This window comes from Hyla sarda, chromosome 1, assembly GCF_029499605.1.
Source record: "Hyla sarda isolate aHylSar1 chromosome 1, aHylSar1.hap1, whole genome shotgun sequence".
NCBI classification, from domain to species: domain Eukaryota; kingdom Metazoa; phylum Chordata; class Amphibia; order Anura; family Hylidae; genus Hyla; species Hyla sarda.
This window is the reverse complement of record NC_079189.1, coordinates 139,705,150-139,832,953: the sequence shown is the minus strand read 5'-3', so window position 1 is coordinate 139,832,953 and position 127,804 is coordinate 139,705,150. Positions and strand designations below refer to the sequence as shown.

The 127,804-nt window shown below is 43.3% G+C and overlaps 1 protein-coding gene across 2 annotated transcripts; it reads right to left on the bottom strand.

Moving 5' to 3' along the window:
- Positions 1-20,088: 20,088 nt before the first annotated feature.
- LOC130358657 (lecithin retinol acyltransferase-like) lies at positions 20,089-86,335 on the bottom strand. 2 transcript variants are annotated; one of them, XM_056562212.1, is made up of 2 exons: positions 85,761-86,335; positions 20,089-23,853 (listed from the first exon to the last, which is right to left on the bottom strand). In XM_056562212.1, the coding sequence occupies exons 1-2, from the start codon at positions 86,283-86,285 to the stop codon at positions 23,701-23,703; spliced, it is 678 nt and encodes a 225-aa protein (XP_056418187.1). In that variant the 5' UTR covers positions 86,286-86,335; the 3' UTR covers positions 20,089-23,700. The 2 variants fall into 2 exon arrangements, with proteins under 2 accessions (XP_056418187.1, XP_056418181.1); XM_056562206.1 differs by lacking the exon at positions 85,761-86,335 and adding an exon at positions 25,206-25,739.
- Between the last annotated feature and the right edge of the window lie 41,469 nt (positions 86,336-127,804).

The following is a 127,804-nucleotide window of genomic DNA, read 5'->3' as shown; positions in this document are numbered from 1 at the left end:
ATGTGGATCCGCCATCTTAGGTCTCCAATAGCCTGGAACGCTGTAAAATGGAGTTTAGGGAGGGGTTTGCGCGATAGAATTGCGGCGATATTCGTATTCGTTGCAAATCTAATTTTTCCTGAAATTTGTAACGAATTCGCATTCGCCAACTTCGATTTGCTCATCTCTAGTAGGTATGCCACTGACTGTGTGTCCTGTTTTCTGACTTATACCACAAATGTACTGCCAACATGGGTGTGAATGATCCCTTTCCCTTAGGATTTTTTTCTATGTACTTTTATACAATGATGCTAAAGGCTATATGCAACTTAATAAAACAAAACAGCATCCCATTCATTTCATTTGCCATGTCTGGCGTTAACCACGTTCTGTCCTATGCTGTAATAGTTAATTGTGGTTATGGAGCTGAAGTACTATTATGGTACTCATTTACTAGTAAGTGCAAGCTTTGTTATAGAACCATACTGGGCAGAAATCTGTAATGGGCAGAATCAGAATTTTTTTTTTTTGCCAGCTGAACCTCTTAAATGCCATATTCAATAGAAACTATGACATCTACGACCTTTGACAGAGTAAGGGCATTCCCTCTGTCTACCCATCACTTTTCTCCTGCATTGTTATTAGGGGGTCTAGGGAGCATTCTTACAGTGCTTTTCTTTTCTTTTAAATTTTTTTTTTTGCTAAAACAGCAACAACACTGAGGATATGCTAAGACCCGGCAGCTCCTGCAGCTACCCATAAATCACATATTCAGAAAGAGAGGAAGCAGGAAACTTTTTGGTTCCTGCAGAGCTGTGCACTCATTGAGTTGTGCACCCATGTAAACAGCACACTTTCCTCTGCACTTTGTCATAGCACAGAGAGGAGTAGGTACTGTCCTGTAATTAGTCAAAGAAGTAAGAAAAAGGAAGCCTAGGTGTAAATAGCTTTGGACCCTTTTTTTTTAAAGTAGAGATTGAGAAACAGTTGCGCACCATGAAGAGGACTTTTAGGGCTTCAATAACAGAAGTGAGAGAATTAAATTTACCTTGTCACAACTCTAAAGGGTTAATAGTTGTAGTGATAAACATATAACATCTTGAGTATTACATCGAAAACAGCAGGATGTTGTCAAAGCCGAATTTTATGCAACTAATAGGGAGAATAAAAAAAGTCTATTTCACAAAACCATTTTTCACCCTAATTTTTGGCAAAAAAAGGTCGAACAAGATAAAATATAAGTATACCATATTGTACAATTTTTTCATCATTAAGATTTTCCCCACAGGATAGGGAATAAGTGTTTGATTGCGGGGGTCCGACCGCTGGGACCCCCTGTGATCTCCCTAATGGGGCGCCGCCATTAGCGCTCATGGTGAGCGCAAAGGCGCGTAGCGTCGACCTAGAGGTCGACGGTGACGCCCCGTCTCCTCCCCGTCCCCATACAGTTCTATGGGGGAGACGGGGAGGCACGAACGCTGCCTCTCCGCCTCTCCCATAGAGATGTATGGAGGAGGCGTGCCAGCTGCAACGTCATGCTGAGGCCGGCACGCCCCCTGCACGGGACAGCCGCGGCCCCATACAGGAGATCACAGGGGGTCCCAGCGGTCGGACCCCCCGCGATTAAACACTCATCCCCTATCCTGTGGATAGGGGATAAGTGTTAATAACGCTGCAGATGTCCTTTAATATTAACACTTCAAAAAATGTAATCATTAAAGGGGTACTCCGCCCCTAGACATCTTATCCCCTATCCAAAGGATAGGGGATAAGATGTCAGATCGCCGGGGTCCCGCTGCTGGGACCCCAGGGATCGCTGCTGCAGCACCCCGCTATCATTACTGTGCAGAGCGAGATCCCTCTGCACGTAATGACGAGCAATACAGGGGCAGGAGCATCGTTACGTCACGGCTCCGCCCCTCGTGACGTCACGGCCCACCCCCGTCAATACAAGTCTATGGGAGGGGGCGTGGTGATCATCACGCCCCTTGCCATAGACTTGCATTAAGGGGATGGAGGGGCGGAGCCATGATGTTACGCTGCTCGGGCCCCTGTATCGCCCGTCATTACGCACAGAGCGAACTCGCTCTGTGCAGTAATGATGGCTGGGTGCCGCAGCGGCGATCACCGGGGTCCCCAGCAGCGGGACTGCAGCAATCTAACATCTTATCCCTTATCCTTTGGATAGGGGATAAGATGCCAGGGGCGGAGTACCCCTTTAATATTTTGTATATTCCTCTCTTATGGGAATTGCAAGATAGAAGCAAAGCAACATTTGTTAATGATTCTACCTCACAATTTATGTTTGGACAGAAAAATACTGTAAACACCCTGGTCCAAATTATTATGAAAATAATATTTAAGTGTCACAAAGATTAAATATTTAGTTTTTTAGTTTAACTCATGGATGACATTGTGTCTCAGGGCTCTTTTGATCACTGAAAACAATCTCGGACACCTGTCACAATTAGATTGCCAGGTGAGCCCAATTTAAGGAAAAACTACTAAAGGTGGGTGTTCCACATTATTAAGCATAGCACTATTTTCAAGCAATATGGGGAAGAAAAAGGATCTCTCTGCTGCCAAAAAGAGTGAAATAGTTCAATGCCTTGGACGAGGTTTAAAAACATTAGATATTTCACGAAAACCTGGTGGCAGAAAGTTAAACATATTTGTAAATTACTTCTATTAAAAAATCTTAATCCTTCCTGTACTTATTAGCTGCTGAATACTACAGAGGAAATTATTTTCTTTTTGGAATGCTCTCTGATGACATCACGAGCACAGTTATCTCTGCTGACGTTAATATAATTATAACACTTTATTTATTAATGTTCTTAGTGGGATTTGAACCCAAGAACCCAGCACTGTAAGGCAGTAGTGCTAACCACTGAGCCACCATGCTTCCTTTAGCATACATCTGCTATGCATGGTTGCTAAAATGGACAGAGATGTCAGCAGAGAGCACTGTGCTCATGATGTCATCAGTGTTCCAAAAAGAAAGGAATTTCCTCTGTAGCATTCAGCAGCTAATAAGTACTGGAAGGATTAAGATTTTTTAATAGAAGAAATTTACAAATATGTTTAACTTTCTGTCACCAGTTGATTTAAAAGAAAAAAGGTTTTCACCGGAGTACCCCTTTAAGTGTGATCTTTGCACTATTAAGAGATTTGTGGCTGATTCAGAGCAAAGATGGGTTTGTGCAGATAAAGGCACATTGAGGAAGATTTTGCCAGATCTGAGCATTGGATCAAGAGAGCAGCTGCTAAAATACCATTACATAGCAATAAACAGATATTTGAAGCTGCTGGTGCCTCTGGAGTCCCACAGACATCAAGGTGTAGAGTCCTCCAGAGTCTTGTAACTGTGCATAAATCTTCTATTCAGCCATTACTAACCAATGCTCACAAGCAGAAAAAAGCATTGGGCAGAAAAATACATGAAGACTAATTTTCAAACAGTGCTGTTCACTGATGAGTGCTGTGCAACCCTGGATGGTCCAGATGGATGGAGTAGTGGATGGTTGGTGGATGACCACCTTGTTCCAACAAAGCTGCAACGTCAGCAAGGCGGTGGTGGAGTCATGTTTTGGGCCGGAATCATGGGAAGAGCTGGTCTGCCCCTTTAGGGTCCCCGAATGTGTGAAGATGACCTCTGCAAAGAATTTGGAGTTTCTGACTGACCACTTTCTTTCTTGATACAGAAGGAAGAACTATGATTTCCATAATAAAATCATCTTCATGCATAACAATGCACCATCTCATTCTGTAAAGAATACCTCTGCATCAGTGGCTGCTATGGGGTTAAAAGGAGAGAAAGTCATGGTGTGGCCTCGATCCTCCCCTGACCTCAAGCCTATTGAGAACCTTTGGAGCATCCTCAAGCAAAAGATCTATGAGGGTGAGAAGCAGTTTACATCCAAACAGCAGCTCTGGGAAGCTATTCTGACAACTTGCAAACAAATTCAAGCAGAAACTGTCCAAAAACTCACAAGTTCAATGTATGCAAGACTTGTGAAGCTGCTATCAAATAAGGGGTCCTATGTTAAAATGTAACGTGACCTGTTAAAATATTTAAAAAGTTAACATTTTGGTAAAAGTTTGATTGAAATAGCTTTTGATTTCAGTAAATATGCTGCAGACACAACAAATGACAATTTTCAGTTCTTATATAGAAGTAAAAGTGTGTAGCTCAACTTAGACCAGAAATATGTACCCAAGGTTACTGGTGATGCCTTCACCCAGAAAAGGCCAGGATTATATGATAAATGGATATATAATTAATTTTGCAATTAAATTTTATAAACCAGTCCTCAAAGGTACATATGGAATAAATAGAAGATGGATCCAGTTATAAGATACGTAACAATTTATTATGGTAAAAATTGATATATCTAGGCCTCCTGTCGCCCTAGCAGGGCCCTTGCATCAGGCGGAGGGGCTCAATAAATGTCAATAGATGTCAAGAAATACATAAATAAAAAATGCTAAATATAATGTAATATAAATAACAATAAAAATGCAATAAAAAAGTAATAAAACGTTCAGGCGTGCATACCAACTAAAATCATGTAGTAGCAGCTGGGTTAATTTGCGGTTATATAATGCGCTATTTCATAGATGAGTTCATTGGTAGTGCAGTGCAAAGTTCGGCTATATAATAATATATGCAAGTTCCGTTAATGCTATATAATCGTTGGTGATACAATGGCACTTGAATGACACAGGATTGGTGCACGGCACCACTCACCGACCGTACGGATTATGAAGAGGTATGCAGTCCGGGCTGGCACGGTGGCGTTCGGCACTGGGGGTTGTGCCCGTCTGTGCGAGGAAGTCTCCAGATGGTTCAGCAGTCTGCAGCTGGCACGGAATTGCATCCGGCCTGATGGAGAGATAAATGCCGTGGCTGGCAATGTGGAGACAGCGGTAAGTCCTGTGCTGGTACGGGAGTGGAAGCCAGCGTCCGCGTGTCAGTGATGCGCTGCAGAGAGAGGGGCATCCAGCTGTTGCAAATGTTAAGTCCAAACTTATGGTTGGTATACAGGCTGAAGAGTTACCATAACTATACACTCTCATACGCGTGCCTGGAACGCATCACTGACATGCGTACACTGGCTTCCACTCCCGTACCAGCCACGGCATTTATCTCTCCATCAGGCCGGATGCATTTCCGTGCCAGCTGCAGACTGCTGAACCATCTGGAGACTTCATCGCACAGACAAGCACAACCCCCACTGCCGAACGCCACCGTGCCAGCCCAGACTGCATACCTCTGCATAATCTGTACGGTCGGTGAGTTGTGCCGTGCACCAATCCTGTGTCATTCAAGTGCCATTATATCACCAACGATTATATAGCATTAACGGAACTTGCATATATTATTATATTGCCGAACTTTGCACTGCACTACCAATGAACTAATCTATGAAATAACCCAGCTGCTACTACATGATTTTAGTTGGTATACATGCCTGAACTTTTTATTATTTTTTATTACATTTTTATTGTCATTTATATTACATAATATTTTGCATTTTTTATATTTTTTATTTATGTACTTCTTGACATCTATTGACATTTATGGAGCCCCTCCGCCCAATGCAAGGACCCTGCTAGGGCGACAGGAGGCCTAGATATATCAATTTTTACCATAATAAAGTGTTTTGAAACTTACTTTGCGTAATAATTTGCAACAGTGCATTGTAAGTTTTTTATGTTTTAAAAATAATAGTGTTATCATAAGGAGGTTTGTTCAATAAAATTTGAATTGTAATCTTAATAGTTGATAACATGAGAATTATGCTGACTGTTATTTACATCAATTATGTAGGTAAATGAGAAAAATATAATTTCCATAATAATTTGGAACAGGGTGTAGATCACTGTGAGCCAGGAAGTCCTGTAGACTAACAACCACTGGAGGAAAGTGCAGCTCCTGTTTACACATACTATTTACTTTTAACTTTAGTTTTCTTTTACCATTAGGCTTGAAACCAATCTAAAGCAGGTCTAATCCACAGCTGTCAATGGAACGTGCCATGTAGACTGGATGTAGGCTTAATGGAAGGTTGTCATGACATAATCTGGAACAGAAAGTTGAGGCGCTCCATAGTGCAGGATTACTACAAAGTAAGGACAAGGGAGAAAGAGATAAGCGACTTACCGGAGCAGGTTGTGTACCCGCATACACAACAATGGTAAGCGCGTGGATGAAGATGAGTGTTCAGCTTGACTGCAGCCTTCAAATCAGCAGTGCTGTGCAGGACTTCAATCATGGGAGACACCGGGTAACGTGTCAAAACTTTACTTAAACCAAGCAATGCGCTTCACTGCGCATACGCAGCTTTTTCAGGCAGGAAGAAGATGCGCATACGCAGTGAAACGCGTTGCTTGGTTTTAATAAAGTTTTTACACATTACCTGATGTCTCCCGTGATTGTGCGTGGATGAAGATGAGTGTTCAGCTTGACTGCAGCCTTCAAATCAGCAGTGCTGTGCAGGACTTCAATCATGGGAGACACTAGGTAACATGTAAAAACTTTACTAAAACCAAGCAATGCGTTTCACTGCGCATACGCAGCTTTTTCAGGCAGGAAGAAGCTGCTCATACGCAGTGAAACGCGTTGCTTGGTTTTAATAAAGTTTTTACACATTACCTGATGTCTCCCGTGATTGAAGTCCCACCGCTGATTCCTGATCTATGCTGAAGTCGCTTGCTGTTCTATGACATAGTCTGGGAGACAGGAGAGATAATGACACACTGATGTCCTTTGTTTGGTGGAATTACCAGACAGTCACTTCTTTTTAACTCTTTCAACTAGATAGTTTGTTAGTGTTGCTTTTTTTGGTACCTTTGTGAACATGATGTTTCCCATGCTCTTGGCTTTAAAGGCGTACTCTGCTGATAAGTAAGGTACTGGAAGGTTTAAGATTTTTTAAAATAAGTAATTTACAAATCTGTTTAACTTTCTGGCACCAATTGATTTGGGCATTTTTTTTCCACCAGAGTACCTTTTTAAATATAAAATATTTTCATGTGTCAAATATTTTTTTCTATACAATGCTCAACCACCTAAAAAAATTCAGCTGGCAAACATTTATTTATTTTGAAATATATAACTAATACCAGAAAAATGTGGCTTACATACATTTTCAACGTTTGTTTTTCCCTCTGTTTGGGATTGCTTTAGATAGCTTAGGGTTGCAGTGTTTAACTAGAAGGTCAGAAACCTTTAAAAGTAATTTTATTTAGCATCACACAAAGCTAAAATACCATAAAGGACAGCAGAAAGATTAAATCATTTATACATTTGCTCTATATTGCATAAACAAACTGATAAGACAGTCCTTGTAACATTTTTTATACTTTTGTATTTGTAGCGCTGTTGTATTTATGGTAACTTAAGTTGAATCAATACAGATGTGTTGACATGTCTTTAATGGTGTCAGACCTGCTCATCCTGGCATGGTGTACATTTCAAAGATCTTGCTGTTCTTTAGGGAATTGATCAGCAGAAGTAGATGATGACAGCTTTCCTTCTAATTCTAGAAGTCAGCATTGATTAGGGTAAGACAGGGACCATCTGACCCCAGGGTTAACCACTCGCAAGAAGTAAGAAGCCTTCAAGGCATGTAGTTAAAGTCTTCACTGAAAAGGCAAGGAACAGATTAAACTAAAGGAAATGTTCAGCAGACATTGAGCATTGTAGGAATACAGATGGTTATATAGGATATTACTGTAACTCAATACTAATGGTGACAGGTAGCACAACGCTTATTGAGTTTGACATTATTATAGGGTTGAATGTTTATGGGTGGTCGTAGTGAACAGGGCATACTCACAAAAGTTGTCTAGAAAATGTATCCACTATCCATCTACTGAATCCATCCATCTATTTTGTCTGATCTTGTTACTGACAAATAATACCTTGTGTATGAACGTCATATTTACTCATCAGCTGGGTTAGACCAAGAGGTCAAAGACTATGTTGAGTAGTAAAGTCATGGTTTGTAGTATAAAGCCATTCAGGGACAGCAAATTTATAGAACAGTATTTCTGTAAATTCAGAGCAATATTCTCTCAGCAACTTACTGCTACATTTTACATTAACTACAATATATGTATACATATATATATATATATATATATATCTCAACTGGCTCCAGAAAGTTAAACAGATTTGTAAATTACTTCTATAAAAAAATCTAAATCCTTTCAGTACTTATGAGCTTCTGAAGTTAAGGTTGTTCTTTTTCTGTCTAAGTGCTCTCTGATGACACCTGTCTCGGGAAACGCCCAGTTTAGAAGCAAATCCCCATAGCAAACCTCTTTTAAACTGGGCATTTCCCAAGACAGGTGTCATCAAAGAGCACTTAGACAAAAAAGAACAACCTTAACTTCAGAAACTCATAAGTACTGAAAGAATTAAGATTTTTTAATAGAAGTAATTTACAAATCTTTTTTACTTTCTGGAGCCAGTTGATATATATAAAAACGTTTTTTCCTGGAATACCCCTTTAAGGGCCTGTCTATACTGCTGACTCTCCACCTGGAGATATTCCAAGTAGATATTCTGTCTGCAGTGCCCCCATGACCGAAATCATTGAGGTAGGACTATACAAATGTGCACTGCCTTCATAGATGGCAATGCAGTCTGGGGAAATTTTCATCAAAAGAATTAACATATTTATTATTTTGGCAGGTCCTGGATTTTCAATTTCTGTTGCAGAATTTTTTGCCAGTGAAATTATGTGGCAAAAAACTGAAACAACACTGAAACAGAATCCTATTTAATACAATGGACTTGCCGTAAGCAGAATTTCGCCGGCAGAAATTCAGCAGTGTGGACAGGGCCTAAGTGAATGGAATGTACAGTACCTACAACTGTCCACAAACAGCAGTGACAATTTTGCTTTATAAAAGCTGACTTTTTTCTCTAATTCTGGGTAAACCTTTAAATTTTTTTGGTGTCCCTGGTACCTGACAAAAAAAATGACTGACTATATTTTGTATATGGAGCACATGTAGTAATCTAGTTTGCCTATGAAGTATAAGTAGATGTTGTAAAACTGTCTTCCAAGCTGTAGTGTAGATCATTTCTTCTTGGCTTTAATGTTTGAGATGCATTTCATTCTAGCTTTCCGTAAAAGCAAATTAACCCCTTAAGGACGCAGCTCATTTTCACCTTAAGGCCGGAGCCATTTTTTTTTGCAATTCTGACCACTGTCACTTTAAGCATTAATAACTCTGAGATGCTTTTACCGAATATTCTGTTTCTGAGATAGTTTTTTCGTTACATATTCTCCTTCATTTTGGTGATAAATTTTCGTCGTTACTTGCATCCTTTCTTGGTGAAAAATCCCCAAATTTCACGAAAATTTTGAAAATTTTGCATTTTTCTAACTTTGAAGCTCTCTGCTTGTAAGGAAAATGGATCTTCCAAATAAATTTTATATTGATTCACAAATACAATATGTCTACTTTATGTTGGCATCATAAAATTGACATATTTTTACTTTTTGAAAACATTAGAGGGCTTCAAAGTATAGCAGCAATTTTCAACATTTTCATGAAAATTTCAAAATCTGAAGGGACAGATGTTACAGAACTACAACTCCCAGCATGCCTGGGCAGTCTAGGCATGCTGAGAGTTGTAGTTTAGCAACATCTGGAGGGCTCCCGTTTGGGCACCACTGTGACTGTCTGGGCATGCTGGGAGTTGCAGTTTGGCAACCACTAGGAAGGCAGCAGTAAAGATCGCTTTACTGCCACCTCCCTTGATGCTCCACGCTGTCGCCTCCCTACCTGCACCGCTGATCTCCGCTGATGCCACCGATGATTGCCGGTCCCCACTGCATCTTCTTCTTAGGTACCGGCCGCTATCTTCTCCCCCCGTTCTGCCCGACATCCAGCGGTGGGCAGAGTGGGGGGTTTCCATGGCAACCCCCGTCTTCAACTGCCATTGGTCAGCACTCATTGCTGACTAATGGCAGGGGATAGGAGGAGGTTGCAGTACTGCAACCTTGCTCCTATCCCTTAGGATGATCGGGGCTGTCACTGACAGCTCCGATCATCCCTATTTTCCGGGCGATCGGGTCACCAGAGACCCGATCAGCTCGGAATAGCAGAAAATCGCATGGCCGAATTGACATGCTCTTTTCTGCGATCACCGACATGGGGGGGGTCTCAGGACCCCCTTCGGCGATGTGCCAGGATGCCTGCTGAATGATTTCAGCAGGCATCCCGGTCTGGTCCCCAACCGGCTAGTGGCGGGGACCGGAATTCCCACGGGCGCATCCATACGCCCTATGTCCTTAGGGACTCAGGATGCATGGCGTATGCATACGCCCTGCGTCCTGAACAGGTTAAGCAGTCAGAGCATTCTAGTAAAGTGGAATGAAATTATATATTAAACAGTAGCAAAGAATCTAATATCTAACACCTAGGTGAGTGTTAGATATTACCTAGAAGTACCTAGTATGTTTATCTACTTTAAGAACACCAAAATGTCGAGATAACTATAGTTCCCTTATGCCCTAACCAGCAGCACAACAATGGGGGTAATTCTTCCCACGCAATAAAAGGTTGTCAAGGCCCCTCCCACTCTGCATTTTTTTCTGTCCTATGTGGACAGCTCACGCTGAATTTCCTAGATTCTTGGAGATGTACCAGACTGTAGTTAGCTTCCATGTCTGTGATGTCTGCTTTTATGTGCCCTAACTTGTTCTTCCTTCCTTTTTAGTTTTTTTCCTCCCCTCTAAGCAGTCCAGAGTAGAATCCTAGGGGACTTTTCACAGAGACATGCAGAAATGCGCTTCCTCTTAAAGGAAATATGCAGCAAACAAAACTTATCCCCATCCATAAGATAGGGGATAAGTGTCTGATCAGGGGGGAGTCTGACCACTGGGGCCCCCCACGATCTCCTGCATGGGGCTCTCAGTGAGGTCGACGCTATGCGCATTAGCTGGCGCACAGCACGGCAATGCAAGGGCCCCGTTCGGGAGATCGTGGGGGGTCCCAGCGGTCAGACCCCCCGCGATCAGAAACTTATCCCCTGTACTGTGGATACGGGATAAGTTTTGTTAGCTGCAGATCTCCTTACTGGTCTCGTACTGGTTTCACATGATGGTCACTCAATTTACACCAAGACTTTTTTCAAACCCATAGACAGCAACAGCTATCTCGATTTTGATAGTGGCCATTTCAAAAAATGGCTCACCAATGTACCCTATGGACAGTTTAAGAGGATTAGGAGGAACTGCACCAGGGACAGGGATTTTTATTTCTCAAAGTAACATCCTAAAGGCCCGGTTTAAGGAAAAGGGCTATCCCAGATCGCTGGTGCAGTCCTCCTACAATAGGGCTTTCTCCCACAGTCAGAACTCCTGCCTACTCCCTAAACCTGGACCAAGTAACAATACCACGGAACAGACTTCTAATTTCATCACCACATACAGTCAAGAATATAAGGATATCAGAAAAATTCTTACCAAACACTGGCCAGTCCTCCTACAAGATCCTTACCTCAAAAGTACTCTTCCATCCAAACCTCCACTTACCTTCCGTAGAGCCCGGACATTACGGAATATCATCGTTCCCAGCAAACTTAAATCCACATCACTACGCAATAACCCCTCCATATTTCCTACACTAACTGGCAGTTTTAGATGCGGTTTCTCACGCTATAAGTGCTGCTCACATATCACGCATAACTGTCAAGCATTCTCCTCCTCTGTTACCAACGAAAGTTCAGTATCAAATCATTCCTCAACTGTGGCTCTCATTACATTATTTACCTTCTGCAGTGTTCCTGTAAGCGGCAATACTTGGGTAGGACCATACAGCGTCTTGGGGAACGCCTGAATAAGCACCGTAGTAATACGACGTGTGGTTTCCTATTACACAGTGTTTCGCGTCATCTCATTGAGCATCACCAGGGGGATTTCAGCAACATTCGGGCTACCCATATAGAGCATATCAGCAAAGATGTCAAGCAGAGATACAGTACTCTCAGAAGACGCGAGAATTTTTGGATTCATACCCTCCGTACCATCACACCAGGGGGTCTTAATGAAATGATTGAATGCAATCTCTAACTTACTCATCCACGCACTCCACGGACCATCTAACTTTAATTCATCATCTAACTCTTCAGTAATTCCACTCAATTTCTAACTACCCTTGCATTTCATTCCCAGTTACATATTTATATGCATCCACCTGCTGATATATCCATTGTCCCATACACCCTCCGATGCATCCACCATTCCCATATACCTTCAATTAAGCACCTTACTGATATCCACCTTGGTAGGTTTATATGCACACTGATGTGCACCTTGGCATGGACATTTGTATATCTATAACCTGTATACATGCATACATCATTCTGAACGCATGAACATTTTTGCCCATATGTGCATATTTGTTTTCACCCCCATTTCCTACTAGACTTAACAATTCCCACCAACTCCTTATCCCCTCAGCCTCAACATTCCGTTCCTATTCTGTCCTAATACATCCATTTATTCTTCCCCAGTCAGCACTCCTGCTTCTGTGCCAGACACCTACTATGCCAGCTACCTTATTCCCCGCTGGACCTGCAGCACCCGGTCACGGTTACTAATACACTACCTAAGCATTTATCCTATCATCTCTCTCTCCTTGCATTCACACATTTTGCGTTATTTTATTCCCCTGCAGTCTCCGCTAGCCACCACGGAGCTGCACACAGACAGATACACTGCACGGAGCTGTCAGTTCACTACTGAGAGCTATCCGTGTTTTCTGTCTTCTGATTGGCCGCAGTAACCACATGATGCTCGCACCTTAGCAACGCATCCGTGGCAACTGTCTGCTGACATGCGCCCTCGCATTGCGCATCAGCCGGCCACTGCCAGAGTTGCGCTGGCTCACATCTGGACCCCGGATGTTTACATCTGTTGTCCGGATGTGCGGCCAGACACCACCAGGCACCGATCTATGATCTACTACTACACACGGCCCATACTGTTACCTGAATATGGTTTATATAATGTCATTATATCTTGTTTTTATGCTATTTCAATGTGTTTTACCTGATTGTAATTTTCATGACTCCTCCCCCTAATTTACCTGGCACCCTTTTTGCCCCTATTTATAGAATCACTGTCTGTACAGTCTGCACACTGATCTGAAGAAGGGGGTGGCTCCCCCGAAACACGTAATCCTGTCTTGTATCGCTTTTTATTGCTTTTATTGGTTTTATCCTTATGCAATAAAATCCACAAGTTCTTACCTCATCCCACTCTGGACTTGGTTTATTCCACCGTCCTACGGAACCAGAAGCGCCATTTGGAGGTTCTTTTGCTTTTCCATGATTATCTACTTCCTCCAGGAGATGGTTATACCTCACCTGCAACCTCAGGCTCAGCAGCGGTTCCGGCTATTTTGTAATCCCATATGTAGGTTGATATGCAAGTGTAATACTTGCTCCAAGGTGAGCACCTACTACCTAAGGGGCCTGCAAGCCCTGCACCTCTCTCCTTTTTCCCTTCCCTATACCACCCAAACGGTATCACACGAGGCACCCCTCTGGTCTCTTGTTTTTTTCCCCCATACAGGCTCTATTTCTGTAAAGGAAGTATAGAGATATTTTTTTTTTCAGTGGAAATAACACATATTGTTGAAGTCTATCTGTTCAAGGGACCATGATATTGACCAGACTAAGCTCTCATGTCCACCTCTGGTGGAAGTGATTAAATCTTTGAAAAGCTGTGATGGCTACAGAAAAAAGATGACAGGTCCATGGTCCAGTCTTGCTGGAACTAATTGACTTCCAGTCTTGCTGGAACTAATGTATCCATTGTTGGCAGAGAAGCCAATCTAGATTAGACTTCAGCACAGGCTACTCGGCTAGACAACCTTTAAATAGGTCATTTCTAATACTAATAACATTTTTTTTAAATTCTATTGTCCTAATACTAATACCACTTAAGGACCTAGGGTGTATGGATATGCCTTGACGTCCTGGTACTTAAGGACCCAGGACGTATCCATACGCCCGTGGGAATTTCAATCAGCAGGCACCCCGCGCAAATGCCCATGGGGGTCGGCGATCTGCGCAAATCGCAAGTGAATTCACACTTGCGATTTGCGCCGATTCCGGGTCATACGGGTCTATAGTGACCCGGTGACCCGGAAGATGAGGGGGATCGTGGGTGCCACCCCTCCTATCCCTGCTATTGGTCTGCTATCAATCGTCAGAGGCGACGACCAATAGCAGACCGGGGGCCGGGGGGGTTAACTTTAGTTTTCCCCGTCCTGCCAACCCACAATAGGCGGGGCATAGCGGGGAACCGAATGTGACCGGGCTCCAACGTCCACTTACCGATCCGGAGGCTGCGGCGACATGACGTGTGTCAGAAGAGGACGGCTCCCGGGATCCTACGGAAGCCGGTAAGTTGATCTGGAGGGCTACAGTCTGAGACTGTGGTCTCTAAACTGTAGCCCTCCAGATGTTGCAAAACTACAACTCACAGCATGCCCAGACAGCTGTTTGGGCATGCTGGAATATGTAGTTTTGCAACAGCTGGAGGGCTGCAGTTTGAGACCACTATACAGTGGTCTCTAAACTATATCCCTCCAGATCTTGCAAAACTACAACTCCTAGCATGCCCACATAGCTGTTTGTTGTCTAGGCATGCTGGGAGTTTTAGCTTTGCAACATCTGGAGGTCCACAGTTTGGAGATCACTGTGCACTGGTCTAAAAACTGTAGCTCTCCAGATGTTGCAAAACTGCAAATCCCAGCATGCCCAGAAAGCAAACAGCTGTCTCGGCATGCTGGGAGTTGTAGTTGGGTACCTCCAGCTGTTGCATAACTACATCTCCCAGCATGCCCTTCGGTGATTAGTACATGCTGGGAGTTGTAGTTTTGCAACAGCTGGAGGCACACTGGTTGGAAAATACTGAGTTAGGTAACAGAACCTAACTGAAGGTTTTCCAACCAGTGTGCCTCCAGCAGTTGCAAAAGTACAACTCCCAGCATGCACAGTCTGTCAGTACATGCTGGGAGTTGTAGTTTTGAAACAGCTGGAGGTTTGCCCCCCCCCCCATCCCCATGTGAATGTACAGGGTACATTGACAAGGACAGGTTTATAGTAAATTTCATGCTTCAAGTTTGGGCTGCGGCAAATTTTTCGCCGCAGCGCAAACTCCTAGCGGGAAATTCACCGTAACACGCCAGTGCGAATGTACCCTAAAAACACTACACTACATAATAAAGGGTAAAACACTACATATACACCCCTTACACTGTACCCCCAATATAAATTCAAAACGTCTTGTACGGCAGGGTTTCCAAAACGGAGCCTCCAGCTGTTGCGAAAAAACAACTCCTAGCATTTCTGGACAGCCACTGACTGTCCAGGCATGCTGGGAGTTTAGCAACAGCTGGAGGCACCCTGTTTGGGAATCACTGGTGTAGAATACCCCTATGTCCACCCCTATGCAATCCCTAATTTAGTCCTCAAATGCGCATGGCGTTCTCTCACTTCGGAGCCCTGTAGTATTTCAAGGAAACAGTTTAGGGCCACATATGGGGTATCGCCATACTCGGGAGAAATTGCACTACAAATATTGGGGGCTACATCAGCCTGTTAGTGTAAAAAAATAAAACATTTTACACTAACATGCTGGTGTTGCCCCATACTTTTTATTTCCACAAGCGGTAAAAGGAAAAAAAGACCCCCAAAATTTGTAACACAATTTCTCCTGAGTACGGAAATACCTCAGATGTGGGCGTAAAATGCTCTGCGGACGCACAACAAGGCTCAGGAATGAGAGCGCACCATGTACATTTGAGGCCTAAATTGGTGATTTGCACAGGGGTGGCTGATTTTACAGCGGTTCTGACAAACGCAAAATAAATAAATACCCACATGTGACCCCATTTAGGAAACTACACCCCTCACGGAACGTGACAGGGGATATAGTGAGCCTGAACACCCCACAGGTGTTTGACGAATTTTCATTAAAGTTGGATGGGAAAATGAAAAAAATTACATTTTTTTCTCTAAAATGCTGGTGTTACCCTAAATTTTTCATTTTTACAAGGGAAAATAGGAAAAAGCCCCCCCAAATTTGTAACCCCATCTCTTCTGAGTAAGAACATACCCCATATGTGAATTTAAAGTGCTCTGCGGGCGAACTACAATGCTCAGAAGACAAGGAGCGCCATTGGGATTTTGAAGAGAAAATTTGTCCGGAATTGAAGGCCACATGTGTTTACAAAGCCCCCATAGTGCCAGAACAATGGACCCCCGACACATGTGACCCCATTTTGGAAACTACACCCCTCATGTAATGTAATAAGGGGTACATTGAGAATTTACGCCCCACAGGTGTCTGACAGATTTTTGGAACAGTGGTCCGTAAAAATGAAAAATTAAATTTTTCATTTGCACAGCCCACTGTTCCAAAGATCTGTGGGGTGATAATACTCACTGCACCCCTTATTAAATTCTGTGAGGGGTGTAGTTTCCAAAATGGGGTCACATGTGGGGGGGGGGGTCCACTGTTCTGGCACCACGGGGGCTTTGTAAATGCACATGGCCCCTGACAACCATTCCAAACGAATTCTCTTTCCAAAAGCTCAATGGCGCTCCTCCTCTTCTGAGCATTGTAGCAGAGCATTTTACGTCCTAACATGGGGTATTTCCATACTCAGAAGAAATGGGGTTACAAATTTTGGGGGTCATTTTCTCCTATTACCCCTTGTAAAAATTAAAAATTTAGGGGAAAAACTGCATTTTAGTAAAAAAAAATTTTTTTCATTTACACATCCAACTTTAACGAAAAGTCATCAAACACCTGACGGGTGTTAAGGCTCAGCGGACCCCTTTTTAAGTTCCTTGAGGGGTGTAGTTTCCAAAATAGTATGCCATGTGGGTATTTTTTGCTGTTCTGGCACCACAGGGGCTTCCTAAATGCGACATGCCCCCAAAAAACCATTTCAGCAAAAGTTGCTTTCAAAAAGCCAAATGTGACTCCTTCTCTTCTGAGCATTGTAGTTCGCCCGCAAAGCATTTTACGTCCTAACATGGAGTATTTCCATACTCAGAAGAAATGGGGTTACAAATTTGGGGGGGCATTTTCTCCCATTACCCTTTGTAAAAATGGTATTTTTGGGGGGAAAACTGCACTTTAGTGTGAAATTTTTTTTTTCCATTTACACATCCGATTTTAACGAAAAGTTGTCAAACACCTGTGGGGTGTTAAGGCTAACTGGACCCCTTGTTACGTGCATTGAGGGGTGTAGTTTCCAAAATGGTATGCCATGTGGGGTTTTCTGCTGTTCTGGCACCATAGGGGCTTTCTAAATGTGACATGCCCCCCAAAAACCATTTCAGAAAAATTCACTCTCCAAAATCCCATTGTCGCTCATTCCCTTCTGTCTCCTCTACTGCGCCCGCCGAACACTTGACATACACATATGAGGTATTTCCTTACTCAAGAGAAATTGGGTTACAAATTTTGGGGGCTTTTTCTCCTATTACCACTTGTAAAAATTCAAAAACTGGGTCACTTTGCTGCTATTCCTGTGAAACACCTAAAGGGTTAACACACTTACTGAATGTCATTTTGAATACTTTTTAGGGTGCAGTTTTTATAATGGGGTAATTTGTGGGGTATTTCTAATATGAAGGCCCTTCAAATCCACTTCAAATCTGAACTGGTCCCTGAAAAATTCCGATTTTTTAAATTTTGTGAAAAATTTGAAAATTGCTGCTGAACTTTGAAGCCCTCTAATGTCTTCCAAAAGTAAAAACATGTAAACTTTATGATGCAAACATAAAGTAGACATATTGTATATGTGAATCAATGTATAATTTATTTGGAATATCCATTTTCCTTATAAGCAGAGAGCTTCAAATAAAAAAAAATGCTAAATTTTCTATTTTTTCATAACATTTTGGAATTTTTCACCAAGAAATGATGCAAGTATCGACAAAATTTTACCACTAACATAAAGTAGAATATGTCACGAAAAAACATTCTCGGAATCAGAATGAAAGGTAAAAGCATCCCAGAGTTATTAATGCTTGAAGTGACAGTGGTCAGATGTTAAAAAAATGGCCAGGTCCTTAAGGTATATTTGGGCTGGGTCCTTAAGGGGCTAAAGGGGCAGAATTATCCCATTATTGTTCTGCTGTTAGGACTAAGGGAAAACAGATTAACGTTAGAAATGAATGCTTACTTTTCCTCTAAACCTAAACATCGGACCCATAACAACCAATCACAGCTCAGCTTTTATATCTTGACACACTCTGGTTAAATGAAAGCTGAGCTGTGATTGGTTTCTATGGGGAAAACACGCCAGTTTTTGTGTTGGACAGCTTGATAAATCTGGGCCATTGGGTTTATTAAAGTCTTCACAATGTCTTATTTTTCTAAACTTCTAAAACCACCTGCCTGGGCATTCTAAAGGCTGCGAGCGTTTGTCAAATCCAAGAAGGGAAAACACAACACTTACATTTTTGTTTCTCTCATTTGACTTTGACAAATAGGAGGTGTCATATTCAGCTAAAATATAATCATTCAACACTGCATAGACATAAATGGCTGAGGTGAAACTTTAACCAGACCTATGCATAGAAGGTTTCTCTACTTTATGTTCTATAGCCTTTAGAGGAACAATGTGCATATATACGGGATAAAGTGACATATACAAAACAGATGTTTTTGTTTGAAATTCCAAGTTGAAAAAATAAGTGGGACCACCTAATATGTTAAGGATTACCATATTCTGTGCAGCTGACTGTGATCTCTCTTGTACTGAGTGTTGTGCTGTCCATCAGCTACTGACTACTGTTCTGTCTGAACAAAGGTCATGCCCCTGACACCAAGAAAAGAGCTGTCTCTGTTATATGCAGTGTAGAACATTTTTTTTTTTTTTTTTTTTTTTTACAGTTTTACTAATCTGGTATAAAATTTATCATATTCCTATTACTAATTACAAGTCACTGTACTAATATTAGCTTTTTACGTGTTAAATACATTTTATCGCTTGTGAGTTAGCGTAGAGTTAGCACTGCTGACTTGCACTATATGGATCCTGGAAGCAAATTAGGCTATGGGCTACATCCGAATAAAGTTTAGATATGCTCCCTGTACTTCCATTGTTTCCTATGGATACATAGGTTTATCCTATATTGTAACACAGACTAATAGGTTTGTTGTCTGTATATGAAAAATGTCCATAGTGTGTCTCAGATGATGGAATTACATTTATTTAAACCCCATAGGGGGCATAGAGTAAAGTAGAGCAGATTATAATTTGTGGGCATGGTTGTGCTATGTGTTGATCTCATATGTACAGTGAGAAATAACAGAAACAACATGATTTTCAGTTATAAGTCGGTATATATATATATATATATATATATATATATATATATATATATATATATATCGAACGAATAAGAATATGAAGGAGTGGCAACTCACCGGTTTTGCTGCGTAAAATCTTCAATGATTTATTTCTTTCCTGTTAAAATCAAAAACACGATAGCATGATGGGGAGAGGGAGGACGGGAGAGGACGGCTGTAGCTACTTCGCGCACACCTCAGGTGTGCGCGAAGTAGCTACAGCCGTCCTCTCCCGTCCTCCCTCTCCCCATCATGCTATCGTGTTTTTGATTTTAACATGAAGGAAATAAAGCATTGAAGATTTTATGCAGTGAAACCGGTGAGTTACCGCTCCTCCATATTCTTATTCGTTCGTTACATATTCAGGATTCCGAGATACTAATCAAGGACCCGAGGTCTATTTGCTAGAGCAGAGCACCCCCGGTCAGCAGTCTTTATCCAGCCTCTATAACTGCACCTTACCAACCGTTTCCACGCTTACAAGTAGTTGCCGACTCCACACTGTCTTATTGTTTGACTGATATAAATATATATATATATAAATATATATATATATATATATCATGAACACATGTACTTAGGACATCATTGTCAGGTAATCGTGAAACAAATCAACGGAATTGCTCATATCACAAATTGTTTTCAGTTACAAAGTAAATTTCATATACTACAACATATCACCACTGTTAGTCAAACATTGTGTTTTATTACACATTGCGGCAGATGGAATATCAGACAACATGTTGTTACAAAAGTAAAACAGATATTAACTATAGAAGACACGAGATACACAAATGTTACTCGTATTAAATCTGTCTGGGAAAAATAAGGGTTAGTCTATTCCTAGGCTATGTTCACACTAAGTTTTTTGAGACTATTCTTTTGAGACAAAAAAAAGTTGTTTTTCGTGTTTTATGTGGCAGAAAAATAGATTACCCTTCCAATTGAATGTTATTGACTTAAATGATAAAAAGTCTCTTTGTTAACATGCAGGCTAATTATATGTCCATAATTTAAAATGAAGTGTCAGGGACTTGTCTGTTTACATTCCAAAATATGTCTATTTTTGGCACATATCTCGGGACATATTTTTTTACATAAAGGGGGAGATTAATCAAAACCTGTGCAGAGGAAGAGTGGTGCAGTTGCCCATAGCAACCAATCAGATAGCTTCTTTCATTTTTGAAGAGACCTGTGAAAAATGAAAGAAGCAATCTGATTGGTTGCCATGCGCAACTGCACTGCTCTTCCTTTACACACGTTTTTATAAATCTCCCCCTAAAATCCTATAAAAAATGCCTCATATGCAAGAAATTATTTAGGGACTTAAAGGGGTAATCCGGTGAAAAACTTTTTTTTTCTTTATCAACTGGTGCCAGAAAGTTAAACAGATTTCTAAATTACCTCTATTAAAAAATCTTAATCCTTCCAGTACTTATTAGCTGCTGAATACTATAGAGGACATTATTTTCTTTTTGGAACACAGAGCTCTCTGCTGACATCATGACCACAGTGCTCTCTGCTAACACCTCTCTCCATTTTAAGAACTGTCCAGAGTAGAAGAAAATCCCCATAGAAAACATATGCTGCTCTGGACAGTTCCTAAAATGGACAGAGATGTCAGCAGAGAGCACTGTGGTCATGATGTCAGCAGACAGCTCTGTGTTCTAAAAAGAAAAGAATTTCCTCTGTAGTATTCAGCAGCTAATAAGTACTGGAAGGATTAAGATTACCCCTTTAAGCTTTTGTGAAAGCCCCAAAAATGAATGAAAATGTGTTCAAAAAGGCTTAAAAAATAGCTCAACTGAAAATTGAAGGCCAAAAAAAAGTTACAAAGTAAAGAAAAAAATTACTTTTTTGCCTGAAGAATTGATGCAAGATGCAAAAACATCTTTAAAATTGGGCCAAATAACTGTGAAAACATAGCCCTATCCAAATAAAAATGACTGTACAATGAAAAGTTCTGTAACTTTCTAACATTTTCAAGGCACTTTTTAACATCCTTCAATTTTTTTTCTTCAAACAAAAAAATTCTGGTGTCTTCCGTGATCTTCAATAAGCTGTTGTACATGAATAATCACCACAGCTATGCTTTTAGAGACTTTGTCAAGGTATTTGCACCAGTGAATTGCTTAAGGGGGTTATCTGGCATTTTGAAAAATAATAATGGGGAGATTTATCAAAATCTTGCTGGGGCCCAGAAAAAAAATTAAATAAATAAATAAAATTACCTACCTCTGGTCCACCACAACTCACATTTGTCTCTTTCAGGTCTCACAATCTTCTTCCTGCTGGCTCAGCCAAAGACTGGTCAAAAAAGGATACTGCTATGGCCAGTGATTGGCTGAGTTGGCAGGTCCTGCACAGAGTGCTTGTCTCAGAAACAGGAAGTAGATAGAAGATTGGGGGGACAAGACACAGCTAAACTATATATTTTTTCTTTTTATTCCTGACTCCTGCAGGATATATTTTTTGGAAAATGCTGATAACCCCTTTAAGCTGTTTCTGTGAGGACACAAATTCTATTTTAGAGTATTTATCCCAACAGGTCCACTACATGTTACAGGGAACCACAAGAACACATAAAAGAGCCCTAAAGAAGAGCCCTAGCTCCATCGGTTTAGCCTGTCAGATTTTAGGTGAAATTTAGAATTATGTTTTGGATTTACTTAAAGGGAACCTTTCATTACTTATATGCTGCCTGAACCAGGAATCATTGGCGTAGTCCCGGGTGTCCCCTGCCCCACCAGCCTTGATTGATAGAGATTTTTCTTACTCAAACAGGCAAAGAGCTATGAATCAAGGCTCCCTTTCAATGCATGCAATACAGCCTAAAACAGAGAGAAACACAACTATACAAGCACCTTTAAGGGTACGTTCACACATATGCAGATTTGATGCGCAGGATTTTCTGCTGCAGATTTTAATGTAAACTAAATGGCTGAGCACAGCTTCTAATCTGCAGTTACAAATCCTGCGCATCGAATCTGCGCAGGATCCTATACGTGTGAACGCACCCTAAAATCTGTTCCATTAAGCTGCATCTGCACAGTCCTGATATAGACAACACATGACTGCTTTGACAAGTGATCTGCCCCCACACTATTGCAATGTCTTTGCCAGGAAAAAGTACCACAGAACCACACAGTGACAATGGAAATTTTGTTTCTTAATGGTCTATTCACACGTACAGTATTCTGCGCTGATTTGATGCGCAGGATTTTCTGCTGCAGATTTCAATGAAAACAAAATGACTGAACACAGCTTCAAATCCTGCGCATCAAATCTGCACAGAATACTGTATGTGTGAATAGACCCTTAAAGGGCAAGTACTGTATGACTATGTTTATTATTTGACTCATTTAGTCAGCTTTACAGCCATCCTTGTAAGCCTGGAAAAACCTGTTAATATCTGTATACTACTACTAGAGATTATAAACATTTACCTACAGTCTATACACATTTGTTAGCAAAATGATTTTTAAAGTTCTTCCAGCAAAATTATCCAGCTTATCTACTTAAAACAGTGCAATTGATAAAAAAAAAGTGCTAGTAGTATGGCATGCAACGCAATTTACATATAGTGTATCCGTTGCAAAAAAATTTGGAGCAGGATATGTTTAGGTCCATGACAAATCTAGTTGGGATGTGATATGAAGGACATGAGCAGATTATACGACTAAACCTATTTGCATATTTCCGCTATGTGGCAATGTTGTGGATATACCTAAGACCCTACAAAAGGAATTTCATGTGGTTATCTTGTTAGTTACAATAAAATAAATACATTAAGTAAGTAGGAAGAAAATTGATAAAGGCAACAATTTCTCAGGAGACTTGATGAGATCACGTGACCTAGTCATGATATGACGTCTAAGGACTGTGATCTGCCCAGATTAGCTAACTGGGGAACTAGTTAAATAATTGCATTATCATCAACATCAAGGCAAAATAGCTAATATATAAGTCTGGTTAATACAGTATATACAACCCAGTTAACATATATTAATATCAAACATGATTTAGACCACATAGTACCAAAATATGAAAGGTAACATTATACTTTGTAGTAAAAGTTAACTCTCTGTTTTGAAGAAAAACAGCTATTGAGTTACAATTGAAAATATTGTAGTCTTCTCACAAATATGCTACACTACTAAGGTATCCAAGAGTTGGTGATCGCCAGTGTTCTCACTTGCAGGCTTGGCAGATACTTTCCACTTCTGTAAGTTGTCTGAAGTGCACGAAGCACATTTTGAAGGCACGTAGCAGATTTGGCTGTTCATTGTCTTGTCAAACTTGTCCCAGCTCAGCTAGCCATCCAGAGGGTGAAGGTAAAAAGAAAACTGGGAAGGGTGGTCAATGGGCCTACTCCCACACAAAGCGTCAATACTATTCCTACAGCAGCAGATATCAAAACACTCCTTTGGTCTCGAATGATCTTCTTCACTGTATCACAAAACTATAAGACAAAGAAAAGTAGAAAAAATGAATGGAGTATATAGAAATGTAAAACCAATGGCACGAAATATGTGTAAACCGCATTATAAGAAACATACTGAATGCATTATATCTGTGTACAATTATATACAGCACATTCATACAGTCACTCTATACATATAATGTAGTTCAAACTTACTCAAAGGAAATAAAATACAATCTATAGCAAATTTTCACACAAATGAAATGAACTGAAACAACACAGCATGGCTCATTATCTTTTTAAATACGAGTTTTTCCCCGGAAATTACAATTACAAATTACAATGTTATTAATTGTCTAAAAGCTACTGTATACTTTGCATGACAAAATATATATAAACAAGAAGTAGTTATTTGTATCAATATTTACTGGAATTTTCATAAATAAACATAATATATGTGGGATAAAAAGCTAAAAACGTTATAGGTCACAATTAAAAAATAATTCTATAACTTTATAAGAAGACAAGTACAAGGTCTGGCAGAAGATGTATAGAAAGAAAATAAATGAATGTGGATATCATGTTTATTCCACATAAGAAATGCCACTTTATATACTTAAACCTTGTATTATCTATTTATTCTATCACATAACACTGACATTTGTTTCACTTAATAAGATAATACTTCTACCTTGTACTACCTATTTCTTCTATTACCAAAGACTGGCATTTGTTCCACATAGTAAAACAAGGAAGAAAACCCCAGTAAGTCGTTTTATTGGACAATTATAGGGAAGTCACACCTTCACAGTCTCTTAGCAGATACCGTAAGGCCCAGACATAGTTTTATGTCTGCTGTTACTACAGGAACTATTTAACTATTAGAAAGGTTAAAGGTTATTAACAATTAAAGGGAATTGTTCCAGCCTCATCCACAATACCAGGTATACGTCACCCAGCAATAAAGGGGAATAAAATTCGGCTTTAATGGGAAAGGCAAAAAGTTACTGTGTACTTGATACTTCCACTCATTTTATGTGTAAATGAAATTGTGGCACTTAAGTACAGAGCTGTAAGTACAGAGTGAAATTTTAGTGACCAAATACAGATAGAAAACCACATAAAAAAAGCGACCATGAACAAACAAGTAGATGTGGTGCACATACAATTCTGTTATTTTGTTAGAGAATAATAATGTATTAAGATCTATTCTGTTATTGAATAGCAGAAAAAAAATGGCAAAAAAAAAACAATGTCCTATTTTCACGTTAACATTCCTAAATGAAATAATACCTCCAATTCCTTGCATTATAAACAGTGACACTTTTATAAAGTGCACAAAGAATTCTACAAGCAATACTTTGCATAAAAACTTATAAAGCTGAGTTTACCTTATCCGTCTGAAAGCTCACAGGGGACCCATATCTGCAATAAGTGACAAAGTGCTCGCAGTTATCCCACAGCAGGCTGTAAGATTTGGCCCCCACCAATTTCTCAGCCCTCTGAGCCACTTCTTCATTAGAAAGCGGTTTTGTCTTGAAACTTTTGTCCATGTGATTAACTATTATACTTCCACCATAGGCAAAGTCCTGCACAGTGTCCACTCTTATACTGGCCACCTTAGCCAGGACGCCAAGGATCAGCCTTTTGTTGGTGACAACTTTTCCAATCAGACACTTGTCGTCTGAAATAGCAGGGAGGATATCAGGCATCAGATGGGCTACCTTGTTATTTCCCAGATAGATCCCAAAGTGAATAAACAAAGTCCTGGGGACCTCTAACAAGTCTCCTCGCTTCAGTGTGCAAATTTCAATAGCACGTCTTGCTCCATCTTTCTTTTTTGCCAGGCTAAACTTCTTTAAGTTTGCAAAAATAAAGATTTTCTCAAAGATGCAGACCATCAGTCCTACCAGAAGGGATTTCATGATGCTCACCTTGAGCACTGCAAGGCTTGTATTAACTCCTGTGTTGTCTTTCATGCTAATCTGTGTTTTTTTGTTAGGCACATAGGGGGAATCTCTTGACATCACAGAGAAAAGGCTGAAAGCATTGGTCAAAAACTAATGTGGGAGTCACCCTTCAAGTCATTCTATTAAAAATGCTAACTACAGGGAAAAAAATGCTACAAAAAATAAATAAGCTTTTGCTATTATGGCTGTAGTTTTGCTTTTATTTTTTGCATTTTTGAAGTACAGTAATAAAAGTGTTCACCACCATATCTAGTAGTATTAAAAATAATAATAATAATAATTAAAATAATTAATATATAAAAAAAAATACAAAAATACCCATTGGGATCATAAAACTGTATAAGCATAGCTAATTTACACAAACATAAATTGTACAATATTTAGAGGTATTTTATAGAAGTGTACATATTCAATGTGTTTCTTCTAATTTTTACAATTTCCTATAATGTTTAAGTTTCCATAATGTTTTAAGAGCTATATAACATGAAGACCATTTCAAAACATAGTAATATTAGTGCAAAGTGCAAATATGGCAGTAGCATTTTAGTAGTTTACCATATTTACGTATAGATATTTAAAATCTCCTAGTCATTTATTTAATTGTATCCACCCTGCACTTAAATTATGTGTATATTTATTTCTTACTGTCCAAATATATCAGTTCAGCTGCTTACAGGCCTGAAATCTAAAAATGAGTTTTCTTTTTGAAAGATACAGGGCTACAGTTGTATGCCTGTACTATTGTTTCTATTAAAAGATAAATTCCATGAAGTAAAAGGGATGATCAGTGCATTGTATAGATGTGACTGGAATAAGATGGTAAGGTTTCAGCAGTAGCCACTTTGCAGGACTCCTTATAGGATTGTACAAATCTTAAACCTATCAAATTATATTAAATATTATCATTCATAATTGTGACAGTGTATGAAGCAGGCTTATTGTTAAGTTTGCATATATTTTCTAAGTGTTACATGTTACAAAAGTTTTAGTCGGACATGGGAAATGTTAGAACTTTAAAGCTGATAGTAATAATTAGATATGAAAACATGAAAAAAAAGATCCCTTATTCATGATCGAGGACAACACTAGTGTGAATGCTAAGTCGTATTTTTATGCTAAATATATTTTAGACTGAATTCTCCTTGGAATAAGTAATGTAGCCTTTTTTTTATTTTCAAGTAAACATGTAACTAAAGAAGTGTTCTCATTAAAAATGTCCATTATATTGCTAAAGTACATGTTGAGCTAGTGTTTGTCCGCAACTACAGTTGGGCAATATCCTTAAATCCATCAAAAAGAAAAGCAGGAAAAAATGGAGCAATCCGTCAAAGTGCATTTTGATACATGCTAATCCATTATGTAAATGAATAAACCCCAGGAACAAAGCTCACAAAAGGGCAGCTCTGTCTTGTCAACAAAGCTCCTTATTCGGTAGCTAATAACATCAGCAGCCAAGTAAATGCATTACGAACCCACAGGGCTTCAACTTCCCAGAGAGCCTGCAAGTAATGATAGATGGAAGACACATTCATCTTACCTGAAAAATGACTGAGCCATTGAGGCCTGGAGAAAAGAGAACTTGATCCTTTATCCAGTTGTATACAGACTGCTTTTCCCTCCGAGTCTGCCAGCACGCTGTCAACAGCTATTTGGTAGGCTTTTTTGTGCTATCTTAACATGGCATTACAAAAGATTACCTTATAACGCCTACTTGGTAAGAATTTATTCCTACTCCCAACATAAAATGAGGCAGAGAACATACACCTTTCACACTGCTCTGTGCTTTGTGAATTGACATGTTTATGGCCCAATTTCCTGACTTTCCTGGCTTCTTTTCGCTATAGTATATAATTGCTCTTACTCATCAAAGAGAAAAGATGTTTTACTGAATACTTCCTTCCCGTGTGTCTGGAACAGCAAGAAACAGGTTTGACTGGCAATGCAAGGGTTCCCAGCATAGCAAGAAGATACATGCAACAAGTTTAGTTGGCATGATGCCTCAAAAAGCACTAAAATAATAAAACATTAGGAATACAAAGCAAAGCATACACATAGAGGGAGATGTGCTTAGTGTCTGAGGTTTAGTTAGGTTTTGGGAATGTGGGGGGCCCAAGTGGTGTATGTACATACACCTTAATTACTTTAAGGCTTTGTAAGGGACTACTTGTGCCACTGTACAGGCTTCTCACTCCTACATAATGTCACAGCAACATGGATAAACATGTTTCAATGACTAAATAAAAATGTGCTGTGCATGGCCAACTAAGTTATACATGTGGCATTGATGCTAGCTCCATGTTCCATAAAATGATAACATTTTAGACAATCTGGCCGATTTAGCAAAACTGTCCAAACATAAAACTGTCTTTGTTGCCCTTAGCAACCAATCAGATCTGGGCATTAAAGGGAAACTACGGAGGAAAAAAAATGTTTTCAAATCAACTGGTGCCAGAAAGGTAAACAGATATCTAAATTACTTCTATTTAAAAATCTTAAACCTTCCAGCACTTATCAGCTGCTGTATACTACAGATATACTACAGAGAAATTTGTGAATTTCTTTTCAGTCGACAACAGTGCTTTCTGCTGTCTGTGTAAGGAACTGTCCAGAGCAGGAGAGATTTTCTATGGGGATATGCTTCTAATCTGGACAGTTCCTGACACAGACAGAGGTGTCAGCAGAGAGCACTGTTGTCAGACTGAAAAGAACTTCACAATTTTCTCTGTAATATAAAGCAGCTACTGGAAGGCTTTCTAATGTACTTTGTTTAAAAAAAAAAAGGTTTCTGTTTTCTTTGTGTTTAAAAAAGCTGCCACTAGGTGTCTCCCTACTTGTCCAGAGCACATTTCCCCCTTTCTTTTGCACAGACTTTGAACTCCTGCTGGCCTGGCAGAAGTCCAAAATCAGGAAATGCAATCTGGAGTGTTGAGGGGGGGGGGGGGGGGGGTGTACAGCCTTAGCCAATCAGAGCTCAACTCACACACTGAAACTCTTTTATTATAAAAATATAAAACTTTACAGAAATACAAACATTATTATAAACATAAATACAAACTTTCCGTTTCTAAAGCAAAAAAACAAATATAAGCATGAATAGCAATAACTATAACACAAAACCACCTCAGAACCAAAATCCTGCCTAACCGGCCAGCCCAGCTATAATAGCTCATGACACTACACACGGCACTACACACGCAACTTAAACTAGCTTTAATTCACACCAACACTCCTATTAGGCCAAAATTAAATTTTTTTTCTTTTTTTTTAATATTATAAATAACAGAAATATAGCTTACCTCGCTATAACAAAAAAATATTCAACTTGACAATTGTTATTTACAAAAAATGTATTATGTTACATTTTTAATTTTTTTTATTAATTTGTATTTTTATTATTATTATTATTTTTATTTTTTACATACATAAATATAAACCACCCTACCCATAAACACACCATAAACACACAAACAATGCACATATACTAAACTATACTACATTTTTTCCCCTAGCATAAATAACAGAAATAAAGCTTACTTCGCTATAACAGAAATAATTTTAATTTTTTTTTTTTTTTTTTTTTTTTTAATTTATTTTTTTATTATAAATATATATAAACCACACTACCCACAAACACATTACACACCAACACACATATACTAAACTATATTACAATTTTTTTTTATCCTTTCTCCTAGCATAAATAACAGAAATATAGCTTACTTCGCTATAACAGAAATAAATCTCGACTTGATGTTATTTACAATTTTTTCTTCCCATTCTCCATTTTCCCTTCTCTCCATAACAGCTTAAGCTGGTCCGACTGCCATAACTATACCCCCATTAAGATTATATATACAATATACACACAATATATACAACAAATACACACAATAAAATAATTAGTGACAATAACCTACTTCACTAAATTAATTCTAACTATACCCATTACCCACACCACCCCCACCTTGATGAGGGTCAGAGTCCGATATGGTTTTGAACAGCAAAGTCTTGTCTTACTGACCCACACCAGGCACCCAAAAACAACATGAAGTCCGAACATGAGTCCTTTCTTGCCCAACCCAAAGTCCCCCACCCAACCTAACTAAGACACGACCACCTACCTATACAGAACAACATAACAAAAACATAAAATACTACAAAACAATGCAAACCCTTTATAAAGCCCAAGTTCAGTGCCTGTAAGCCCTTTATAAACCTTCACGTTCTAAACAAAACAAAAAGCTATGGTGTCCATGCATTAGCCCACCACCAGGATTGGAGGATGGCAATCCTGATATGAATTTGAACTCTGTCCCTAACTCTACCCTATCTCTCACTCTATCGCTATCTCTTCATTAAACTAACCCTACACTTACCCTAACCCTGTCCCTATATCACTGCCCCTAATCAAAATAAAGGTACCTGGCCCAAAAGGCCTAATACCTAGGGCACATCAAAAGAAAACCCTCTCCATAGGAGAGAAGCCCTACTGGTACCAAGACTGCCATACTCCAAAGACCTGATCTTCCCGAGGTCACCGGTGATATTCCTACAGACCTCCACCTCGGAGTCGATTTTCTGTTGTGTCGACACTAAACACCGTGCGTTCCACGTCTAGTACCTAACCACTAAACTAACTAAGAATAAAGTGCCCCGGTCTCGGTCACCCAGAGTCCTGAATGCCCCATAAGCCCACTCTGGATAGGTAAGGCTGGCAAGTTGACTCCAGCCGATGGAAGCACCCACCCTGTTGTAAACCCCTATATTAAAGGGACAATGAAGCAGGAAGTGGTCCATGCTTTCCAGCGTGTCCCCGCACTCTTCTCGGGGACATCCCCGGTCATCAGAGTTCCTGTACTTCAGATTGTCCCTCACATATAGCTTCCCCTGAAAGCAGCGCCAGGCCAAGTCCCAAAACTTCTGGGGGATCCTTTTCATGTTCAAAAGATACAATCCCACCCTCAAATCCCGACCTGGGCAGTCCCTGAGCGCCAGAGGCTTCTGGAAGTGGGTCAACAGAACCTGTTTGTCAAGGAACTGCCTTGACTGGGTCCTGATCTCCCACACTCCCAGACCCCACCGACGTATCGCCTTCAGAGTCGGGGTAGCGTAAGCCGGAAGATATCCATGGGGCGTACGGAGGTCCTTCACTCGCCCTCCTCTCTCCCATTCCTGGAAGAAAGGCTGAAACCATTCCCTGCAGGAGATAACCCACGGAGGAGCCCTCTCTTTCCAGAGGTTTGCGATGTTAGCTTTCAAGAAGGTGTTCGTAAAGAACACCACAGGGTTTACCATAGATAAACCCCCTAGTCTCCTCGTGCGGTACGTAACCTCCCTCTTGACTTGGTTCATCCTGTTCCCCCATAACATCTGGAAAAACAGGCTGTAGATCCTAGTGTAGTAAGCCTCTGGTAAGATACATACACTGCCCAGATAGATAAACAAGGGGAGCAGGTATGATTTGATCAGGTGTACCCTTTCCCTGAGGGTCAAAGACCAACCCTTCCACTGGTTCACCCTCTGAGTGGCATCCTGGAACTTACCATCCCAGTTTTTGGTAATCATCCTGGCCAAATGTTATGCCTAAGACTTTTTCTGATTCTTGGGGCCCTGGAAGGGTGTCCGGGAGATCAAACGTGGGATCCCCCCCTCCCAGCCAGAGACTCTCACACTTATCCCGATTGATCTTGGACCCGGATGCCTCCGAGTAGCGGTCCACCTCCGACATCACCACATCGACCTCCTCCCTCGAGGAGACGAAAATAGTGACATCATCAGCATACGCCACCACTCTCTGGGTGACAGCCGGCTCCGCCAGACTCATCCCGACTCCCGACAATGGTCCGCGACTCAACCTCCTAAGGAAGGGATCGATCGCGAACACATATAAGAGCGGGCTCAAAGGACAACCCTGACGGACTCCGGACCCCACCTCAAAAGAGCGGCCAGACCAACCGTTCACCAGAGGGAAACTCTCTGCCCCTGCATACAAGATCTTAAGCCAATTAACAAAAGTACTTGGTAAACCACATCTCAGTAGGACGGACCAGAGGTACTCATGGTTCACCCGATCAAATGCTTTGGCCTGATCCAAGGACAGCAAGTACCCCTTCCAGAGACCTGCACTACTCCGCTCCACTGCCTCCCTGACACTAAGTACAGCACTTAAGGTGCTTGGGCCTGGAACAGTGCAGTGCTAAGCCTCCGAAAGGAGCCGGGGTCCTGGTGACTTCTTAGGGGCAAGCCCCTCGATCGCCAGTCTCACTTCCTCTTCCCTGATCTCTTCTGCCAAAACGCCAAGAGAGGGGTCTACCCCTGGCTCAGGAATGGCTTCAGCCAGGAAACCCAACATCACATCCCGATCCAGATCCTTCCTTCCTAAGAGGTGCAAGTAGAAGGATCTGACAACCTCCAAGATCCCTGATCTTGACCGATTCAGAGCTCCTGTACTATCAATCAGTCCTGAAATGACTTTACTACTCACTGACATCTTGCAGTTTCTGTAAGGGTCGGGCGAGCGGTACCTCCCATAATCCCTCTCAAAAACCAAAGATGCGTGCCTATCATACTGACACCTCATCAGCAAGGACTTCACTCTGGAGATATCCTCTTGGCTACCTCCAGTCGAGACGAGAAGCTCGAGTTTCCTCCTTAGACCCTGATACAGGCGGTACCTGTTCAGGGACCTGAGGCTCGAGAGCTGGCGGAAGAACCCCGCAATCCGCTTCTTGAATATCTCCCACCACTCCAGCTTATTACTACATAGATCCAGTAAAGGTACTTGACTCTGAAGAAAATTCTCAAAGGACTGTCTTCCCTCCGCTTCCTCCAGGAGGGACGATTTCAGCTTCCAATAACCTTTACCCATCCAGAGGGTCTCTGAAACATTCAAGGAAAACAAAATCATACAGTGATCAGAGAACTCCACCTCAACCACGGACACTGTGGAAGAGACTGCTTCCTCCTTCAAATAAAACCTGTCTAACCTAGACCTGCAGCTACCTCGATGAAAGGTTAAACCAGCGTGGCCTGAGGGGCTCCAGATGTGGGCATCCTCTAGGCAAGCTTCCCTAACTATATTATTGAGGGCCACACAGTCATAAGTCAGCGGATTATTGGAACCTCTCCTATCTTGGGACCTTGTGACATTATTGAAGTCCCCTCCAAAAAACCACTTGCCGACTCGTAAAAAGAAAGGGCTAAATCTTCATAAAGAGATCCTTACGGCCCCACCTGGTTTGTGGGGCATAGATGTTAATAAGCCGGAGCTCCTGTCCCTTCATGAAGACATCTAAGATCAGGCACCTCCCCATGTCTAACTCAATAACCCGTCTGCATTCAACCGGAGCAGTAAAAAGGACTGCCACCCCACTATACGGCTCAGCCGCAAGAGACCAGTGGGAGGGACCGCACCTCCACTCTCTTCTGGCTTTAACCAGAGAGGCTAGATCTGACAACCTGGTCTCTTGTAAAAGGAAAATGTCAGCTTCAACACGGCCGAGAAAATCAAAGGCTGCGAATCTAGCCATATCCGACTTAATACTGGCACAGTTAATAGATACCAGCGTCAATGGGGAGAGTGCCGCCATCCTGAGTGATTGAGTTAAATGGCCTACTATCCCTTACACCTTCTTCCTCTCCTTTCCCCCACCCCCATCTGAGTCAGAGGAAGACTCCTTGCTCCTTTTAAGGCTCTGGGATAAATCCATCCCAGGATCTTTACCTTTGGAATCCAGAGTTGACTTCCCCCCTGAGGAAACCACCTCAGGGGTAGAAGGCTCGGCGCCCCCTGGAGGCTGCACCACCTCCTGCCCCTCTTCCTCCCCCTCAAGAGGAGGAGGCGAGATAGTATTCCCGAGGGCCTCATACCGATTCGAGAGGACGATCAGAGGGTCGGAGACTGGGATGTTCCTTTTCAGGTCTGGGGCTGTAACAGAAGAGGAGGACAGAACCTCCTTACTTTTTCCCTTTTTCCTCCTTCTCTTCTTCTTTTTACGGTCACCGTTTAGTTTTTTACGGTCACCCTCCTCCTCCTCATCCACTGTTTCGTATTGGGAATAACTGGAGGAGAGGGCAATCTCACCCTCCTCTTTGCGAATTCTCCCAACCTCCTCATCCAACTCAGTCTCCCCCAAAACCTCAGATTGCTGACCAACCGAGCCCGGGCCCGGGACCCAGAGCTACCCCTGGCACCTGGGAATTCTCCTGAACCCTCTCCAACCTGCGCTTCTCCTCTCGCCTCAGCTGAGAGGGGGTCTTGTGCTTCTCCCTCACTGGTTTTGGTGCCCCTTCTCCATGGCTGGTCCCCCCCTCCACTGAGGCAACCGACAGGCTCTCCCCAGCAGGAGCGGTCGCAGCATAGGAAAAGGAGCGCGGACATTGGCTGAAAGGGTGACCTAAGTAACCACACAAGTTACACCTAATCTGCCCACAGGTGGCTGCCAGGTGACCCACCCCAAAGCAGAGGGCACATATCTGCTGAGTGCAGTTTGCACTGAAATGGTTTGGGTCACCACACCTGTGACACAGCTTCGGCTGCCCTTGGTAGAAGATCTGAATCCTGTCGCATCCAAGGAAGGTGGCTGAAGGGATGTGGGTGACTGTGTTCCCTGAACGCCTGAGACGGACAGAAAACGTCCAGGCCCCAGACCAGATCCTGTGTTCGTCAAAATTCTTTCGGGGGACGTCCGTCACCTCCCCATACCTGCCCAGCCAGGTCATGATATCGTAGCATGAAAGTGACTCATTACGGGTTAATATGGTCATCTTCTTCAGCATGCTTTGGCGGGATACTGCTTTTACAGCAAAATCCCGCCATCCGGGCTCTTTCTCCATCAGCTCATAATTAGACCAGAAAAGATCAAGTCCCTCTGGCCCAACAAAGCTGACGTCAAACTCAGAGGAGCCGAACAGGTGGATCAGGGCAAAGATGTCCCTAGCCCTGAAACCCATTTGGAGAAGAAGCTCCACCACCTTGCCCCTTGGGGGGCATGTATCTTTGCCAGTCCACACCAGATGGGCCACATTCCTGCGGCCTGCCTCCTGCCCAGGTGTATGGAGGGACCATACGATCTCCCCATCTATTTCTCGGAACGCTCCAAGACCATGTCTCTCCACCCAAAAAGACAGGTCCACCTCCTTTCCCTCTACCTGGAGCGTCCTCTCTCCTCTCCTAAGCGCCTCCAGGAGGCGCCGCTGCAAGTGACCATTTCCGGATTCCAAAGGTAAAGAACTCACTGAACTTCCCGAACCCCCAGCCGCCACACTTGCAAAACTCCTGGCGACTGGGGGGGCAGCCGGACCAGACCCCGACACACCAGAGCCACCAGCACTAACACCACAATTATTCCTCCCATCCATAACACTCCTCCTATTCATACCACTACCACTCCTCTCATCCACAGCACTTCCACTCCTCCCATCTGCACCACTATCACTCCTCCTATTCACAGCACTACCACTCCTCTCATCCACACCACTACCACTCCTCTCATCCACACCACTACCACTCCTCTCATCCACACCACTACCACTCCTCTCATCCACAGCCCTGACACTCCTTCCATTCACAGCACTACTACTCCTCCGATCCACAGCACTAGCACTCCTCTCATCAACAGCACTACCACTCCTCTCATCCACAGCACTACCACTCCCCCCATCTACAGCACTAGCACTCCTCCCATCAACAGCTCTACCACTCCTCTCATCCACAGCACTACCACTCCTCCCATTCACAGCACTAGCACTCCTCCCATTCACAGCACTACAGTCATTCACAGCACTACCACTCCTCCCATTCACTGTACTACCGCACCTCTCAACCACAGCATTACCACTCTCATCATTCACACAGGTATTACTAAACCCTTTTAGTGTAGTAGCTCTTTCACACTTACTTTTGACTGAGCTGGCCGGGATATATTGTAAGGTTGCTGGCTTGAGACAGACTGCTGGTGCCGATGTCACTAACTCTGCCTCTGACATCACATCTCTGCCAATTATGTCACCATCTCTGTTTTCCGACGTCACTTCCGTGAGCAGGGCCGCCCCTCCTCCTACACCATGTGACGTGCAGGAAATCCCCTTCCCCACAGGGGAAGTTTCCATTATGTCTGCACTTGCACTGAACGACCGCATGGACTGTCCAGCTGATGCCTGGACACTCCCCCCCCCCTCACAGCACCAGCAATGCCCAGGGGACCGCCCCCCACTTTAGACCTGTCCTACCCTTCCCTACTGACAGGACAGGAGGGCTTCTCAGCATCTCCCTCTGCCATCTTGGATTCCACATTGTACCCCCCCGTTCTGTGCCTTCTGGATGTTTTGATGCAAGATTCAAGGCTATATCAAAAATAAGATATAGCCTTGAATCTTGCATCAAAACATCCAGAAGGCACACAATGTTCGGATGCTGAAGTTCTTTGAGGAGGGATATTTCTCTGAACGCTGTACCTCAGAAGCGGGGTCTTGCAGAGTGGGGGGCCCAGCAGCCTGAACCGACTTCTCAGCTAGCCCAGACTGCTGGAAAGGACAAAAAACAAACTGGGTAACTTCTCCCATTTTCCTTTTTTTGCTCTTCTGCCCTTTCTTTCTCCCTCCTTCAGGGCCCAGATCCTCACCAAAGGAAAAGTTCTGGAAGTGAGTGGGGGATTCCTGCAGGATGATGGCCCGGAGCATCCCACCATCACTGTCCTCCTCGCTCTCATCGGATTTCACAGGTAAGGCCACCATTTGGGCAGCAGCAAGGTGGTCTTCACTGAGGGGGGGGTCAGGAGTGACACAGGCAGATGGGGTCCCACTTTCCAACACCATACTCTCCACCCTCACCTCAGCCTCTCTGACTACCTCCGACTGCTCCTCCACCTCCTCCTCACCGCCACTACTCTCCCCATCATCCACCACCTCCTTACCTGGGGATTTCATGGCAGTGAATCTGTCCCCATTTTGCAGTTTTTCTTTTAACAGTCCACTGCCTTCCAAAAGGACCTTCCTCCTCTCTTCCAATGCCTCAATCTCTGCTTTGCGGGCTTTTATTCTCACCCTCAGCTCGGGTCGTTTCTTCTTGGGACCCCTGTCAGCCAAGTTCTGGGCCAGGCGCAAAGCCTCCCTGGCAGCCCTTAGCTCTTTCCCACAGCGGTCATACTCTGTAAACCGAGCCATCATCCTGGAGCAGTAGATTTCCATAGACTCTTTCGGGCTCGGTTGCCCCACATCTCGACCGTCTGCAGGCTTTTCTTGGCCTTATTGCCTCTAGTGGCCTTTCCACTACTCGCCGTTGCCTGGGGAGCAGGGCCCACATTACTGCGATCCCTGCTAGATTTTCATCCACAGGCCGGAAGACTGGCTGTAGATGGCTTCTCTCCACTCCCCGCCAGCCTGGAACGGGAAGTAGAGGCTCGGGACTCCCGGGGCTCCATGCAGGAAGGCCCTCCCAGGAGCCTGCCACACTCCTGGGAAAGGCGGATGGAAAACGCTGCCTCTGTACTCTGGAAGTCCTGGAGAGCTCAAAAGGGACACACCTGACAGCTGCACACACTGAACTGCTCTGGGCTGTGTGTATCAATGTAAGGGAAGAAGTTCTCCCCTGTATGTCTTCAGATGATGGCATAGCCTGCTGGGTAACACCCATTCCCTGTCTGTGAATCTGTCTGAGCAGAAAATACAGAACAATATCAAGGTAGAAAATGAAAAAATAATAAAAATAAAGGCAGGGGGTGGTTTATCATGATGGGGGCAGTGAACTGGGTACTGAGAGGTACTCTCTCTTTAACAACAAGGCTCCAGATTTTGCTACCCATTGAGTAAAATTATCAGCTGCAGAATATGTCCAGCAAAATAAACGTGTGAACGCACCCTAAAGAGTCAGGTCAGAGAGATCTCTAAATTCTCAGATGCTACAGTCAATAGTGACCACAGTGGCATCTAGGTGATTGGACAGATTGAGTAAACTTCTTCTGTCACTCATCGACACCAATGTGATTGTGGATATTGATGGTTGCCATGGTAGCTGGTGTCCAGGCCTCCAGGCCTGCCATGCATGTCTGCCTTTTAGTCCATGTAGCTCACCAGAAACCATTTAGACCGGTGCCCCTCAGAGCGTTTTTACAAACATTGCAAAATTTAATGTAATGGATTGCTCAGAAAAACCCATTCGTGCACATTCCAGGGCCCTTGTGCCAGACACATTCAAGTATTGCAGCCTTTAGAGACCTTTCCTAGACTTTCAAGTAATTCTATAGATTCCTTGCCATGGAGCTCTCAGATATTCCTGTGGTACAAGCTTAAGGCTACCTCATAGTATTACCGTCCACAGCAAGACATACACATGGTCAACCACAGCACTGTGCAGTGTTACCATCTCTAGGAACCAATAAACAAGTCTGTTTGCAATTCAACTCATCAAAGCCTTATATGGAACCATGATATTTATCATATGTATCTCTTTTCATTTGTCCACATAGTTTGTCCACTAACTTTTAGGGTCATCCATTTGTTCCCTACCATCTCATGAATATCATTTTTTATTAGTGACATTTCCTGTAGGCACCTTCCCAATCTTGAAAGTACTGGATAAGCCTGCAAATCTATAAGTGATTACATATATAAAAATAAAAAAAGAACATGCATTTGAATATTTTATCATGCCTGATCATAAAACTTTATTATCTTAAAGCTGGCAATGCACAATAATTTCAGCTTTTTGTAATTCAAGGCATTAATAAAAAAAAAAAATTACTGCTTACCTAGGAAAAAACAGCACAAAAGCCTTGGCCACTAGGTGTCTCAGTTCTCTGAAATCTGCTGTCAGCTGCCTGTTTTCAGGGGAAATCTGTCTCTAGTAACAGCTAGATCAGGGGAAATTACAGGTAGTGGGGGCAGGGCTTAGGACGTACTGTGTGCAGGAGGGAGAGAAAACCTGAGAAAGCCTGGAATGTGTACCTACAAGCTGAGTCAGTCTGCATGCTGAAAGTGAGCTACACATTTTCCCAAAAAGAAAATTAAAGGGGTTATCCAGTGCCAGAATGTGATTTATTTATTATTTTTAATAATACAGTTTGTCATGCTTACTATGCCCTTTGTGGCCTTCTTATCCAGTCTGCCACTTGCAGGCGGTCCCTGGAGATCCTTATTGTGTTGCCTCCGATTAGCTTCTCTTCCGCATTCTGCTGTGCTCGCTTGGTGTTTTTACTACAATTCCCTCAAATACCCTGCGGTGATTCCCCTGCTATCTGGCTGATCCATTTCAGTTAGTTCATGCCCCCAGTAAACACACCTAATACAGCCTAGCCCCTAATCGTGGCAGAGAAGACTCATGTTAACAGAGTGTGGAAGAGGTGGGTAGTGCAGAGTCTGGGCCCGGGTTAGGCGTCATAGAAATATTGGTAAGCTGAAAAGAAGCTAAGTCGGGGCATGAGAGCTCCTCAGCACTGCCCAAGTGTGACATTTTGGGCCCAAAATGACTGTTGAAGCGGCAGATGGCAGGCCCAAACGTCATTAATTCTGAAAACTACTCAACTTCTGGGAGCAGAAAACACCCTGCAGCTTATGCATAGGCAGGTGTACACCCCTGAGGAAGTCACAACCAGTGACGGAACGCGTGGGGTTCTGAGGTGATGCTGGTTCAGCATATATTGACATTGTTTGGAATGTATTTAGTGCAACAGTAGTGGGCATATCTGCGTTATTTGTGTATATTTAGTACCACAGCTAGTGTGTCATATCCAGGGACGGGATATTGGTGAGAGGGGGTTCCAGGCCCCTCTCCCATGTTGGGTCATGCTCTGTTGAGCTTTTTAATTGATTTTAGCCCTTGTTTTGTGCTGTTTCATTAAATCGTGTTATCAATAAAGATATAAATTTGTATACTATATGAGTATTTTATTATTTTTGCGGTGTGCACTCTATACAGTATTCTTTTTCTTGGCTGTTGAAGGTATTTCTCTTACTGAGTAGTAGCAGCCGCTGTATTATGTAAATATATGGTGAGCCCCCCATTTTTTTACTACAGACTTTGCTTTGCTTTGTCATACAACTTTTACTTTGGAAGCTATTATTTATTTTTGTATTTATTATTGTTGTTTTTTTGTTGCATTGGATAATCCATTTAAGTCTTCCCTCTCATCTCTGATCACTCATATAGTTTAGGGCAGCTGTTCCTTGTGTAAATACCAGTGTACCTACTGCTGTACGTCCACAATGCTTGGAAGAAAAAAGGAGATGAACCAGCGAAGTAAATGAAATCAACTTTATTAAAAGGCACGAGTAAAACCGGTACAACAACCAAGGCAAATCAGACGCGTTTCAGGCGCATGCGCACCCTTCGTCAGTGATGTCATCCCCTTACACAAGTGTCCGTTAAGTAGTGCTCCCAATCATAGACGTGCGCAGCCTACTGCATTAGGGTGTGCACCCTAAAGCACAAACTCACTCCGCTCACGCGTGTGTTTATGTGTATATATATATATATATATATATATATATATATACATATACACACACACACTCTTGCTTGCATAGTGTAGGAGCATTGGATCCAGGGCCGGTTTTAGGCTTAGCATGGCCCTGGGCAAAATCAGAAGTGGGGTCCCAAAAGTTGTAATAGTGCACTAATCAGATTAGCACATTTTTGGTCACTTCAAATACCATAAAAAATATCTAAAAAGCAAAAAAAAAAAAAAAAAATGGTACCGATAAAAACTACAAATCACAGCGCTAAAAATGACCCTCATACATCCCCATATACAGAAAAATAAAAGTGCTATAGGGATCAGAATAGTACAATTTTATATTTTTGTATAGTTCCCCCACATTAGGTTGGCAGTATAAATCTCCCACATTAGGATGGAAATATATTTCCCCCACATTAGGTTGGCAGTATAGTTCCCCCACATTAGGTTAGTAGTACAGTTCCCCCACATTAGGTTGGCAGTATAGTTCCCCCACATTAGGTGGTAGTATAGTTCCCCCACATTAGGTTAGTAGCACAGTTCCTCCACATTAGGTGCAGCACAGTTCCCTCACATTAGGTGCAGTACAATTCCCCCACATTAGGTGCAATATAGTTCCCCCACATTAGGTGCAATATAGTTCCCCACATTAGGTGCAATACAGTTCCCCCACATTAGGTACAATATAGTTCCCCCACATTAGGTGCAGTACAGTTCCCCCACATTAGGTGCAATATAGTTCCCCCACAATGGGTTTAATGGGCGGAGCCAAAGGGTTGTCAAAATTAGGTTTTGACTAGAGTGTCAAAAATCCATGCACCAGCCCTGACTAGACCTCCCACTTGATTGTATGTTTGCTGGTGTTTATGGGGAGGCATTTGATGTGGATTTGAAAAAAAATTGTAAGTTGAATGGTAAAACTCCTGTTTTTCTTTACTTGGCAAACAGAAGAACGCTTTTACTATAGGATGGTGGCACAGAGGGGGGAATATTCCAAATTGAATTTTTTTTTGCACCAGATTGGTTGAAAAAGTGATGCGGCACCCAACAAGCTTGGAGCAGCAGGCACGTTGTAGTTTTGGGTCTGCAGCTGACCCAAAACTAGGACTCCCAGGATGTTGCACCATAATCTAAATTGTACTCCTATATAGTGCAAGATGTGTGGAGTTGTAGTTTTGGTCATCATAGATTGTATCAGGGCATGCTGGGAATTGTAGTTGGTAACTGCACCTCCCAGCATTGCATTCCTTCAAGGAATGCAATGCTGGGATTTTCAGTTACCAACTACAATTCCCAGCATGCCCTGATACAATATATGGTGACCAAAACTACAACTCCCATTATGTTGCACTGGGGGTGTTGTGTGTGTGTGTGTGAGGTGCTGTGTGTGAGTGTGTGTGTGTGGGGGGGGGGGGTGCTGTGTGTGTGTTTGAGGGGTGCTGTGTGTGTGTGTGTGAGTATGGGGGGGTGCTGTGTGTGTGTGTTTGAGGGGTGCTGTGTGTTTGAGGGGTGCTATGGGTGCTGTGTGGGGGATTGGGCACATAATACATACATAATATAAAATATATACATAATACATTAAAAAAATGTTATTTCAGCTGCCGGGTCGGTGCTGTAGTAGTTTTTAGTATATTTGCTGGTAGAAGAGCACGGACTGCACAGAGTGGGCCAGAAGTATAGTATATAGTATAGTAGAAGAGCACGGACTGCAGAGAGTGGGCCGTGTCCCTTGTATCAGAACAAAGGAAAAAAGAAAGTTGCCTCTTTCAAGGTGCCTGTAGTATTAAAACATCAAACCTTTAATCTGTATGCATTAAAAATAGAAAAAGGTGGACATCAATCATAAAAGAGAAGCGAAACTCCAACACGTTTTGAGCAAAATGTCGCTCTTAATCATGGCTATATGTAGCCCAAAACGCACTGGAGTTTCACTTTTCTTTTATGATATCACCTTTTTCTATTTATAATGTTTACAGATTAAAGGTTTGATGGTTTAATACTACAAGCACCGTTATCCTTGGAAGAGCTGGAGGAAACTTTCTTTTTTCTTTTGTTCTGATTCATAATACATATATACATACACACATCATACATGCATAACCTACACATATATATATATATATATATATATATATATATATGCACACATACATACATAATGCATAAATACATACTATATGCATACAAACATCATACATATATAATACATACACACATCATACATGCATAACCTACACACACATATATATATATATATATATATATACACACATACATACATAATGCATAAATACATACTATATGCATACAAACATCATACATATATAATACATACACACATCATACATGCATAACCTACACACACACACACACACACACATATATATATATATATATATATATATACACACACACATACATACATCATACATATATAATACATGCATGCATCATACATACATACATACGCAAACCATACATAATACATACACAAATCCATAATATATACATATACACATCATACATAAATATATCATACTGTATGTATGATGTGTGTATGTATGATGTATTTATGTATGATGTGTATGTGTGTATATATTATGGATTTGTGTATGTATTATGTATGGTGTGCATATGTATTATGTACCGTATGTATTATATATGTATGATGTGTGCATGTGTATATTATGTATGTATGTATTATATATGTATGATGTTTGTATTTATGCATTATGTGTGTATATATATATATATATATATTATACATACATAATGCATAAATACAAACATCATACATATATAATACATACATACATAATATACACATGCATATAATACATACATACATATAATACATACATAATACATACATAATACACACCATACATACATATTACACACATCATACATACATAATACACACAATACATACATATTACACACATCATACATACATAATACACACCATACATACATATTACACACATCATACATCCCACCCCCCTCCCGTCCTCGGTCTGTGCACTTTTCTTACCTGCCGCAGCCATGTTGGGGTCAGAGGCCGGGCACGTCCACTCCCATCTGCTGCACACTTTGCACCATCGCCCACTTCTTTCTCACGCCGAGGAATGGACACTCGGTGCCAGGGGTTGCGGCCAGGATCATCCCAGGAGGTGTAAGCAGACGTGCGCAGCTGCGGGGCAGCCCCTGCGTCTGCAGTTAGCGCAGCAGTGTGCGCGGCCGGGGAAGGGGAGGAGCGGCCTGGAGGAAGGGGAAAAGAGTGGCCCAGAGGAAGGGGGATAGAGCGGCCGGAGGACAGGGGATAGAGCGGCCCGGAGGACAGGGGATAGAGCGGCCCGGAGGACAGGGGATAGAGCGGCCAGAGGACAGGGGATAGAGCGGCCCGGAGGACAGGGGATAGAGCGGCCGGAGGACAGGGGATAGAGCGGCCAGATGGACAGGGGATAGAGCGGCCCGGAGGACAGGGGATAGAGCGGCCGGAGGACAGGGGATAGAGCGGCCCGAAGGACAGGGGATAGAGCGGCCGGAGGACAGGGGATAGAGCGGCCCGGAGGACAGGGGATAGAGCGGCCGGAGGACAGGGGATAGAGCGGCCAGGAGGACAGGGGATAGAGCGGCCCGGAGGACAGAGGATAGAGCGGCCCGGAGGACAGGGGATAGAGCGGCCGGAGGACAGGGGATAGAGCGGCCCGGAGGACAGGGGATAGAGCGGCCGGAGGACAGGGGATAGAGCGGCCAGGAGGACAGGGGATAGAGCGGCCCGGAGGACAGGGGATAGAGCGTCCCGGAGGACAGGGGATAGAGCCGCAAATTCCGCAAATTAAAAGAAAATGCATTTTTAAACATCCGGTGTGCCCTGAAAGTCTTTCAGGGCACACCGGATGTTTAAAATGCATTTTTTTTTTTATTTGCGGCTCTGGCCGCTCTATCCCTGCTGCCATACATGATGGGGATGTAGTCCTGAACTGTAAGCATACATTATGTAGGCTCACAGCTCAGGACTACATCCCCATCATGTATGATTGTGACTGTCGGGGATGTCCGGTGGGGCTGGGGTTTAGTAGGGAGAAAGAAAAAAAAAAGTCCTGCAGCAGCGGGCCACGGCTGCGGTGATTAGGGTGTGCCTGTGCACACCCAGCACACCCCTTGCGCACGCCTATGCTCCCAATGAAGAGGGAAATTACCCCTTCCTAGTATTTAGGAGAGCATTGAATTAACCGGACTTCTGGGAAGGGGAGAAACAACTAATACCATACACATTGTAAGTAAAAGTAAAAGCTAAAATAGTGATACACAAGCAGAATTGCAACACATGATTAAATAGATGCAAATATGAAAATTATATACGGAAGGAGAATTTACTAAAAAACCTGTAGTTGCTATTACATTTTCATCTCAATTCAATGCTATAAAAGAGATTATTCATAAACACCTTCATTTTCTACAACAAGATGAGATTATGGCCGGTATTCTTTCCAAAGGCTGCCATGTGGTGCCAAAAAGAGCAAATACACTAGGGGACTTATTGTCCCCTAGCTTGGTACTCTCTGACACAAAAACAGAGAGGGGCTGGCTTAGTCAAAAGGGCTTCTTTAACCCCTTAAGGACTCAGCCCATTTTGGCCTTAAGGACTCAGACAATTTAATTTTTACGTTTTCATTTTTTCCTCCTCGCCTTCTAAAAATTATAACTCTTTTATATTTTCATCCACAGACTAGTATGAGGGCTTGATTTTTGCACGACTAGTTGTCCTTTGTAATGACATAACTCATTATATCATAAAATGTATGGCGCAACCAAAAAACACTATTTTTGTGGGGAAATTAAAACGAATAATGCAATTTTGCTAATTTTGGAAGGTTTCGTTTTCACGCCGTACAATTTATGGTAAAAATTACGTGTGTTCTTTATTCTGAGGGTCAATACGATTAAAATGATACCCATTATTACATACTTTTATATTATTGTTGCGCTTAAAAAAAATCACAAACTTTTTAACCAAATTAGTACGTTTATAATCCCTTTATTTTGATGACCTCTAACTTTTTTATTTTTCCGTATAAGCGGCGGTATGGGGGCTCATTTTTTGTGCCATGATCTGTACTTTTTTTTGATACCACATTTGCATATAAAAAACTTTTAATACATTTTTTATAATTTTTTTAAATAAAATGTATTAAAAAAGTAGGAATTTTGGACTTTTTTTTTTTCCGTTCACGCCGTTCACCGTACGGGATCATTAACATTTTATTTTAATAGTTCGGACATTTACGCACGCGGCGATACCAAATATGTCTATAAAAAAAATTTTAACGCTTTTTGGGGGTAAAATAGGAAAAAACGGACGTTTTACTTTTTTATTGGGGGAGGGGATTTTTCACTTTTTTTTACTTTTACTTTGACATTTTTTTTTAATTTTTTTTACACTTGAATAGTCCCCATAGGGGACTATTCATAGCAATACCATGATTGCTAATACTGATCTGTTCTATGTATAGGACATAGAACAGATCAGTGTTTTCGGTGATCATCTGCTCTGGTCTGCTCGATCACAGAACAGAGCAGGAGACGCCGGGAGCCGGACGGAGGAAGGAGACCTCCGTGCGGCGTTATGAATGATCGGATCCCCGCAGCAGCGCTGCGGGCGATCTGATCATTCATTCAAATCGCGCACTGCCGCAGATGCCGGGATCTGTATTGATCCCGGCACCTGAGGGGTTAATGGCGGATGCCCGCGAGATCGCGGGCGTTGGCCATTGCCGGCGGGTCCCTGGCTGCGATCAGCAGCCGGGATCAGCCGCGCATGACACGGGCATCGCTCCGATGCCTGCGGTTATGCATAGGACGTAAATGTACGTCCTGGTGCGTTAAGTACCACCTCACCAGGACGTACATTTACGTCCTGCGTCCTTAAGGGGTTAAATGTGGCAGTAGGATATGCAGAACCTGCAATCATGCAAAAGTATGATTCACAAATGCGACAGAGAATCAGAATTATGCCATTAAGCATTATATGAACTGCAACCATTGCAATGTGGTATATGTCATAGAATGCACAGAGTGCCACCTTAAATATGTGGGTTGCACCACCAGAAAATTGAAGGTGAGGGCGCTTAAGCATCTAAATGACAGTGCTAGTAATACCATACGGAATCGGTCAGCAGAATCTATGCATTTAAAAAATGTACATGGAGGTAATGTTAAGCACTTTTGTATTTATGCTATTGAGCATGTCACTTTGGGACCGAGAGGAGGTTGCATGCGGAGGAAATTATTAGAAAGAGAAGCTTTTTGGCAGTTCATGCTGGGAACTAGTTCCCTGGATGTCATGAATCTCAAACGTGAACTGCTGTTTCACTATTAATCCCGCATAGCCACCTCATCCCGGACAAAAATATAAGATTTTGGTCATCATGCATATTTAACATGCTAATTTTTCATCTTTGCATCTATTTAATCATGTGTTGCAATTCCGCTTGTGTATCACTATTTTAGCTTTTACTTTTACTTACAATGTGTATGGTATTAGTTGTTTCTCCCCTTCCCAGAAGTCCGGTTAATTCAATGCTCTCCTAAATACTAGGAAGGGGTTAATTCCTCCCCATTGGACACTTGTGTAAGGGGATGACATCACTGACGAAGGGTGCGCATGCGTCTGAAACGCGTCTGATTTTGCCTTGGTTGTTGTACCGGTTTTACTCGTGCCTTGAATAAAGTTGGATTCATTTACTTCGCTGGATCATCTCCTTTTTTCTTCCAAGTTTGGGCACCTGGCTGAGTGCGGATCCTTGCGGAGCTCCAGGGTGAGGTGAGCTGGACTGTTACACCATATTAATGTCCACAATGCTGCAGTGTAATCTCCCCCTTTACTATCCTTTTAGCATGACAGCAGTGGCAGCAACAACAATGGCAGCTTAAAGGGGTATTCCGGGCAAAAACATTTTATCCCCTATCCAAAGGATGGGGTATGAGATGTCTGATCACGGGGGGCCCGCTGCTGAGACCCCCACGATCTCCCTGCAGCACCCGCATTCTATGCGGGGACTGCGTCTCTAGTTTCGGAAACCTCCGGGTTTCCACGACTGGGCACGTGAGCCACGCCCCCTCCATTCATGTCTATGGGAGGGGGCGTGTCGGGGAGAGCTGCAGGGAGATGGCGGGGGGTCTCAGCAGCGGGCCCCCCGTGATCAGACACCTTATCCCCTATTCTTTGGATAGGGGATAAAATATTTTTGCCCGGAATACACCTTTAATGTTAAATGTAACCCTTTCCTTGCCACAATCCTGCTGTTTCTTTACTTTCTGGTCACATAGCACTGGTTCACAAGTTTATAAAATTTCTTACAACAGGTATGCTTTAAGGATATGTTAAAGCAATAGGTCTATGGATTTTCCTGAAGTCAAATCATCTTGTTCTACTGATCGACTTTATGACATACGTTATTTATTTATTTATTTTTTTTTTGTTTGTTATTTATTCTTTTTTTTAACAAATGTAGGAAATAAACACAAAATCCCTGCACAGAGAAAAATTAGGCAAGGATCTACAGATAAATGCAAAGTATCCCCTTAAGAACATAAATAACATACACCAGTGGGCACAATTCACTCAGGAGCAGAAATCAGACAGAACAAATTCAGCAATAGCCTGAAAAAGAGAAACCAGAGTAATAGTTATAGGGGAAAAGAGGAAGGAAGAGGGAGGGAAGAGACAAGAAAGAAAAGAGGGAGTAAGAAGTAGGAGAAATAAAACAACTATAAAGAAACACATTCATACTGTCGTAGAGACAGACAGACAGGAAGGGGAAAACATACTGGAATAGCCCACTAGTCTCCCTTCTGGGCTTTGTATTCATCTTGAAAGGCAGACAATAAAACCATATCCTGTAAATGCTGTCCTCTGGATTGTGAAGGTGTGCCATCAACTTCTTCAATTGCTGAATATCAAGAACCTAACAAATACACATCTGAATGAAAGGTGGTTTAGAATATTTTCACATGTCAGGGATACATAATCTAGCTACATTGATCATATGATGCAAAACCAATACCAGGGAGAATGGCAAAGTGTTACGCCGAGCGCTCCGGGTCCCCGCTCCTCCCCGGAGCGCTCGCTTCACTCTCCCCGCTGCAGCGCTCCGGTCACGTCCTCTGACCCGGGGCGCTGCGATTCCGCTGCCAGCCGGGATGCGATTCGCGATGCGGGTAGCGCCCGCTCGCGATGCGCACCCCGGCTCCCCTACCTGACTCGCTCTCCGTCTGTTCTGTCCCGGCGCGCGCGGCCCCGCTCCCTAGGGCGCGCGCGCGCCGGGTCTCTGCGATTTAAAGGGCCACTGCGCCGCTGATTGGCGCAGTGGTTCCAATTAGTGTGTTCACCTGTGCACTTCCCTATATCACCTCACTTCCCCTGCACTCCCTTGCCGGATCTTGTTGCCATTGTGCCAGTGAAAGCGTTCCTTGTGTGTTCCTAGCCTGTGTTCCAGACCTTCTGCCGTTGCCCCTGACTACGATCCTTGCTGCCTGCCCCGACCTTCTGCTACGTCCGACCTTGCTTCTGCCTACTCCCTTGTACCGCGCCTATCTTCAGCAGCCAGAGAGGTGAGCCGTTGCTAGTGGATACGACCTGGTCACTACCGCCGCAGCAAGACCATCCCGCTTTGCGGCGGGCTCTGGTGAAAACCAGTAGTGGCTTAGAACCGGTCCACTAGCACGGTCCACGCCAATCCCTCTCTGGCACAGAGGATCCACTACCTGCCAGCCGGCATCGTGACAGTAGATCCGGCCATGGATCCCGCTGAAGTTCCTCTGCCAGTTGTCGCTGACCTCACCACGGTGGTCGCCCAGCAGTCACAACAGATAGCGCAACAAGGCCAACAGCTGTCTCAACTGACCGTTATGCTACAACAGTTACTACCACAGCTTCAGCAGTCATCTCCTCCGCCAGCTCCTGCACCTCCTCCGCAGCGAGTGGCCGCTCCTGGGATACGCTTATCCTTGCCGGATAAATTTGATGGGGACTCTAAGTTTTGCCGTGGCTTTCTTTCCCAATGTTCCCTGCATCTGGAGATGATGTCGGACCTGTTTCCCACTGAAAGGTCTAAGGTGGCTTTCGTAGTCAGCCTTCTGTCCGGAAAAGCCCTGTCATGGGCCACACCGCTCTGGGACCGCAATGACCCCGTCACTGCCTCTGTACACTCCTTCTTCTCGGAAATTCGAAGTGTCTTTGAGGAACCTGCCCGAGCCTCTTCTGCTGAGACTGCCCTGTTGAACCTGGTCCAGGGTAATTCTTCCGTTGGCGAGTATGCCGTACAATTCCGTACTCTTGCTTCCGAATTGTCCTGGAATAATGAGGCCCTCTGCGCGACCTTCAAAAAAGGCCTATCCAGCAACATTAAAGATGTTCTGGCCGCACGAGAAATTCCTGCTAATCTACATGAACTTATTCACCTAGCCACTCGCATTGACATGCGTTTTTCCGAAAGGCGTCAGGAACTCCGCCAAGATATGGACTCTGTTCGCACGAGGCGTTTCTTCTCCTCGGCTCCTCTCTCCTCTGGTCCCCTGCAATCTGTTCCTGTGCCTCCCGCCGTGGAGGCTATGCAGGTCGACCGGTCTCGCCTGACACCTCAAGAGAGGACACGACGCCGTATGGAGAACCTCTGCCTGTACTGTGCTAGTACCGAACACTTCCTGAGGGATTGTCCTATCCGTCCTCCCCGCCTGGAAAGACGTACGCTGACTCCGCACAAAGGTGAGACAGTCCTTGATGTCTACTCTGCTTCTCCACGTCTTACTGTGCCTGTGCGGATGTCTGCCTCTGCCTTCTCCTTCTCTACAGTGGCCTTCTTGGACTCTGGATCTGCAGGAAATTTTATTTTGGCCTCTCTCGTCAACAAGTTCAACATCCCCGTGACCAGTCTCGCCAGACCCCTCTACATCAATTGTGTAAATAATGAAAGATTGGACTGTACCATACGTTTCCGCACGGAGCCCCTTCTTATGAGCATCGGATCTCATCATGAGAGGATTGAACTTTTGGTCCTCCCCAATTGCACCTCGGAAATTCTCCTTGGACTTCCCTGGCTTCAACTTCATTCCCCAACCCTGGATTGGTCCACTGGGGAGATCAAGAGTTGGGGGTCCTCTTGTTCCAAGAACTGTCTAAAACCGGTTCCCAGTAACCCTGGCCGTAACTCTGTGGTTCCTCCAGTAACCGGTCTCCCTAAGGCCTATATGGACTTCGCGGATGTTTTCTGCAAAAAACAAGCTGAGACTCTACCTCCTCACAGGCCTTATGATTGCCCTATCGACCTCCTCCCGGGCACTACTCCACCCCGGGGCAGAATTTATCCTCTCTCTGCCCCAGAGACTCTTGCCATGTCCGAATACGTCCAGGAGAATCTAAAAAAGGGCTTTATCCGTAAATCCTCCTCTCCTGCCGGAGCCGGATTTTTCTTTGTGTCCAAAAAAGATGGCTCCCTACGTCCTTGCATTGACTACCGCGGTCTTAATAAAATCACGGTTAAGAACCGCTACCCCTTACCCCTCATCTCTGAACTCTTTGATCGCCTCCAAGGTGCCCACATCTTTACTAAATTGGACTTAAGAGGCGCCTATAACCTCATCCGCATCAGAGAGGGGGACGAGTGGAAAACGGCATTTAACACCAGAGATGGACACTTTGAGTATCTGGTCATGCCCTTTGGCCTGTGCAACGCCCCTGCCGTCTTCCAAGACTTTGTCAATGAAATTTTTCGTGATCTGTTATACTCCTGTGTTGTTGTATATCTGGACGATATCCTAATTTTTTCTGCCAATCTAGAAGAACACCGCCAGCATGTCCGTATGGTTCTTCAGAGACTTCGTGACAACCAACTCTATGCCAAAATTGAGAAATGTCTGTTTGAATGCCAATCTCTTCCTTTTCTAGGATATTTGGTCTCTGGCCAGGGACTACAGATGGATCCAGACAAACTCTCTGCCGTCTTAGATTGGCCACGCCCCTCCGGACTCCGTGCTATCCAACGCTTTTTGGGGTTCGCCAATTATTACAGGCAATTTATTCCACATTTTTCTACCATTGTGGCTCCTATCGTGGCTTTAACCAAAAAAAATGCTGATCCCAAGTCCTGGCCTCCTCAAGCAGAAGACGCCTTTAAACGACTCAAGTCTGCCTTTTCTTTGGCTCCCGTCCTCTCCAGACCTGACCCTTCCAAACCCTTCCTATTGGAGGTTGATGCCTCCTCAGTGGGAGCTGGAGCTGTTCTTCTACAAAAAAATTCTTCCGGGCATGCTGTCACTTGTGGTTTTTTCTCTAGGACCTTCTCTCCAGCGGAGAGGAACTACTCCATCGGGGATCGAGAGCTTCTAGCCATTAAATTAGCACTTGAGGAATGGAGGCATCTGCTGGAGGGATCAAGTTCTCCTGTTATTATCTACACCGACCACAAGAACCTCTCCTACCTCCAGTCTGCCCAACGGCTGAATCCTCGCCAGGCCCGGTGGTCTCTGTTCTTTGCCCGATTTAATTTTGAGATTCACTTTCGTCCTGCCGATAAGAACATTAGGGCCGATGCTCTCTCTCGTTCTTCGGATGCCTCAGAAGTTGAACTCTCTCCGCAACACATCATTCCACCTGACTGCCTGATCTCCACTTCTCCTGCCTCCATCAGGCAGACTCCTCCAGGAAAGACCTTTGTTTCTCCTCGCCAACGCCTCGGAATCCTCAAATGGGGTCACTCCTCCCATCTCGCAGGTCATGCGGGTATCAAGAAATCTGTGCAACTCATCTCCCGCTTCTATTGGTGGCCGACTCTGGAGACGGATGTTGTGGACTTTGTGCGAGCCTGCACTATCTGTGCCCGGGATAAGACTCCTCGCCAGAAGCCCGCTGGTTTTCTTCATCCTCTGCCTGTCCCCGAACAGCCTTGGTCTCTGATTGGTATGGATTTTATTACTGATTTACCCCCTTCCCGTGGCAACACTGTTATTTGGGTGGTCGTTGATCGATTCTCCAAAATGGCACATTTCATCCCTCTTCCTGGTCTTCCTTCTGCGCCTCAGTTGGCTAAACAATTTTTTGTACACATTTTTCGTCTTCACGGGTTGCCTACGCAGATTGTCTCGGATAGAGGCGTCCAATTCGTGTCTAAATTCTGGAGGGCTCTCTGTAAACAACTCAAGATTAAATTAAATTTTTCTTCTGCATATCATCCCCAGTCCAATGGACAAGTAGAAAGAATTAACCAGATCTTGGGTGATTATTTGCGACATTTTGTTTCCTCCCGCCAGGATGACTGGGCAGATCTCCTCCCATGGGCCGAATTCTCGTATAACTTCAGGGTCTCTGAGTCTTCCTCCAAATCCCCATTTTTCGTGGTGTACGGCCGTCACCCTCTTCCCCCCCTCCCTACTCCCTTGCCCTCTGGTCTGCCCGCTGTGGATGAAATTTCTCGTGACCTTTCCATCATATGGAGAGAGACCCAAAATTCTCTCTTACAGGCTTCATCACGCATGAAGAAGTTCGCGGATAAGAAAAGAAGAGCTCCTCCCGTTTTTTCCCCTGGAGACAAGGTATGGCTCTCCGCTAAATATGTCCGCTTCCGTGTCCCTAGCTACAAGTTGGGACCACGCTATCTTGGTCCTTTCAAAATTTTGTGTCAAATTAACCCTGTCTCTTATAAACTTCTTCTTCCTCCTTCTCTTCGTATCCCTAATGCCTTTCACGTCTCTCTTCTCAAACCACTCATCCTCAACCGTTTTTCTCCCAAATCTGTTCCTCCCACTCCTGTTTACGGCTCCTCGGACATCTTCTCGGTCAAAGAAATCTTAGCTGCCAAAAAGGTCAGAGGAAAAAATTTTTTTTTAGTGGACTGGGAGGGTTGTGGTCCTGAAGAGAGATCCTGGGAACCTGAGGACAACATCCTAGACAAAAGTCTGCTCCTCAGGTTCTCAGGCTCTAAGAAGAGGGGGAGACCCAAGGGGGGGGGTACTGTTACGCCGAGCGCTCCGGGTCCCCGCTCCTCCCCGGAGCGCTCGCTTCACTCTCCCCGCTGCAGCGCTCCGGTCACGTCCTCTGACCCGGGGCGCTGCGATTCCGCTGCCAGCCGGGATGCGATTCGCGATGCGGGTAGCGCCCGCTCGCGATGCGCACCCCGGCTCCCCTACCTGACTCGCTCTCCGTCTGTTCTGTCCCGGCGCGCGCGGCCCCGCTCCCTAGGGCGCGCGCGCGCCGGGTCTCTGCGATTTAAAGGGCCACTGCGCCGCTGATTGGCGCAGTGGTTCCAATTAGTGTGTTCACCTGTGCACTTCCCTATATCACCTCACTTCCCCTGCACTCCCTTGCCGGATCTTGTTGCCATTGTGCCAGTGAAAGCGTTCCTTGTGTGTTCCTAGCCTGTGTTCCAGACCTTCTGCCGTTGCCCCTGACTACGATCCTTGCTGCCTGCCCCGACCTTCTGCTACGTCCGACCTTGCTTCTGCCTACTCCCTTGTACCGCGCCTATCTTCAGCAGCCAGAGAGGTGAGCCGTTGCTAGTGGATACGACCTGGTCACTACCGCCGCAGCAAGACCATCCCGCTTTGCGGCGGGCTCTGGTGAAAACCAGTAGTGGCTTAGAACCGGTCCACTAGCACGGTCCACGCCAATCCCTCTCTGGCACAGAGGATCCACTACCTGCCAGCCGGCATCGTGACACAAAGTATAATCCGTAAATGTAGAAACCAATCGCCATATCTCCCTCTAAAATTGTGAAAGAAAATGGACATTCCCAAAAGGTATGTAACATCCCCAATGGCCACAACCTCTCCAACACATACTGTACGCAGGGACAAAGGGGACAGTTTATGAAGCTAATTGGGTACATCATAAGTCTTTCATACTGACAATGACCATTTCATTTCCTCATCTGTGAATTTTTAATGGAAAAAAGCTGCCAAACTTTATAATAACCATCTTACTTGATGAGAGAATTAATGGGCTTGCGTCTGTGCTTTGTATTACAATAACATGCATATTTGTTAGGTTGGGCCAGGCTATGGCCAGCATAGGTGAACTCAGCCTATATCTCGAAGCAACTGGTGCCACAACTGATCACAAGTTGTCATCAGTTGTATGGCATCTGGCGTCCATTGTTTCTGGATGGCAGACAGGGGAACGCAGCAAGCTCCGTTCCCCTGTCCGATGCCCTCCGGTGTGTCCATACCTCCGGTGTCAAAATTGAGATGCTGGATGATTGTGAACTGTTCCATTCAATTGAACTGGATCAGTTCTAGCATCAGTTTCCCTCCGCCGGAGGGAAACTATTCCGGATGTCTGATATATGTGAACCCAGCCTTACATTGCTACTAATAAATAGTGTGCTATTTTCATATATATCTAAATAAATGATGATACTGAATTACAAGTATCTACATGAAAACTAAATCACTGTCCTTACATACAAGTTGTTAGGAACTATGAATTCTGGGATCTAGCCTTTCCAGTTCTAAGCTGTCCTTAATCTGTAGATTAACAGGATCTATTACATGGACACAATTGCTTATTTCTCACTGTTGTTCTTGTGTCAAAGTATAAAGATTTAAACCCAGGCGTGTCCATTATTTAGAAAAACTTCTTGTATATTTTGTTGTTATGTAATGGGATTACATAGAGACACACGTACATGAACAATTTTAAAAGCATTTCACACTTTTGGAAATAGATTGTGTTATGCCTGTTGCAGGGTCTGAGAGGTTGGTGCATGACATAGAGATTCCCTTTTTGATCAACTTGAATTCCTCATAAGAGGCCTCATAGTTGGGCCAATGAGCACATGATATGAATGCTGATCTAGCAGACTGATGCTCGCTTAACAAGGCTGTGTTCACATGTTCAGGATTTGCAATTGCAATTATTGAATACAAAGCCAGGAATTGGTTTGAAAAGAGGAGACATCTCAATCTTTCCATTATACATATCCTCCATTTATGATCTGTTTCTGGCCTTCTATTAAATAATTGCTATGAGAAACCTTATGTGTGAACCCACCCTTACACAGTTCAATATTTTTACTTATAAAAGTATTGTACATAAAAGGGCAGTAAATAAGATTGAGCTAGCACAGTGCCAGCATGTTCAGTCCAGTGCACTTTCTCCTGCACTATGGCATGGTATAGCAGAGAGGAGCATGTGTTTTGACTGGCCAGAGACGCTCTGGTCCTGCCCCCTGAATTGGAGAGAATTATAAATAGCCTTATATAATGGAGGAGACTCTCAAGAGCTCAATATCGGCAGTGAGAGCCAAAAATCACCTTATCACTACTCTCAAGGTTTAATCTAACAAAACCATGCAGGTTTATAAAATGTTTTACAGCAGGTATACTTTAAATGGGCACTCTCATTAAAACTAATTTTTGCTATTCCACTCCTTATGGTAAATAAAAAATATTTCTAATATACTTTGTTTAAAAAAAATGAAGTTTTCTATGTTTTATTTGTGCTTAAAAACACTCAAAAGCACATTTCCCCCAACTCATACACAGACTTTGGACCAAAGTCCAAACACAGGAAGTGCAGCCTGGAGTGCTGAGGGGGGGGGGTGTCCAACCAACAGCATATGGCAGTTATGTGTGAGAGGAGCTATGATTGGATGAGGCTGGACACCCCCCCCCCCCCCCGCTCAGCACTCCAGGCGGCACTTCCTGTGTTTGGACTTTGGTCCAAAGTCTGTGTATGATTTGGGGGAAAATGTGCTCTTGAGTTTTTTTTAAGCACAAATAAACATAGAAAACTTCTTTTTTTTAAACAAAGCATATTAGAAATATTTTTCATTTACCATAATGAGTGCAATAGCAAAAATTTGTTTTAATGAGAGTGACCCTTTAAGGATATGCCAAACAAGCGGTCTATAGATTTGCCTGAAGTCAAATGATCTATTTTTACTGATCATACTGATCAGCGATCAACTCTATGGCATGCGTTTTTGTTTTATTCCTTATTTTAATATATTTAGGAAATACACACCAAACCTCTGCATGGAGGGAAATTATGCAGAGTATCCCCTTTCTAATGTAAGAACATAAGTAACATTGAATACAAAGACAGGAATTGGTGACAAATAAATAACTTTTGTAATTGGCTTCCATAAAAAAGCAAAAAACTAAAACATTTTATGTTAGTTTTTCTGCTGTATACTTTTGGCCAGCAGGAGTCTACCTTCTTAGCCAGAACACATTCTGTCTGGTCAAAATCTTTGATTTTGGTCTCCTGCTTGTAATGGCAGGAGACTAAACTCAGGAAGTGTTTCTCTGGACTGAGTTTGATTGACAGCTGTAAAGAGCCTCACTGACAGCTGCACAGACTTAAAGCTGCACAGACTGAAAGATACACAGACTGAAAGCTGCTACACAGAGCTTGAGGTCTTCTATTCACCACAGCACTGCAACGATGTAAGGGTGGAAGTGGTCCCCCAGCAGGCTTCAATGATGTCATGCCTGATGGGAAATGCCCACTTTCTCCTGCTGGGAAATTGCACTATGTGAGCAGGAAGAAAGGTAATGTACACAGGCTATAAAAGCTCTGAATTTTTTTTAAGGATGGGAGGAGTGTTAGGAGTAGTTAGGAAAGATAGCCTGAGTTAGTTTAGAAAAGTTTATTTGATAACAGGTGCTCTTTAATACATATCCTCAATTTATGATCTGCTCCTGGCTTCCTGTTGTATAACTGCTAAGAGAAATCTAAATGTGTAAACCCACCCTTACACACTTCAATGATTTTACTAATGGTATTGTGGTGGCGTATGAGAGGATACTGTCCTGTGGGGGTGTAGGGTATTCAGGGTGTTGCTGTTCAGAATAGTTGAGGGCGCTGTTAACCCTTGTCACTCGTGACGCCAGGGTGAGGGTTAAATGCTGTGTATCTTGATAGGCCTATTGCCACCCTTTCCAAGAGCAATAGGTGATGCAGAAATAAAGGATTGTCCACAACTGCTGTTAACTGAAAACTTGCAGGAACTTTTACTGATTTCTGTGCATGAAACAGTAGTAACAGTCCAGATAACAGAGTCTCTTTACATATAGCTTGAGCAGCGATTGACAGTCAGTTGGTATCAGATAAGCCCAATTTAGCTTCTTAAGGATTGTATAGCAGCGATCCGCTGGATTTAGGGGAGTATTTAGTTCCAGTGATCTTGCGATGAGTAGCGGGGAATTGCTTAGTCTATCCGCTATGTTAGAGGCCCAGGCCGCAAGGCTTTGGCCTAGTAAGTCGTCTTGTAAGCTGCGGAGGTCCTACCTCTTCCAGAGTCAGAAACCCAAGAGAGGGATCAAGATGGCGCGGGTCCCTTATATGGGCAGGGGCCAGCCATTTTGGATTGGTCCGTAACGACTGTCACTCACCATTGCAGTGCATTGTGGGTGAACATGTCACGGGAACCTCCAAAGGTCCTGTAGCAAAACCATAGAGTTTTAACCTAATCCACATGACCCGCAGGTCCTGCTACGGTCCGAACAGGTAGATAACTAAATATGTACATATTTATACTTATAGTTATATTTATATTAAATAGAACTGCTATATAGACATCGACTAAGTGAGAGGTGACAAGGGGAAAACTATAAAAGAGGGACCCCGACGTCCTAGGGACTCTGACTATGGGGACCTCTATATAGGTAACGTATATAATACGGTACCGGGACACCACAGTATACATAAGTGTTGTTCATACAAGTGTAGTAAATGAGGTTAAGCAACAACTGCTTTAAAATGATCATAAACTGAGTTGTAAATAGATATTAACCCCTTCCCGCAGAATGGCATATATAAACGCCGGGTTGTGCAGTGCGTTCGCGCATGCCGGCGTTTCTAAATGACATTCAGTTAACCCGGTGATGCGCAGAATCGCACGGGTTAACTGGCAGAAGTCCCGCTGTTTCCAGCAGGGGACAACTTCTGCTTCACCCCCAGGACCATCCATTGATGGTCCTGGTCAGCGATCACTGTGATTGGTCCCTGTGGACCAATCACAGTGATCTGGGGTGAAAGTTCAGATCCCCCGCACTGCCCGCCCCTGGAAGTCGGGCAGAACAGGGGATGATGGCTGCGGGGGCTCGCGGGGACCTGCAGCATAGGGGGGGAACACCAGGGGACCGGCGGCCTTACCAGATCCAGCGGCGGGACCGAGGAGCAGCGCGGGACCGGCCACATGGACGAGCAGCGACGGGACCGGCAGGTGAGTATATAGTCCTCAGAAGCAGCAGTGAAGATCTTCACTGCTGCTTCTAGGAGTCTGAAAACTACAACTCCCAGCATGCCTAGACAGCCTTTGGCTGTCTGGGCATGCTGGGAGTTGTAGTTTTGCAACATCTGGAGGGCCCCAGTTTGGAGACCATTGTATAATGGTCTCCAATCTGTGCTCTTCCAGCTGTTGCAAAACTACAACTCCCAGCATGCACTGACTGTCCAGGCATGCTGGGATTTTTAGTTCAGCAACATCTTGCCCTTCAGATGTTGCCGAACAACAACTCCCAGCATGCCCTTCAGCTGTCTGGGCATGCTGGGAGTTGTAGTTTTGCAACAACTGGAGACACACTGGTTGGGAAACATTGTTTCTAACTCAGTGTTTCCTAACCTGCGTGCCTCCAGCTGTTGCAAAACTATAACTCCCAGCATGCACTAACAGACCATGCATGCTGGGAGTTGTAGTTTTGCAACATCTGGAGGGCCCCAGTTTGGAGACCATTGTATAATGGTCTCCAATCTGTGCTCTTCCAATTGTTGCAAAACTACAACTCCCAGTATGCACTGACTGTCCAGGCATGCTGGGAGTTTTAGTTCAGCAACATCTGGCCCTTCAGATGTTGCCAAACTACAACTCCCAGCATGCCCTTCAGCTGTCTGGGCATGCTGGGAGTTGTAGTTTTGCAACAACTGGAGACACACTGGTTGGGAAACATTGTCTGTTTCTAACTCAGTGTTCCCTAACCTGTGTGCCTCCAGCTGTTGCAAAACTATAACTCCCAGCATGCACTAACAGACCATGCATGCTGGGAGTTGTGGTTTTGCAACAGCTGGTGCACCCCCCCCCCCCCCCCTGTGAATGTACAGGGTACATTCACATGGGCGAGGCTTTTACAGTGGGTTTCTCGCATCTTGAAATGCAGCAAATTTTGCGCCGGGAAACTCGCTGTAATCCCCCGCCCATGTGACTGTACCCTAAAAACACTACACTACACTAACACAAAATAAAATAAAAAGTTAAAAACACTACATATACACATACCCTTACACAGCCCCCCTCCCCCAATAAGAACGTCCGGTACGCCACTGTTTCCAAAGCAGAGCCTCCAGCTGTTGAAAAACAACAACTCCCAGTATTGCCGGACAGCCGTTGACTGTCCACGCATGCTGGGAGTTTTGCAACAGCTGGAGGCACCCTGTTTGGGAATCACTGGCGTAGAATACCCCTATGTCCACCCCTATGCAAATCCCTAATTTAGGCCTCAAATGCACATGGCGCTCTCACTTTGGAGCCCTGTCGTATTTCAAGGCAACAGTTTAGGGCGACATATGGGGTATCGCCGTACTCGGGAGAAATTGCGTTACAAGGTTTGGGGGGCTTTTTCTTCTTTAACCCTTCATGAAAAGGAAATGTTGGGGTCTACACCAGAATGTTAGTGTAAAAAAATTAAATTTTTTACACTAACATGCTGATGTTGCCCTATACATTTACCTCTTTTCACAAGAGGTAAAAGGGAAAAAAGCCCCCCAAAATTTGTAACGCAATTTCTCCCGACTACAGAGATACACCATATGTGAGCGCAAAGTGCTCTGGGGGCGCACAACAAGGCCCAGAAGGGAGAGCGCACCATGTACATTTGAGGTGATTTGCACAGGGGTGGCTGATTGTTACAGCGGTTTTGACAAACGCAAAAAAAAAAAAAAAAACACATGTGACCCCATTTCGGAAACGACACCCCTCACGGAATGTAATGAGGGGTGCAGTGAGAATTTACCCCCCACAGGTGTCTGACGGATCTTTGGAACAGTGGTCCGTGAAAATGAAAACTTGTACAGCCCACTGTTCCAAAGATCTGTCAGACACCAGTGGGGGGCAAATGCTCACTGTATCCCTTGTTACATTCCTCAAGGGGTCTCGTTTCCAAAATGGTATGCCATGTGTTTTTTTTTTGCTGTTCTGGCACCATAGGGGCTTCCTAAATGCGACATGCCCCCCGAGCAAAATTTGCTCTCAAAAAGCCAAATATGACTCCTTCTCTTCTGAGCATTGTAGTTCGCCCATAGTGCACTTCAGGTCAACTTATGGGGTACCTCCATACTCAGAAGAGAAGGGGTTACAAATATTGGGGGGTATTTACTGCTATTAACCATTGGAAAAATGTGAAATTTGGGGGGAAACACATTTTAGTGAAAAAAAATAATTTTTTTTTTACATATGCAAAAGTCGTGAAACACCTGTGGGGTATTAAGGCTCACTTTATTCCTTGTTATGTTCCTCAAGGGGTCTAGTTTCCAAAATGGTATGCCATGTGAGGGTTTTTTGCTGTTCTGGCACCATAGGGGCTTCCTAAATGCAACATGCCCCCCAAAAACCATTTCAGAAAAACGTACTCTCCCCTTGTAAATCCCCTTGTCGCTCTTTCCCTTCTGAGCCCTCTACTGCGCCCGCCGAACAATTTACATAGACATATGAGGTATGTGCTTACTCGAGAGAAATCGGGCTACAAATATAAGTATAAATTTTCTCCTTTTACCCCTTGTAAAAATTCAAAAATTGGGTCTACAAGAACATGCGAGTGTAAAAAATGAAGATTGTGAATTTTCTCCTTCACTTTGCTTCTATTCCTGTGAAACACCTAAAGGGTTAAAATGATGACTAAATGACTGAATACTTTGGGGGGTGCAGTTTTTTAATGGGGTCTTTTGTGGGGTATTTCTAATATGAAGACCCTTCAAATCCACTTCAAACCTTAACTGGTCCCTGAAAAATAGTGAGTTTGAAAATTTTGTGAAAAATTGGAAAATTGCTGCTGAACTTTGAAGCCCTCTGGTGTCTTCCAAAAGTAAAAACTCGTCACTTTTATGATGCAGACATAAAGTAGAAATATTGTATATGTGAATACATTTTTTTTTATTTGTAATATACATTTTCCTTACAAGCAGAGAGCTTCAAAGTTAGAAAAATGCAAAACTTTCAAATTTTTCATCAAATTTTAGGATTTTTCACAAGGAAAGGATGCAAGTTACCACAAAAATTTACCACCATGTTAAAGTAGAATATGTCACGAAAAAACAATCTTGGAATCAGAATTATAACTAAAAGCATTCCAGAGTTATTAATGTTTAAAGTGACAGTGGTCAGATGTGCAAAAAACGCTATGGTCCTTAAGGCCAAAATGGGTTTGGTCCTGAAGGGGTTAAAGGGGTTATCCAGGAAAAAACATTTTTTAATATATCAACTGGCTCCAGAAATTTTAAGGGGTATTCCAGGAAAAAACTTTTTTATATATATCAACTGGCTCGAGAAAGTTAAACAGATTTGTAAATTACTTCTATTAAAAAATCTTAATCCTTTCAGTACTTATGAGCTTCTGAAGTTAAGGTTGTTCTTTTCTGTCGCCCAGTTAAGAAGAGGTTTGCTATGGGGATTTGCTTCTAAACTGGGCGTTTCCCGAGACAGGTGTCATCAGAGAGGATTTAGAAAGAAAAGAACAACCTTAACTTCAGAAGCTCATAAGTACTGAAAGGATTAAGATTTTTTAATAGGAGTAATTAACAAATCTGTTTAACTTTCTGGAGCCAGTTGATATATAAAAAAAAGTTTTTTCCTGGAATACCCCTTTAACCCCTTAAGGACCTAGGGCATATGGATATGCCCTGGCTTTCTGGCACTTAAGAACCCAGGACGTATCCAGACGCCTGTGGGAATTTCTGTCCCCGCCGCGTGTCGGGCGGGGACCGGACCTGGGTGCCTGCTGATATCGATCAGCAGGCACCCCGCATAAATGCCCAGGGGGGTCATCAGACCCCCCCATGTCGGCAATCAGCGCAAATCGCAAGTGAATTCACACTTGCGATTTGCGCCGATTCAGGTCTATGGTGACCCGATGACCCGGAATAGAAGGGGGATCGCGGGTGTTCAAGACACCCACGATCCCCCTGAAGCGATAGGAGTGAGGTGGCAGGGGTGCCACCCCTCCTTTCCCTGCTATTGGTCATCAAGACGCGATGACCAATAGCAGATCGGGGGCGGGGGGCTTTACTTTCGGTTTCCCCGTCCTGCCCACCCACAATAGGCGGGGCAGAACGGGGAAACGACACAGGACCGGCGCCGAAGTCCACTCACCCATCGGCGACGGCAGCGGGTGACGATCGACGGTGGCAGCGGGCGACGATCGACGGAAGAAGAGGACGGTGACGCAGCTCCGTGGATCCTACGGAAGCCGGTGAGTTGCTTAGCAACATCTGGAGGGCTACAGTATGAGACCAATATAGAGTGGTCGCTAAATTCTAGCCCTCCAGATGTTGCAAAACTACAACTCCCAGCATGCCCAGAGAGCTATTTAGGCATGCTGGGATTTGTAGTTTTGCAACAGCTGGAGAGCTACAGTTTGAGACCACTGCACAAAGATCTCTATACTGTCGCTCTACAGATCTTGCAAAACTACAACTCCCAGCATGCCCACATAGCAGTTTGCTGTCTGAGCATGCTGGGATTTGTAGTTTTGCAACATCTGGAGGTCCACAGTTTGGAGATCACTGTGCAGTGGTCTCTAAACTATAGCTCTCCCAATGTTGCAAAACTGCAAATCCCAGCATGCGAAACAGCAAACAGCTGTCTCTGCATGCTGGGAGTTGTAGTTGTGTACCTCCAGCTGTTGCATAACTACATCTCCCAGCATGCCCTTCGGCGATCAGTACATGCTGGGAGTTGTAGTTTTGCAACAGCTGGAGGCACACTGGTTGGAAAATACTGAGTTTAGGTAACTGAAGGTTTTCCAACCAGTGTGCCTCCAGCTGTTGCAAAAGTACAACTCCCAGCATGCACGGTCTGTCAGTACATGCTGGGAGTTGTAATATTGAAACAGCTGGAGGTTTGTCCCCCCATGTGAATGTACAGGGTACATTCACACAGGCAGGTTTACAGTTAGTTTTCTGCTTCAAGTTTGGGCAGCACAAACTCCTAGTGGTAAACTCACTGTAAACGCCCGCCAGTGTGAATGTACCCTAAAAACACTACACTAACACATAATAAAGGGTAAAACACTACACATACACCCCCTTACACTGTCCCCCCCCCCCAATAAAAATGAAAAACGTATCGTACGGCAGTGTTTCCAAAACAGAGCCTCCAGCTGTTGCAAATCACCAACTCCCAGCATTTCTGGACAGCCACTGACTGTCCAGGCATGCAGGGAGTTTAGCAACAGCTGGAGGCACCCTGTTTGGGAATCACTGGCGTAGAATACCCCTATGTCCACCCCTATGCAATCCCTATGAAGTACTCAAATGCCCATGGCGCTCTCTCACTTCAGAGCCCTGTCGTATTTCAAGGAAAGAGTTTAAGGTCACATATGGGGTATTTGCATACTCAGGAGAAATTGCACTACAAATTTTTTCCTTTTAACCCTTATGAAAAGGAAAAGTTGGGGTCTACACCAGCCTGTTAGTGTAAATTTGTTTTATTTTTTTAACTAACATGCTGGTGTTGCCCCGTACTTTTTATTTTCACAAGCGGTAAAAGCAAAAAAAGACCCCCAAAATTTGTAACGCAATTTCTCCTGAGTACGGAAATACCCCATATGTGGGCGTAAAATGTTCTGCGGACGCACAACAAGGCTCAGGAGTGAGAGCGCACTTTGTACATTTGAGGCCTAAATTGGTGATTTGCACAGGCATGGCTGATTTTACAGCGGTTCTGCCATAAACACAAAAAAATAAATACCCACATGTGACCCCATTTTGGAAACTGCACCCCTCACGGAACCTAACAAGGGGTATAGTGTGCCTTAACACCCCACAGGTGTTTGACAAAATTGTTGTACGGGAAAATGAGAAAAATAAATTTTTCGCTAAAATGTGGTCTTACCCTAAATTTTTCATTTTCACAAGGTAAAATAGGAAAAAGCCCCCCAAAATTTGTAACCCCATTTCTTCTGAGTAAGAACATACCCCATATGTGGATGTAAAGTGCTCTGCGGGTGCACTACAATGCTCAGAAGAGAAGGAGAGCCATTGGGATTTTGAAGAGAAAATTTGTCCGGAATTGAAGGCCATGTGTGTTTACAAAGTCCCCATAGTGCCAGAACAATGGACCCCCCCCACATGTGACCCCATTTTGGAAAATACACCCCTCACGTAATGTAATAAGGGGTACAGTGAGCATTTACGCCCCACAGGTGTCTGACAGATTTTTGGAACAGTGATCCGTGAAAATTAAAAATGAAATTTTTCATTTGCACAGCCCACTGTTCCAAAGATCTGTCAAACGCCAGTGGGGACTAAATACTCACTGCACCACTTATTAAATTCTGTGAGGGGTTTAGTTTCCAAAATGGGGTCACATGTGGGGGGGGGGTCAACTGTTCTGGCACCACGGGGGGCTTTGTAAACGCACATGGCCCCCGACTTCAATTCCAAACAAATTCTCTTTCAAAAAGCTCAATGGCGCTCCTTCTCTTCTTAGCATTGTAGTGCGCCGGCAGAGCCCTTGACGTCCACACATGGGGTATTTCCAAACTCAGAAGAAATAGGGTTACAAATTTTGGTGGTCATTTTCTCCTATTACCCCTTGTAAAAAATGTAAAATTTGGGGAAAACACCGCATTTTTGTGAAAAAATAATTTTATTTATTTACACATCCAACTTTCACAAAAAGTCGTGAAATACCTGTGAGGTGTTAAGGCTCACCGTACCCCTTGTTACGTTCCTTGAGGGGTGTAGTTTCCAAAATAGTATGCCATGTGGTTTTTTTTTTTGCTATTCTGGCACCCTAGGTGCTTCCTAAATGCGACATGCCCCCCAAACATCATTTCAGCAGAATTTGCTTTCCAAAAGCTAAATGTGACTCCTTCTCTTCTGAGCTTTGTAGTTCGCTCGCAGAGCATTTTACATCCTAACATGGGGTATTTATATACTCAGAAGAGATGGGGTTACAAATTTTGTGGGGCATTTCCTCCCATTACCCTTTGTAAAAATGATAAACTTGGGGAAAAAACTGCACTTTAGTGAAAAATTTTTTTTTCATTTACACTTCTTGGACCACTTCTTACGTGCCTTGAGGGGTGTAGTTTCCAAAATGGTATGCCATGTGGGGGTTTTCTGCTGTTCTGGCACCATAGGGGTTTCCTAAATGTGACATGCCCCCCCAAAAACCATTTCAGCAAAATTCATTCTCCAAAATTCCATAGTCGCTCCTTACCTTCTGAGCCCTCTAGTGCACCCACCGAACACTTGACATACACATATGAGGTATTTCCTTACTCAAGAGAAATTGGGTTACAAATTTTGGGGGGATTTTTCATCTATTACCCCTTAAAAAAATCAAAAACTGGGTCTACAAGAACATGCAAGTGTAAAAAATGAAGATTTTGAATTTTCTCCTTCACTTTGCTGCTATTCCTGTGAAACACCTAAAGGGTTAACAAATTTCCTGAAAGTCATTTTGAATACTTTGAGGGGTGCAGTTTTCATAATGGGGCCATTTATGGGGTATTTTTGATAAGAAAGCCCTTCAAATCCACTTCAAAACTGAACTCGTCCCTGAAAAATTCAGATTCTGAAAATTTTGTGAAAAATTGGAAAATTGCTGCTATACTTTGAAGCCCTCTGGTGTCTTCCAAAAGTAAAAACATGTCAACTTTATGATGCAAACATAAGGTAGACATATTGTATATGTGAATCAATATAACATTTATTTGGAATATCGATTTTCCTTATAAGCAGAGAGCTTCAAAGTTAAAAAAAAATGCAACATTTTAAATTTTTTCATCAAATTTTATAATTTTTCACCAAGAAATGATGCAAGTATCGACAAACTTTTACCACTAACATAAACTAGAATATGTCACGAAAAAACAATCTCGGAATCAGAATGAAAGGTAAAAGCATCCCAGAGTTAATAATGCTTAAAGTGACAGTGGTCAGATGTTCAAAAAATGGCTGGGTCCTTAAGGTATATTTGGGCTGGGTCCTTAAGGGGTTAAATAGATTCGTAAATTACTTCTATAAAAAATCTTAATCCTTTCAGTACTTATGAGCTGCTGAAGTTGAGTTGTTCTTTTCTGTCTAAGTGCTCTTTGATGACATGTGTCTCGGGAGTTGTACATAGTAGAAGAAAATTCTCATAGCAAACCTATTCTGCTCTGTGCAGTTCCTGAGACAAGCAGAGATGTCAGCAGAGAGCACTGTTTCCAGACAGATAAGCACAACTCAACTTCAGCAGCTGATAATTATTGGAAGGATTAAGATTTTTTAAAAGAAGTAATTTACTAATCTGTTTAACTTTCTGGAGCAAGTTAAAAAAAGTTTTTTTTCCTGTAATACCCCTTTAAACATCCTAGGAATGTGCATAGTCTAAATATGAAGATGAATTACTAATTTAAATTGAAAGGGTGCACTTAATGGGATACTCTGGTGGAAAACATTTTTTTAAAATCAACTGTTGCCAGAAAGTTAAACAGATTTGTAAATTACTTTTATTAAAAAGTCTTTATCCTTGCAGTGCTTATCAGCTGCTGTATGCTCCAGAGGAAGTTCTTTTCATTTAGAATTTATTTTTGTCTGACCAAAGTGCTCTCTACTGACACCTCTGTCCATGTCAAGAACTGTCCAGGTGTCAGCAGAGAGCACTGTGGTCAGACAGAAAAGAAATTAAAAAAAAAAATAACTTCCTTTGGAGCATACAGCAGCTGGTAAGATTTTTGAAAAATCTGTTTAACTTTATGGCACCAGTTGATTGAATACATTTTTTTTCCACCAGAGTACCCCATTAAAACATAAAAAGCCTGAAAACTCACATTGCGTCCTGCCTGCTGTTAAGTCTCCTGGTCCTCATTGCAGTCTTCTACCTCCTTCTAATGAAGTTTTGGGCAGTGATTTTAGAATGATTTTTAGATGTCATAACATTAATTTGAATAGATTTGATGGCCAATGTACTAAATACATGTACATCTTTTACTGTGCTATTGTGTCTGAAATGCAAAGTAAAATTTTAAACAAAAATTCAATATATTATATTCATATTAGAAAATAGGGATATAAAAGTATTCTCTAGTTTACCAAAATGGATGCAGGATGTACACTGCACCCAAAAAATAAAGGGAACTCTCATTAAAACTAATTTTTGCTATTGCACTCCTTATGGTAAATAAAAAATATTTCTGATATACTTTGTTTAAAAAAAAATATGAAGATTTCTATGTTTTATTTGTGCTTAAAAACACTCAAGAGCACATTTTCCCCCAACTCATACACAGACTTTGGACCAAAGTCCAAACACAGGAAGTGCCGCCTGGAGTGCTGAGGGGGGGAGGGGGGTCCATCATCATCCAATCATAGCTCCTCTCACACATAACTGCCATATGCTGTTGGTTGGACACCATTCCCCCCCCCCCCCCCCCCTCTGCACTCCAGGCGGCACTTCCTGTGTTTGGACTTTGGTCCAAAGTCTGTGTATGAGTTGGGGGAAAATGTGCTCTTGAGTGTTTTTAAGCACAAATAAAACATAGAAAACTTAATTTTTCTACACAAACAAAGTATATTAGAAATATTTAAAAATAAGGTGCAGCTCACAACAGAAGGACCGAGGCAGTTAAAGCTAAAGCCGGACCCCACCGGCAACAATAATTTAAAATAATGAAAACCTATAGCTTATGCCTCTAGGACCTCACCAATGGTGCATAATGGTGTGGGCAAAGATAGATATAACAGCGTTTATTCAAAAATGGTTTTTAATTCAGATTATAAAATATAAAATGTAATATATAAATAAGTGAAACAGTAACAAAATATCACATTATACTGGCATTTATCTAGTGAAAATCTCACTGGGCCCTAGTGAGATATCAAAAATGTAAAAAAATATATGAATAAATTAATATTCAAATGAGTCCATAAATCTGCAGATAAAAAATAAAATAAAAATAAAATAATTCCATGAAAGGTGTTTGGATTTGTGGCAAAATGATTGTAACATAAAGTCAATAAAAAATTAATAAAAAAGTTGATGAATGGTTGATACAGAGTATCTCTCACCACTGCTTCTGGCTTGATATGTTGTAATAGATGAGTTGACAAATCCAAACACCTTTCACGGAATTATTTTATTTTTATTTTATTTTTTATCTGCAGATTTATGGACTCATTTGAATATTAATTTATTCATATATTTTTAACATTTTTGATATCTCACTAGGGCCCAGTGAGATTTTCACTAGATAAATGCCAGTGTAATGTGATATTTTGTTACTGTTTTACTTATTTATATATTACATTTTATATTTTATAATCTGAATTAAAAACCATTTTTGAATAAATGCTGTTATATCTATCTTTGCCAAAACCATTATGCACCATTGGTGAGGTCCTAGAGGCATAAGCTATAGGTTTTCATTATATTAGAAATATTTTTAATTTACCATAAGGAGTGCAATAGCAAAAATAAGTTTTAATGAGAGTGCCCATTTAAACAACACAATGTAACTGGTGACCACAGACCACTTCTCAGTTCCTATGCTTCCTGGCTGATGTTTTGGTCACTTTTGAATGCTGGCGGTGTTTTCACTCTATTGGTAGCATGAGATAGAGTCTACAACCCACACAAGTGGCTCAGGTTGTGCAGCTCATCCAGTATAGCACACCAATGTGAGATGGCAAAAGTTTGCAGTGTCTGTCAACGTAGTGTCCAGAGCATGGAGGCGCTACCAGGAGACAGGCCAGTACATCAAGAGACGTGGAGGAAACCATAGGAGGTCAACAACCAAGCAGCAGGAGCGGTACCTCTGCCTTTGTGCAAGGAGGAGCAGAAGGAGCACTGCCAGAGACCTGCAAAATGACCTCCAGCAGGCCGAAAATGTGTATGTGTCCACTCAAACGGTCAGAAACAGACTCCATGAGGGTGGTATGAGAGTCCAACGTCCACAGGTGGGGGTTGTGCTTACAGCCCAACACCGTGCAGGACGTTTGGCATTTGCCAGAGAACACCAAGATTAGCAAATTCGCCACTGGCACCTTGTGCTCTTCACAGATGAAAGCAGGTTAACACTGAGCACATGTGACAGACGTGAGTCTGGAGACGCTGTGGAGAACGTTCTCCCGCCTACAACATCCTTCAGCATGACCGGTTTGGGGGTGGGTCAGTAATGGTAACATAGTAACATAATTCATAAGGTTGAAAAAAGAGTCCATCAAGTTCAACCTATTACCCCAATGAGTGCCTATTCAGTTGATCCAGAGGAAGGCAAAAAACCCTCATACTAGAGGTGAAAATTCCTTCCCAACTCCAAATATGGCAATCAGAATCGGTCCCTGGATCAACCTTCTGTGCCTATAGATCTAGAATCCATAACAAATGCCAAATGCCAAAGCATTTGATACTGTCCCTCACAGACATCTGACAGGTAAGTTAAGGTCCTTGGGCTTGGAAACTTTAGTTTGTAACTGGATTGAACACTGGCTCATAGATCGTACCCAGAGAGTGGTGGTAAATGATTCGTACTCTGATTGGTCCCCGGTTATTAGTGGTGTACCCCAAGGTTCAGTACTGGGCCCGCTGCTGTTTAATTTATTTATCAATGATATAGAGGATGGTATTAACAGCTCTGTTTCTATCTTTGCAGATGACACCAAGCTTTGTAGCACAGTACAGTCTATAGAGGATGTGCATAAGTTACAAGATGACTTGGATAGACTAAGTGTCTGGGCATCCACTTGGCAAATGAGGTTCAATGTGGATAAATGTAAAGTTATGCATCTGGGTACTAATAACCTGCATGCGTCGTATGTCTTAGGGGGGATTAAACTGGCAGAGTCACTGGTAGAGAAGGATCTGGGTGTACTTGTAGATCACAGACTACGAAATAGCATGCAATGTCAGGCTGCTGCTTCCAAAGCCGGCAGGATATTGTCATGTATAAAAAGAGGCATGGACTCGAGGGGCAGGGACATAATACTCCCCCTTTATAAAGCATTGGTACGGCCTCACCTGGAATATGCTGTTCAGTTTTGGTCGCCTGTTCATAAAAGGGACACTGCGGAGTTGGAAAGGGTGCAGAGACGCGCGACTAAACTAATATGGGGCATGGAACATCTTAGCTATGAGGAGCGATTAAAGGAGTTACAATTGTTTAGTCTTGAGAAGAGACGTTTAAGGGGGGATATGATAAACGTATATAAGTATATAAATGGCCCATACAAAAAATATGGAGAAAAACTGTTCCAGGTTAAACCCCCCCAAAGGACGAGGGGGCACTCCCTCCGTCTGGAGAAGAAAAGGTTTAGTCTAAAGGGGCGGCACGCCTTCTTTACCGTGAGGACTGTGAATTTATGGAACGGTCTACCTCAGGAACTGGTCACAGCAGGAACAATTAACAGCTTTAAAGCAGGGTTAGATACATTCCTGGAACAAAATAACATTAATGCTTATGCAGAATTATAAAACTACATCCCTTTCCCTTATCCCCTTACATCCTTCCCTTCAATCCCCTGGTTGGACTTGATGGACGTATGTCTTTTTTCAACCATACTAACTATATAACTATGTAACATGTAATGTTATTATTCTCCAGAAATTCATCCAGACTCCTTTTAAATTATTTTACCGAGTTAGCGTAACCATGACCACCTCCTAAAGCAGAGAATTACACAGTCTCACTGCTCTTACAGTAAAGATTCCCCATCTGTGCTGGTGTAGAAACCTTCTTTCCTCTAAACGAAGAAGATTCCCACTTGTTATAGATTCAGTCCTGGGTATAAATAGATCATGGGAGAGATCTCTGTACTGCCCCTGATATATTTATGCAAATTTATTAGATTGCCCCCAAGCCTTCTTTTTTCTAAACTAAACAACCCTAATTCTGATAATCTTTATGGGTACTGTAGTCCTCCCATTACCCGTATTACTCTGGTTGCCCGTCTTTGAACCCTCTCCAGCTCCCCTATATCTTTCTTGTACACTGGTGCCCAATACTGTACACAATATTCTATGTGTGATCTGACTAGTGATTTGTACAGTGGTAGAATTATTTCCTTGTCGTGGCCATCTATACCTCTATTGATATACCTCATGATTTGATTTGCCTTGGCAGCAGCTGCCCGATACTGGTCATTGCAGCGAAATTTATTTTAAAGGGGTACTCCGGTGGAAAACATATTTTTTTAAATCAACTGGTGCCAGAAAGTTATACAGATGTGTAAATTACTTCTATAAAAAAAATCTTTACACTTCCAGTATTTTTGAGCAGCTGTATGCTACAGAGGAAATTATTTTGTCTTTAGCTATATTCAGAAACCTGTTTCCTTTAGGAGATTCACAGGTCTCAGTCTCCCAGTTTATATCAGGATAGTTAAAGTCCCCCATTATTATCACCTCATTCTTATTTGCTGACCTGTTTATTTGCCTCAGTAATTGATCTTCTGCCTCTTCCATTATGTTTGGTGGCTTATAGCAAACCCATATCAGAATTTTTTTATTTTCATTTCCATATATTTCTACCCATAATGACTCCACATTATTGTTTCCCTCCCATATATCCATCCGCAGTGCGGCCTTTAGACTCTATTTCCCATGAAGACAAACTCCTCCCCCTTTCCGTTTTGGCCAATCCTTCCTGAATAGACTATAACCCTGTATGTTGACCCCCCAGTCACAGCTATCGTCCAACCAAGTCTCTGTTATACCCACTATGTCATAATTTTCTCAGACATCAACCCCTCCAGTTCCTCTGTTTTATAGGACAAACTTCTGGCATTAGGCAACATGCAACTCAAAGGTGTATGTTTTTTCTTCCTATGAAGCCTATCCCTATTAACTATTCTAACCCCTCGCACCGCTCCACCCCCAGGTACATTAATAAGTTCCTCCTCTCTAGCTACACTATCTTCCCCCTCTATGTTGTGGGTTCCCTCCCCCCAGGCCCTAGTTTAAACACTCCTCCACCCTTCTAGCCATCTTCTCCCCATTGAGGTGCAGCCCGTCCCAACGGTAGAGCCGGTATCTGACAGTGAAGTCGGCCCAGTTCTCCATGAATCCAAACCCCTCCTTCCTACACCAGCTTCTGAGCCACTTGTTTACCTCCCTGATCTACCGCTGCCTCTCTGGTGTGGCTTGCATCCTAAGTCCCTGAAATCATTTTTAAGGACATTCCACCTACCTCTTACTTTGTCATTGGTGCCAATATGTACCATGACTGCTGGGTCCTCTCCAGCCCCACCCAGCAACCTGACAACCTGATCTGCGATGTGCCGAACTCGAGCGCCAGGAAGACAACTCACTGTTTGGCGATCCCGCTCTTTTGCCTTATCTGTCCCCCTAATAATTGAGTAGCCCACTACCAGTACCTGTCTGGCCTGCCCTGCACTCGTCCCTCCCTCCTTACTGGAGCAGACACCCCCGTGTGGTCAGAGGCAGAGTCCTGCTGCAGTACTGCTAGCTCTGAAATGGCATTCCCCTCATCTGCCAACCTGGCAAACTTGTTGGGGTGTGCCAGTTCAGGACTAGCCTCCCTGACACTTTTCCCTCTACCCCAATTTCTAACTGTAACCCAGCTAGCTGCCTTACTGTCCTGCACCTCCGTCCCACTATCCTCCTCCACCTCTACCCCAGAAAGTACTTGCTCATTGAGGAGGACACTCCTCTCCAAGTTGTCAATGCATCTCAGTGTTGCTAGTTGCTCCTCTAGATCCAGGATCTGTGCTTCCAAATGAACAACTCTCATCTCACACAACAATATGCACCCTCAAACTGCTGTTCAAGGATTGCATACATTGTGCAAGATGCACACTGGACTGCCTTTTTCAAAATGGAGGCCAGACTACAGGGTGGGACATTTATATGGATACACTTTAATAAAATGGGAATGGTTGGTGATATTAACTTCCTGTTTGTGGCACATTAGCATATGTGAGGGGGAAACTTTTCAAGATGGGTGGTGACCATGGTGGCCATTTTGAAGTCGGACATTTTGTAATCCAACTTTTGTTTTTTCAAAAGGAAGAGGGTCATGTGACACATCAATGTCATGTGGCTAGAGTGTATCAGCAGTTCCTGCAAGAGGAAGGCATTGATGCTATGGACTGGCCCACCCATTTCCCAGACCTGAATCTGATTAATCACATCTGGGACATCATGTCTCACTCGATCCACCAATGCCAAGTTGCACCACACACTGTCCAGGAGCCACCTCATCAGGGGCATGCCCAGGCGTTGTAGGGAGGTCACACGGGCACGTGGAGGCAACAAACACTACTGAGCCTCATTTTGACTTGTTTTAAGGACATTACATCAAAGTTGGATCATCCTGTACTGTGGTTTTCCATTTTGTTTTTGAGTGTGACTCCATATCCAGACCTCCATGGGTTGATAAATTTGATTTCCATTGATAATTTTTGTTGTTTTTGTTGTGGTGATTTTGTTATCAGCACATTCAACTATGTAAAGACAAAAGTATTTCACACAATTAGTTCATTCATTCAGGATGTGTTATCTTCGTGTTCCCTTTACTTTTTTAAGCAGTGTATAACTCCTTCATATTCTGTACACACTTATAATAAACATATAAGACCACCTCTCTACTAAAACCAGAAGACTGATTCTTGGGATCAGTAATGGTCCTAGCTCCTCGCCACCTGTATTCTGAAATATGTATTGTATGATTAACATGTTCTCAAAAGGTTTATTTAAGAGAACCCCTTGATGCAACCTAAAACTGGTATCTGTGGATAATGTATGGGTGAATTTTTTTGGGGAATTCAATTGATTATTCTACAATTGGTTATTCTACATTAGATGAAGAGCCTCTGTTGTACATGGTAATCTTAAGACAGCATTACAGTAACCTCCATTAAAAAGGCTGAATAAATAACAAAAGCTGACCAAAACAATGTCCCTCAGGAATGTTATTTTCTTCTATGTTTAGGTGCAAACGCAGAGGATAATATAACTACAGAGTGCATTTAAAGCCATTTCTCGGGGAAAAAAAATATTTTTTGTTATTGAAAATGCAAAACCCAAATACTCACCTTCATTGATCCTCTGCCACTGTCAAGATTTCCGGTCCCTTCTGTGGTCTTCTTCTTCCGCCTTCCAATGACATTACGTGCCTAGTTGGTAAATCACTGAGCTGAACGGGTAGCTCTTGCTGGCATAGTCATTAGAAGGATGAAGAAGAGGATCACAAAGAGGAGCAGGTAACTTGACAGTGACAGCAGCAGAGGATTGGTAGAGGTAAATATGTGGGAGGCATATAACAATTTTTTATGGAAAACTGCTTTAAATTACCTATCTCGTATTAGGAGTCAAGCCGCGGTCAGACATGCTGGCTGCGGACGCACTCCTTCTCTGCTGCCCGTCACAGTTTGCACTGCGATTCGCATCCTGTAATGCGATCGCACCCAGCCTACTGCTCGTTACCTTCCCCGTCATCCCTGTGCCTCCTCTGTTCTTCCTGCTTGCCGGTGCATGCGTCCCTGCCTCCTAGGGCACGCGCGTGCCGACTCTGTGAAATTTAAAGGGCCAGTATACACTTAATTGGTTCTTGCTGCTCCATGACCCTATAAGTATAAGCACTTCCATTTGACCCTTGCCAGATCTTTGTGCCATTTCAGCCTTAGAGAAAGCATTCTGTTTGTGTCTTGCCTTTCCATGTATCTGACCCCATTGCTATGTATCCTGACCTTGCTCCTGTGCCGCCTACCTTCTGACCCCTTGCTACGTGACCTGACCTTACTACAGTGCCGCCAGCCCTGACCTCCTACCTGTCCTGATTTCGAGTTGCCTCATCCTTCCTGTGCCACGTTACACCTCGGCTGCCTATGTGGACGAGTCGTATCAGGGGTAGTAACCTGGGTGCCGTCTGCCGCAGCAAGTCCATCCCGCTCTGCGGCGGGCTCTGGGGAAGACCAGCGGCACCTTAGACTCCGCTGCCGGGTATGGCCCACGCCATCATCCACAAAGGTACAGCAGATCTACTTCACCTCTGCCTTAACAGTAAGATCCAGCCATGGATCCCGCCAACGTGCCACTGCCTAGTGTCGAGGACCTCTCCTCCATTGTTGCTCAGCAGTCACAACAGTTAGCTTAACAGGCCCAGCAACTGAATCAGCTGTCCACCTTTTCGTTCAGCAGCAACAGCAGCAACAACAGCGGCAATCCACTCCTGCGGCTCCTTGGGGGACAGCAACTTCGGGGGTATCCCTTGGTCCCAAGCTTCGCCTGTTTCTGCAAACCAAGTTTGAAGGGGACCCTAAATTGTGCAGAGGCTTCATCACCCAGTGCTCTATACACGTGGAACTCATGTCTAACCAGTTCCCATCTGAACGTGCTATCGTGGTGAGCCTTCTTTCTGGTAAGGCGCTGGCCTGGTCTACTCTACTCTGGGACAAAGGTGATCCAGTTATGACCGATCTGCAAGCTTTCCTTTTGGAATTCCGCAGTGTCTTCGAGGAGCCAGCACGTTCTTCCTCGGCTGAAACCGCAGTCCTGAACCTCCGTTTAGGGGATTCCTCTGTAGGTGACTACGCGGTCCAATTCCGTACTCTAGCTTCAGAATTGGATTGGAATGATGCAGCCCTGTGTGCTACCTTCAAGAAGGGACTTTCTAGCAAAGTAAAGGATGCCCTGGCCACACAGGACCCACCATCTTCCCTGGCTGAATTGATTCTGCTGGCTACCCGCATTGATGTGCTGGCTAACCGCATTGATGTGCGTTTTGCCAAGCAAAGAGAAGCTCCGTCAAGAACACTAACCTGCACGTTCATGTCGTCTTCCCCGTTTGACTCCGGTGTTTCAGCGGCTGCCTCTGTCTATTTTTTATGTCTTCTGCCGAAGAGCCTATGCAAGTGGATCGAGCTCACCTGTCTCCGCAAGAGAGGTCACGCCGACGGGAAAAAAACCTGTCCCTGTACTGTGCCAGCCCGGAGCATTTTTGCAATAACTGCCCTCTTCGGCCTCAGCGACCGGGAAACACCTAGGACACATGGGAGAGGCGTCTCTAGGTGTGAATACTTCCTCTCCTCGCTTATACATGCAGGTACGGCTCTTCTCTTCTTCCGGTTTCTCGTTTCTGCTTTTGTGGAATCTGGTTCAGTATGGAACTTCGTGGATTCCTCTCTGGTCCATAAATATCATCTCCCAGTCTCACTGCTCGCTAAGCCTTTGCACAGCTCCACTATCAATGGGGAGTGCCTGAATTCTGTGGTAATGTATATCACTGAACCTCTGAAGATGCAAGTGAGTGCTATGCACAAGTAGTGGATCAGGTTCTATGTGCTCCCTCACTGTTCTTCCTCGGTTCTCCTCGGTCTGCCATGGCTGCAATCACACCCCGGTTCTTGATTGGCGCTCCGGAGAAGTCTCTTGTTGGGGATAGGATTGTCTGAACCAGTGTCTGGTGACAATTCAACTGAAGCATCCTATTTCCTGCCCCTCTCTGCCGGGTCTGCCTACCCCATACCAAGACTTCGCTGACGTGTTTTGCAAGAAGCAAGCAGAGAGTCTTCCTCCTCATCGACCCTACGATTGTCCAATTGATCTTCTGCTGGGTTCTTCGCCCCCTTGGGGAAGAATCTATCCCTTGTTGGCTCCTGAGAAGCAGGCCATGTCAGAATTCATCAGCGAGAACTTACAGAAGGGCTTCATTCGGAAATCTACAGCTCCTGCCAGAGCCGGTTTCAGAAAAGGACAATTCTCTCCATCCCTGCATTGATTACAGGGGACTTCATAAAATCATCACCAAGAACCGGTACCCCCTCCCACTGATCTCAGAACTATTAGATCGCCTACAAGGAGCCAAGATTTTCACCAAGTTGGACTTGCGAGGGGCGTATAACCTTATCAGAATCTGGGAAGGAGATGAGTGGAAGATGTCTTTTAATATCCGTGATCGGCAATATGAGCACTTTGTGATGCTGTTTGGTCGGACGTTTTTCAAGAATTTGTCAATGACATTTTCCGAGATCTCCTTTACACTTGCGTTGTGGTATATCTGGACGACATCTTGATCTTCTTGCCCAACTTGAAAGTTCATCGCACTCATGTGCGTCAGGTCCTGTGATGCCTACGGAGTAACCGCCTCTATGCCAAGCTCGAGAAATGTCTCTTCTAGAAGTCGATTCTGCCGTTCCTCGGCTACATTGTCTTCAACCAAGGCCTTCAGATGGATCCTGACAAGCTGTCTTCGGTTCTAACCTGGCCGCGACCTTCTGGTCTGCGGGCTTTTCAACGCTTCCTTGGTTTTGCCAACTATTATCGGCAGTTCATTCCGCACTTCTCCACCCTGGTAGCTCCAATTGTGGCTCTTACCAAGAAAGGTGCCAATCCCAAGTCCAGGCCACCTACAGCGGAGGAGTCTTTTTCTTGTTTGAAGTCGGCATTTGCCTCCACACCTGTTCTGACGAGACCTGACCTGGACAAGCCATTCTACCTTTAAGTGGATGCCTCTTCTGTATGAGCCAGAGCAGTTTTGACTCAGAAATCCTCTAAGGGCAAAACGGTGAATTGCGGCTACTTATCTAAAACATTTACTCCTGCTGAGAGGAATTACACCATTGGTGATCGGGATCTCTTGGTCATTAAGCTCGCTCTGGACGAATGGCGTCACTTGTTAGAGGGAGCTACTCCTCCTATCAATATCTATACGGACCATAAAAATCTTCTTTACATACAGTCCGCACAATGTCTGAACCCCTGGCAGGCCAGGTGGTCACTTTTCTTTTCTCGGTTTCATTTTGACCTGCACACAAGAGCGTCAGAGCCGATGCCTTCTTTCGAGCTTCCAATGTGGTGGGCCAGGAACCCATACCTCGTGATATTGTACCTCCAGATCAATTGGTTATGGCAACACTGGTCAATCTTCAGCAAGTTCCCCAGGGAAAGACTTTTGTGCCAACTTGCCTTAGGATTAAGGTGCTGAATTGGGGGCATTCTTCTTTCTTGACCGGTCACACTGGAATATGGAAGTCAACTTTGCTCATCACCTGTCATTACTGGTGGCATAACCTGTAGCGTGATGTTGCTGATTTTGTCTGTACCTGCGTAATTTGTGCTTGTGACAAGATGCTGCGTAGCAAACCGGCGGGTCTCTTACAGCCTTTACCTGTCCCGGAGTTTCCGTGGACCCACATTGCCTTGATTTTTATCACTGATTTGCTGTTTATTTGGGTGGTCGTTGATCGTTTCTCTAAGATGGCTCATTTTGTACCTCTGCCTGGACTTTCTTCAGCTCCTCAGTTGGCAGATCAATTCCTTTTGACATATTTTCCACCTGCATGGTCTACCGCTTCACATCGTCTCTGACAAAGGGGTTCCTTTCGTTTCCAAGTTTTGGCGGGCTCTCTGCTCTCGCTTCGAAGTCAAATTGGACTTTTCATCAGCATACCTCCCGCAAACTAACAGGCAGGTAGAGCGGGTGAACCAAGTTCTTGGAGAGTATCTTTGCCATTTTGTTTCTGCCCGGCAGGACGACTGGTCCAGTCTGTTACCCTGGGCTTTGTTCTCTTACAATCATTGTGACTCTGACTATACAAGTACCTCTCCATTCTTTATTGTTTACGGTCATCATCTTCGTCCTCCTCTACATCTGCCCGCTTCTTCTGGAGTACCAGCAGTTGATATTTTGGTTCAGGACTTTCAAACCAGCAGTTGATATTTTGGGTCAAGACTTTCAAACTATTTGGCAGGAAACACGGCATTCTTTAGCTTTCGCCTTCTCCCACATGAAGTCCCAGGCTGACAAGAAGAGGAGGTCTCCACCAGTCTTTTGCCTCGGGGACAAGGTTTGGCTCTTTGCAAAGTATGTTCGTCTGAAGCAACCTAGTTACAGACTGGGTCTGCAGTTCTTGGCTCCTTTTAACCCCTTAAGGACTCAGCCCATTTGAGCCTTAAAGGGGTACTCCGGTGAAAACCTTTTTTCTTTTAAATCAACTGGTGGCAGAAAGGTAAACATATTTTTAAATTACTTCTATTAAAAAACTTAATCCATCCTGTACTTATTAGCTGCTGAATACTACAGAGGAAATTCTTTTCTTTTTGGAATGCTCTCTGATGACATCATGAGCACAGTTCTCTCTGCTGACATTATTATAATAATAATAACACTTTATTTATTGTTGTTCTTAGTGGGATTTGAACCCAAGTCCCCAGCACTGCAAACCACTGAGCCACCATGCTACCCTTAGCATAAATCTGCTATGCATGGTTGCTAAAAATGGACAGAGAGCATTGTGCTCGTGATGTCATCAGTGTTCCAAAAAGAAAGGAATTTCCTCTGTAGCATTCAGCAGCTAATAAGTACTGGAAGGATTACGATTTTTTAATAGAAGTAATTTACCAATATGTTTAACTTTCTGCCACCAATTGATTTAAAAGAAAAAAGGTTTTCACCGGAGTACCCCTTTAAGGACTCAGACAATTTTATTTTTACAATTTCGTTTTTTTCCTCCTTGCCTTCTAAAAATCATAACTCTCTTATATTTTCATCCACAGACTAGTATTGGATGAACTGTTTTTAGCGTGAACAGTTGTACTTTGTAATGCCATCACTCATTTTACCATAAAATGTATGACGCAACCAAAAAAAATACTATTTGTGTGGGGAAATTGATAAGAAAACCTCAAATTTGAGAATTTTGTAAGGTTTCGTTTTCATTCTGTACACTTTATGGTAAAATAGACCTGATTTCTTTATTCTGTGGGTCAATACGATTAAAATCATACCCATGGTTATATACTTTTCTATTATTATCCAGCTTAAAAAAAATTGCAACCTTTTTAACCAAATTAGTGCGTTTAAAATCCCTCTATTTTGCTGACCTAAAACTTTTTCATTTTCTGTATAAGCGGCGTAATGAGGGTTAATTTTTTGCACCGTGATCTGTACTTTTTTTGATACCACATTTGCATATATAAAACTTTTAATACATTTTTTTAATCAATTTTATTTGGAATAAAATGTTATAAAAAAAGCAGCAATTTTTTTTTTTTTTTTACATTCATAACGTTCACCATATGGGATAATTAACATTATATTTTAATAGTTCGGATATGTACGCATGCGGCAATACCAAATATGTTTATTAAAAATATTTTTTCTGGATGATCAGATCGTCTGTATTGATCACGGCATCTGAGGGGTTAATGGCGGACATCCGCGCGATCACAGATGTCCGTCATTACCGGCGGGTCCCCGGCTGCTATTAGCAGCCGGGACCTGCCGCGCATGACCCGAGCATCGCTCCGATACTCCTAGTTATGTATAGGACATAAATGTATGTCCTGGTGCGTTAAGTACCACTGCACCAAGATGTACATTTACTTCCTGCGTCGTTAAAGTCCTACGCCACAATAATCCGGTTGCGTACAAGTTACATCTTCCTCCTTCTCTGCTCATCCCAAACTCCTTCCACGTCTCAAGCCGTTGGTCCTTAACCGGTTCTCTCAGAAATATATCTCTCCTACACCTGTTACCAGGGCCTTTGATGTGTATGAAGTTCAGGAGATTCTCGCCACTAAGACCATTAGGGGGAAATGGTATTGCCTGGTTGATTGGAAGGGTTTTGGTCCTGAGGAGAAGTCCTGGGAGCCTGAGGAGAACATCTTAATCCAGGATCTGGTGCTCAGGTTTCTCCGGCCTAAAAAGAGGGGGTGACCTAAGGGGGGGGGGTACTGTTAGGAGTCATGCCGCGTACAGACATGCTGGCCATGGACGCACTCCTTCTCCGCTGCCCGGCAGGGTTCGCACTGCGATTTGCATCCTGCGATGCGACCGCACCCAGCCCACTGCTCGTTACCTTCCCCATCATCCCGGTGTCTCCTCTATTCTTCCTGCTTGCCAGCACGTGAGTCCCTGCATCCTAGGGCATGCGCATGCGTCGGCTCTGTGAAATTTAAAGGGCCAGTACACAACTATTTCTTGCTGCTCCATGAACCTATAAGTATAAGCACTTCCTTTTGACCCTTGTTGGATCTTTGTGCCATTTCAGCCTTAGAGAATGCTTTCTGTTTGTGTCTTGCCATGTATCTGACCCCATTGCTACATATCCTGACCTTGCTCCTGTGCCTCCTGCCTTCTGACCTCTTGCTACGTGACCTGACCTTGCTACAGTACCGCCAGCCCTGACCTCCTACCTGTCCTGATTTCGAGTTGCCTCGTCGTTCCTGTGCCATGTTACACCTCAGATGCCTGTGTGGATAAGTCGTATCAGGGGTAGCGACCTGGTGCCGCCTGCCGCAGCAAGTCGATCCTGCTTTGCGGCGGGCTTCGCTCCCTGGTATGGCCCACGCCATCATCCACACAGGTACAGCGGATCCACTTCACCTCTGCCATAACATTATCTTTATATTTAAACTGCAAATCAATGGGTTTTTTTTTTATATCTATAAGTAACACAGTCTATGATCATTTTTAAAACAGTTCTAAACCTCATGTAATGCTCTTTTATGTCCAACACTCTTATCAGAGAAATATTTCTTGCAGGACATGATCACCCTGGTTTGAGAATACTGAGTAAAATTATATTGATTATATTGATTTGCTTTCTATTTTAATGATTTCTAATATCATGCTTGATGAGACTATTTGCCACAACATTTTCTTTATTTAGTTTGAGTCAAGTTCTGCCAAAAAGAAAAATTAGCTGGCTTGTACACGTTATTATAGGAAATGCCTTGCATGATGCATGCCAATGAGAAATAGCAGTATGCAATTAAACTGAGGTTTTGTTCAAGCCACATTAGGCTTAATTATGTAAAGCCTCCAAATGTTTAGTATCTTTTACTAGTGCTTGTTTAGGTGTGCTTAGCCTGAAAGCTTTCAGAACAGTAATAAGGTGTAGAAGGAAATTAAGAAATGTTTACTTTTATCTACTATTGGATTATGTGGACATCATTAGGAAATGGCATCAGAGAACAGGTCAGAGTATACCACAAAAAGCTCATTGATAGAATGCAAAAAGCTTTTCAGAAAGCATCTCTGTTCAGCACCCTGTGGTGCATGTTAGCAATGCAAACAGTGAGTTTGTACAGAAGAATGCAGAAGAACATCTCCTATGTGCATACACCCTAAATGTTATTTGAGCTAATTAAGTGCACAGGGGTGGTGACCTGACTGTATTTAACACTTACAGAAAGCAGAGGAGCACCAGTAAGGTCACTATATGCATTAGATAGCTAGCTGTCACATGAAGGGTTTGGGAATAAGCTGCTACCAGATACTTCTGGTGGTGGCTTATCAACAAAAGGGATCAGGGAATCCAACATGCCAAGCCTTTCTTCCCCCCAACACCTGCAATCAACATACCCAATAATTCCATGAAAGATTAGCCACCACCAGAGGTGTCTGACAGCGGCATGCATACATAAAAATACATGCACATGGCTGAATTATGTTAAACTGAAGACTAATAGCCATCTTAAGCTGCTAAACAAATCCCCATATTGTGTGGTGTTTCATGTATTATCATTATATTTTATAGATCTTTCCTGCTATTAGGCTGGAATTTAGGGGTGTGAATCGCCAAGAATTTGGCGATTCGATTCGAATCGCGATACCAGTGTGGCGATTCGATATATCCCGATATATCGCGATACCGTCTAGGTGACGATACATCGCGATATATCGCCCACCTGGGAGCATTCATAGATCCCAATAGACGCCGCTGTCAGCTTTGACAGCGGCGATCTAGTACTCCGGTGCACACTTTTCTCATGTTATCCCGTCCGGGCTGCAAAATAAAATAAAACGCACTTTATCTTACCTGCCAACAAGCCCGCGGAGCTCCGGTACAGTCCGGTACAGGTGTTTGGTCCCCGGGCTGTATTCTTCTTACTTCCTGTTAGTCCGGCACGTCACATGGAGCTTCAGCCTATCACCAGCGGAGGCGGGACATCGCTGCGGCTGGTGATAGGCTGAAGCTCCATGTGACGTGCCGGACTAACAGGAAGTAAGAAGAATACAGCCCGGGGACCGAACACCTGTACCAGAGCTCCGCGGGCTCGTTGGCAGGTAAGATACGGGCGTCCGCAGATAAAAATTTCACATCCCTAAAAGAATCGATTCAAAAATATTTTGAATCGATTCTGTATCGGCAAATGAAAAATCGCGATTATCGCGAGAATCGATTTTTTCTTACATCCCTACTGGAATTCCACTTGTTTTTTTTACCGCATGGTGTTTTTTTCGGCCAAAAACGCTGCGGACAGATGTTAGCTGTAAATCAATGAGAAATCGCAACATTTTTTTTCCACTTTGCGTTTTTCAGTTTGGCATTTTTTTTAATCCTTTTGACATTTTTTCACTCTGTTTCAGCTCCTTGGCGGTTTTGCAAAATCGCAGCAAGTTGAGTCTATGGCGTTTTTCCCCCTGAAATTGTGGCATTTTTTTCCCATAGAAGTCTATGGGAGTAAAAAAAAAAACTGCCAAGAAAAACACCATGTGGGTTTTAACTTTGGCGTTTCTGCAGGCGTTTTTTTTTTTTTTGGACTTTAGCGATCCAAAAAAGTGATGGAAATACCTTTTTTTTTATTTTTTTTATAAAATTTCGTAGGGTACCATTAAAAAATGTAAAAAAGGTACAGTAGTGATGGAAAAAATTGTATTTAACGAAATTTTTCTTTTTCTAACAACATTTTTATTAGTTTTTAAACAGGGATAAATGTATGCGTCCGGGCAGGGCACAAAAAATGTAGCCGACAATAATAAAAATGTAGTGTGCCTGTGTTTTTCAAATTTTTTTCTTAATTTTTTACATTTTTTAGGTAGTATTGCTACTCTCAGCATGGAACACACTGTTCCATGTTGGGAGAAGTAGTATCTGTACTAATTGACAGATCGCCCCGGGTCCATTGCGATCCTTCTGGATAATTTATAGATGCGGCCGGCCACTCTTCTATGGTCCCCTGCACTGCCGTATATATACACCTATTCATATTTCCTGCAGAGAGCTGTGATTGGCCAGATGGTTCCAGCCAATCACAACTCTCTGTGGGAAATATGAATTATACAGGAGGATCACAGTGGGTGTCAGGAGTGACATCCACTGTTATCTTTCCTTAACTGCAGGTACTACTACTCCCAACATGAAGCACACTCTGCTCCATGCTGGGAGCTGTAGTACCTGCATTAATAGACAGATCGCAACAGGTGTCAGAAGTTACACTCACTGCGATATGTCTACTAATGCAGGTATCACAGCTCCCAGCATGGAGCAGAGTGTGCTCCATATTGGGAGTAGCAGTACCTGCAGTTAAGGACAGATCACAGCAGGTGTCATTCCTGACACCCGATGCGATCATCCTATCTATTACAGAGATGTGGAGCGGCTTTCTCCTGCACTCCGCATCTCTGCACTATACTCTGGCTAGTGATATAAATAGAACATCACTCATTCATATTTCCCACTGAGAGCGGTGATTGGCTGCCACCATCCGGCCAATCCCCACTGTGGGCGGAAAATATGAATGAGTGATGTTCTATTCACATCACCGGCCGGCCGGAGTACAGAGCAGAGATGTGAGCACTGTATAGAGCCGCTCCGCATCTCTGCTATATTATGGATGATCGCATCGGGTGTCAGGAATGACACCCAGGCGATATGTCTATTAGTACAGGTACTACTACTCCCAACAGTCTGCTCCATGCTGGCAGTAGTAGAACTACCTAAGAAATGTAAAAAAAAAATTGAGAAAAAATAAGTGAAAACACACACACTTTATAAAAAATGTATTAAAATTTAGTTATAAATTTTTTTAATTTCGTTAAATAAATTTTTTCCCATCCCTACTGCAAATTCAAAAACTCCAGAAAAACCATCAGATGCAGGAAATTGCGCTGGTGTTTTTTTCTGGTCTTTTTTTCTGTGAAAAAAACGCAGGAAAAAAAAAAGTGGAATCCTAGCCTTACAGAACTAGAGAGATTACAAGAGAATAAGCAGACACAAGTCTAATAGCTCTTCCAAACATGAATAAAACTTGCTCATGTTTAGAAGGAGCTCTGATGAGTTACTTGAAACAAATAAAAATCAGTTTGTTCAAATTCCCTGTTAAAATCAACAAAACTGTACTGGACTATATTTACAAGTGAATATGTCACTGACTTCTTTACTACAAATCTGACTGCTCAGTGACTATATGAACTAAGTGGTGGGACTACTGTCATCATATGCAAAGAACTACTTTGTTAAAAAAATATTTTTTTTAACATAACCTGTTTGAGAGGTTTTCAATCACATGCATCCCGACTCAGGCAACATTTGCACAGACATATGAACAGTGTTTTAAAATTTCTATTATCCATTTACCTTCTCGGTCTGTAAGCTCACATGGGTTCCATATCTGCAGTAAGTCACAAAGTGCTCGCAGTTGTCCCACAGCAAGCTGTAAGTTGTGGTCCCCACAAGTTTCTCAGCTCTCTTGGCCACTTCATCATTGGAGAGAGGGTTATTTTGAAAGTGTCTGTCCATGGCATTAATAAGTATATTTGCTCCATAAGCAAAATCCTGGACTTTGTCCACTCTCACACTAGCCTTTTTAGCTAGCACTCCTGCTATCAATCTCTTGTTAGTAACAACTTTCTCAACACTTTCCTTTTTGCAAGTTAAAAAGGGAAGAATGTCTGGAATCAAATGTGCAACTCTATTGTTTCCAAGGTAGATGCCAAAATGGACAAAGAGGGTACGAGGAACTTCCAGAAGATCGCCTCTTTTATACACCAATGTCTCATACATGTTACCATTTTTGTCAGCTACAGAAGTGCACTTTGGTTTTGCAAACATTAGTATCTTTTCCAAAAGAAATGACAGAACACCCAAGACTGGATTTTTCATCTTCTGGTAGTTGCTTGCTGGATAGCCAGTGGCTTTAAATGAACTCACATTCTTAGCAAATCCTGTATTTTATCATGGCATGTGGGTTGGGACCTGAGCTTTATACAGCTTAATAGGATTGGTTAAAATGTAGGCAGCTCTTACAAGTCTGACACTCACAAAGTAAGTGCTGTACATTCAATAAATAAATATGCACCTATGGAAACATGACTAGCATACAATTAACACTTTACAAGCCATTGAAGTAAAACAGTAGTCTATTATATCTTGAGTCAGTATGTAGACAAACAGAAATCTTCATCCCTACAATATAAAACCCAGTGACAAATAAACACAGATTAATTGCTGGTCACATAAGGGCCATTCAAAATTTCACTTGTTTCTTCAACTGAAGAAAGTGCTTTCCTCACTACTCTTAAATAAAAAAGATTTTGCACTAGAACATTTATATTAAGGATTATAATATAATAGTAGCAGGTCTGAGCTTGTCATAGTTTAAAACCATTATCTTGTCATAATTTGGCCAGGAATAGGAAACACATTTAGAATCAAGAACTCCTCCTTGTAGAGAGAAATACACTCTAGATATATACACAGCACATGTACAAAAGTTCAACACTTTTTCTTAAAAATTTCCAGAAAACTATAGTGTTAGAATTTACATTATGCCCTATTCATGACATGCTTTTTAGAACTGTCAAAAGATAATAAATCTAAAATACAATAAATGCATCATAAATAGTTCTTAGTTATGTGGATAATGGAATAGATTATTCTTTAACCCTTTAGAGACCATCAATACACCTTTTTATAGCAGCTTGGCGGTCACTGCATATCAAGAGCTGAGCCCGCTCTATATGCAGTTTGTGCCAACTGTATATTACAGCTGACACTTGCCTATAATTTCCCGGATTGAACTTCAATCAGATCCTGGTGGTTAAACCCTCTAAATGGCATTATAAATAGCAATTATGGATTATAGAGGGGGATTTCACAGGGGTGATCCACACCCCCACAGTGCAATCTGATTGGTTATCATGGAAGCCCTCTGTGCCTGCCATGGCAAATCTGCTAGTGCAGCCTTGTAGATCAATGATATAACAGATGAATGCAATATATATATATATATATATATATATATATATATATATATATACAACAGAATGATTGTTTATACAGGTCCCCTAGGAGGACAAGAAAAATATTTTATTAACATGAAAAATCCCCCAAATTTAAATCACACCCTTTTCTATTTTTTTTCCAAATAAAAAAATCATAACATCAAAATAAACATATTTGATATGACCTTACAATACATATCGATATTGATCTGGCATGATGAACGTGTAATTAAATAAACATAAATACCCAATGCCAGAATTGTTAATCTGTTGTCACATCACATGCTCTAAAAAATGAACCAAAAAGCGATCAAAAAGTCCAATCTATGCCAACATGGTACCCATAAAAACTACAGATCACAGCATAGCACAAAAAACATGCTCTCATACTGCTAATTAAAGGGCTACTCAACCTCTAGACATCTTATCCCTATCCAAACGATAGGGGATGAGATGTCTGATCGCGGGGGATTTGGCCGCTGGGACCCCCGTGATCTTGGGGCCGGCACTGCAACGTTCTGAACAGGGGCTTCCGTGTTTGTGACATCACGCTACACCCCCTCCATTCATGTCTATGGGAGGAGGCATGATGGCTAGGACATAGTACATCCATCCTTTGGATTGGAGATACGATGTCTAGGGCTGAATAGTTTACTTTTTTGAGAAAGGATTTAAACAAAACACAACAAAAACTTTATCAATTTAGTGATCGTACTGACCTGCAGATCACAAATAACATGTCAGTTTTTTCATAAAGTAAATGGAATATAAATGAAACCCATCAAAATTTGCTGAACTGCATTTATTTCAGCTCAGAAAGTTTTTTGGGGGATATGTAGTACATTTTATGGTAAAATGGTCCTTCAAACAAAAAACAAATTCACTGTAAATGGAAAAAGTTATGGCTCTTAGATGGCAAGAAATTAAAAACAAATAAATCACAGCGGGGGAAGGGGTGGAATGGCAATTGCACAGAATAAAAGTTTGCAGTATTCTGATGACGGAGACTGTGGGAAAGCAGGTAGAAATATATCATAATTACGTCTAATACTTAGACAGACTGTATAGACAAACTGTATGGTCTCATATTACTGGTGATTTTCTCTGGAAGCAAAACAGCTCAGTTACCCACAATTCAACACACGGTATAAATCTTAAAAAAAATCAATCCAAAAAAACACCACGTGACAACATAGGTATATGGAGGTACAGTGGGGCCCCACAATAGTATACAGGTACTGTATTTTAGCTCTTTACATCTTAGAGATTGCAAAGGGCTGTAATACTACTTACTTTAATACACCACACATAAAGTGAAATCATATTACCACTGAGCTGGCTGTGCTTCTGGCCACATGTCTCCTCTTTCTCTGTCTAGAGGTGTATGCTTCTTTATTAAGATATATTTTGCAGTGTAATAGTTGTACTTTGCTTCATACCATAAAGCCTATCAGATATCTTCATATTATATTAGGGCTATCAGCATGCAGATTCTTAGATACTGTAGTGTCATCATTCGATGTGAACCACACAACTTAACCATGTATTTCTCAGAATATTACAGTCAGTTATTTAAAATTAAATTAAACCTAAGTTAATATTGGATTTAAAACTAATGACATGTTGGATATGACTGGCATTGCTTTATCACCTCATGTCCTCAAAAGAGTAAACATATAGGATACCCACACAACCTGCTGTATTTGGCCCCAGGACTGTCTATTAATGTCTGTCCCCGTTTCTTTGCATGTTCACTGTTTCGCTTTCACCCTGAAAGCCATATAACGGTAAGGGAACATTTATATGTTTATCACTGTTTTGGCCTGATTGTACTTCTATGACTTTACAGTTGCTACATGTTGTATAAAAGGGTTGAAACATTTTCAAAACATCCATATATTAAAGGGGTTGTATACATTCTTAAAATCCTGAACAATTTTTTTACCTAGATAAGCAAATAAACCCTTTTTCACTGTGTTTTTTCCTCAAAACAGGAATGTGGTATTCCTACCACCTGACGCCCGAGACATGCAGTTCTGGGCGCAGGTGAATTTTTCCGGCCCTTAGTCCTGCAAGCAGGGCTGGACCTGATAAGCGCGGCCACGCTCAGCAGTCTGTATGGAGCGTACTCACAACTCCTGCCCGTTTCGTACTCTGCAGCCCCCTGCTGTTCTCAGTAGCCGGGGGCCTCCGCTATGGCCAGCATGCGGTGATCGCCCCGACTGGCTATTAACCCTTTAGATCGCCGCTGTCAAAGCTGACAGCGGCATCTAAAGGGACACTTGACTGGTCCCTGGTGGGCTAGTGGGGTGGATCTGGCTGGACTAGGCTCTATCAATGGAGTGCAGAGCACACAGATTAACGGAGTTCAATATAACTCTATTGATCTGTATGAGGAATCTAATGATTCCTCCTAAAAGTCTAATAAAGTGTAAAAAAAAGTTTTAATAAAAGTTTAAAAGACACACATTAACCTCTTCCATGTTAAAAGTTCAAATCACCACCTTTTCCTATATAAAACATGTAAACATAATAAAATGTACATATTTTGTATCGCTGCATGTGTAATTGTATGAACTATAAAATATAACATTATGTATCCCGTACGGTAAATGACGTAAATGTAAAAAAAAATTACAAAACCACAGAATTGCAGTTTTTATAATATCCCAGAAAATAAAGTTAAAAAGCGATTAAAAAGTCAGATCAATACCAAAATGGTACCGATATAAAAATAGATTATGGCACAAAAAAATTAGCCCTCATACAGCCTGGTATGTGAAAAAAAATAAAAATAAAAAGCCACAGGGGTCAAAAAAGGGCAATTAAAAAATTCAAAAAAGTTCCGAATTTTTTTTTTAATTAGTAAAACATGACGGAAACTATACAAATCTGGTATTGCTGTAATCAGGCGACCTAAAGTATTAAAACAACATGTTAGTTTAACCACAAGGTAAATGGCATAGAAAACAAAAACCACCAAATTTGCTAAATTATCTTTTACTATTTCAATTTCACTTCACCGATTATATATATATATATATATATATTTTTTTTTTTTTTTGGTTCAGAGAATGTTATTGAAAAATTTAAAGGTATCATTATAGTAGGTAGTTATGGCTATTATAGGGCCAGGAGGAAAAAACGAGAGTGTAAAAGCGAAAATTGGCCCCGGACAAGTTGATCGTCATGAGGAACAAGTAGATTTTGCTCCGTTTTAGTGACAAGTAGTTTTTTTTATAAAATTGCCACACCCCTGTGAAAATAAATAAATGAATAAATAATGTACATACTACATATGTAAACCCTATAAACCCTTATACTGGGATCACATATTAGCACCTTTTTCTGTGTTGTGGGCCCACTCCTGGTTTTGGTAAAAAAATATTGACCATAATGAGCTCCAAATTCTGAATGAAGTATTATATATGAAGGACGCCAATCATTTCATGAAACCTTAAGAGTCACTTGGTGATCCAGAAGCCTTAGCAAACGTCATTGTTCTCTCTATAAACAACTTCAAACTAGAAGAAGGAAACAGCAATCCTCTTTTTCTAATAACCCACCTGACTACAACAAATCCAGTAAAACCATAAACCCCTTAAAGGTTCATTGTGTGTTCTGGTGGTAAATGTAACTGCTTCCGCATGAAATTGTACTGAGATTAAAGGAATCTTTTTCAGCTGCATTTTGTACAATATATATAGTGGGTGTAAATCCAAAACAATGCTGAGTCTTAAAACTGTACAGTGAATATTAAATGCTGTCAAAAGCCCAATAAAAAGTGATGTATGATCTGGCAACAGTTTTCAGGACATAGTAGCTTACATGTTGACAAGGTACAGGTTCCCATTTGTTAGACAGGAAAAACTTGTATTGTACAATACATTAGTCACTGGTGTGAATTTTTTGTTAATGTTTGGCTGACGTGGTATTTAAAGGGAGAGGTTAAGTACAAGTAATTTTAATATATTATTATTTACTTTTGAATGCTAATAAACCTAAATATAGCCAAACGAAAATGATTGCCTCTCAAATTCTAATAATGATTACCTATAGTCTATGCTGTTTTTTTTGGATACACCCTGGGCAAAAAGATTCAGTTGCTACCCTTGTACTAATCTGTTTGTTGTCTTCTTGTATTTTTTGTGCATTATTTATTAGGTTGCGCAAGTTGTTTGTTAACTTGTGATAAAAAAAATATAACAATTGTGGACACAGCTTGCAGCATTAATAGAGATAATTCTGCAACGAGTGCAAATGTGTCCCAAGCACCCCAAATCAAAAATGAGTGATGATCTTCCAAGTATAGCCACAGTTCTAGCAGAGACAATAAAAAGACAAGGTAGATACAGGAAAAGATGTCTGTGAAAATATTGGGGGGGTCAGACTACTGGACTAAATCAATAGGCTCAGACAATGCAAATCTCAAAATAACAAGAAAGAAAAATAAGAATAAAATATGTTTAACTGAATGAAAAAAAAACTTTTTTCATTCAACATTTTAGTACTTAGCGAAGCATAAGTTCAAGAAAACCTTCATGTGATATGTTTTTCAATAACGCAGAAACAGGTTGATTTTGTTTTGTTCCACAATGTGTGCATAATGCTTAAAGTGGCATCCACAGGTTCCTTCTACAGTAGAGAAAGACACATGTGCCAGTCGCAAGCTCTTATTTACAATACAGTAAAAGTAGTATATTTACTTGATATGAATAAATTAATTTTGATGCATATTTTGGCTTCCAAAGTGCTACTTAACCTGCAACTAACATGCACAGGCAGACTGCTAAATCTGGATTCCAGTCGCTGTTGTAACATTGTCGTAGGCATGTTTGGAGTAAAGGTAGCTGTCTGAGCTTTTAACACTTTACTTTTGCACAATTCCTAACATCTTGTTGCCCAATATGATATACTGTTCATACTATATAGCAGTGATGGCGAACCTTTTTTGGGCCCGAGTGCACAAACCGTAATGCACGCCAACTTTTTTCCCCTCAAAGTGCCAGCACAGCAATTAAATCAGAATACTGAGGTTTAAGTTTTGAAAAAACAACTTAGGTAGGCAGTATGTTCCCCCACATTAGGTTGGCAGTATAGTTCCCTCATATTAGTTTGGCAGTATAGTTCCCCCACATTAGGTTGGCAGTATAGTTCCTCCCCACATTAGGTTGGCAGTATAGTTCCCTCATATTAGTTTGGCAGTATAGTTCCCCCACATTAGGTTGGCAGTATAGTTCCCTCACATTAGTTTGGCAGTATAGTTCCCCCACATTAGGTTGTAGTTCCCCCACATTAGGTTGGCAGTATAGTTCCCTCACATTAGGTTGGCAGTATAGTTCCCCCACATCAGGTTGGCAGTATGTTGCTCCACATTAGGTTGTAGTTCCCCCAAATTAGGTTGCAGTTTCCCCACATTAGGTTGCAGTTCCCCCACATTAGGTTGGCTGTATAGTTCCCCCACATTAGGTTGTCAGTATGTTCCCCCCACATTAGGTTGTAGTTCCCCCACATTAGGTTGGCAGTATGTTCCCCCGCATTAGGTTGAAGTTCCCCCACATTAGGTTGTAATTCCCCCACATTGGGTTGCAGTTCCCCCACATTAGGTTGCAGTTCCCCCACATTAGGTTGGCAGTATGTTCCCCCGCATTAGGTTGAAGTTCCCCCACATTAGGTTGTAATTCCCCCACATTGGGTTGCAGTTCCCCCACATTAGGTTGCAGTTCCCCCACATTAGGTAGGCAGTATAGTTCCCCCACATTAGGCAGTCAGTATAGTTACCACCACATTAGGCTGGCAGTATAGTTCCCACACATTAGGTTGGCAGTATAGTCCGCCATTACCAGCGGGTCCCTGGCTGCTGATAGCAGCCGCGATCCGCCGTGCATGATCCGATGCTCGTGTCATGTATAGGACGAAAATGTAAGCCCTGGTGTGTTAAGTACCACCGCACCAGGATGTACATTTACGTCCAAAGTCGTTAAGGGTAAGGGAAAATTATGTCAATAATATGATTTACACATACTTTGGTGGATATGTCAGGTCTGAAAATGCATGTAACCTTACTCACTTTAGCAAAACATGTTAGCTCAGTAAGCAAAGCTGCATTTAAATCTTTCCTTACAGTGAACCAGTTAGGTGACATTCACATGCAAGAATACTTACCGTACATTGTTATTTAACTTTGAGGGCAAAAAGACAAATGCTCTGTTTCAAATATATATTTGTGTTGCACTAACATTGAAAACATGTCTATATTTTCTTTACAGAAATCCCCAAAAATAAATTTTGAACTCTCTGAAATTCCTCCATGCTCCACCTTCCATCCCTATTCAAATCCTGCATTATTCACAGCTTCAAGATGAACCTTGATTCTAAATGATGTACCTCTGCTCCATTAATAAACATTACAGATGAGCAAACTTTTCAAAAGCATGGTTCTGCCAGTTAACGTTAAAGAAGTATCATGTAGAAAAATCTCTCCCCTATCTAGATCTCCTGCATGGGATCTTGTGCGATCTCCTGCATGGGACCCCGGCTTTCCCCGGGAACAGGGCATTTCGACATGCCCCCTTCATGTATCTCTATGGGAGAGCCATAGATACAGCATTCAGCTATCTCCAGCTCTCCCATAGATATACATGGAGGTCTCCCATGGAGATACATGCTGTTGGTGTACTCTGCTGTTTAGCAGAGGAGGAAGTGGAACATATTTGGAACAATAAACTACAAATAATTTGTGGCATATGACTCTAGTCACAAGCCATCAAACTAAGCAGAGCTACTTTGAATTTTTTTTTTTTTTTTTTGCCAGGAGTTTCATAAAGTCACCCAACAGTAATGTGACAAACTGATGGAGAGCAGGCAAAGGCATAAAAGGTATGATTAAAGTCAGGGTTGTTCCACCAAATATTGATTTCTGAAAGTTAAAACATTAGTATTCTGTTGTTGAAAAATGAATAGGGATTTTATGTTGCATTATTTCAGGAACCTACAATGATAAATGTGGGCGTATATACATATTACAAAGTGTCCACAGAGAGTTGAGCTGCATTAGGCTGTTAGCACCACCATTCTGATAATTACCTGTAATACCAAGTACACTGCTTTACGATATTGTGCAGATGCCCTTAATAATAAATGGTGGAAATGTGCCCATGACCAAACAATACTCCTTTGGTGGAGGCCACAACTTGTTCATCATATGAGAGTTCATTATCAGCTTTAATGGAAATAGAGTGTTCTGTGTTTTCTTTTTTTTTTTTTTTATAGGAAAGTCACTTTAATTATTTAATTTTGTGCATGTTTATTTGTTGTTTTAATGTAAAAGGGAAAAGATGCTCTCTTTTTCTGTGTTACACGTTTGATAGAATTTTGTTGATTATAAGAACGTGTACTGTAACTTTTTTTTATTTTCAAATTACAGTTGTTGTATTGTCTTCTTCAAAGTGGGTCTTAAAAAAAGGGAATTGAAACTGAAAGGTATTTTTTTTTTTTTTGTCAGACAATTTCTAAAACTTAGCTTTGCTTACCTTATTTTTGAAGTGGTTATCAATTCTCCTATGTTTACAGTCAATAAAGCCGGGTTCACACTTGCAAAGCTCGAGACATAAAAATAAATCAGTTGGTGCTAGGACCATGCAGACATTGCCATCGGCGTAGACGGCAATGTCTGTGGAGTGGATTTCGCCAGAACATTGAGCAGATTCAATGTTCTGGCAGAATTTTTTGAGCAGGATTCCATTTCAAAATTCTGTAGTGTGAACACAGCCTAAATGTGACACTATTTAAAAGAAATCAGACTACAACTATGTATAACAAATCAGAATACAGCTCTGGAAAAAATAAGAGATCATACAATTATCAGTTCTCTGATTTTACAAATCATAGGTATGTGTTATAATAAAATAAACAATTTGATTTTATTGTATAACTACTGACATTATTCCCATATTCCCAAAAATATTGTTATTTAGAGCATTTATTTGTAGATTCCTGAAATAATGCAACATAAAATCCCTATTCATTTTTCAACAACAGAATACTAATGTTTTAACCTCCTGAGCGGTATTCCCGAGCGTGACTCAGGGTTAATTTTCCCTGCCAGGATCGGTAACCCCGAGTCACGCTCGGGGTAGAATTACAGAGTTCCCGGCCGGGCTGCACGATATATCGCAAAAGCAATGCGATATAGCGATGCGGCCCCCGGGAAAACTTGCGATTATCTGCTCTGGTCGGCTCCCGTTGCGGGGGCTGGCCAGAGCAGGTAAAGAAAAATACTAAAAGTCAGTGTTTCCCTACCAGGGGGCCTCCAGCTGTTGCAAAACTACAACTCTCAGCATGCCCGAACAGCCAAAGGCTGTCCGGGCATGCTGGGAGTAGTAGTTTCACAACAGCTGGAGGTACACTGTAAGAAAAACACTGAGCTAAATGTAAAAGGAAAAAGTAGTAAAATAAAAAAACCTTTTGCTCACCTAGTCCCGGTCCCTGAAGATGTCGTTCCCCTCCGTGCGCTCTGGTCCCTGCTCTATTCATCTTACAGGACCTTTCACTTTTCAGCCAATCACAGGCCGCAGTGGTGTAAAGCCTGTGATTGGCTGAAGGGGAAAGGGCTTGTTCTTCAGCAAATACACTAGGTTTGAAATCTGCCCGGCAAACCTAGTGTATTCTGCTGCAGGACAAGAAGGTGAGAAGGGGGGAATGTGACAGAGGGGGGGGGGAGGGGGGATGTGACAAGGGGGGAATGTGACAAGGGGGGGGGGGAATGTGACATGAAGGGGGGGGGAATGTGACAGGGGGGAATGTGACAAGGGGGGGATGTAACAAGAGGGGGGAATGTGACAGGGGAGGGGGAATGTGACATGAAGGGGGGGATGTGACAAAGGGGGGATTTGACAGGGGGAGGGGAATGTAACATGAAGGGGGAGAATGTGACAAGGGGGGGGAATGTGACGGGGGGAAATGTGACAAGGGGGGGAATGTGACAAGGGGGGGAATATGACAAGGGGGGAATGTGACAAGGGGGGGAATGTGACAAGGGGGGAAGAATGTGACAAGGGGGGGAAGAATGTGACAAGGGGGGAAGAATGTGACAAGGAGGGGGGAGAATGTGACGGGGGGATGTGACAAGGGAGAGGGGGAATGTGACAAGGGAGAGGGGGGATGTGACAAGGGAGAGGGGGGATGTGACAAGGGAGGGGGAATGTGATGGGGGAGATGTGAAATGGGCGGGGGGGAAATGTGAGATTCAGTGCAAAAAATTGTACTGCTTTTGGTGCAAATTTCCAGAAAGAATCATACCGCCAGGGAGGTTAACTTTCAGAAATCAATATTTGGTGGAACAACCCTGACTTTAATCATACCTTTTATGCCTTTGCCTGCTCTCCATCAGTTTGTCACATTACTGTTGGGTGACTTTATGAAACTCCTGGCAAAAAAAAAAAAAAGAAGATCAAAGTAGCTCTGCTTTGTTTGATGGCTTGTGACTAGAGCCAAGCAAGCTTGCCGAACTTTTACAAAAAGTTTGGTTCACAGTGAACAGGTTTTCACAAACTTGCAATGAAATAACCTCAAAAGTCATGTGATCTTACTGCTAGATGCAAGGTATGCTGGGCTACCCTGATGTCATCTCAGTGTTCCTAGTAGTCCCTTCATTCATTCAGGCATCAAAAAGCCATGTGTTCCTCATCCCTTCTGCTACTACCCCCCCCTCCCCTGTTGCCAGGTTAGTGCAAAGAGAGCCTATCAAAGTTTGAATGCTCAGAGAGTTGCTCTCATCACAAAGTTCTAAGAGAGACCAGGCTTGCTCATCTCTACTTGTGACCACCCTTTTGTTCTTGATTACATTCAAAAGGTTTTCAATGGTGTTCAGGTCTGAAGATTGGGATTCTAAAAGAGCGCTCCATAGCGTGACACCGCCAAAGAGTAATACACACAATAGATGTTGTGGGCCCTTACCGCAGGGGGTTGTATGAGCTCACATACAACAATGGTATGTGTGGATGAGATAGAGAGGTCCCGTCTGCAGCCTTCCTGACAGGGTGAACACTTCAATGGAAAGACATTGGGGTAAGGCAGGATTGCATCGGTGCTGACCAGGACAAGTACGAGAGATGAGGTAAGATGGAGAACGTTTATTTAGAATTAAACCATTCTCCATCTTACCTCATCTTTCGTACTTGTCCTGGTCAGCGCTGATCCAAGCTGTCTGTCTCTCATATGTTTATGTTTGTTTGTTTATATATATATATATATATATATATTTTTTTTTTTTTTCTTTTTACTTTTGTTCTCCTTTGTTTTCACTATTTTTTAGTCCCCATAGCAGTCTATGAGATGCAATCTTCTGATTGCATATACTGAACAATGCTATGCCATGGCTGACTGGAGCATCAGAGCTCCGATTGTATGGTGAGGAGGCAGATATGGGCCCTCCCACCATTCTCTCAGCTGATCTCGATGCCACAGTTTCACTGCAGTGATCAGCTCCACTGAGCAGCCGTTAATAATTTATTGACATTTTAGACACGGCAATCAAATTTGGTTACAGCATCTAAAGGGTTAATGGCAGGCATCACCGCGATTGGTAACGTCTGGCATTTGCCACGGGTCCCTGCGGCTGATAATAACATCTGGCATTAGCCACCAGGACCATCCTGCTCTGACGCACACTCAGCTCCTGAGCACGCATCATGGAAGGGGAGCAGGCAATGGACATAAATGTACATCTATTGTCCTTAAGGAGTTAGGGGATTAAAAATCTGTGTGATTAATGTGATAAATGTAGCATAAGGATGATATGTCAGGGCAGGTATAGGAAATGTTGGTAGTCTAATAAAAAAGCCATTTCTAAACCAAATTCTTTATTGTTGGTGTAATAAGTGGATCTGGTTGTGGCAGAAAGGTTAATTTCTCCTGATTTGGGCTGATGCATCCTTCGTTGCTGTGATGATGCCCAGGCCAATCAGGGGATTTGGAGAGTGTGTTCTGTGGGAGGTGGTGTGTTGTGTTTTATTGAATATTTTTCTATGAAAGTATTTAGTGTGGGTGTCACTGTGAGATGTGTTCTTATCCTTATGTTGTCTCACATGTATGATATGGGCACGGGATGTTTAACTGTATCTTTAAATACCACCTCTATGTCTGATCTATTGGACTTCGTCTTCAACCAGAGTTTTATATTTTCTGTGACATAATCATTTCTATCATGATTAAATATATAAGACTTTTTGTTCCTTTCTTTCTTTCTCTATATTCAGTATTCTCACTGTGAGCTTAGCAATTTTTCCAGAAATGTCAGTATTAAAGGGATACTTTGCTCCTAGACATCTTATCCCCTATCCTAAAGATAGGGGATAAAATCTCTGATCGCAGGGGGTCCGGCAGCTGGGACCTACTGCAATCTCCAGGCCGGCACTTTGGCATTCTAATCATTTATGTTCAGAACGCTGGCTTCTGGTGGCCGTGGTCATGATGTCACGCAACTCCCCCTTCATTAATGTCTATGGGTGACGGCTGTGGTCGCTCCTTCAGTTACTTTTCCAAATCATGTCATCTGGTACCATGGGCCATTCTATTATGGCACTCTATACGCTCCCCTCGGCAGAAGTGTACTCTTCTGGGTTTACCTCCAGTAGTGGCTTAGGAACAATTTAGTGAATATCCTTCAGTGGCCAAGCCAAAGCCGTACTTGAACCAAGTCCTACACCTTTGAAAAAGCTGTCAGTCCCCCTTCAACCTGATGGAGCTTGAGAGGATCTTCAAAGAAGAATGTCAAAAAAATCCCCACATTCCAAGTGTACAAGCCTTTTGGCATCATACCCAAGAAGACTGGAGGGTGTCATCGCTGCCAATGATGCTTCAACTTAATACTGAGTAAAGGTTCTAAATACTTATGTCAATGCAATATTTTAGTTCTTTCCCTTTCAATAAATTTGTCATCTTTGAGTGCAGAATTATGGTGGAAAACTTGAATTTTCCTTTTTTTTCTTTAGCACAAGGCTGAAACATGACAAAATGTGAAAAAAGTGAAGGTATCTAAAAACTTTCTAAATGCTAAATCTGTAACCGAGAATAAAGTTCATACAATGTAAACTTTTGATCAGGATTTTGGAACACCAAGTGCAATGTTAGGCCTTTTCCACATAACACTTTGTGCCATTGAGGTACACTGTGTGTCTTGGAAAAGGTAAAATTGGCTGCAAAATAATTTGTGGTGGCATTGGCAGGAGGCACATTCAATCCAATGTCAAACTCTATGATCTGCCAAAGTATACTTCAGTAATTTCTCTACCGAATATTCTCTAATATACTTATTGGAAGGATATACTTACTTTATTTGCTATATTGTGCAAAATGGCAGATACCATTAAGATTTTGCAGAACTTTTAAGGACTGTAAAACATTCTATCACCGGTGAAATCCAAACTTCTAAAGCAGCTTTTTTTTATTTCTGCCTCCTCTGCTAAGGTTTATGAAGTTGAGGCAGCTTGTTGAAATGTATAAGGCAACACACAGCTCTCTGCCCCTCTCTATAATACTATGCCAAAGAAAGTGACTGGGAGGTTAATGCCTGCAGTAAAAATCCTTTTCAGTGAAAAAAACAATGCTCTCCATCCACGAGAACGCTAATGTGACTAGGAGGGTGTTAAATGTTGCTGTAATGCACTTTTCTCTGCTGTAACACACACTGTTAACAGGCTGTCCGTCATATCTCTCTGCAATGTAATGAATGAAGTGGCTGGCCGCAATATGGCTGCCGATTATATAGGACTGCGACATCACAGGGGTGGCTGGCTGCTGATAGGCTGCATCCTGCATGTGATTCAGGGTCATCCCGCCTAATTCCCTTCATGTCTTGCCTTCCCGCCTTCCCAGCGTCCCTCGCCCCATGTACTGACATGTGGATCCACCATTTTAGATGCCCTGGAGCCTGGAATGCTGTAAAATAGAGTTTAATGAAGCGATTCGAGTGATAGAATCGCAGCGATATTCACATTTGTTGCAAATCGAATATTTCCTAAAATTCGCAACAAATTTGGGTTCATCAGCTTTGATTCACTCATCTCTAGTCATAATAAACAACATATTATGCTAGGTATGTTAAAGACGGCCTGTGGCCAACCCAAAAAAAGAGATATGGTTTTGGATAAATAGCTTAGGGTGCCATGATCATACACCGTTTTTTCAGTTTCTTGATGTGCCCTTCCATTCCTGAGATATGTGGGTTTATATATTGTCGGACAATTTAGGGAGTCAGTCAGATGAGCGTGAAATACATTTTATGGGAGTAAATATCAGGTGTTAAAGGGGATTATATAGTCAGGGGGTGTGTACTAGGCATAAATGCCCCTCAATGTACAACATTACAACATTCACACTGACTTTGTAATACTGCCTATTAGCTGGAAATCATGCTTATTAAAATTAAGGTCACGCCCATCTGAATGATTCCTTGAATTATCAGGCAAACTATAAACTATGAGGGATCAGGGTTTCCTAAGCGGTTTAATGATAATGCAATCTGATTTTTGCTGCAGGTCCTCTTTAACTCAATTCATACCAAAGGATGCAAAACAACAGAAAGTTCAACAACGGAATGTTCACTGTTCTACGACCACAATAAAAATCATAAACTGAGAGTTCTAACTTTTGTAGAAATGTTTATATATCTGATTTTGGCAAAAGCAATTTAATTCAGCTCAGATTTCATGATACCAGAGCTTACGTATATTAAAAATCTAAGTTGTTTTTTTTTTGTATTTTTTTGTTCAGGCCACAAAATGAACAATAGGGTTACAGGAAAGTTTTTGCCATTAGGGTACCTCCACAAACACAGAACCTGCTGCAGCATTGATGCTGTATTCAATTATTTACTTACATTGATACCTGCAGCTTGAAATATGCAACTTCACATATGTAGCTTGAATTCTGCAGCAGATCTTTTATGTGTGAATGTAGTCTTATTTTTGTTAATTCTTTTGAAGGTGGTGGTAAATAAGCACTCAGAGTTCAGATGTTAAAAATGGTATTAACCTTAGCTGATTTCCAATTGTTTGTTCTTGGCACTAATCACTTACTAACTAGTAGCAGAGGCTTATAAGTCACCCCCATTATCATTTTCAATACCAAGAAATTTGTTACCAAACTCCTTATTGTAAAACTGACGACCTAGGGTGAAGTTTTCTAAAACCTATGCATTGCTTCTGCCTGGAAAACGTCCTTGAAAACGAGCTACAACATCTGTTATGGTCATTTCCGGTCCACATGTAATTTGCATATTAATGTAATGAAAGACCTTCCTTTTTCTATATACGAGTTCAACTTTACTTGGAAAAAAGGCTACGAGTTCAGGCTATGAAAATATATTTCGCAAACCAGCAACCTTGTAGAAGTCTTCTTTTATTCTTGAGATGTCTACTGGCATTTGAAGAAAATAGATAATCTCAGAAAGAAATAATGCATCTATTATTTTAAACAGAATGTGAATAACATTGGTTATCTGAAATCAAGTTTGTTGGGGATACAATTTTCAAAGTTACCAGTTAAAGTAGTATAGAACAGCGGATCGCTTGCTAATCCCATGACTAGGTGGGTGTTCCCATTGTTATTAAATAATCGGTCCAAATAAATAAATTGGTCCAAACACTGTGCACATAACATTGGCACACATTGAACCCCAAAATATCATATTCCCAAAGACTGTATCATGAATACAATATTGCCACATGATGCAGAGCCACAAGTTGAGAAACATGCCCTCCTGAGAATACTTACCTGTCCCCACTCTGGCATTGCTGTGCTGCTATGCCCTCTTCTAGTTTGACACAGTTACAACTAAATGCAGGTAAAGAGGATGGCTTCAGTCACCGCTATGCCAAATCTCCTGGAGGTGATGGTTGACCCAGGTGACCTCCCAATGTGGCCTCTCTTGTAAGACCAGAAAAATGGCATGTGTGGTACATTTTTAAACTGTGGTCTGCCAGTTGAAGACCCCTGTACTATGGGATGGTTGGGAAATAGCTGATTACAAACAAGGTCATTTCAAATATTGCAGACATTTTTATCTTAAAAATTTATATGAGAAAACACAGCCAAGTAAAAAGAAAAATATACATTAAAATAATAAAAATGAAACACTCTTGGTTTGGACTGTGTAATATGGCCTTTGAGTTTTTATTACCTAATGCTTTGTCTGTTGATCTATGGGTGTTTGTACATTAACTAACCAATCAATCTACAGGTTTTACAATGTTTTTGTGGCATGTTTTTATTTTTCACAATTGAAAGGATGGATTGCAAAATGTGAAGTTACTTGTTACTATTAGAGATGAGCGAATCAAAGCTGACGAACCCGAATTCATTACGAATTTCAGGAAATATTCGATGCAGGCAATGAATGCGAATATCGCCGCGATTCTATCACGCAAATTGCTTCATTAAACTCCGTTTACTGTGGTGCAGGCTCCAGGGCATCTAAAATGGCAGATAAACATTTTAATACATGGGGCAAGGATAGCTGGGAAGGCAGGAAGGCAAGGCAGGAAGGGAAGTAGGCGGGATGACCCTGAATCACATGCAGGATGCAGCCTATCAGCAGCAAGTCACCCCTGTGATGTCATAGCCCTATATAAGCGGCAGCCATAATTTCGGCTCGTCACTTCATTACAATAGACTTCAGAAGGATCATAGGATGCAGAGCCTGTGTGTGTGTTAGAGCAGAGAAAAGCACAGTCCAGCAGCGTTTAACATCCTCCTAGTCACATCAGCGTTCTCGGAGAGCATTGTTTTTTCACTGAAAAGGATTTTTACTGCAGCTGCAGGCATTAACCTCCCAGTCACTTTCTTCGGCATAGTATTACAGAGAGGGGCACATAGCTGTGTGTTGCCTCATACATTTCAAAAAGCTGCATTAACTTCATAAACCTTAGCAGAGGAGGAAGAAATCTTTTTTTTATCGCAATTCAGTGTCTTTCTTCCACAAAAATATCATCTGCTGGTTATACTAGTCTGTAGACGGTATAATACAAAGCAGTCCATTCCTAATTGTCTTTGTCAGAGTGCAGTTTTGTGTTTAGTACACAGCTTTTTTTGGCTGCAGCACTGTTGTGTACTGAGTACTGTAGCGCATTTTTCTGCCCTCATCAGCCAAAAGTAATCACTGGCTGGTGTTTTACAAAAATACTGCCCTCATAAGTGCATACCACATACCTACAACTAAGTAGTGTACTATTTTAAACATGTTAATCTGTCAAGGGCCTAGATACTGTGAAAGTCCAAACAAAAGGACTCACCGGCTGGTAGTGTACTCAGATACTGTTTTAACTGCTTAAGGACGTAGGGCGTACTTGTACGCCCTACGCCTGGTCCCGGTGTTTAAAACGGGGTCACGTCGTGACCCCGCATCACACGGGGTCGGTCCCGCCTGCTAATCATAGCCGGAACACTGGGCTAACAGCGCGCGGCATCGATCGTTGTGCCACGTGCTGTTAACCCTTCAGACACGGCAATCAAAGTTGACCGCCGCGTCTGAAAACAAAAGGAAACGCCTTTCGGCAGCTCAGTCGGGCTGATTGGGACATCGCGATAAAATCGTGATGTTCTGATCAGCTGGGACGCAGGCGGAGGTCTCCTTACCTGACTCCGCGGCATCCAATCATCAATTGATTGCTCCAAGCGTGAGCTACAGGCTTGAGCAATCAAGCCCCTATCTGACTGATCCGTGCAAAGCTATGGCTTTGCAGGGATCAGCATAGGAGATCAGTGTGTCCAGTGCTATAGCTCCCTATGGGAGCTATAGCACTGCAAAAAAAAAGTGAAAAAAAAAGTTAACAAAGGTCACTTAACCCTTTCCCTAATAAAAGTTTGAATCACCCCCCTTTTCCCAAAAACTGTGTAAATAAAAATAAACATATGTGGTATCACCGCGTGCGAAAATGTCCGAACTATAAAAATATATAGTTAATTAAATCGCATGCGCTCAAAAAAATTCCAAAGTTCAAAATAGTGTATTTTTGGTCACTTTTTATAACATGCTCTTCTAGACAAATACAGTTTTAAGCGTAGTGAAGCGTATTGTACTCTCCTCATATACGCAATAAGTATCAGGCAGAGTAGTGCCAGGACATGCACAGAGGAGTGACAGAGGCCTAAATTCATCAGGAGCAGGCAGATGTCGCAGCAGAGTAGGGGTGTGTGGCAGCCGGAGTCGCAGCAAGAGGTCTGAGCTCCTGGTGTCAACTAGCAGTCGTGTCTCGACCAGCAACCCAGCAGCCATGATTGATCGTTCACTCGGTCATCCACTTCATCCCAAGTGACATCCGACACCCCCAGTCAACAGTCGGTGGGTTGGCATTGCCCTCATGCTGCTGCTGCCACCTCCAGGCTCTGTCATTGCACTGCTCTATGGTCTCCTCATGCTAATGCTTCCACCTCGTGGCTCTGTCACTGTGCCACCATAGGGTCTCCTCATGCTGATGCTGACACCTCCAGGCTCTCTAATTGTGCTGTTCTATGGTCTCCTCATGCCGATGCTGCCACCTCCAGGCTCTATAATTGTGCTGCTCTATGGTTTGCTCATGCTGATGCTACCACCTCCAGGCTCTCTTATTGTGTTGCCATGGATACTGCAAAACATAACTAAGGTGCTGGTCCCCAGTTTCAGAAATTCCTTGCGTTAGGGTCACTTTCAGGACTCCTGATGCCACCTCCAGGCTGTGCCATTCAGCCACCATATGGTATCCTCATGCTTCAGCCACCTCCAGGCTGTGCCATTCTGACACTATTTGGTCTCCTCATGCTTCAGCTACCTCCAGGCTATGGCATTTAGCCACTATATGGTTTCCTCAGGCTTCAGCCACTGTATGTCATTCAGCCACTGTATGTCTCCCTATGCTGCCACAAACTTCAGGCAGTCATTCAGCCACTATATGGTCTCTTCATACTGATGCCACCTCCAGTCTATGTCATTGTGCTGCCATGTGACATATGACTCTGTGTTAGATTTGGTCCTTTGTAACCACACGCTGGGGCCCTGGACACTAAAACTTGGGAGTTAAAAGTTCAATTTCAAAATCCTCAATTTAAATTTCAACTTAAAACTTCTATTTAAAATTCTTAAATGTGCAATGGTCTCCTCATGCTTTTGCCAACTCCAGGCTGCGCCATTTAGACACTATATGGTCTCCTGATGCTTCAGCCACCTCCAGGCTGTGTCATTCAGCCTCTATATGGTCTCCATATATTGACTATTAATTGTGGGAAACATGTGGGTATCCTCGAGTTACTCTCCCAGCATTATTGCCATGTTGATACCAGGCCAGTATTAAAAGGAATATTGCCAAGGACTAGCAGAAACAGGGAACTGTTGATACTGACCACCGGCTGTTGGAATTGACTGACTATCCCAGGTGGTAGATTTACCATTTTGAAGTTCCTCGGTTCCAGTAAACTTTAAGTCGTTAATTCTTTTTTGTGGTTCTTCAGTTGCAGTATTAAGTTGTATCATGTTTTCCTGTTCCTCCGATGAGCTAATGTCACTGGAACACACAATACTCATATTGTCATCTAATGAAGGATCCTTTTCTGCAGAGAATGTATGTATCATTTTATTATTTTAAATATCAGGTGGTATTCTGACAATTTCTGATTATAAAGGAATTTTGCAATCTGGGACACAGGTAAAAATAAGTATTTTTAAGCGTACTGTAGCACATTTTTCTGCCCTCATAAGTGCATACCACATACCTAAGTAATGTACTATTTTGTACCTTTTAATCTGTCAAGGGTCTATATACTTTGAAAGGACAGCCAATAGTACACACCTGCTGCTGTTCTAGAAAAATACTGTTTTAAGCGAAGTGAAGCTTATTGTACTCCCCTCATATACGCAAGTATGCCAGGCAAAGTAGTGAAATTTCTATTTCAAAATCCTTCATTTCAATATCTTAAATTGAAAAATCATAAATTTCAATGGTCTCCTCATGCTGCTGCCAACTCTAGGCTGTGCCATTCAGACACTGTATGGTCTCCTCATGCTTCAGCCAACTCCAGGCTGTGTCATTCAGGCAATATATGGTTTACTGATGCTGCTGGGCCTGGGTCTGGGAATAAAGATTTTGTTATGGTAGCACTAGCTACCCAAAATCTTCAGTTTAAATTTCAGAATTCATCTTTTAATCTTAGGGATTGTGAAGCCCTAGTGTCTACTCATGTTGCTGCCTACTCGAGGCTTTGCCATTCAGACACTATATGGTCTCCTCATGCTTCAGCCAACTCCAGGCTGTGTCATTCAGCCAATATATCAATGGAATATGTAAAACAAAAAAGGACAATGCGCCCGTCTATGTGCCGTTACTCCCAACCAACAAGGCATGGTAATCACAAAGAAGAAATGTGCTCACCTGGTAGTGTTATGCTTAGAGCATAACATCTACAGCTGCTTCAGGAGCCCAACTGGTGGGGGTTAGTGGTCGTGGTGTGCTGCCTGGATCCTCCCGTCTGGCAGGACGGTCTGTGTAGAGTAAACGATGTGGAAAATAGGCGATCCTGGTGTGGCGCTCACCCGTGCGGCAGGAATGAATATCGAAATATCCGATGGTAAAAGTAAGTGGAGTTTATTCAGGATATAAAACGTGACTACGCGTTACGAAGGGACACGCTCCCCTCTTCCTCAGGTCCAATCCCTAAAGGACTAGTGGGCCGGGCTACAATTTATGGACGGGAAAAGCCTGCGAAAATCAAACATTTAAAAATCCATATAATCAAAACATAATGATCGGATAAACTTATGTATAGAGCACAAATCATAAATGCATATCATACATAAAATATATACTTGCCACATGAGAAATTAGAAATAAAAAGGCAATACAGACTTAATAAACCTAGGAGAACACATGAAATCAGGCAAGGATGATAAATGCCTATACTCATCAACAGTCTCAATAGTACAAGGTTAGGGGCAAGGACATAGCCGCAAGACTAAGCAGCTGCACCCTGGGCAACTCTCCGGATGGGGGGCACCAAACACAACTGCTCAGGCTCCAACAGAAGCAGGACCCCCTCATTTATTTTCTGGAATATAAAATCCAGAGGAGAAAAATTATATCTTAAGGTGGATCATAGGCCGGCAAAATATATTATCGTCGGGGCAGTAGAGATGTTCCTAGTTAAGGTGACCAGGGGTAAGGGTCCCCAAGGACTGTAAAGTTTTCAGCATATTACTTCAGTGGCTTCATTAAGACCCATAGGGTGGAGTGTTTGCATGGTATAAATCCAAAACATCTCTTTTTTATTCAATGCAGCAGATCTATTATCCATGGTCGCCGGGATTTGTTCAATCGGTATGATGGAGATCGGATTAGGGGCATCCTTGTGATGGATACTGATATGCCGGGACAGGCTGTGTAAGAGGAAACCTTTTTTAATATTGGTCCTGTGTTGATTAAGACGCAGATGCAGGGGTTGTGTTGTCCGACCAACCTACTGCTTTTTACATATACAGGTGATCAAATAGATGACGTGCGAAGATTGACAATTCATATGGGATTTAAGATGGAAAATAGCCCCTGTTGTTGTGCTAGAAATAGCTGTCTGCTTGTGACAGATGATGTTGCAGCACAAACATCTAGGGTGCCCACATTTGAAGGCGCCATTCTTTTGAGGGATGGTATTCAGGATGCCTCTCTTCTGTTGTTCTGTATTGGTCAGCAAACTCTTCTTCTTATCGCAGGGTGGGAGCCCTGCGATAAGTGAAACCCGGTTTTTCAGGGAGTAATCCAATTAGATGGGGATCTGACCTCAGAACATTCCAATGTTTTCTTATAATTTGTTGTACCAATCTGTGTCCTCCAGAGTAGGTACTGATAAAATTCAGGGTTGGATACCCCTTTCTGCTGCTCTTCACTGAATCCCCTGATGTTGGAGTCGGGCAGTCCACCTGGGATGGAATTACCGCTGTAGAGGGGGGTAGACAGTCATCCTGAGTCATTTTTAAAGTTCTCTGGTATGCATCCTTGATAAGTTGATTGGGGTAACCCTTCTCTAGGAAGCGGCTTCTCAGGGTCTCTGCTTGCTCTTTAAACGTTTCATCCTTAGCACAATTTTTCCGGATTCTACGGAATTGCCCATAGGGGATGTTTTGTTTCCATTTTTTGTGATGCCCACTATGGAACGGAACATAGCTATTTGAATCCACCGGTTTGAAATAGGTAGACGTGATTATCTGCCTGTCAGTATGAGTTATCAGCAGATCCAGAAATTCTATTGATGTTTTGGAGATGTTGGGGGTCAGCTGGATACCCCAAGTATTATCATTGATCTGTTCCACTAAGGTCGAGATGGAATCCATATCACCTTTCCAAAGAAAGAATAGATCATCTATATACCTAGGGTATATAGATGCATGTCTGAGGAAAAAAAGGGTTTGTGGTAATCCAACTTTCCTCAGAACACCCCCATAAATAAGTTGGCATACGACAGGGCCACACGGGTCCCCATCGCCGTTCCTCTTGTTTGGTGGTATGTCTTGTCATTGTACGTGAAGTACCGTAGTTATTCTCCAATATCATTTGGAGAGAGTCCATGAGGAAGGTGACCTGTTTTGGGGGGATCCGTGTATCCCTCTCCAGGTACGATAAAGTACTGGCAAGACCCAAATCATGCATGATGTTGGTATATAACGCGGTGACATCCATTGTCACCAGCATCATGTCATCTTCCCATACCACGTTCTTCAAGACGGTAATCAAATCGTCCAAGTTCTTCAAATAGCTGGGTAGCTTCTGGACATAAGGTTGTAATATGATGTCCAGGTATTGTGACATGTTGCTGGTGGCACTGCCAATCCCCGAAATGATGGGCCTACCGGGGGGGGGGCATTGTACGTTCTTGTGTACTTTAGCAGATGGTAATAGTACTGTATATTAGGACCGGGTATAAGAAGGAATCTCTTTTCTTTCTTTGTGATAACTTTATTAGACAAGCCTTCAGTGACTAGGATGGATATTTTCTGTTGGAGTGGTATGAAGGCATCCTTCTGTACCTGTTGGTAATAAACAGTGTTCCCCAAGATGTTGATGGCTTCCTTGTGGTACTCGTCTAAGTCTTGTATCACAATCCCACACCCCTTATCCGCTGGCCGGATGATAATGTTCGTATTTTCTTTCAAAGATTTGAGCGCTCTGAGTTCCAATGGGGTCAATTTACCCTCTTAAGATAAACAGGGTGTCCGATCTGGCAGGGCTCGGAATTCGTTTACTACGAGATCATGAAAGGTTTTAAGGAAATGCCCCTGACTGTTAGTAGTGTAAAATTTACTTTTTACTCTTATGTCTGGGTGAATCCCAGGTAGTTGTTCTTCTTGAGTATCCGTTGTGGGATTTTTATTTGATGTCAGTGCGAAATGGCGTTGCAGCGTTAAACGCCTGGTAAAACCATGAAGGTCCAGGAACAGCCCGAACTTATCGAAATTGTTATGGGGACAATACGATAAACCCTTTTGTAGAAGCAGGTTTTCAGCTGGACTGAGGGTATGACTTGATAAATTAAAGATTTTAATTGTGGACCCGGCCTTCCGTGTGCTGGCCAGGTCTACTGCTGGGGGGGGGATCCATACTTTTTTGGGAACTTTGCGTCTTTTTCTTTTTGCTCCTCCCCTTCTACCTTGTCTAGTTTTCTTTTTAGCGTTTTGACTGGAAAGAAGTTGGTAATTTTCAGCCAATATATGGTTTACTGATGCTGCTGGGCCTGGACCAGGCTGTGTCATTCAGCCGCTATATGGTTTCCTCATGCTGCCAACACCTCCACACTGTATCATTCAGCCTCTATATGGTCTCCTCATGCTGCCAACACCTCCAAGCTGTGTCATTCAGCCACTATATGTCTCCTCATGCTTCAACCTCATCCAAGGTGTGTCATTCATCAACTATATGGTGTCCTCATGCTGCAAACACCTCCACGCTGTGTAATTCGGCCACTATATGGTCTCCTCATACTGATGCCACCTCCAGACTCATTGTTATTGTTCCACTCTGCGGCAGTGATTCTAAAAGCGATGCCTGTAATCGGCATGTCATACTGAATAACAGTATTATTTCACTACCCCAGCACACCCCAGCACACTCCAGCAAAGTGTTCTACACCTCTATTGAGGCTCTCTGTAGGCCAGAAATAGCCGTTTTTAATATAGATTCGCCGTGAATAAATTCGGATCGAACCAAATTTTATCAAAAAATTAGGCGAATTGGCCGAATCAAATTTTTCAAAAGTTCATGTATGTGGCAGCCTTTATTACCGTATATGCCCGCGTATAAGACAACTGGGTGTATAAGATGACCCCCAACAGTTAAAATATAGAGCTTGGGATATACTTGCCGTATAAGACTACCCCTCCTACCGCGATGTACAGTACCTTGTAGTTCCGCTACCGTTCAGAAACCCAGCAACCCGCTCTCCCTACTGATACTGCAGAGTCTGGCAGCGGGCGTTCAGTGGCAGTGGCGTCGACGACATGTGCGGGAGGAGTGGCCTCCCAGCCAGTGGCCCGAGAGCCAATGCGCTTGCTCCCGCCTGTCTGATTGACAGGCAGGGAGCGAGCGCAGTGTGAATGAATTCACGCCGTGCTGCAGCCGGCCACTAGGAGGGAGACACCTAGTGGCCGGTTTTTAAACGTAAAATTCACCCTAAAAATGAAAAAATAAATAATGAAAATATATTACAGATATGTTGTAGTACATAAGTACTACAACATATCAAAAAATAAAGTTGGTGACAGTGCCCATTTAAAAAAAACTGCCTTTGAAAATCCTACCAGTAGGGTCCCCATACCTCCTGGGACACTGATGAGTCCCACAGCAACATCAGCTTGTCCGAGGGTCATGGACACGAGATGGCTAATTGACAAGGATACAGGAGGAACACAGCCTGCTGCAACACTGCTGTAACACAGAGTTTTACTAAACATGTGCCTCCAGCTGTTGTAAAACTACAACTCCAAGCATGTCTGGACAGTCAAAGGATGTCTGGGCATGATGGGAGTTGCAGTTTTGAAAAAGCTGTAGACAAATGCGGAAGGCAACATTGTAGCAAAAAATGAATCCAAACACTGTACCTCCAACTATTCCAAAACTACAAGTCCCAGCATTACAGGAATGGCAAAGGATGATACACATGAATGACATGGTAACAGAAAATGTATGCATAAAAAAACACTGTACTTTTAGCACTAAACCTTTGCTAAGTTATATACTCACCATATTGTCTTTGGCAGAGTACAGGCAATCTCCAATAATCATTGTGTGTGTGTGTGTGAGAGTCAGCAGAGTGAGGGAGGGGAGGAGTCATCACAGTGCAGGCAAGAGAAGGACACACCCCCTCCCTTTGAGAAGATGAAAAAAAAACATTAAGCAGCTGTAATATGCAATTTTTTAGTGAAATATTGGTGATAGATACATAAAAATTACATGAACATGATCAGGATGAGGTACTGAGTATCATATCACAGTTTTTTTTTTTTTGTGGGATCTGACAGGTATGCTTTAATGCATGTGTTATGGCAAGCTTTCTACACTAGAGAGACAGGGGATCGCTGTTGCACAAAAGCTGCAGTTATTTTAATGTTTAATGTTTTTAAAATGTCTGTCTGTTAAAAGGGTACTCCGGTGGAAAACAAGATTTGTAAATAACTTCTATTTAAAAATCTTAATCCTTCCAGTTCTAGCAGAGGAAGTTCTTTTCTTTTTGAATTTCTTTTCTGTCTGACCACAGTGCTTTCTGCTGACACCTCTGTCAATTTCAGGAACTGTCCAGAGTAGGAGCAAATCCCCATAGCAAACCTATCCTGCTCTGGACAGTTCCTGACATGGACAGAGGTGTCAGCAGAGAGCACTGTGATCAGACAGAAAATAAATTCAAAAAGAAAACAACTTCCTGTAGAGCATACAGCAGTTGATATATGCTGGAAAGATTAAGATTTTTAGATAGATGTAATTTAAAATCTGTTTAACTTTCTGGCACCAGTTGATTGAAAAAAAAAAACAAATCAGTGATTTGCAGCGATTTCCGGCTGATCAAGTCACCTCCTCCTATCCCCAGCCATTGGCAGCTGGGGGCGGGGGTTAAAGTTCAAATCTCCGCATTGCCCGCCCCTGGATGTCCGGGCAGTGCGGGGGGAGATGGCGGGTGTGCCGGAGTACCTGACTGCGGCGGGGGACCGATGATCGCGGCAAGACTGGCGGCAGAAAGGAGGTGGTGGCGGCAGCAGCAGTGAAGATCAGTGGTAAGTGATCTTCACTACTGCCTTCTAGGAGTTACCAAACTACAACTCCCAGCATGTCCAGATAGCCTTTGGCTGTCTGGGTATGCTGGTAGTTGTAGTTTTGCAACATCTGGAGGGCCACAGTTTGGAGACCACTGTGCATTGCAAAACGACAACACCCAGCATGCTCAGACAGTCCAGGCATGCTGGGAGGTGTAGTTCTGTAACATCTGGCCCTTCAGATGTTGCAGAACTACAACTCCCAGCATGCCTGGACAGTCTGGGCATGCTTGCAGTTGAAGTTTTGCAACATCTGGAGGGCTACAGTTTGGACACTACAACACAGTGGTCTCCAAACTGTTCTCCTCCAGTTGCGGCATAACTACATCTCCCAACATGTCCTTCAGCTGTCTGGGCATGCTGGGAGTTGTAGTTTTGCAACAACTGAAGTCACACTGGTTGGGAAACACTGAGTTAAGTAACAAACTTTACCACACCAGTGTGCCTCCAGCTGATGCAAAACTATACACCCAGCATGCACGGACAGCAAAAGGGCATTCTGGGAGTGTTATTAGTATGACTCCAGCTGTTTGCATAACTACAAGTCCCAGCATGCCTTTTAGCGGTCACTGCATGCTTAGAGTTGTAGTTTTTGCAACAGCTGAAAGCACACTGGTTGCGAAACACTGAGAGTTTGTTACCTAACTCAGTGTTTCGCAACCAGTGTGCCTCCAGTTGTTGCAAACTACAACTCCCAGCATGCACTGATAGACCATACATGCTGGGAGTTGTAGTATTGCAACAGCTGGAGGCACACTGGTTGTGAAACACTGAGTTATGTAACAAACTCTGTGTTTTGCAACCAGTGTGCCTCCAGCTGTTTCATAACTACAACCACCAGCTCAAGGGCATGTTGGTAATGGCAGTTTTACAACAGCTGGAGGTTTGCGCACCCCTCCCCCTCGTGTGAATGTACAGGTTACATTCACATGGGCGGGGGTTTACAGCGAGTTTCTTGCTGCAAGTTTGAGATGCAGCAAATTTTCTGCTGCAGCTCAAACTCCCAGCGGGAAACTCACTGTAAACCCCCGCCCGTGTGAATGTACCCTAAAAACACTACACTACACTAACACAAAATAAAGGGTAAAACACTACATATACACAAATGTTGGTATCGGAGGCAAGTCTAATTCTTGCCGGGTCCTTCCTTATGCAAATCCCTTATTTAGGCCTCAAATGCGCATGGCGTTCTCTCACTTCGGAGCCCTGTCATATTTCAAGGCAACAGTTTAGGGCCACATATGGGGTATTTCTGTACTCTTTAGAAACTGCCTAACAACATTTTGGGATGCTTTTTCTCCTTTTACCCCTTATGAAAAGGTAAAGTTGGGGTCTACTCCAGCATGTTATTGTAAAAAAATTTAATTTTTTACATTAACATGCTGGTGTTGCCCCATACTTTTCATTTTCACAAGAGGTAAAAGGAAAAAAAAGACCCCCAAAATTTGTAACACAATTTCTTCTGAGTAAGGAAATATCACATATGTGAACATAAAATGCTCTGCGGGTGTGAGACTTTCGGTTCCGTTGTGGGGATGTGAGGAAGCACTTTCACCGTCTCCTGCCTGTACTAGATTGCACTTTAAGTTACACGCTGCGGTGGTAGTGGAGCGCCTGTTCCCAGAACTACGGGCCACCATGATAGAGACCCTCTCTGCCACACTACAAAGCATGCAGACGGATCTCTCTAAGACTACACAGAGAGTGGCCAAAATAGAAGATAGGGTGCAGAAAAAGAGGACACTTCTACTGCTTCAGTGTCCGCACTTAAACAGTCATACAAGATACTACTTACATCAGAGACCGTATTGAGGACTTAGAAAACAGATCCAGGCGCAAAAACTTGCGCCTGGTAGGCCTGCCTGAACTTGTTAAATATCAGCAGCTACAGCATCTTTGTGAGACGGAACTGCCGGATGCTTTAAGTCTCACACAGCGGAGAAGAGTGGAAAGAGCGCAGAGTTGGTCCACCTATGCAACCAACAGTGGACAGTCACTCACAAAATGAACCTCGTCCAAGACAGGTGATAATGCGCTACTTTGAATACAATAACAACAAAAGAAATCCTGCGAACCTTCAGGGTGCACAAAACTCCACTGCTATTACAAGGCTTCAAAGTTGTTTTATTTGCCGACTACTCTGCCGAAGTCACAAAAAAGAGGAAGGCATTCAGCACAGTTTGTACCTTCTTATTCAAACAAGTCCTCAAATTTCTCCTGCAATATCCGGCAGTGCTCCATGTTCAATCCCCTGAGGGATCAACCCAAACCTTTCATGATCCTGGCGAGGCTGCTGAATTTTTCCACATCTTGTCAGACCATCAGGCCCCCATGTAGGACAGGTCTACTTACCTCAACCCAATTGCAGCGGCTTCATTTGTTAGTCCTGAAAAGAAGAGGTGCAAGCGCCAACCGATTTACCTGGCCTCTAAAGCATATCCATTTCAGTGGCCCCCAGCAAATCCTTCAGATCGTCCAGCTGAAGCTTGACCTGCTGCACGCCAAATAGCTGAAGATTGCTGCTTCCTGATTCTCTGACCTGATTTCCTGAACGGTGATATTCGGCCTTTTATTTTTCCAAGTATCACTGATACTTTATTGTCCACTGGACACACTGCTGCCTGACTAGTTCAGAGATTTTTGGGGACCTCTCTGGGCATCAGTTTTTGAAGTTCCTATTCTTGTTTACTAGTATTCCTCATTAGTGATTGTTATAATATTGAGTCACTGCCCCCTGTCCAGGTTTAGCCAGCTGCCCCCATTTACTAGCTGATATGAATGGATAGGTGACCTGTAAAAATAGTTTGATTACAATTCCTCCCTCCCACCCCCGCCCCCATCACTTCTCATTCCCCCCTCATCCCCCTTTCTTTCCGCCCCTATGTCTTTCCCTTCTCCTACTCTTTTACACTCCCAAACTGATGGAAAGGGTAGATTACATTCCCTATTATTAGAATCTCCTAATGGAACACATAGTATCTTTAATCTTTATGAACCTAACGTGGGGAATGAAGCATATTTGGCTTCCTTGGAATCCCGGATTCTGGCAGATCCAGTCCCTATGAAAATAGTTGGAGGTGATTTTAATTCTGTGGTACACTCTTCGGAAGATAGGCCACTTACCCCTGCCCGACAAGAGTTGAAACGTGACCAGGTACTTCACCCCTACTGGAACATACTTCTCTCATAGACCCTTGGAGGGTCCATAATCCGACAGAGAGACAGTCCTCCTCACATTCCCAGTCCTCTTGGTCATGTATCGATTATGTATTTGTACACTCCTCCCTAGGCTCATCTGTCCTTGACACCCAAATAGAAGACATGGTTATATAAGATCATGCACCCATTATGCTTCACTTGTCTGACCGCTATCCCCATGGCACGGATGGTGGCTAGACTACGTGACACATAAAGCGGAACATGTTAGTGACACAGCCCTGTTTGGGACACTGCCAGCAGTTTTAAAGGGGTCCTATTATATCGTATGTAGCAGAGAAAAAACTACTTAAGTATACTGCCGCTAGCGATTCATTGAGAAAGACCTATACTGCCTTTGTAAATGATCCCTCTCAGACACATAAGTAAAACTGGATCAAGGCAAAGGATGAGTTTGATGACTGGTTGTCAAAGAGGGAGCAGTACAGTACTACCACACAGAATTCCAAGGGCTTTTGCACCGATTTTCCAACAAATCGGGATATCTTTTGGCCTCCTTTTGCCCCCCCCCCCCCAAACACATAGCGGAATACATGGGAAAATATTATGTAGATTTCTATTATGCCACATCTTCCCATTTACATTTAAACTTCCCATGAACATTTGAGGTGATTTGCACAGGGGTGGCTGATTGTTACAGTGGTTCTGACATAAACGCAAAAAAGAAAAAAAAAACACCCACATGTGACCCCATTTTGGAAACTACATCCCTCACAGAATGTAACAAGGGGTATAGTGAGCCTTAACTACCCACAGGTGTTTGACTAGTTTTCATTAAAGTTGGACGTGAAAAAGATAAATTTTTATTTTTTCACTAAAATGCTGGTGTTATCCTACATTTTTCATTTTCAAAAGGGGTAATAAGAAAAAAGCCCCCCAAAATTTGTAACACAATTTCTTCTGAGTATATAAATACCCCATATCTGGATGTAAAGTGCTCTGCGAGCGAACTACAATGCTCAGAAGATAAGGAGCGTCTTGGGGCTTTTGGAGAGAGAATATGTCTGGAATTGAAGGCCATGTGCGTTTACAAAGCCCCCTTGGTGCAGAAACAGTGGACCCCCCCCCCCCCCACATGTGTGTTACGCCGAGCGCTCCGGGTCCCCGCTCCTCCCCGGAGCGCTCGCTTCACTCTCCCCGCGGCAGCGCTCCGGTCACGTCCTCTGACCCGGGGCGCTGCGATTCCGCTGCCAGCCGGGATGCGATTCGCGATGCGGGTTGCGCCCGCTCGCGATGCGCACCCCGGCTCCCCTACCTGACTCGCTCTCCGTCTGTTCTGTCCCGGCGCGCGCGGCCCCGCTCCCTAGGGCGCGCGCGCGCCGGGTCTCTGCGATTTAAAGGGCCACTGCGCCGCTGATTGGCGCAGTGGTTCCAATCAGTGTGTTCACCTGTGCACTTCCCTATATCACCTCACTTCCCCTGCACTCCCTTGCCGGATCTTGTTGCCTTAGTGCCAGTGAAAGCGTTCCTTGTGTGTTCCTTGCCTGTGTTTCCAGACCTTCTGCCGTTGCCCCTGACTACGATCCTTGCTGCCTGCCCCGACCTTCTGCTACGTCCGACCTTGCTTTTGCCTACTCCCTTGTACCGCGCCTATCTTCAGCAGCCAGAGAGGTGAGCCGTTGCTAGTGGATACGACCTGGTCACTACCGCCGCAGCAAGACCATCCCGCTTTGCGGCGGGCTCTGGTGAAAACCAGTAGTGGCTTAGAACCGGTCCACTAGCACGGTCCACGCCAATCCCTCTCTGGCACAGAGGATCCACTACCTGCCAGCCGGCATCGTGACAGTAGATCCGGCCATGGATCCCGCTGAAGTTCCTCTGCCAGTTGTCGCTGACCTCACCACGGTGGTCGCCCAGCAGTCACAACAGATAGCGCAACAAGGCCAACAGCTGTCTCAACTGACCGTTATGCTACAACAGTTGCTACCACAGCTTCAGCAGTCATCTCCTCCGCCAGCTCCTGCACCTCCTCCGCAGCGAGTGGCCGCTCCTGGGATACGCTTATCCTTGCCGGATAAATTTGATGGGGACTCTAAGTTTTGCCGTGGCTTTCTTTCCCAATGTTCCCTGCATCTGGAGATGATGTCGGACCTGTTTCCCACTGAAAGGTCTAAGGTGGCTTTCGTAGTCAGCCTTCTGTCCGGAAAAGCCCTGTCATGGGCCACACCGCTCTGGGACCGCAATGACCCCGTCACTGCCTCTGTACACTCCTTCTTCTCGGAAATCCGAAGTGTCTTTGAGGAACCTGCCCGAGCCTCTTCTGCTGAGACTGCCCTGTTGAACCTGGTCCAGGGTAATTCTTCCGTTGGCGAGTATGCCGTACAATTCCGTACTCTTGCTTCAGAATTGTCCTGGAATAATGAGGCCCTCTGCGCGACCTTCAAAAAAGGCCTATCCAGCAACATTAAAGATGTTCTGGCCGCACGAGAAATTCCTGCTAATCTACATGAACTTATTCACCTAGCCACTCGCATTGACATGCGTTTTTCCGAAAGGCGTCAGGAACTCCGCCAAGATATGGACTCTGTTCGCACGAGGCGTTTCTTCTCCTCGGCTCCTCTCTCCTCTGGTCCCCTGCAATCTGTTCCTGTGCCTCCCGCCGTGGAGGCTATGCAGGTCGACCGGTCTCGCCTGACACCTCAAGAGAGGACACGACGCCGTATGGAGAACCTCTGCCTGTACTGTGCTAGTACCGAACACTTCCTGAGAGATTGTCCTATCCGTCCTCCCCGCCTGGAAAGACGTACGCTGACTCCGCACAAAGGTGAGACAGTCCTTGATGTCTACTCTGCTTCTCCACGTCTTACTGTGCCTGTGCGGATGTCTGCCTCTGCCTTCTCCTTCTCTACAGTGGCCTTCTTGGACTCTGGATCTGCAGGAAATTTTATTTTGGCCTCTCTCGTCAACAGGTTCAACATCCTGGTGACCAGTCTCGCCAGACCCCTCTACATCAATTGTATAAATAATGAAAGATTGGACTGTACCATACGTTTCCGCACGGAGCCCCTTCTTATGAGCATCGGATCTCATCATGAGAGGATTGAACTTTTGGTCCTCCCCAATTGCACCTCGGAAATTCTCCTTGGACTTCCCTGGCTTCAACTTCATTCCCCTACCCTGGATTGGTCCACTGGGGAGATCAAGAGTTGGGGGTCCTCTTGTTCCAAGAACTGTCTAAAACCGGTTCCCAGTAACCCTTGCCGTAACTCTGTGGTTCCTCCAGTAACCGGTCTCCCTAAGGCCTATATGGACTTCGCGGATGTTTTCTGCAAAAAACAAGCTGAGACTCTACCTCCTCACAGGCCTTATGATTGCCCTATCGACCTCCTCCCGGGCACTACTCCACCCCGGGGCAGAATTTATCCTCTCTCTGCCCCAGAGACTCTTGCCATGTCCGAATACGTCCAGGAGAATCTAAAGAAGGGCTTTATCCGTAAATCCTCCTCTCCTGCCGGAGCCGGATTTTTCTTTGTGTCCAAAAAAGATGGCTCCCTACGTCCTTGCATTGACTACCGCGGTCTTAATAAAATCACGGTTAAGAACCGCTACCCCTTACCCCTCATCTCTGAACTCTTTGATCGCCTCCAAGGTGCCCACATCTTCACTAAATTGGACTTAAGAGGCGCCTATAACCTCATCCGCATCAGAGAGGGGGACGAGTGGAAAACGGCATTTAACACCAGAGATGGACACTTTGAGTATCTGGTCATGCCCTTTGGACTGTGCAACGCCCCTGCCGTCTTCCAAGACTTTGTCAATGAAATTTTTCGTGATCTGTTATACTCCTGTGTTGTTGTATATCTGGACGATATCCTAATTTTTTCTGCCAATCTAGAAGAACACCGCCAGCATGTCCGTATGGTTCTTCAGAGACTTCGTGACAACCAACTCTATGCCAAAATTGAGAAATGTCTGTTTGAATGCCAATCTCTTCCTTTTCTAGGATATTTGGTCTCTGGCCAGGGACTACAGATGGATCCAGACAAACTCTCTGCCGTCTTAGATTGGCCACGCCCCTCCGGACTCCGTGCTATCCAACGCTTTTTGGGGTTCGCCAATTATTACAGGCAATTTATTCCACATTTTTCTATCATTGTGGCTCCTATCGTGGCTTTAACCAAAAAAAATGCTGATCCCAAGTCCTGGCCTCCTCAAGCAGAAGACGCCTTTAAACGACTCAAGTCTGCCTTTTCTTCGGCTCCCGTCCTCTCCAGACCTGACCCTTCCAAACCCTTCCTATTGGAGGTTGATGCCTCCTCAGTGGGAGCTGGAGCTGTTCTTCTACAAAAAAATTCTTCCGGGCATGCTGTCACTTGTGGTTTTTTCTCTAGGACCTTCTCTCCAGCGGAGAGGAACTACTCCATCGGGGATCGAGAGCTTCTAGCCATTAAATTAGCACTTGAGGAATGGAGGCATCTGCTGGAGGGATCAAGTTCTCCTGTTATTATCTACACCGACCACAAGAACCTCTCCTACCTCCAGTCTGCCCAACGGCTGAATCCTCGCCAGGCCCGGTGGTCTCTGTTCTTTGCCCGATTTAATTTTGAGATTCACTTTCGTCCTGCCGATAAGAACATTAGGGCCGATGCTCTCTCTCGTTCCTCGGATGCCTCAGAAGTTGAACTCTCTCCGCAACACATCATTCCACCTGACTGCCTGATCTCCACTTCTCCTGCCTCCATCAGGCAGACTCCTCCAGGAAAGACCTTTGTTTCTCCTCGCCAACGCCTCGGAATCCTCAAATGGGGTCACTCCTCCCATCTCGCAGGTCATGCGGGTATCAAGAAATCTGTGCAACTCATCTCCCGCTTCTATTGGTGGCCGACTCTGGAGACGGATGTTGTGGACTTTGTGCGAGCCTGCACTATCTGTGCCCGGGATAAGACTCCTCGCCAGAAGCCCGCTGGTTTTCTTCATCCTCTGCCTGTCCCCGAACAGCCTTGGTCTCTGATTGGTATGGATTTTATTACTGATTTACCCCCTTCCCGTGGCAACACTGTTATTTGGGTGGTCGTTGATCGATTCTCCAAAATGGCACATTTCATCCCTCTTCCTGGTCTTCCTTCTGCGCCTCAGTTGGCTAAACAATTTTTTGTACACATTTTTCGTCTTCACGGGTTGCCTACGCAGATTGTCTCGGATAGAGGCGTCCAATTCGTGTCTAAATTCTGGAGGGCTCTCTGTAAACAACTCAAGATTAAATTAAATTTTTCTTCTGCATATCATCCCCAGTCCAATGGACAAGTAGAAAGGATTAACCAGATCTTGGGTGATTATTTGCGACATTTTGTTTCCTCCCGCCAGGATGACTGGGCAGATCTCCTCCCATGGGCCGAATTCTCGTATAACTTCAGGGTCTCTGAGTCTTCCTCCAAATCCCCATTTTTCGTGGTGTACGGCCGTCACCCTCTTCCCCCCCTCCCTACTCCCTTGCCCTCTGGTCTGCCCGCTGTGGATGAAATTTCTCGTGACCTTTCCATCATATGGAGAGAGACCCAAAATTCTCTCTTACAGGCTTCATCACGCATGAAGAAGTTCGCGGATAAGAAAAGAAGAGCTCCCCCCGTTTTTTCCCCTGGAGACAAGGTATGGCTCTCCGCTAAATATGTCCGCTTCCGTGTCCCTAGCTACAAGTTGGGACCACGCTATCTTGGTCCTTTCAAAATTTTGTGTCAAATTAATCCTGTCTCTTATAAACTTCTTCTTCCTCCCTCTCTTCGTATCCCTAATGCCTTTCACGTCTCTCTTCTCAAACCACTCATCCTCAACCGTTTTTCTCCCAAATCTGTTCCTCCCACTCCTGTTTCCGGCTCCTCGGACATCTTCTCGGTCAAAGAAATTTTAGCTGCCAAAAAGGTCAGAGGGAAAAATTTTTTTTTAGTGGACTGGGAGGGTTGTGGTCCTGAAGAGAGATCCTGGGAACCTGAGGACAACATCCTAGACAAAAGTCTGCTCCTCAGGTTCTCAGGCTCTAAGAAGAGGGGGAGACCCAAGGGGGGGGGTACTGTTACGCCGAGCGCTCCGGGTCCCCGCTCCTCCCCGGAGCGCTCGCTTCACTCTCCCCGCGGCAGCGCTCCGGTCACGTCCTCTGACCCGGGGCGCTGCGATTCCGCTGCCAGCCGGGATGCGATTCGCGATGCGGGTTGCGCCCGCTCGCGATGCGCACCCCGGCTCCCCTACCTGACTCGCTCTCCGTCTGTTCTGTCCCGGCGCGCGCGGCCCCGCTCCCTAGGGCGCGCGCGCGCCGGGTCTCTGCGATTTAAAGGGCCACTGCGCCGCTGATTGGCGCAGTGGTTCCAATCAGTGTGTTCACCTGTGCACTTCCCTATATCACCTCACTTCCCCTGCACTCCCTTGCCGGATCTTGTTGCCTTAGTGCCAGTGAAAGCGTTCCTTGTGTGTTCCTTGCCTGTGTTTCCAGACCTTCTGCCGTTGCCCCTGACTACGATCCTTGCTGCCTGCCCCGACCTTCTGCTACATCCGACCTTGCTTTTGCCTACTCCCTTGTACCGCGCCTATCTTCAGCAGCCAGAGAGGTGAGCCGTTGCTAGTGGATACGACCTGGTCACTACCGCCGCAGCAAGACCATCCCGCTTTGCGGCGGGCTCTGGTGAAAACCAGTAGTGGCTTAGAACCGGTCCACTAGCACGGTCCACGCCAATCCCTCTCTGGCACAGAGGATCCACTACCTGCCAGCCGGCATCGTGACAATGTGATCCCATTTTGGAAACTACACCCCTCAAGGAATGTAATAAGGGGTGCAGTGAGCATTTACACCCCACAGGTGTCTGCCAGATTTTTCATCCATAAAAATGAAAAATTTAATTTTTCATTTGCACAGCCCACTGTTCCAAAGATCTGTCAAAAGCCAGTGGGGTGTAAATGCTCACTGCACCACTTATTACATTCCCTGAGGGGTGCAGTTTCCAAAATAGGGTCACATGTTTTCCACTGTTCTGGCACCATGGGGGCTTTGTAAACGCACATGGCCCCCAACTTCCATTCCAAACAAATTATTTCTCCAAAAGCCCAATGGCGCTCCTCTTCTAAGCATTGTAGTTTGCCCAAAGAGCACTTTACATCCACATATGGGGTATTACCATTCTCAGAAGAAATGGGGTTAAAATTTTGGGAGGCTTTTTCTCCTATTACCCCTTGTGAAAATGAAAAATTTGGGGTAACACCAGCATTTTAGTGAAAAAAAATCGAATTTTTCATTTTCACGTCCAACTTTAGTGGAAATTTGTAAAAGAACTGTGGGGTGTAAGTGGCTCACTGTACCCCTTGTTACGTTCCTTCCCAAATAGAGTGCCATGTGGGGCTTTTTTTTGCTGTTCTGGCACCATAGGGACTTACTAAATGGGACATGCCCCCAAAAACCATTTCAGCAAGATTTGCTTTCCAAAAGCCAAATATGGCTCCTTCTCTTCAGAGCATTGTAGTACGCCAGCAGAGCATTTGACGTCCACACATGGGGTATTTCCATACTCAGAAGAGATGGGGTTACAAATTTTGGGGGGCATTTTCTCCTATTACCTCTTGTAAAAATTTTACATTTTGGGAAAAAAATGCATTTTAGTGAAAAATTTCATTTACATGAAAAATCGTCAAACACCTGTGGGGTTTTAAGGCTCAATGTACCCCTTGTTACGTGCCTTGAAGAGTGTAGTTTCCAAAATAGTATGCCATGTGTTTTTTTTTTTTTGCTGTTATGGCACCATAGAGGCTTCCTAAATGCGACATGCCCCTCGAAAACCATTTCACCAAAATTCACTTTCCAAAATCCCACTGTCGCTCTTTCACTTCTGAGCCCTCTTGTGCACCCACAGAGCACTTTATGTTCACATATGAGGTATTTCCTTACTCGAGAGCAAAATGGGTTACACATTTTTGGGGGCTTTTTCTCCTTTTACCCCTTGTAAAAATTCAAAAACTGGGTCTACAAGAACATGTTAGTGTAAAAAATTTAGATTTTGAATTTTCTCCTAAACTTTGCTGCTATTCCTGTATTCTGATTGTTGTGATAGCGATCCATCTCTTGTATGACCTCTATGCCTGGCATTAATAAGCAGATTTAACCACTGTGGACAATCCTTATCAGATAGCTGAACTCACCAATACTGTTTTCATCCAAAAGCTGGTTTATTCTGTATATCAAACAACAGGAATACAGCAGAATGTATAGATTTCATTATTATGTGGTCAAAAGATGATGCTTTCCTTAGCTTAGCATGTAGAATACATGAGTCCCTGTTACATGTGGCAAATACAGGCAGCCATGATACAGGAAGTGAGGCACCAAGCAGGGGTGTGGTTACGTACAAAGGAAATGAGTCATAGCTTTCAGGAGAGAGAAACATGTGCATTACCAAAAAAGGCCAAAAGGTGTCAGCAAGTAACTAACCATAGAAAAAATCCATAGGAAATTGATCAAAGAATAAACAATGTAAATTCCATTTACAATAATGAGAATATTAACTGTGTAACAGCCCATTCCCCGTCTGGCATTGATAATGTCCCTATTTTATACCATAACAGTAGTTATACAATCGCATATAAACAACAGTGCAATTTGTTTGATGTCTTAAAGGGGTACTCCGCCCCTAGACATCTTATCCCCTATCCAAAGGATAGGGGGTAAGATGTCAGATCGCCACGGTGCCACTGCTGGGGAGCCCCGGGATCCCCGCTGCGGCACTGCGCTATCATTACAGCACAGAGCGAGTTCGCTCTGCACGTAATGACGGGCAATACAGGGGCCGTTACGTCATGGCTCTGCCCCTCGTGACATCACAGCCCGCCCCTTTCAATGCAAGTCTATGGGAGGGGGCGTGGCGGTCGTCATGCCCCCTCCCATAGACTTGCATTAAGGGGACGGGCCTGATGTCACGAGGGCGAAGCCATGATGTCACACTGCTCCGTCCCCTGTATCGCCCGTCATTACGCACAGAGCGAACTCGCTCTGTGCTGTAATGATAGCGGGGTGCCACAGCGGGGATCCCGGGGCTCCCCAGCAGCAGGACCGCGGCAATCTGACATCTTATCCCCTATCCTTTGGATAAGGGATAAGATGTCTAGGGGCGGAGTACCCCTTTAAGAACCTGGAAGACATAAAGAAGAATATGCAAATAAATGCAACAAGACTTAAAGTTATAACAATAAAGTTCAAGACTTTCTTCTTGGAGTCAAAGGTAGGAACCAACAGCATATGCAAGCAAGTTGATTCTCCAAAGGACAAGAGCAAAATAAGTTCCATGATAGATCTGATGAAAGTCTTTACAGTCCCTTGTCTTGCAACTTTCACCTCCACCTTGCGTACTTTACTGCCATCACAAGGAACGCTCTTTACAATAAGTCCCATAGGCCACTCGATTCTTTCGGCTTGTTGGTCTTTGAGCAGAATGAGATCTCCAATTGTTATGTAAGGGTTCAGGCTTTGCCATTTCCTGCCTCCTTGCAGTGTAGAAAGATACTACATCTTCCAACCATTCCAGAAGCAGTTGACGAGGTGTTGTACTCGCTTCCACTAGTCATAGCACAGATTTTCTGATTTAAAGTTTCCAAGTGGAATAGGAAAAGACCCAAACTTCTGGGTAAGCAGAGTAGCTGGGGTAAGGATAGTTGGGGTCTCTGGATCTTTGTAAGGTTCTAGAATACTGAAGACATCAGCTGTGGTTTATTTTGGCTGATCAAGCAGGAATTCAGAACCTGTTATCCAAGAAGAATTAGCGAAGGCCCTTGCAGACACTGGCCTGGTGGCATTGTCTGCAGGATTCATTTCAAATGGGACATAATGCCATTGTTCAGGTGAAGAGGATTTCTCCTGATTCTTTCAACATGGTTGCTGACATACATATAGAAAAGTTTAGTCTGGTTGTATATGTAGCCCAGAACAACTTTGCTGTCTGTGTAGAATGTGGTGTCATCTATCAGAATGTCCAGCTCACGTAGCATGAAATCTGCAATTTCTACAGCTAGCTCAGTCCCACAAAGTTCAAGCGTAGGGATTGTGTGCTCTGGCTTAGGTGCTAACTTAGCTTTCCCAAACAGAAACCCTATGTGGGTTTGATTAGAAGAGTCTCTTACCTTGAGGTAGGCAACAGCTACTATGGCCTCAGTAGATGTGTCTGAGAAGATGTGAAGCTCTTTTCTCTGACTTGTAGCAAGGGAAGCTGAAGTGTAGATTGTTTCCAGGACTCCCAATTGGAAAGGCAGATGGCCACGCTTGGTAAATGGCTTGTCTGCAGAGCTTACTTGAAAGCCGAAGGTGTCCTTTGATAAGTCCCACCATAGGCCCAGACCTCTGTTCAGCTGGCATGTCCACACCAGGTTTAGGTCTTTAAACCCTGTGGCATGATCATCAGGTTGAAAGGCTTTCATAACGCCAACACTATTTGAGGCAATCTTGTGTATTCTGAGGTTAGCCTCAGAGAGCATACCTTGTCCATTGGAGCAGATCTATGGCTTCTTCATCTGTAGGTAAAGACTTAAGCTAATCTTCAACATAAAAGTCTCTCTCAACGAAGTGTCAAGCGTCCACGCATTTTCTCCAACAAGGGCAGTCCTTCTTAAACCATATGTTGTAACAGCGGGTGAGGAACTATTCCCGAATACATGCACTTTCATGCGGTATTCCATGATCTCATTGTCCATGTTGTTGTTATGGTGCCACAGAAACCTTAGGAAGTTCCTATGGTCTTCGTGTACAATGAAGCAATGAAACATTTGCTCAATGGTCGGCAGTTATTGCAACTGGCTCTCTTCTAAACCTCATAAGTACATCTACATGGTTAGATTTGGGCCCGTGAGTAGGACATCGTTCAGGGATATGCCTTGATGCTTGGCACTGGAGTCAAATACTACCCTGGTTTGTTTAGGCTCTCGTGGGTGATACACTCCGAAGAAAGGCAGGTACCAGCATTCATTGTGTTTGAAGTTCAGCGTGATCATTGTCAAAAATCATTTTCATAAAGGTGATGAAGCGATCCTTCATTTCAGGCCTGTTCTTTAGTGTTTGTTGAAGTGAACTGAATCTGGATAGAGCCTGTTCATGATTGGTTGTGAGTTTGGCCCTTGAAACACGAAGAGGTAATGCGCGACCCAGCTGTTAGACTCATCCTGGAAGAATTCTTTGTCCATTATTTTGATGAACTCTCTCTCTTCAACTGACAAGACTATTTTGTTGTCATCACTTGTAGTACTAAACACTGCAGCACCTAGGTTGTCATAGTTCATAACATAGTAACATAGTTCATAAGGTCGAAAAAAGAGTCCATCAACTTCAACCTATAACCCTAATGAGTCCCTACTGAGTTGATCCAGAGGACGGCAAAAAACCCTCATACTAGAGGTAAAAATTAATTACCATCTCCAAATATGGCATCAGAATAGATCCCTGGATCAACCTTCTGTCCATATAGATATAGAATCCATAACCTGTAATGTTATTCTCCAAAAATGCATCCAGACCCCTTTTAAATTCTTTTACAGAGTTCACCATGACCACCTCCTCTGGCAGAGAATTCCACAGTCTTGCTGCTCTTACAGTAAAGAACCCCCGTCTGTGCTGGTGTAGAAACCTTCTTTCCCCAAGACATAGAGGCTTCCCTCTTGTTATAGATACAGTCCTGGGTATAAATAGATCATGGGAGAGATCTCTGTAAGGTCCTCTGATATATTTATATATCTCAGATGACATGCTCTTTCTGCCCAGGTATACATCGCCCACTATTACCCAGGCTAGGTCAAGTCTTTGTGCGAAAGGGGCGTAGTCAGGTCCATCACACTGGTCACGTACTTTATGTACTCTGAGAATGTCTCTTCCTAGCAGGACCAAAATTTCAGCATTCGTGTCCATTGCAGGAATC

Bases quoted from the DNA above. Each gene is read 5' to 3' on its own strand.
- LOC130358657 (XM_056562206.1), bottom strand. From the start codon at position 25,739: ATGAAATCCCTTCTGGTAGGACTGATGGTCTGCATCTTTGAGAAAATC. The intron at 23,854-25,205 runs GTAAACTCAGCT...TTTGTCTTATAG, and splicing joins TGAGCTTTCAGACGGATAAG to TTTTGTGATACAGTGAAGAA.